Genomic DNA, 144,179 nt, shown 5'->3' with positions numbered 1-144,179 from the left:
GCCCCGCCTCTGCGCCTCGCCCTGCCGGCCCCGCCTCTGCGCCTCGCCCTGCCGGCCCCGCCTCTGCGCCTCGCCCTGCCGGCCCCGCCTCTGCGCCTCGCTCTGCCGGCCCCGCCTCTGCGCCTCGCTCTGCCTGCACCCTTCAAGCTCCGGGAGGCCTTTCCTGTACCAGTTCACCACCCAGAGGCTCCTCCCGTGAATTTCCCCAAGTATTTTTTGGGGGGGGGCAGTAGGTACTCTGTGGGGGCCATGGAGGTGATCCTGACATGGACCTCTGAGTCCGTGAGGGCCATGGAGGCGAGGCTGTCATGGACCTCGCCTGTGTCTGCTCCGCCCTGGCCGCCATCACGTCCTGCTCCTTCCTGGTCACCCACGCTCCACGGCCCCAGGCCTCTCCATGTGCCTGGCCTCCTGCCTCTCCATGGGCCTGGCCCTCCATCCCAGCCCCCGTTGACCTCCCCCCGGAGCTCTTAGGAGTGTCTGGAAGCCGCTCCTTAGAGGGGGGGTTATGTGACGATCAGCAGCCGTGGTGCCCTCGAGAGCCACTAGAGGGCACCCTCTCCCCATGTTCGTTTCCCCTTGGACTCTTTGTGTTTCATTATGTTCAGCTGTGTTTCATTATTGGTTATTAAGTTCCTTATTTAAGCCTGAGTTTTCCCTGTGTCCCTTGCGAAGTCTTGTTACACTGTAAGCGTGCAATTCCGAGCGTTCTTCCCTGTTCTGTGTCTCCGTGTTTCCCTGGACTCTTGACCCTTGCCTGTTTCCTGGACTGTTCACGAACCTGTGCTGCCTGCCTCGACCATTGCCTGTTTTGACCACGAGTTTCTGGATTGCCCCTTTGTTTAAGTGTTTGCCAGTTTTCATGTCTGCCTGTTTTAATAAAGTGCTGCACATGGATCCGACCGTCTCTGTCCGTACGTTACAGTTAATACTCCGACTTCTTGTTTAGACTGGCCGGCGGACCGCAGCCGCTGCGGAGTAGCCCAATGCCTGCGTGACTCATCATGGACATAAACAGAGAGAAGTAGCTCCGGCAACAATGTTCTTCCGCAAGACGCATGGAGTTCTGTTTATTAACTGCTATTTAGGGCCGATTTATCGAGTAATGAAATAATTAAAGTCTTTATGAATCAATCATTCAAACCGTTTTTAAAAAAAAATCTGTTCTACACACATCTTACATTTGTGTTCAAGCATTCTACCCCTTCTGAGAGGGTATTCTTCACTGTTGGAGATACAATAAAGGAGAGGTCCTAAATTATTCTAGAGAATGCAGATTTTTTTAAATTTCCTTTTTAATTAAATTTTTTTGCAAAGATTGCTTAATAATATGTTGAATTTGTTTACATTACCAGTCTGTTAAAGGTGGAATACCTAAGATTTTTGCATTAAAAAATCACAAAATCACAAGGCCAGTGTTATATGTTTAGTTAAGATGATAACTTACAATATTCCAAATGTTTTAAACAATGTTTAAATCGCGAGAAAATTTAGATTTTAACCAAGGAAACAGGGCGTGTGAGCAGGGGTGAGCTGGGAGTCGCCAGTCAATCGCGTCATATCCGCATTACCTCGGTTTCCACTCATACTGCGTGTAGTCCTGGACAAATGTGGAAGTTGTAGTTGTGCGTTAGCGTCTATCAAGCAACAAACGTCAGCTTGTTTCGCGCATTTGTTGTGGAATGGAGCACAATTACAGACGCCGAATGGCGCCGCCGGTATGTGTACACTTATAGAGAATAATGTGTTCGAATTTTAAAGATGTGGTGCGACGTGGCGCTGAGCTTCTCTTCCGGTGTGCGACCACCTTAACGTTAATTTTGTGAAACTGTAGCTGTGGTTGAATACTTACACGACATGAAAAGATGTGTCAAATGTACATTAAATAGATTTTTTTATTTTTATAAAGTTACCAAAAAGGAGGACCAGCCACGTCAACTCCTTGCAAGAGACCTGGAATGCCCCTTCAAACCCTCTCCACCATAGCTTCGTCCAGTGACTCGTACAGTAACATCTGTGATAACTAATTTACTTTTAAACATTACTTTTCTTGCAGTTATTTCAGTTTAATGAAAAACAAGCATGTCATTAAATGCAACATTTAAACAACAATTCACCATGACGTCACAACAATAATAGACATTCTTCCGGGTGGCAAAAGCCAAAGCGTCCCTATGGCAACTCTAGTAAATTGCTTGGAGGGAGACACACCGTCGGCAGTAGCCTAATCTACATTTCAACAATTGATTCAAAAACAGATGTGGTGGAAATTCAGACATAGTTGACATGATCATTAGAGCTTAGATTCTTTGATCTAGAGACGTGCACTCACAACGCACTAGACCGCGGCACGTGACTAGATCTGATGGTCGAGTGCGAGCGGTAATGCATTCACTCTGTGTGTGCGGATTGCGGGAGAATAAAACGATTCGCGGGACTCCCGCAAACTAGAAAAATCTATGAATAAAACAAATAAAAACCAATACATTTGTCTGTAGAACTAATACATTTATCTGTTGCAGAAAAGCAAAAAGAACAACTAAAACAAAATATAAATTTACATGGCAGAGTTTCTTTTTATAACATGACTGCAGGGATGAGCGATGTAGCCAATCACAGACATATGTGTTGATTTATTGAACGCAATGGCCAATCAGAAGCATTTACGACGAAGAAGCATTTATTCCTCACCGTTCAAAAGAAAGTAGCCTAACATAGAAAGTAATAGAAATTAACTAAGTTAGTTGAGAACGTCAGTTATATAACGACCCACGTATTAAAAATGGTTGGGTTTAAATCGGGCTCAGGCTCATAATTAGAAACGACATGCACTTTTGAAGACATCCACTCGCTTTAACCTCCTCACCCACAGGTTCCTCTGGATAGATTTACTTTTTTCTGAAGGAAATCGATAAAAAACCTACACCTTTTGCTGTATATCTGGTGGCGCAACCCCAAACACAACATGTTTTCGCCATCGTTTCAACTTTGATCAACAACAATGATTTTAACTATGTAACAGTTCAGTTGCCGGCTGGATCTCTTCAGTTAGTCAATAGAAGCGTTCTTGCGTTCTGCCACCCGAAAGTATCGCGGTGTCTATTGTTTACAAACATTCTGAAATGCCCTATTGAAATCGAACTTTACCTCATCCATGATAACTAATTTTCGATTCCCGTCTGACTGATTTATCCACGGTGGAGTTGAAAACAACAGTTCCCATCATTCCGCGTTCCTCCACGTCGTCATCAAGCAAAGCCGTTGTTGTTGTTTTGAATGTAGCGACCTCTAGCGCATAAAATCTTAGGTATTGTAGCTTTAAACTCATTTGTCAAGTACTATAAGAAATAAACACAAAAAGGATTGTGGATTTTTCTCTTACTAATATTTTTAATTGAATGGGAACCGGAACCGGAACCGGAATCGTTTGGCGGAACCGGAACCGGAAAATTTCTCACGATTCCCTACTGGTAGCAGGTTCTAAGGAAGCGGCTGATCTCCTGCACCTTCCTGTCCGTCTGCCCATTGGATTGCGTATGGTACCTGGATGTTAGACTGACAGTCACACCTAGGAGTGAAAAGAAAGCCTTCAACGCCTGTGAGATGAACTGTGGACCACGGTCGGACACAACGTCCTCTGGAATTCCAAAATACCTGGGAACATATGTACGATCTTGGAGGGCAGGTTCACATTTGGAGGTTTCTGCAATCTGCTCATCAATACTCCACAGGAGGGGACTGACAAAAAGAGTTGGAGGAAAGGACTGGTTCAGGGTCTTCATTAGTGTCAGAGGGAGCGTGGAGTCGAGAAAAAGCATCAGCTCAGGTATTCTTGAATCCGGGTACTAGGTACTGACTCACGGAACTGACGGTTCCAGGTTGATGACAGTCATGGAAATTTAGGAAAACAGGCAGGGAAACAGTTGGAGCCCCATCGTAGAACATCACCCGTTATCCAGGATAATACAATGTTGTATGAGCCAGGTGTGCCCTGGAATGATGGCAGCGGTGGACTCACCAGGAGGTGAATATTTCCTCATGCAGGCAGCAAACTCCTACTGTTATCGGTCTCACATAACTCTCCATTTAAAGCTCTTCCCGTTACTGATTGAAACTTGTACGGGGGTCGTGGTGCGAGTCTTCTTGAGCTGGAGCTGCCTACAGAGGTTGCCAGAGAAGAAATTGCCGGTTGACCAGGAGAGCAGTGACTGAAATGACAATATCAGCAGTAATCAATGTCACTGGAGTAGACAGTGGTGAGAAACTGAACTCCCCATGGGGTGAGTGGCCCCCAAGATCACCACCACAGTATAAGCACAGGTTTGGTCAGCCGCCGGTTTCTTTCAGTCACAGACGGGTGTTATCCACTTGCATGGGTTCTGGTTCTGGAGGGTTGTATTTCTCTGGCTGGAGTTGGTGAAGGGAGGACTGCAAGGATTATCTTCAAAACAATTTTGCATGGTGGCGAGCAACATTGATGGATTGTTGTATAAACCTCTCGAGTCCCATGGCGTCATCGTAGATGGCCATTTGCAAATTAAGGCCAGGATTCAGTCCCTGTCGGTAAGTCGTAAGGAGAGCTCTAAGTCGATCCCCGAACGCCGTTCATACAGTTCAGAAGTTCGCTAAACTTAATACAGTTCAGATCACTCAGCACGTCGTTCATGGTTTGACTTGTCTTGACTGTTTTCCAAAGATGGCGCCGCCTGTATACACGAAGTGAACTGTCTTTATGAAGTATCTTCTTATTAAACGGTCTGTACACTTACAAAGTTCTCAATGCTTCTTTTTACATGCAGGGACCCTCATTACTGGGTTAGTGTGGGGCTATTTTGAGACTTGTTAGTGGTATAAACTGGCGATTTCATTTTGCACCGGAGTTCTCCTTTAGGCCTCTTAAAAGTCCTCGTCCATACTAAACGCCCACATTTATACGAATTTTCTTAGAATTTTGACACCAGGAGCTATTCTTTGCATTAAGATTCTTTATGAATAACGTCTTGGCCTCATACAATTTAAAGTACTATACAGAATTCATTTTTCTAAGGCCAGGCTATCGGAAATATTTCCCAATGTTGAAGACAGATGTGACAGATGTCATGCGCCTTTGTGCAATTTGAGTCATATGTTTTTTACTTGTCCTATGTTGCAAAATTATTGGGTCAGTTATTTTACAACTATGTCTAAAGTGCAAAAAATTAGAATTGATGTTTGCCCCACAGCAATCTTTGGTGTACCAAAAATCTGGTCTCAGTTTAATTCCAAACAACTTGACGTTATATCTTTTACCTCCTTGTTAGCTAGACGCCGTATTTTGCTCCACTGGAAATCTAATAAGCCTCCAGCAACCTCCCAATGGTTAGAGGATACTATGTTCTTTCTGAAACTGGAAAAAGTTAGATGTTCTCGTAAGAGCAACTTCTTCAGTAAATGGCATCCCTTTATAGCCTACTTTAAATCTCTTAAAACCCTACCTCCTGGTTAATACATGATTAAATGTGTCTGTGCGCACTCATGTATGCCATTTTCTTATATGTGTATGTATATGTGGTGAGCAGGACGGCCGAGGGACGTGAGAGAAAGTCGTGAGGCCGGTGGTGCGATTGCTAATGAGCAGCACCTGTGAAGCACACCGGTCTCGCATCTCTCACGAAGGAGCGGAGCCATAAAGGGGGAGCGACGGAGTGGATGATCGAGAGAGGAACAGGCCTGCTTTTGTTTGTATTTTATATTTTATTTGGTAAGCCAGCAGTCGTCCGTGAGGGGCTGCTGGCCGGTATTTTATATTTTATTTTGGGTAGCCAGCAGTCGTTCGCGAGGGGCTGCTGGCAGGTAATTTATTTGTTTATTTTGTTTAAATAAAGTTTTATTTTATTATTATTATTATCCGGTTCTTGCCTCCTTCTTCCCTGAACTTTGTTACACTGGTGCCGAAACCCGGGAAGAGGGAGGAACGCGCTGTCCGAGGGTCCTCGCCGCTGTGGGGAATCCGCGGTGCCATCGAGCATGGTGCGCGAGTCGCCGCTGCTCGCCGTGGGCCGGAGCCTGCTGCCGTCCGCCGCAGAAGGGGAGGAGCAGGGAGCGGGGGACTCGCGGCCATGGACGCTCGAGGCGGGGCGCTGGGATGAGTTGCCGGTGGGATGCCCGAGCTCGCCGCCGACCGCCTGGAAAATGGAGGGGCGGCTGCCGTTCGGGAGGGAGAGGAGGAGTCACCGCCGCTTGCCGTGGGCCGGAGCCTGCTGCCATCCGCCAGTGAAGGGGAGGAGCAGGGAGCGGGGGACTCCTGCCGTCTGCCCAAGGCACCCGAGGAGCCGTCGCCATCCACCGGGGGCGGGGGAGCGTCGAGGCGTTCACCGAGGGCCATCCAGCGTCGCCGCCGGGCACCGCGGAGGAGATCGCCCAGCTGGTGAGGGACAAGATGGCAGCGCGTTGTGGGAGCCGGACCAATTTTTATTTATTTTTTTCCTCTCTCCCCTCTCTCGTGTCCGTCGCTCCTCGTGCTTCCGTCTCCGTCTCCCTCGGCTCGTCAATCCATACCCCCTAGGGATCGCCGCCGCCGGGGGGGAGTAGGCACAGTTTCGGGTGTACCACCCGGCCTGTGAGGGGTGATGGGGGTATGTGGTGAGCAGGACGGCCGAGGGACGTGAGAGAAAGTCGCGAGGCCGGTGGTGCGATTGCTAATGAGCAGCACCTGTGAAGCACACCGGTCTCGCATCTCTCACGAAGGAGCGGAGCCATAAAGGCGGAGCGACGGAGTGGATGATCGAGAAAGGAACAGGCCTGCTTTTGTTTGTATTTTATATTTTATTTGGTAAGCCAGCAGTCGTCCGTGAGGGGCTGCTGGCCGGTATTTTATATTTTATTTTGGGTAGCCAGCAGTCGTCCGCGAGGGGCTGCTGGCAAGTAATTTATTTGTTTATTTTGTTTAAATAAAGTTTTATTTTATTATTATTATTATCCGGTTCTTGCCTCCTTCTTCCCTGAACTTTGTTACAGTATATATATATATGTGTGTGTGAGTGTGTGTATATAGATAATTTTTTTCTTTTTTTATTATTTTTATTTATTTTGTTTTTTTCATTTATTTATTTATTTTATTTTTTATGTGAAAAAAGAAAAGTGTTAATAATTTGTAATCTATTGTGTTGTAATATCATTTGGATTAATAAAAACGTTTGAGCAAAAAAGATTCTTTATGAATACGGGCCCCGATTGATACCATATTTGTCTGAGCCCATTGCAAAGCACGACCAGACAAATACCGAATGACAAAGAATATTTTGGACCGTTCAGTAAGGGAAATTGATAAGGCTGCATTTCCAGCGCCAGGGAGTATTGCAGAAGAAATCCGTTGCAGTCCTCCTATGGACCAGAGTAGGGTTCTGGCTTGACCATGGGACTGGAAAAGTAGACAGGTGAAGGAGCGGGTGTAGTGGAAGAAGTGGTGGTGACAGATGCTGCTCTGAGCCCAGATAATTCCTGACGAAGTGTGTCAGCGGGTTCTTTAAACAGATCACGTTGCTCTGGATCCATTTACAGCATTGGTCTGGCCTTCTGTCGGGAATTATACTCTGAACAAAGGTTGAAAAATCCAAGAAGTTTGAAGGAGATGAATAGCATTTTTGTTTGTCTAACAGGGATTGACGGGAAAAACGGGAAGTACACACCTTAAAGGCTGGACCAGCAGGCAAGTTTCACAGGTAGATATGTTCAGGAACTATCTTGGAGATTTAGGAAAGCTCACTGGTAAATCATGGATAACAGGTAGGATATGCTGCGTCCCAATTCGCATACTATCCGTCCAAAATAGTATTCGAAAATAGAATTAATGCGTCCAAAACTGTAGTATGTTGAAATGAGTGTTTCAAAGATACCCGGATGGTCTACTTTTTCCGGTCAGAATCCGAAGTGTAGATCGATGCACACTCTAACGGCTGATATTGCCCACAACCTTAGAACTACAAATATGAGTAAAAAGTGTTAAAAAAACTACAGACACGGAGGACGCGCGAGTCCTGCGGTTATGTTGAGAGGTTTAGATAAAGAGGTTTGAGTGATTAATTAACACTATCTGACCTGACAAAAATTAATTTATTCAATGTTCTCCACATTATATTTCATCTGCAGCAGCATTGTGAACTTTTGTAAGGATACGTTTAGCGATTACTTTTTAAATGCATCATTATATTCAAATTGCAAAACACGAGGAAAGTATACACATGAAAGACCCATGACTGGCAGATTAACGTGCTCCGATACGGTAGGAAATCAAATTAGATTGAATGGAGGATTTCACGAGATGATTGACAGGGGAGTTTATGGTGACAGGATGCACGCAGCACGCGACAGAGCCATCCGTTAAAGATGACGTGATAGTATGTCCCAAATCTTGCCTACTTTTTTGCTACACACTCAAAAGTATGTACTTTTTCTTCACAAAAAGAGTACATACTTTTAGGGCGTAGTATGAGTAAGCGAATTGGGACGCAGGGATAGTCTTTCCTAGTTCAAGGCCAGATGTTGAGCTTATACAGTGTGTTGATGGCGGTGAGATCTGTGACATGCATTATACAGCATTGCATGTTTATTGTGCACAGAAACAAGACTCGAGCATATCAGGTAATCTGAACGTAATTGACGTGAGATATTTCCACCCTGTTAAAAAATACACATGACTTTACGACAATTAAACCATGCATGGTTTATATATTTTTTTATAGTTTATAAGTAAATGTTAGGGTATGTAGTGACTTAAGAACAAATTTCATGAAAAATATATTACATAACAGATTTGACAGGTATTACATATATTTTGTTACTGGCAAATAAATTACAGATAATATAACATAATATATTGAATACTTTTAGTGAATTCCATCCTAGATATAATAATAAACCATAAAAAGATCATAATCAAAGAGGAGTGACCAGGCTTTTCAAACTTTAATTTCTCTCAAAATGTGGTGTCTCAGGTAAGTGAAGTCAAGTTAATGTTTTATACTGCAAATAATACATATTAATTTCGGGACAGGAAAAAAACGTATGCACTGTATAAAGAATCAGCGTCAAACTCATACTGCATAAGCTAAAGGATCAGCTTAAATCCACACTGAAGTGATAAACACTTCTAAAACAGAACACCATGCACTGCTTTTCATATGCTCTGGTGATCTAAGGGAATGAAGAGGGTCGCCCTAACGGAGGAAGATTACAATCAATGCCTCCAGCGTGTGTCTATTCAAACCCAATATTTATGTAATACTGTATTTAGTATCTATGCATTAAGGATTGAACGGTACAGCCACTTAAAGACATAAATGATAAAGATGGTCATCACTAAATCGCAATGGACAACCACAAGCATATGTTGCAAGTGTCATGAAGCCATGTGATAGCTTTGCCATATGACAGCTCAGAATACAAAGGGTGAACCCCATATTTATTTATTTATTTATTTATTTATTTACCAGGACAATGCATATTAACAACAGTACACCTGTAACATACCCAAGGGCTATTTTCATCTGTAGTCCTGTTTGCCAGTTGTACAAAGGCACCCTAGGGAAAGTACACACTTAAAAGTTTCATGTAAATACAGCTGTATTTGTCTGCTGCAGCATAGCTTCAATAGACGAGAATTATTAGAATGTAAAATCTCACTAAAAAGTGAGAAATATAACACATCTTGATTTACATGAAGTTAAAACAATCAAAATCTAAATCAACAATTGAAAAGTCAAATCATGAAACTAAAAGCAGCTTCATTTTTACTAATTTTATTCTAATGATTTGTATGATATTAAAAAAATAAAAATAAAAATAAAAAATCTGTTTGATAAGCCAAAATTGCATTTTGGTCGCACTTTAGTTTGAGGAACACATATTCACTATTAAAGGAGTAGTTCACTTTTAAAAAAAACTTTTGCTGATAATTTACTCACCCCCCATGTCATCCAAGATATCCATGTCATTCTGTCTTCAGTCGAAAAGAAATTAAGGTTTTTGATGAAAACAATCTAGGATTTTTCTCCATATAATGGACTTCAATGGAAACCAAATGGTTCAAGGTCCAAATGACCGTTTCAGTGCAGCTTCAAAGGGCTTTAAACGACACCAGACGATGAATAAGGGTCTTATCGAAACGATCTGTCATTTAAAAAATAAATAACAAAGTTTAAGTTTTATAAGCTCAAATGCTCCCTTCTGTGTGACTCTCCTGTTCAAACTCCTTTATCAAAATGAACAAATCTTTTCCCAAGTCAACTCGTTCATTTCTTTCGTTGAATGAACCAAATGACACGAAAAAAGATTTGTTCATTTTGATAAATGAGTTTGAACAGGAGAGTCACGAACGCGCATCACAGAACAGAGCAAGGCGACCATTTGAGCTTATAATTTTTTTTTTTTTTTTTTTTTTTAAATGACCGATCGTTTCGCATGATAAGACCCTTATTCATCGTCTGGAATCGTTTAAAGCCCTTTGAACAGTTTGCTGTTTGCACTGAAACTGTCTTTTGGACCTTGAACCGTTTGGTTCCCATTGAAGTCCATTATATGGAGAAAAATCCTGGAATGTTTTCGTCAAACACCTTAATTTCTTTTCGACTGAAGAAAGAATGACATGGATATCTTGGATGACATGGGGGTGAGTAAATTATCAGCAAAAGTATTTTTTAAAACTGAACTATTCTTTTAACTATGACTTTTGCCTCAATAAACTCCAATAAACAATAAACTAAAGTGTTACCTTGCATTTTTGCTATCTGTCTTAAAGTTTATCAGTTTGGTAACAATCAGATGTTTCATTCTTCAGCCCTTGGTTTGTTTCTTTCCATATGGATGGGTTACACTTCCACTATCCTCTTACTGAACTTTCCAGCTGACACTAATTGAGAGGAGATGTATGGGTGTGAATGTACCAGTCTATTTTTCATTGAGGGAATCCATTTATTATTTTTAATCAGTTTGCTATTATTGAGTTGTGATTCAAAGCACAAAACTGGACCGCAGACAGGGATCTCGGATACTCATGTAATGATAACGACTTCTGCATTTAATCCTTAAACTTCCTGAATGAAAATAAACTGTTCCCACCTTTAATCAATCCAATACCTGCCATTAGCAGTGTCACTAAACATCAATGTTTTAAAAGAATTGGTCAGAAAATAATGATATTGAAAAGAATTATAAAAAAAAAAAAATCTTTTTGTTAATTCTGAACAACAACTCACAATATAAACTCTGTAATTCCCTTCATGAAATGTGGAATGTGATGATTCTTCCAGATGGCATATTATTCTCTCCTGAACTTTCAAAGACAGCTCTATTTTCTCACCAGCTTGCAGTGTCAAACACAGAACCATGGCTTGTAAGAACCAAAACAAGCAAAGGTGCGAAATGGAGTGTGAATGATAATAGGAGTGTTTTTGGAGAATATGTTGTGTTCAACATCTGGTTAATATTTTAACTGAGCTGAAATGCAGATGGCCTGTCTAACACCCACGCATGATTGCCTTTCGAGTTTTCTCACCTTCGGACTGCTCGGTTTTTTTAAACGTACACATATAAATGTAGAAATTATTTTTATAAATATATCATAATTCTGACTGTGACAGAAACATGAAACTTTTGTAGACTTATTCTAAATTAAAGAAGTTAAACTAGTATAGAGAATAGCTAGTTTGGGACCATATAATGATTATAGTCATACATCTCAAATAAATACTTTTTTTACAATAACTGTGGTAAAAGAATGATTGCATTTCTAAAAAATATATAGAATAGAATGAGATGATGTTTGCAGTATAATTGTAAGGAATGTCCCATATTTGGCAAAGGGGGAATCCAACTCATAAGAGGGGGGAATCCAACTCATAAAAGGGTGGAGACATATGTGGGACATATTTGTGTGGGACATTTTTCATGTTATTCATGTAATGCCCATATCTTTATGCTGAAGTCTGTTTATATCTTCTGTAAATTGTCCTGGAGTTTGGAGCAGGTTAAAGCAATGTGATCTTTTACAAAGATTCCAAATAAACACACTCATCATGCAGGCTATGTAGCGCAACGGCAACAGCAGTCAGATAAAGTTTCTATGGAAAAAGTGAAGAAAAATCAATGTAATTGCTTGATTTTTTTGTACTTCATCCTTTAACAGTCTGAATCAAATCACTTTAAAAGGAGTCAGTTTGTAACCCCTAACCCTATAAGTACATGTAAATTAATATTACTCAGTACTTAAATTAATACTAATAACAATGACACCTTAAAATAAAGTGTATCTGGTTCATTATCCAGTTCCTCAGGCTGCAGCTCAGATTCATATAACTCCTGGAAGTGGGGCCACACTTGTGTTCAGAGAGAAAACACTGCTGCCACAGTGAGGCCTGGAGCTCTTCGCTTATGGGACGGTCCAAAAAGGTCGATTAGTAGATATCCAAGCTTTTTTTTAACTGGTAAACAGTTTAATCATTCATATAGATGGCAGATTAAAGGGTTAGTTCACCCAAAAATGAAAATGAAGTCATTAATTACTCACCCCCATGCTGTACCAACCCTGTAAGGTACCCTTGAAGATATTTTGATTAAATTTGAGAGGTGGATCACTGCTACATAGGCTGCCTAAGGAATTGAAACTTCACGGCCCAGAAAGTCATTGCAATTCTTGTGCATGCGTCGTGGTAATCTCTAGAACTCTCATTTCAGGCCTAAAAGGAAGAAAAGGAATAGTCGAATAAAGTCGTTATTTTTGTTTGTTTTTCGCACAAAAAGTTTTCTTGTCGCTTGATAAATTTATAGTTGAGCCACTGTAGTCACATGGAATATTTAAACATTTTCTTCAATGACTTTCTGGGCCGTCAAGTTTCGATCCTTTAGGGTGCCTATGTAGCAGTGATCCACCTCTCAAATTTAATCAAAAATATCTTCATTTGTGTTCCGAAGACGAACGAAGGTCTTACGGGGTTGGTACAGCATGGGGGTGAGTAATCAATGACTTAATTTTTATTTTTGGGTGAACTATCCATTTAAAGTCACCATGAAATCACAATTACAATTCTTGTTGTTGTTGTTTTGTTTTTTTGGGGGGGGGTTTTTATGGAAAATTGCAGTAATTATTATAAATGATTTAGCTGTGCACAAGATTATTTATTAAAATGCCCTCTAAATCTTTAATCAAAATAACTTTCTCCCATTTGAAGCGACATCTCTTCTCTAATGTTGTGTTTACTGGTGTGAGGGTGCCAGGGTGGGACAACCTGTCACTCACATGACATCACAGCAATATAATGACAACACTCCAATGATCTAATCAATTTCCTTACATTTGTTCTTGTTCGAGAAGCCATTTCACTCAAATACACAGCCACTGCAGTTATTGATGTGCAGGTTTCTCATATCAAGCTTAACACATTTGCAATGGAAACATTTGGAAATGAATGATGTCCACTGGGAAGTTTCACTGCAGTTATTTAGCAACGTAAGCCACACAATATGTTTTCTCAGTCAGGAAGTCTGGGCTAAAATCAGCGGAACAAATTTGTGCAATATATTAGTTATCTACAAGGAAACTGGACTGGCTCTTAAAACAATAATCATTTCCAAAACATTTGCCTCTTTGAAATGCAGCTGTCTTCATAAGTAATGTCCAGTTTTGGCTTACATACTCCAACCACGACACTGAACATTTAATGTGGTTCTTTAGTAAGTTACTATGACAACATGAGAAGAGTTTCGAGACTTAAAGAGCTCTCAAAGAGTTTTTCCCTGACTGGCAGCGCTCTCAAAATCAGTCTGATAGAGCTGAGTCTGACCATTTATCTTCATGAAGTTGTTCGTCTAATGAAGTCTGATACGCAAGAGCACTAATTTAGCCTACAATAAATGTATCATTTTTAAACAATAAATAAGTGTCTCCTATTTAAAATATTTATTTTATTTTTTATTTGCTTCTATGATATTGAACAGATTTAACTGTTCTTCGTCTGCTTTTTAGCTTCCTTACTCAGTTAAATACATGTTCATATTTGTATTTCGCTACACAGTTTATCAAAGGTTGTTTGATTTGTAAGTTAAATCTTTTTTTTCTCTTTATACTTTTTGAAAGCGTTAAATTTTTTAACAAAATTTTACATGTTTAAAAGTCTGAAGAATTTTTTTTATTTTTTTATTATTATTATTTTTATTTTTTGCACCACTCGAACTTTCATTTTGATAAACTGGCACTGGAAAATAAGTATTTGAAGATCCACTCAAACAAATATAGCCAAACAGCGACATCTAGTGAGAAAATTAACAATTACATCAATAACTTATCATTTCATGCTGGAATTGCTCACCGAGCAATTCCGTTTTACCATCCACGTTTTCTTTGGAATATCCGCAAATCATGCAGGACAATTATTGTTCAAGAGCCTGTCATAAAACCACGCAAGAAAAAATGATCAAAAAGGAAAGTCGTCTTTCACTATTGTAAGTTAATATTGTTAAATTGAGAAAAACATGTTACATTTAGCCTTAAGTAACTTTTAGCGTATTTCTATATTTGGACCTCTTTATTGTTAGTCTTTTTCCCCCCACAGAAACATAAGGTCTCAACTATTATCTTAAGTTCTCTGAAAATATTATTCTTTCATGGTTGCAAACAACTTTAAGTGTCAATGTTTACAAATAATTTACATTTTTAAATTTACAATTTTTTTAGACTAAAAATCCCACAAGGCTAGATTATTGGAATGCTTTACAAGGTTAATAAACCAGAAAGTATGAATTATCATATTTGGATCTGTCAACACTGTATTGGCTAAGCATTATAGATTTAAAAATGTGGACAATGACAGTAGGGTAGATCCTTTTTTCTATTTAGCACCCAAACTCTGGAACACTCTTCCCAGCCTTTGGAAGCAGATATACTCTGTCAGTTTAAACGATTAAAGATCTCTGTAACACTGCATAATACACTATCACATCTCTACATCTCAAATTCAAGGGTTGTTGGGCTGCATAAATTAGGTTAACCAGAGTCGGGAACACTTCCCATTACATCAGATAGAGTTGTTACATCATAAAAGAAATGGCATCTATATGGTAATATTAGTCTGTCTGTATAATCCCTGACGAGGTTACAATAGTCAGCCGGTTCTGGTCCATATCATTTGGTTAAATGGTGGACCTGCACCCAGAGGAAGTTCTCCTCTGGCCAACGAACAGTGTATGAATATGATTCAGGGAGCATTACAGGTCAAGTCAGAATGGATCAGAACATTCAGAATATTTATCCAGTTCCATCTGGTTTAAGATCAGAGTCACGTCGGAATGGAGACGGGTTTGTTGAAGATCAGTACCACTGACTGTCGTGTCGATGAAAACTTCACAGGGGAGAGTAGTTGACACAATCTCTGCTGACACTTCAGGGATGTGTTGTATTAGTGTCTAGGTGCAGGTCCTCCATCTGATCTGGATACGGCCCGGATCCAGCTGACTTCAGTAAGAGGACGCGGTTAGGTTTAGGTATGGGGTGGGGGTAGGGTACACGCGATCCTAGGGCGTCGTCATCTTACTGACGCTAAAGGGCGCCTAAAGCGTCAGATATTGAAGCATGGTCAAATGCTTCCCAAGGCGTCAGTTAGGTGACGCCTTGGAAAAGAGAATGGGCTGTCAGTAAACCTCAGAATAAACAAATGACTAACATTAGCATAGATGCTATTCTTCTTATGATGTAACGAGTACATCGGGTGTTATAGGAAGTGTTCCCCGGTTCCGGCTGACCTAGTTTATGCAGCCTGATAATCATTTAACTGATTTGAATTGACACCTTTTGCTTGATTTAGTGATTTTAGTAATTTAGTAATAGTAATGGGAGTTTTGGGTGCCTGAAAACGTGAAGTTTTGAAAACGGGTTTTAAAGGGCAAATTTTTGAAAACTCTGTCTCTGTGTAAACAAAAAAAAAATTAATTTCTGAAAACGTGACCTCGGCCATTCCTGTACCATCACATCCAACCCCAGAGGGCCTGGACGACTTAGAGAAAACCACAGTGGACAGTGTGATGTTTCCCTGGATGCTAATAGGTCTACCTCGGCACGACTGAAATGTTTCCATAGGACCTGATGGAGTCTTCATTCCCTAGGCCTCAGCCCCTGCCTTGACAGGATGTCTGCCCCCTGATTTAAACACCCCGGGATATAAATCGCCCTCGATGAAAGAAGCTTCACCTGGGACCATAGAAGGATCTGGCTAGCCAGCTTGTATAACGGCCACGAACGCAGACCCCCCGATGGTTTATGTCAGAGACCACCGATGTCTTGTCTGACCGGATAAGAACATGATGACCTCTCAGGTCTGGGAGGAAGTGTTTCAGAGCCTGAAACACTGCCAGCATTTCTAGAAAATGTATATGCCATTGAAGATGATGGTCCTACCACAGACCCTGAGCTGATGGTCCGACCACTCATGATCACCCCCCAGCCTGTGGGAGAGGCATCCGTCGTTAGTGTTACACAATGACATGGAGCTCCCTTGGGACAGGAACCAAGGTTCTTTCCACATAGCCAGTACACGAAGACACCGTCGCCTCCATAAGCTACTCACTAGCAGGAAACTGAAGTGACGAGTCCCCAGTCTCTGCTGTATCAATAGTTTCAACATCCAGTTCCTCAGAACTGGATAATTGAAGTGATGGTCCCTCGGCCCGGGCGGAAGAAACCGCAGCACGTGCTTCCGTTCCCGGATCTGAGGCACTGGATCTACCAGGTAAGGGCTGAGATAATTGCAGAGCCCGTCTCAATCCCGGCTGATAGATCCATTTGCGATCTCCATGATTGAAGAAGAAAAAAAATTACAATCTCAACTTCCGTTTCACGCCGACTTTAAGATCAGTATACCTGTATTCTCAAAAATATCTGCTTAATTCTGAGGCAGCACCATTCCCATCAGAACACTAAAACATAAAACAAATACAAACATGTTAAAATTAGACAAAGTCACTTTAGTCATCATAAATCACAACCCTTACCTTCTCTAATTTAGTTATATGCTGCTCATTAATCAACTTTGTTTTTCATCTGCTATTACACAGCCTTGAAAGAGACCAAATAGCTTTCCCTGCTTCTACAAAGAGGAAGTCTAAGCAGTTTGGTTTCCTTTTATAGCGTCTTAAATCATGGGATTTGTAATCCAGTTTGTAGTCCATCTTCTACCCCATTACACTATAGCAAATTTGGTAAACTATGGCAGCATTTGAAATAGGATGTTTTGTTAGAACATTAAACAATTAGCCAATAAGCAGGCATTTTTAAAAATTTCAAAGGAAATAAATAATTTAATTGAAAAGGGATCTTTCACTACTGAGGACCAGGTCTCTCCAAATAAACTCCAAAGCAAACTTAGTTTGTTTGCTTGTTAGAGATGGGAGGGAAAAAAATATTTAAAAAAGTAAATATTTAATTTTCTTGACATTAGGAGGGTAAGGATTAGCTTTCTAATCAAAATGTGAGTCTGATACTGCTCCATAGGGCTTTGATTATGAGGCGAGTCTTAACCAAACAAGAAAAAAAAAACAATAAAACTCTGCACTCAATTGGATAGACCTAAAACCAATCAGAGCAACACAGTAAGTGACGTATGTTGAGCTATGCACAGTTGACTCATGGTCCTCCATGAGTGCGACCAAAGGAGAAACCACAACGACTGTAAGGCCTGCTAAATCGATCTTGGCGGTACTCGATTAGAGGTGAAGGTCTCACTCATGTTCCTTCTCTTCCCATGGCAAAGGGATTTTTAATTAAATGCAATACATGTATCAAATGTATTAACTCATATTTCATCTGACTCCATAAAATGAAAAGGTTTTTCAATGATATCTGTGCATCATTAATTCTATGTGAATGTTTGACTATTCCTTTTAACTGAAAATAAAGTCAAAGTCTGTTAAAATAATCCAATATAACAATTTATTATGTCAGGTAAATGTATTATTACAATTTCATAATCAATTGAAAGATAATCAATGCAAATCATCTGAATAGCCTGACATCGTCATACTCATATTTTAGTCAGAATGTGAGTCTGAGACCGCTCCATAGGGCTTTGACCGAACCGGGGGAAAAAAAACCTCTGCACTCAATTGGATAGTCGGTAGACCTACAACCAATCAGAGCAACGCAATAAGTCAAATACTTTGCATAGCGCAGTTTTCAACTATATAACTTACTTATTTTAGAAGTAAAATAATGAGTGTTGCTTCTTTTACTTGGTCTTCCTTGAGTGCGACCAAAGGAGAAACCACAACGACCACAAGCTTTTCATTACGTCCCATCTTCTTAGCGACCATCGGAGCCAGCTGATAAGTTACACTTTTGCCGAATCATGTAGGAAGGACGGCAAAATCATCTTTCCGATCGACAAATGCCTTGATAGCAGTTTTCTGTTTGTATATTAAAATTAATGCGCTGTAAATTTATTTTACAACAGACGCGACAGCGGAATTTATACATCTCAATTCTCCAGCTGCAGTCATCTCTGAGGAAGACCAGTTAAGCGCTCTTTGATAACGCAATGATTACGTCCTTGAAGATCATCTGTCCAGTCAACGCATTCTCATCCTTTAACGTCATATAGAACGCTATATGACAAAATGGCGCTATACTACGCACATGGCACCCGTTATCGTTAATATAATACGTGCTGTGAGGGCTAAGTTTAGGTGTGGGGTAGGGTGTGCGTATCATATTCACGCTAAAGGATTTATAACGTCCTGGGTTCGCGTGTTATATTAACGATATAGGGTGCCATGTGCGTAGTATAGCGCCGTTTTTGCATATAGTGTTTTATATGACGTTAAAGGATGAGAACGGGCTGGTCCAGTCCATCATCGTATAAAGCCCGCCATGGCAATTTGATTGGCCCGACCATTTTTTGACCGATCATAATTTCTCTTCAATGGATCGAGTCCAGACCGAACTTCCCGACCAAAAAATGTTGCGGGCGGGGTTCGGGCTGGCATCCAGGCTACATCTATTGTAGAACAAAGAGGAAAATCCTTTACCCAACATTATGACTATGAGCTGAGTCGTGAGACCCTCAACCACATCTGAATACAGAAAAAAGCCCTGATCTCTCCGGTGCATTTCACTATATAGGCAAACCTCTTTTTTATATGTAAGCTTATAAATTCATGAATTTACACCTTTTGGAGTGCCTAGAGACCACATTCCTTTGGGTCCCAGTTATTCCTAAACTCTTAAAAACCTTATTACCTTTGTCCTTTGTCTCATATACCAGTGGTCTATCTTTTCAACCAGTTTCCAGTTTTCCAGTCTTACAATGACCACAGGGTTTTCATTGCGTCCCATCTTCTTAGCGACCATCTGAGCCAGCTGATAAATTAAACTTTTGCTGAATCCCATAGGAAGGACGGCAAACACATCTTTCCGATCGACAAATGGCTTGATTGCAGTTCTCTGTTCGTCTTTTTAAAATTAATGCACTGCCGATTTCTTTTACAACAGACGCGATAGCGGAATCTATACATCTCAATTCTCCAGCTGAAGTCATCTTTGAGGGAAACCAGTTCAACTCAAGTGCTCTTTGATAATGTGATGATTATGTAACTGCAGGTCATCTGTCCATCATCGAATAAAGCCCGCCCTGGCAATTTGATTGGCCCTACAGTTTCTGAACCGATCATAATTACTCCTCAAAGGATTGAGTCCAGACCAAACTTCCCGACCAAAAATGTCGTGGGCAGGGTTTGTGCTGGCATGCAGGCTAGGTAAGGCTACAAATACTGTTTCATCCCTATAACAGACAATTATGGAAAATCATATGAAAGTGACTCTAACGTTATTGGCCCTTTGTGAAAACTAGGCAAACTGGAACAGAAAGAACTACAAACTAAGAATCCAAAAAATACATACAGTGGAGCAGAGACAACAGGTGATCAACCGTGATCATGATTGGGCAGAAAAAGGGTTCATATTCCGCCTCCTTGACCTTGACCATGACAGGGCAGACCGAGTGTTCATAATCATTTGTCGAATCCTAGGGAGGAGCTAGCAGTCGCAGCTCAGGAGGAGCTTTAGTGTGTGTGTGTCGGCCAAACACACAAGATGGCAGTAGCCATCACAGAAAGTGGTAGTAAATCTGAGACCACTTGACTTGGCAGTGCTGAGACCACCAAACTTGGCGGCTCTGAGTCCACCTGTCTTAAAGCTGCTTCGAAACAATCTGTATTGTATAAAGCGTTACTGTATAATATATAAATAAAGGTGATTTGACTTAACTTGACTTGTCTTGGGTTTGATCCAGTCTGGCTAACTATCAGAAGGCAGTAAAGGAGGCAAAAATGAAATTCATCTCAAAGGTAATTTTAGATGATGCAAATCAGCCAAAAGAAATGTTTGACACAATTTATTCTGTTTTAAACCCCTCAAGGAATGTAATGAGAGATGTTACACCACAAGAGACATGTGAAGACCTTTTATTGTTTTTCACTCAAAACCTTGAGAAGATCAGAAATGCAATCGTACCTTCACATTCCCTTTCATCATCAAATCCTGTACTGCCTAAGCTTTTCACTAACTTTGAACCAGTCTCATCAGCGCAGCTGGCAAATATTGTCTCTAAAATGAATGGAGGTAGCTGCAGACTGTATATTCTCCTCATCATTTTAAAAATGTTTTACAGAGTTCTAGCCTAACCGCTATAATTAACAGCTCCTTGATGAGTGGAGTAGTACCAAACAGATTTAAACATGCAGTTCTTCATCCCTTGTTGAAAAAAAAAACTCATTTGGATCATACAGTGTATAATAACTATAAACCTACTTCTAAACTTCCATTTATCTCCAAGATTTTAGAGTAAGTAATCTACTCACAGCGGAACCATTTTTATATTTTAGACACATTCCAGTCTGGCTTCAGGACCTGTTACTTACATTGCTTAAGGTTACTAATGATACATCATTACCTCTGGACTCTGGCTCACATGTTGTTTTTGTTTTATTAGATCTAAGCGCTGCCTTTTATATGATTGACCATGAGATTCTTCTCAATCATCTGGAGTGTTGGGTGTACAGCCCTTCGGTGGTTTGCTTGGTATTTAAAGAAATTTAGGAGACTTCTCCTCCACACTCCTTCAGTATGTCAGAAGTATAGTATTGTGTACCATTGTTATGCGATAATCTTCAGTTCTATTTTCCTGTGAGTTTAGATAAAACATGTTTTCTGCACTAAGTACATGAATGTTACAGTGACATTAAGGTCTTGATTGTTGGCTCTCAACGAATTTTAAAGGTCCCCCGGTGTAATTTTAAATCGAAAGAGACTGAGCTTTTTATAGTCTCCCATTCCATGTGAGGTCAGCTCCATCAATTGCCAGCTTCAAGTCTTATTTAAAAACGGAATTATTTTCTTTAGTCGTGTTTGCTATGTTGTATGCAATATTGTTGTTTTTAATGTCATCATAACTGTAAAGCACTTTGGGGCAACGTCTGGAAATTTGCTATATAAATAAAGTTGCTTGCCTGCTTGCTTGCAATGATCAAGGTGATCTATGGTATACCAAGCTCCACGGCCATTGGAGCGCGGTATATGAATGGGTTTGAAGTGCCGGTTTAAAGTGCAGAAATTGTACTTCCGTGGGCTTTTGGTGAGGGGTTAGACCTTTAATAGTAATAGTAACCCAATTGAAAACTGCAGACTTGACAACACTTCAGCCCAGATAGCTGTGTGCACACAAATATTAGCTACACTAGCTCGATTTCACATGTTGTAAAATGTATCTGAATTTTCCATGTTTCCAAAAGGTGTGGCTCTTACCAATACTGTCATACAGTCTCATACATAATATACTACATTTGAAGAAAAACCACATTGGAAGAAGTTCGGAAACCAATCAAAAAAAGTCTATGTTCTAATTCAGGGGTCTCCGACCCTGCTCCTGAAAAGCTACATCCAACCTCAATCAAAGACCTTAACAAGCTAATCAAGGTGTTCAGGGTTACTTGAAAATAACAAAAAGTTGTGTTAGAGCAGGGTTGAAACTGAAGTCTGCAGGAAGATTCTCCAGAAGCTAGTTTGTCCAAACTGATGCTGTCACCTGAAAACTGAAAAGTGCATTCCTCCATGCCAAGAGCAGACATGGGGGTGTAGCAGTAGACATGTAAGAAGGCTTTAGTCTCATCTACTCATTTTGACAGATTTTTTTTCATACTCAAATTAAGTTAAGGGACTTAGTTGGTTAAGGGATGTTAAGTGATGTCACCTTTATTAATATAGTGCTTTATAAAAAATAGGTTTACACATTGTTTCAAAGGGGCTTCAGTCGCTGTATTTGCTGTATTCAGTAGCAATTCTGCCGTTTATGATGCAGTTAAGGCGATTGTCTTAAACCGTACTTAAACCCAAGAGACTAAAAATGTATTGCTTTTTTGTTTTTGTTTTTTTGCACAGACCAGCACAGCGACACAGATCAGTATGAGCAAGGGATGTTGGTTGCCAGTGAGACTCACCTGAGCTGCATAGTGTTAGTACACAACAATCATTCTCAAAGTTCTTGCTTCTGTCAGAGTCTGAACAGGGCTAAATTGGGCTGAACAGTGAACACCTGTATTTACGTTGTCAGTTACATTGCTTCTCCTGATTTGTTATTGCCGCCATAGGATTGGCAAGAGGAGAAAACGCAACGTGCACCTTCTTGGATAGGGTGGGGAACAGCAGCTAATTTGCATTCAAAGAGACACACATGAGAAGAGTGTCTTCTGCAAATTGGACAAGCTATAATAAATGATCTGTGGGGTATTTTTTTTTGCTGAAATTTCACAAGTAACTGTTATTTAATTATTTATTCTGTTATCATGGCCTTCCTGAAGACATTTTCCCAGACCACAATTCATCTCAAGTTTTTGGAAGGGATTCTTCCCTACTCTAGCTGTGACTGTGATCCTCTCCTACAGATACTTCACGTAGACCTACGGTCAGACAGAGAGGAAGATACAGGAGTTCGGACGCTTGCTCCAAATCTTTTGCCATTGTCACCAGAACTCCAGAACCAGTTTCTTGCCTGGGCCAAATACGCTAAAACTCCCTCAAGCAACACCTGACCTCGTTTCAGTGTGTGCTCGGCTATCAGCCTCCAGCATATTCCAGCCATGGATTTCTGATTCTGGGAGAGCGAGAGAGTCTGGGGCACTGCTGCACACCATCATCTTCAGCGAGCAGTGGGCCGACAGAAGAGACACGCCGATGCCTGGCCAACTGAAGCTCCATCCTACCAACCTGGGCAGAAGGTGTGGCTCAGACATTGCATACTGCAATATAGTTGTCACGGTGCTGGTGGAGTGTAGGCAGAAGAAGGAGACTGAAAAGGCAAATGCTCCAATACAAACACTTTACTTAAACTCAAAACAGCAATTTTATTGTTCTTGAGTTCGGGTATCATACGGGTATTCCATGCATACAGAAAATGTGTATACTCACAGTATACATACTGGAGAACAGCAGAAATATAATAATATAATAATACATTATATATAATACAATATATAATAATATGATAGTATGCCATTTTGAACACAACCAATTTTACAGTTTTTGTCAGTCTCTTTGGTGCATTTCTCACATCACTATTTACATTTGCAAACAATTAATGCAGTTCTCAAAACAATTAGTACAAACTGCAAAAAACTAGCTGATAACCCGCAAAAGCGTTTTACTTGCTCAAAATGGATAGCTCATTCCTCAAAAGCAAGTTTTCATGTCCATGAAAGTGTCAGTGTTATCAAGATGAAAAGTCCTAACAACATTGTTTATGAAAAAGTTAGTCAAATGGCTTTGTCATGTTTTCAATATTAAAGTTTACTTTGTAAAAGTTTTCCAATGCAAAAAAGATTGGTGACTACCTGAAAATGCTCAAGACAGCACTATATACTATTTGCATAGCCATTTGAAAAATACAGTAAAGTTACACATTACTCATTTAGACACTGAATATGTATGTTTCACATTTTTACTGCATGTGCTCTTTTCAATTCTAATTTGGTCACAGAATTGCACAAAAGAAAAAAATACACCCTTATTTACAACAAACATAAACTCCCTTTGGGTAGAGATGTGCACAACTGTAAACAATTTTCGCAGTACATATTAGAACTGAACATACAACATACATATTACTGTAAATCATGCACATCCCTTCTCATCAGTGAAAGCTGAGGTTCACCTGAGAGAAATTGTTCAATTTAGGATAAAAAAAGATGTTAATAAATATATCTATATCTATATCTATCTATCTATCTATCTATCTATCTATCTATCTATCTATCTATCTATCTATCTATATATATATATATATATATATATATATATATATATATATAGGTCCTTCTCAAAAAATTAGCATATACATAGTTCCCATATGACGTCACAACATACGGGCATTTGCCGACCCGGCGCCATTGCTTAGGGCAAAACATAAGAAGAAGCAATACGAGTTGAACGAAGTGAAATGAGTTTCGTGCTATAAAGTGAAAATGGTCATCTCCTGCTGGGTCAATGGATGATAAAATCGTGCCGGAGGTTCAGTTAAATCGGGATTTTACACTATACCCGTCATTAGACTCCATATGGATGTGAGAAGTCTAAGCTTTTGTCCGAACAACGACGGAGATTATGGCTGTCGAGCATAAACAGGAAAGAAACTCACTCAAAACACGCAAGAATTTGTTTGACAAAAGCACAATGTTGTGTTTTATTGCGAGTGTAAATAAATATAAGTTAACACATTGCAGTTTGAATAATGTCCTGTATGAACAAAATGACAAGGTATTAAAAACATACAAAACAACATTGTTTCCACTGTTTGATCTCACATTCCAGCATTGCAATCTCAGATTATGTCCCTAAAGATCCCGCGTATAATGTAGTTCCTCATTACATTAATTAAATTGCACGCGAGTTATTTATTTTAATATTCATGCACCGAACCATGACACCCGCAAGTACATGCATATTACAGAAATCACCGGTGACTGGGGAACATAGGAATTAAGTTGTGCAGGCTATTACTTTTTAATAGACAGGTTAGCATCATGCTACTTCGCTATGATGACTTAAGTTACTTTTCCATTGATTGCATTTGAGCAAATGTCACCAAACCAACCCCACGTCAATCTGATCGTACACCTCCAGTGATTTCCAGGCTTGGAATTGCTCACATGTGTAAAAACTCCTCACCAATACCAGATAATTGTACACATGAAAATACTGTATCTGAGGCAAAGTTGCATAATCGGTGCTCAGTGCTTCTTTTGTTGCATAAGGATACATTATGAATGAAATTTTCGCATTGTACCTCTCTATGTCTTGTTTTAATAGTCTCTTTATAATCTATTACACGTTGTCTTTTCATGATTTGCATAACAATATAAACAGACATAAATATTTGTTTGTAAAACGACATTCTCTGATAAAACATTATAAACGCCTATGGTAAACACAGCGGTTTTGCCCTCAAAGATGGCGTCTCCGGGGAGGTCACGTGACAATTCTTTTTGCCTGTGGGAACTATGTATTGAATTTGTGATAAAGTTAATTATTTTCCATAATGTAATGACAAAAATTAAACTTTCATATATTTTAGATTCATTGCACACCAACTGAAATCAGGTCTTTTATTGTTTTAATACTGATGATTTAGGCATACAGCTCATGAAAACCCAAATTCCTATCTCAAAAAATTTTCATATTTCATCCGACCAATCAAAGAAGTGTTTTTAATACAAAAAAAAAAAAATAATAATGTTCAGTTATGCACTCGATACTTGGTCGGGAGTCCTTTTGCAGAAATGACTGCTTCACGGCGTGGGTCAGGGTCCTGGGTCCTACAGGGTCCTACAGGGTCCTGTGGCACTGCTGAGGTGTTATGCAGGCCATAGCGGCCTTAAGCTTATCCAGAGTGTTGGGTCTTGCGTCTCTCAACTTTCTCTTCACAATATCCCACAGATTCTCTATGGGGTTCAGGTCAGGAGAGTTGGTAGACTTGTGCACAGTAATGCTATGGTCAGTAAACCATTTACCAGTGGTTTTGGCACTGTGAGCAGGTGCCAGGTCGTGCTGAAAAATGAAATCTTCATCTCAATAAAGCTTTTCAGCAGATGGAAGTATGAAGAGCTCCAAAATCTCCTGATAGCTAGCTGCATTGACCCTGCCCTTGATAAAACACAGTGGACAAACACCAGCAGCTGACATGGCACCCCAGACCATCACTGACTGTGGGTACTTGACACTGGACTTCAGGCATTTTGGCATTTCCTTCTCCCCAGTCTTCCTCCAGACTCTGATTTCCGAATGACATGCAACCACTGAGCAACAGTCCAGTGTTGCTTCTCTGTAGCCCAGGTCAGGCGCTTCTGCCGCTGTTTCTGGTTCAAAAGTGGCTTGACCTGGGGAATGCGGCACCTGTAGCCCATTTCCTGCACACGCCTGTGCACGGTGGCTCTGGATGTTTCTACTCCAGACACAGTCCACTGCTTCCGCAGGTCCCCAAGGTCTGGAATCGGTCCTTCTCCACAATCTTCCTCAGGGTCCGGTCACCTCTTCTCATTGTGCAGCGTTTTTTGCCACACTTTTTCCTTCCCACAGACTGAGGTGCCTTGATATAGCACTCTGGGAACAGCCTATTTGTTCAGAAATTTCTTTCTGTGTCTTACCCTCTTGCTTGAGGGTGTCAATGATGGCCTTCTGGACAGCAGTCAGGTCGGCAGTCTTACCCATGATTGCGGTTTTGAGTAATGAAAGATTTTTGAGTTTCAGGAATCTTTTGCAGATGTTTAGAGTTTATTAGTTGATTCAGATGATTAGGTTAATAGCTCGTTTAGAGAACCTTTTCACAATATGCTAATTTTTTAAGACAGGAATTTTGGGTTTTCATGAGCTGTATATTAAAATCATCAGTATTAAAACAATAAAACACCTGAAATACTTCAGTTGGTGTGCATGAATCTAAAATATATGAAAGTTTATTTTCTATCATTACATTATGGAAAATTATCTAATTATTAGGTAATAGAAAATATCATTAACCTAATATAAAATCAATGGGAGTCTATGCAATGTCCTCACTGATATAGTGTGTGTGTGTGTGTGTGTGTGAGAGAGAGAGAGAGAGAGAGAGAGAGAGAGAGAGAGAGAGAGAGAGAGAGAGAGAGAGAGAGAGAGAGAGAGAGAGAGCGCGCGCGCACAGGGGAGGAGGGCACCAATCCTCCCAAACTCCTGTACAAGCGCCTCCAACACCTAATCATTAAAACACACACACGCACCACATCTCCACGGAAACTAAACTTACACACAACACCGCGTCCATCACAACCTCGAAGCATCGGGCTTGAACATCAACATACACCGCGCGTGAGTATCTTTGAGCAGATGTGATGGATATATCGGACCGCGAATGTCAATTGTTGCCCCTTTTGTTTAGGGGCTCAAGCAGGGGGCCGTGTTGTGAGTCTATCAGCGAAAAGACACGGGAGTTTATTCATGAATTGTCATGAAATTGCCTAGCTGTTTGGGTTCATAACTGTGACGACTACGTTTAGAGGTCCATAATTGTTGATTACTGGTGTTTATTGAATTCATTGGTTGTAAAATTAACTTTTAGATGTGAGAGGCCTGTGTGTTGTTTTATCAACAAAGCGGTTCGCGCACTAGCAGAGACACAAGCACATTAAAGTCAGACTTGTCAGTTTATTTTATCATGCAGTTGGATTCGCTATTCACTTCCATAGCCTTTTACCAATTCAAAGACGCTATTTAAATACAAATGTTTAAATAGAAATACATTAGACTTTTAAAAAGCCCTCTCGTGCTGACTGTTAGCGACGAGCTAGCTGGCGGAGTCATGGGCCCTGTGATGCTAACAAACAACAGACAACCTCGATCAAATTAAAACATTGTTGAGACAATGTTTTAGTCTCAGAAACTCACAGCAAAATCTTTAAAATTTAAAGAAACCGCACCAGTGTTTAATTTTACATCTAACACAATGGCAAAATTTACCGCCGTCCATTATTAGTGTGTTAGCCGTTAGCATCCTGCTATTCCTGTCCACTCAAAACATTCACATAGAAACGCGTGATTTCAGGTCTTTATTTAAACGCATTTACATTAATATATTTTTTTAAATGCTGCTTTTAAAAATCTGAGTAAACAACGTTTAGTTTATGGCCACCTGTATTAAGACTTTATGGTGCGTCTTTGTTCTCCTGACAGTTTATTTTGTTTGTATTTGATTGCATAGCTTTGTTATTATGTGTGTGCTTAAGTTACACTGTAACGTACACTCAGTGTTGGAAGTGACCAAGATTCACTGGGGGACCCTAGTTGGAGACAGATTTTATATTTTTAAACTCATAGATGTAGGAAATCACACTATATTTAATTTATATGTAATTTATTGTATTTTAATAGTATTTGGTGGTTTTTACATGGATAAAAGTTGGAAGTCTTCTACATTTCATTGACTCAGTCCCCTTAAAATAAAATCTTCTTAATTAGTTTTGTTTCACAGTGTTTCTGTATTTCAAAATAATACATATCATTAAAGGGTTAGTTCACCCAAAAATGAAAATTAAGTCATTAATTACTCACCCCCATGCTGTACCAACCCCGTAAGACCTTCGTTCGTCTTCGGAACACAAATGAAGATATTTTTGATTAAATTTGAGAGCTGTATAACTACCACATTGGCTCCTAAGGGACTGCCTCTTGACGGCCCAGAAAGTCAATGAAGAAAATGTTTAAATATCCCAAGTGACTACCGTGGCTCAACTATATGTTTATCAAGCGACGCGAATACTTTTTGTGCGAAAAAACAAACAAAAATAACGAGTTTATTCGACTATTTCTTTTCTTCCTTGTAGGCCAGAACGAGACTTCCTTAGATTTCCACGACGCATGCGCGAGATTTGCGATCTGAAGTAGTGAAGCTGGTGTGAGCAGATCGCAAATCTCGCGCATGCGTCGTGGAAATCTATAAGGAAGTCTCGTTCTGGTCTACAAGGAAGAAAAGAAATAGTCGAATAAACTCGTTATTTTTGTTTGTTTTTTCGCACAAAAAGTATTCGCGTCGCTTGATAAACATATAGTTGAGCCACGGTAGTCACTTGGGATATTTAAACATTTTCTTCATTGACTTTCTGGGCCGTCAAGAGGCAGTCCCTTAGGAGCCAATGTGGTAGTTATACAGCTCTCAAATTTAATCAAAAATATCTTCATTTGTGTTCCGAAGACGAACGAAGGTCTTACGGGGTTGGTACAGCATGGGGGTGAGTAATTAATGACTTAATTTTCATTTTTGGGTGAACTAACCCTTTAATCTGGGCTAATCTATTGCCATGGAAGTAAAACTACTTTTAAAATGGCATTAATCCTTCCTGCCCCTTTTTCTGAAGGTTTTTCCGTGGAATGAGCATTCCATGCAGCATCTTAGGTATGAATGACGTGGCCTGGCAGGAGACGCGAGGTGGGATGCTGCACACAAATGGTGCGCCAGAGACCGGAGTGGTCCGAGTCCATGCGGGGGGTTCTCTGGCCACAGTAGGAGGTGCTGGGCAGGGACCTGGAGGAGCTCACCCTCTGCCAGGTATGGACCGGGTGGCCAATGCCAACCCCGGCACCCCTCAGCCTCCACTGAGCGGTCGTTCCCAAGATGATGCCACTGTGGGCTATTTCTTTCAAAGGCAGCCTGGGGAGCAGTTGGGTGGCTGCACTGCAGGCAAACACCGCTGGCCCACTGGTGATGGAAACCATGTTGACCAGGTACGAATGAATCATACATTTACAGAAAGACAATCTCTTGTTCGATACTTTCTAAGATAATGATGGCTAGAATCTACCCAAACGTGTGGGAATGTGAACATGGACTCAAAGACCCCGTTTACACCTGGTATTAAAATGCGATCTGTATCCAGATAAGTTATCCGGATAATAAAAAACGCATGTTAATGCAAGGTGTAAACGCGTTGTGATCGGATCGTGATCGGATCTGCCTGACCACATCTGGAGGTAGTCTGGCTCGCATTGTGTCCGGATCTTTACTAGGTGTAAACGCAATCTGGTTGTTGAAACCACATATGTATATTTTACTCCTCCCAAAAATGCTAAAAAATAAACGAGTGAGAGCGTGTTATATAGGCTATGTCATGTTATAGCCTAGTCAGATGCGACACGCATCACCGCAGATGAGCGTCTATTCAACGTGCAAACATCGCAAATAAAAGTGAAAGTAAGTCACAGACGCAGTTAAAACATCTTCAAGTAAAGAAACGAAATTATCTTACCAGGCCTGTTGCCACTCTCTCTTATTGATGTCTCGGATTTGGAAATTAGCTGATGATCAATAAAATGCCGCTCAGATCTGTTGCTTTTGGTGGCGTGCAATCCAATAAATCTGCATATAACGCAGGAGGTGAAGATCGGATTTATATCCGTTTTGCAAAAACACATTTATGTGGCCAGGTGTAAATGGAATCAGTACTTATTATCCGGATAACTTATCTGGATACAGATCGCATTTTAATACCAGGTGTAAACGGGGTCAAAGACACTGGGCTTTCTAATTTAATGTAACACCAACATACTAAAAATATTCAACTGGTCTCAGATGGCTGTTTGAAGGATTTTGTTGTCACCTGTACACTTATAAATATAACATCAAAATAAGAAAATCTGTGCAGATGTGATTGGTCAATCAACCAATTTCTGCCGTCAAATATTTTTTGTAAAATAACCACTAAACGACTGATTTTCTACGTAAATTTGTTAGTTTTGTTTTTCACATGACTTTTTTCTTTCTTTTAGTAAGTAAACCATTTAATACATAACCTCACTTTCGTCAGGGTTTGTTTTGTGATTGGTAACGCTTGACTATATTTCAAATCTTCTAGTAATGCTCCTTTTGATTTAAAGGCTATGTTCAGACTGCCAGCAGAAATCAGGTTTTCTTTTGCATATCCAGGAAAAAAATACATCACTTTTTTTTTTTTTTTTTTCAAATAAGACTCAAACCACATTTGGAGGTGGTTTAAAATGTGATTCCAATTAGATTTTTACAAATGCGTCTTAGTCTGGCTGCTCAAAGCTGAATTCAAATAATATTTTGCGTCCCTCATAACACGACACAACGATAACATCAAAACGTAATGCCAGAAGTATTCATACAGAATTCAAACGGTATGTTAGCCACGACTATTGCACAGAATATTAGAATGCCTGTCTCTGCCATTGCTGAGTTTTTCTTGTGCAACTGAGGACGAGATGATGTATCTGAGCAATTCCATGCAAATATAAACATTACCATACTTTTTTTTTTTTTTTTTACGTTTTTACAGCAAACTTATTTAAGTTATGCATTTAAGTCTGTATTTTACTGCTGTAATAGATATTTTAAGAAATCCACTATGTTTATCCACCACATATGAGGTGTGGACTGACATTAATAATTACATTTTCATCCAACTATATTTAACATTTTCAAAAGAGAGATCAAAGGGGGCCATCCATTTTTTTTATTTTTTTTTTTACTTTGTCTACAGTAAGTGTTTTGTTGAAAGATGTAGACCTATCTAAAAAAATGATATTGTTTTAACAGCAATGTTTTTGGGATTTATAAGGACAATATCTATGAAGTCGGAATGTTTCAGTGGTGTATCATGTACGTAACATCTTAAATTAAGTTTAAATTATATGAAATAATTTTCATCATATAATTGAATCATCGTCATATGATAATTAATATTAATACAATTAACTAGTATCCTTCTGTACAAAGCCAAATTATGTCCATTCTTATCATTGATTAACAACTCATCTCCCTTCTTTGCTCTGAACAACCATAATAATGTTACTGATGTGATCGTTACATACATTTTGTATTAAATATATTTGACTGGCATGTATACCTATTGCTGATGACTTATACTGTGGCCTACTGTGATCTGTTTCAGTCTTACCGTTCATTTTAGAAATTAATTTATTATAATAACAGCATTTTAGTATCAACAAGAACATTGTGGAGATTTATTAGCCTAAAGATGTTCTTGCAGTATTTGAATAGACTAAATAAGAACGAGAGATAAATTGCAAGAGCTTACCTGCATATTTTTGGATTGTGTTTGATGAACATTTAATATAGCTGCAGATGCATCACAACATAGTTTATATTAACGAGTGATAAAATATTTAGATTGTCATTTGCTTCACAACAGGTACAGGTGGACTGCAGGACAAATAGCCAAAACAATTTTTGATGTCAAATAATACTAATTTTAGGGACTCACCAATATATTTTTTTTTTTCTTTTTTTCGCTGAGACAGATTTTAACAAACTATTATTGGCTGCTTCCAGAACCAATATTTGTCTCTTAATCTCTTATTTGAACTTTTGTGATTAAAATAGATTAGCGTTTAGATTTTTTTTAAATGAACAAAGTTTACAAACACATGCATTAATATATAGGCTATTAGCTAGTTTATTGCTGTATCATCAAATAATTTCTATTGAACATTTAGCATTTAGCAGGTCAGCATGAATTGAATACAACAACAAAAGAACGTATGAAATAAAGTGCTTTTCAGGTAAGGTCTAACACTAATATTAAATAATCAAATGTAAAATTTTCTTCATTGTATAAATTAAATATAGATTAATGCTTATTAAAGTAACAAAAATTTAGTCAAGAGTATGAATTATTGTTATTTTGGTTTTGTTGTTGGGACTTTTGTTGTTTGATTAACATTAACATTAAAACAGACAGCTATCAGGCTGCTGTCACTTTAAAGGGGACATCAGCTATAATCGGTCCTGACTGGCATCTAACAACCCAGAAAACGTGAAAGGTGACAACCCAGTAACTTTATTTTGGTAAGCCTTTCTCTGCAAGCATGTCAGAAAATGAGCCAATCAGATTTTGCTCCCCTTTTGATGTAGGAAGGGGATCTTTTTATAATATAACCACCCCTTTATCTGCACGTTTCCACCCACGGTGCCAACATTTGGTTTTCACAAGCGACAACAGTGTTACCAGTTCTAAAGCAAAGGCAAAACTTCAAGCAAAGCATGCAAACTGTTCTGTCGTTTAACATAAATGTATCCACTAACCATTCATAAACAGCCAGGTTCGTCTAAAAGTTGCAAACTCTTCCCGAGTCTTTCTGTAAGACTGCACTCAGCTACTGGGTATTTTGAGCTGAAATTTCAGACACATTCTGGGGACACCATTGATTTATATTACATCTTGTGAAAGGGTGCATATTATGTCACCTTTAAAGGGATAGTTCACCCAAAAATGAAAATTAGCTCATGATTTACTGAAGCCATCCTTGGTGCAAATTTTCTGGCTCTTCCAAGCTTTATAATGGGAGTCAATGGTTATGCTTTTTGGAAGTCCATCAAAGCGCATCCATCCATAATAAACATGCTCGACCTGCCTCTGGCGGGTTGATAAAAGCCATCTGAAGTAAAGCAATGCGTTTGTCTAACTAAAACTTTATCAACTAAAATAACTTGCTTCCGTCAGATGGCCGTACGCAAGTCGATTGCGCCAAAAGAGTAACACTTGATGAAGTATGCCCGAACCCCACCCACAACATGTTTTGGTCGGGAAGTTCAGTCTGGACTCGATCCATTGAGGAGTAATTATGATCATTAGAAAAATGGTCTGGCCAATCAAATTTCCAGGGCGGCTCCGATGGTCGCTAAGAAGATGGGATGCAATGAAAGTAGTAGTTGTCATTGTGGTTTCTCCTTTGTTCGCACTCATGGAAGACCAAGTAAAAGAAGCAACCGAAATGGGCATCACGGCGATGCAACTCATGTCAAAGTCATCGCTGCATCAAACAATGGTGACGCTTTGTTATCCTACTCGCACGCGGCACACCATACCCATACTGGTAGTCACTGTACATCTTATAAGCGGTGTATTATAATAAAATAATAAATAATCAAAAAAAAGAAATAATCACTCACTGCTCTTGACTGAATAACTTTTGTAACTTTAAAAAGGATTGATTAATAAGTATGTTTAATTTACACAGTGAATAGTATTATTTTACATTTGCTTGCTTTATTAATTTTCTGTACTTGAAAACTACTGTCAGACCATCCTGAAAAACCTGAATAGCACTGTTTATTTCATTTTTATCTTTGTTGTATTAATTTGCGCTTTTGCTTGTAATTTGATTATTGGTTCTTATTTTATTACTGACCTTAATAATGTTTTAAATTTGTATTAGGCTAGTAGTTTTAGCTATTGGAATATTGAATGGAATAGAGAACTTAAACAAAATTAAATATTTGTGTCATTATTGCCTGTTTTTGCAAAAACAGTTTCATGGCCAGTACATTTTCTTAAAGTCGTCTGTAGTTAAGCATTTTATCCCTTAAAACTCAACTCATCTTTGACCACCTAAACTACATATACAAAAATCATGATGTCTTCAAATAGCTTGAATGTGTAGCTACACCCTTGCCTCATTTAGTATACGTGGTTCTGTGAATATGCAAATCATTACCCCTGCTTCCACTCACTCGAAGCAGCTCAGAGAACCACTCATTGATGGTTACAAGGTAGTTTGTGATGTCATAAATGCCAGTGATTTCAAACTGATTTTGAGACTGTCTGGTTCACAGCAGTTTTAGGCCCTGCTAGTACACAAGCGTTTTATTTGAACTGCTTCAATTCATTTAAAGGTAACCTATTATGCCCCTTATTACAAGATGTAAAATAAGTCTCTGATGTCCCCAGAGTGGATATGTGAAGCTTTAGCTCAAAATAACCCACAGATAATGGTTTTACATGATATTAAAAGTGCCACTTTTTGGGGTTGAGCAAAAGTCTCACCGTTTTTGTGCATCTCTTTAATTACAAATTAGCTGCTGTGTTTCCGGCCCCCTCCGGTGTCGGGACAAGCTCATCTCACGGAATGATATCAGAACAAAAACTTTCAGTAGCGGTGTTCAGTTCGACCCGAAGTCAGAAAATAATGCTTTGTACTGACCCTCTTTCACAAAGCAGTCTGATGTAAAATGATTTGTGCAGACAAACACATTTAGGTAGATTGGGGGGCATTCCGTTGAAAAACAGCGGCTCAGATGTTGGGAGTAAATGATGACTGCTGTGTTCATTCTTGCATACAACAACAAAAACACCTCAATCGCTTGGGAGTCATTCTTGTCTTCAGCTGCTCTGGAGTCGAAACAATGGTGGAGTGTGTACAGCTCACTCAGGTCTTGTCTAAAACGGCAACAGTCTTTTGAGGGGCCTGTGCAAAGTGCTGTCACTTTTTACTGAATCTTCGGACGGCTTGTTCTTGAGACAGTGCTTATGATTTATGGGGATTTTATAAAAAGCACTTGGTGGATTTTTGGTTGTTGCTTACACACTGCCAACACGCATTTAGACTTCACAATTCTCACACAGAAGAATTGTAGAAGTGTAGAATTAATTTCTCTTTAGTGTCTTTTTGTGCTTAAACATTTAAATTCGCAATGCTTAAAAACATGTGCAAAGGATAAACTTTCATGAATATGTAATGCTGGACAGCTCTGTCAATTGTCCCAAGTATCGTTCACGCTGGCCCCAAGTAGTCTTTGTTGTTGAGCACTGCTGTATTTTGTACAGATTTCAGTTTCTTTTAGCAAGTGTTTAATTGTTTTACCCAGAGAAAAATACAGTTATTCACACAGTTAATTAATAAACCATTGGTTTGCTATTTCGCCCTTTTTCATACTATAGCTGATATGACCGGTTTTAATTAGATAAAAAATCAGCCGATAAATATTGATGGCCGATAGCAGAGATGGGCACTTAAATAAGTGACTCGGAGTCGCACTCACACTTGAGTCGCATTTTAATAGACTTAAAGGGGAAATGAAGCGGTGAATCAAGTTTACATGATTTACAAGATGAATTTCCAATATAATCAACAATTATATAAGAAACATTACAAATGTAAACATTTAGAAGAAAAAAAGAAAAAAACTTTCTTTCGCACGCCAAGGCGCCGCCATTGTGCAGTTGGCGTCACGGGGTTGGTTGGCTCAAGTTTAAGAGGCTCTGGGCACTGAAAATCGCGACATCAAACTGTGTTTACACCAGTGTTTTAACCGCGAACGACTAATGTTAGGTACAGTTATTAGACAAAAAGACGACGTGTAATGTTATATGTTGACAAACTGCACATAGAAACATTGTTCGCGATGTCTCGTCAACATGTAAGTTACGTTGCTATGTAGAACAGCCGGTGGTGGTTTGGGGCGAAGAGCGGGTTTGCAACGCTAACTTACCAGGGTCCTGTACCATGATGGTAGTTGAACAAACTCAGGGTTGCAGGACTAGTTTCGAGTTGACAAAACCAAACCAATCCAACCAGGCTTTGTTGGTACCATGATGCTGATCATCAACTTTCTCTGTCAACTCAGGCTTTTGATCCTGAGTTAAGGAGTTTAGGTGTCACATCAGTAGTGAACAGCCAATCACATGCTGAGAAAGAGTGAAACTCATTCAAAACTCATTTAAATTAATTTCTCGCGAGAGAAGCAGCGCAATTCACGTATTCAAATATTAAGAATTTAAACAAATTTACACAGCAAGAAGAAAATAGCTGTCTATGAAAGAGGACAACTAAAAGAAAGTATCGCTACTGTATATCAGTGCAAGAAAAAGTTGTGAAGTTTATGTTGATAAAGGTATAGAGAGAAATGAACATTAAGCTCACATGTAGTCATTTTATAGCTTCATTTATTGATTCTAAAGCGTATTTATATTGCCTTTATATACGTATTCATTTAAAATCTGTGTAATAATAATTGATTAACTTAAATTAGATTGTTAAAGGATATAATAATTACAGAAATAATTTCTAAATCATACAAATTTATTTACTAAAAGCCATGATTTTCTCTTTTAAAATTATTTGCTGTGTGTGGAGTGACTTTATCGTGTCATACATGTGTCACTTTGCTCACAGCTGATTGGTCCAAGTTCGGTTTGCAACCAGTCTTACCTGGAACATAACCTGCCCCGGACCAGGTTAGCCGTGGAGTGTAAGTTACTATGGCGATGAACACTGCTAAAAGCCAAACCAATTTCATGGTACCTAAAACCCAGGGTTGGCACAAAATAAACTGAAACATATCGGGCTAGCCACCTAAACCGGCTTCATGGTATATGCCCCAGGTGTCAGTGTGGCTAATTTATATGCCCCAGGTGTCACTATTATTTGTGGCTATTGAGTCCATCTGTTGTCAAGAGGTTGATCTTGAGCATGTATTGCGTGGTCAATTCTGCATCACCGGCGCGCACGTTTACCATGCTGTGTGGAAGCGCCGATGCTTTCCCTGAAGGATGTCAGAGCGGAGACACTTTTTCCTAGTATATGTACTGTAGGCTGTAGCTACTAGCACTACCAGTGTGAAAATATGGACGTTTAATTTCCCCTTTAACAAATACATACATTTCCCCTTTAACAAATACATTTAACAAATTACATGTTGTTGACGAGACGGGAATATCTGACGGCAGACATCGCGAACAATGTTTCTATGTGCAGTTTGTCAACATATAACATGAGACGTCATCTTTTTGTCTAATAACTGTACCTAATATTAGTCGTTTGCGGTCAAAACACTGGTGTAAACACAGTTTGATGTCGCGATTTTCAATGCCCAGAGCCTGTTAAACTTGAGCCAACTAACCCCGTGACGTCAAATGCACAATGGGGGCGCCCTGGCGGCGAAAGATACAAAGTTTTTACTTTTTTTTCTTCTAAATGTTTACATTTGTAAGGTTTCTTATATAATTGTTGATTATAATGATTAAATTCATCTTGTAAATCATGTAAACTTGATTCACCGCTTCATTTCCCCTTTAAGACTTGACCTGAAATGACTTTAGACTTGACTTGACAAAAGGACTTGTCAATACAAACAATAAATTCCATTTTGATGCTCTTTAATGTGGCGGTAATATTCTTACTTGCCACCTGTTTTCAATTAAAATTTAAATAATAGATATGTTATGAGGAGAGCCAACCCTTCTCCATTTGATGTATATTGTTGCTTCTGCTTTGTGCATTGTAATTCACAAAAAGTCTACAAAATATATTGTGTCTCCCAAAAACCCTAGGTTATGACTAAAGATTCTTCAAGTCGACTTGTAATCATTCATTCAAGCCATTAGTCATCTAATTGCACATTTATTCATTTAATTACTTAAACTCTAGTAATTTCTTGTCTGAATTTTTTTCGCTCATTTTCATTTTTGTTGTCGTATGTTTTCTCACCGAGCTCCACCTACAGCTGTGCGGCGTATATTTTCACAACACTGTCATTAAAAAAACCTCACTTGCGGCATCCTCCTCTCCCTTTTTAACGCAGCTCTTGTGCATTTGTTAATATCGGAGCCGTCCAACTTTATCGTGTGGAATATATCATACACAGTATCATAGAATTATGTCGAATTTCCATAAAGCAGTATTTCCAACTTACGGGGACACGGGGGTTTGTCCCCATGTTGGAAGGTTGGTTTTCCTCCTGGGAATGCTGGGTGGAGTGGGGAAAGTCACAATTCTTTCCAGAATAGGTTATTAAACCATTCAAATGATTTCTAAATGGTTATATTAAGTTGAAATAGTTGCCAAGTGCCCCTTTATATATATGCTGGGGGGGAATAATGAGCCTTTTAATATACATAGGCCTAACATATAGCCTATTCTATGCTCAAGCGCGTAAATAAAGCTTGCCACAAAGCATTCGCCACTTCGCCACTTCCTGTTTTTTTTTTTTTTTTTTTTTTTTTTTTACTGCAACCAACTAATAAAAGTTTGGTCGACCAAGCCTCTTGTCGACTAATGTTTAGTCTACTATTAGGGGGCAGCCCTGGGGCCATATTCACAATGAATTTTAAGGCTAAAAGTAGCTCCTAACTAGCGAATTTAGGAGCAACTAAAAATAATGGGCGTGTCACTCCTAACTTTAGGACTCTTAATTTTTTTCACTAAGAGTAATTCAAAAAGCATTTTAGCCCTAAATGTAGCACATAAGTCAGGGACAGCTTAAAAGAAGTCGAGAGGACTCCTAACTCACTAAGCTGGGGTCCGCGGCACAAGCTGGAATGCTGCATTCATCTGCAAACAAATCCTCTACCCTGTCTCATGCTTAGTTTTGCTTGAAATCCCAGTGCCAAATTTCACTTTTATTATGTTTTTTAATTTTTTTCTAGCACCAACTGGGCCAGCAGCAGTAACTGATCCTGCGTCCAGTTGGCTCTTACATTACTTCAGTAGGAGCAAGATGTCCTTGCTTTAAATAGTCTAGTTAGGCTGAAAGAATGTCAATTAACCAAGCAAGTGTTAATGCAAGTGTCGTTTTTCATTATTAGGCAAGAAAAGGTTTTCATTAGGGTATCAGGCACCATTCACATATTGCGCCTAAAAACGCAAGGCGCGCCACTTTCTCCCGGCGGTTGCACTCTGGTTGGTTCTTGTCACGATACCTACGGTGCGCTCCATACGGACGCGCTTGGAAAAAACGGGCGCACATACCCCGCGCCTACATTTAAAATAACGAACTTGAGTGCGCAAAAAGACCTGATGTGTGAACACTGCATGCCCTTAGGCTACCTTGAATAATTTCATTCATGACTTTTCTCTCTCTGCCTTTTTAGAATTACACTTCACTGGGGCCTGCACAAACATGTCATTATGTAGCCTATACATTTTGATGACATTACTTTTTTTTTCTTATTATTATTTTGTGTAGAACACAGACATATTTAGATGTCGTAATTCCATGATTTGTTGCTGTATTATGTTCCGCATGATGGCCCTGTCATCTAACAACCAATCACCGTAATCATTGCGAGGAAGCTCGTGCATGAAAATTGACGTCATCCATAGCAACGAAGACTCACTCTTAGTTTTAGGAGTTGTCATTTTTCCTTATTAAGAGTAGGTCTGAAAGGCGTTGTGAATAACTTTTAAGAGAAAACTCCTAGCTATAATATTTTAGTGCGATTTAGGAGTACTCCTAGTGGTAAGATAAAAAAAAAAATTTGAATACCTCCCCTGGTATTTAACTCATGAGAATTTATATTTCAAGTTTTGACTGCTAATGTCACGCCCATAACGGTGGAATTGCTCAGCTCTTTTTTTTTCTACATTTGTTTTGAAAGCCTTGTCACACATGTGGCCTGTGGGCACGCCTACATTGTTACCAAAGCAACCCATGCAGATATGGGTTATGTCTGGGGCACACAAAAATATTTTTTGATCACTTGCATTTAATGATGTGGGCAGTCTGCCTGTAAATATCTTTTTTGAGAGAAATTCTGAAGTCTGAACATAGCCTAATTCTTAGAAATGCATTTTCAGTCAATCTTGGTCTTTACAAAGCAACTCTTAACTCTCTTTACAAACCAACTCTTATTTGTTGTATGTTTTGTTAAAAGGAAGCAGGACAATAAAATCCTGCAACATTTTATCTTGCCCTCAGCTTAAATTTCTCCACCTATATGCACATAAATATGAAAAGGCAAGTGAACCCACTGGCCACCCTCATAATGTATTAGCATATTGACCACAATATTGACCCCCCCCCCCCCCCCCCCCTGCTCTTATGAAGCTAGCTTACGCTACGGGAAAGATTCATCTTTTCTGAGAAGTTGAAGCCGAAAAATTATCCTTTAATTTTGTATCCATTGTCAACGCAGTTCATCTGCAGCAGATCATGAGCGGGCTAGCTAGCAGCTCATTGGTTCGCTCAGGGAGAACTGCTACAGCCTATGAGGGAACTCGGTTGAACTCGCGGCCAATGAGAAACTGACACGCTCTTATTGCGTCAAAGCCCGCCAAAACGGTGTGGGCCGAGTCTATAAATAGGCGAGTTTCCCGCTGTTTTCTGAATTTCATCAATTCAGCGAGGCTATACGCATCTGCTGATCTCCGAGAGGAAGCCGCGTCGCCGCCGAGAAGGCATCTCTTAGCGAGCGTGGACAGAGTCGGAGGAAGCTGGCCGTCTTCGCCACCTTCAGCCATCCTGTGAGCTAACGCCATCCGGCGACGTATCCTTACATTAGTATTTTGCTTGTGTAACTTCACAAAAGAGCAGCGAGCGTCTTTTTAAAGATGCCTCGCACACCTGCGGCTCATGCCGCGCCTCTCTCAGCGCCGGAGTCCCACGCTGTATGAGGGACGAGCCGCTTACAGCTGTGCCGACCACGGCTAGCTTTCTTTACTTTACAAGTACATCTTTTCTTTACTTTTATTAGTACATCCCGTCCCCCGTGCATAGCTTCTCCAAAAATGGGTTTATGGTGTGTTAGTTCCGCCGAGGCTGGACCTGTTCGCCACTATCATGCCCTCTTATCTGCTTGTGCTATTCAGCTTGTGTCTTTACTGCTGTGGCTCAGAGGTAAAACACAAAGCTTTTCTCGCCAGAGACTCGTGTTCGATTCCGGCTCTTGCAGATAATTTTATGCAGCTCTGAGCTTGCGGGCAGCTTTCTTACATTACAGAAAGCGGCCGCGCTCTCCCGCGCACATGCGTCAGCGGCAACATGAGAAACGAGTGTGTTTTTAGCCCGCAGAGGCCGGTTTGCACCCATCTCTCTAACGTTTCTCTTTCCTCGTTTGAGCGGCCGAAAATGTCTATATTGCAGCAATGATCCTGTCATAACATGAACGCCTGTAATAATGCTGACAGATTAAGATTGATGCTATTTCTGTTCAAGTGTAATAGGTGCCCACACCCCTGTGCTCACCCATATTAAAACACAGCAACCCTGTGTCTAACAGAGCCCACTCTCTTAGCTGGTTATGCCGCTAGAGTGTTATCTGTAACAGATGTGCCCACATCTTCTTTCTGCCCGCTCTATTACACGGCCAGGTCGCGCGAATCCCAGCCTCTTCAGTCTCGTGCCCGCTTGCAGTGCTCACGTTTCTACATGCATGAGGCCCCACGCGCGACACAAGCCGCTTACTGCGCTCACGTTTCTAACACGCACTTGCGCATGCGCCACTTGTGCAGCCTGTATCAGGCTAAAATGCAATCAGGCATAAGTGCATAATGTCTGGCTTACGCCAAACATGTTATAAGTGTAGTATATGTGCCCACAGCTCAGTGTTCACTCCCACACACAAACACCACACCCGTGCCCGCGACCACACTCGCTCATTACACCGTGACTCGCACCCCATTCACGTTTATTGGGAAGTCACTCACTAAACAGCCATTGGCTGTTCGCGAGCCGTCACGCACAAGCACTGTAAGCGCGCTCACACACTTGTTCAGCCCGCTATGTGTATACACATACATGTGTATGTATACACACGCCTTTTGTGTAGAACATGTGCCCACGATCCTGTGTTCGCCCTTACACAAAAGCACCACACTCCCCGTGTCTCTGTCAGAGCCCACTCACATAAAGCGGACACTGCCCACTCGAGTGTCAGAGTGCATAAGCGTGCCCACGAGCCTGTGTGCGTGTCCCCCCTCTGCCCGCTCTGTTACACGGCCCATAAACTCTTCTCTGAGTGTAAGTCCCATTGCCATAAACACTCTAAGCGAGCCCACACACTGTGTCCAGCCCGCTATGTGCAACAATCAGGGCGATATAGCCATTCACCCGCTAGCGTCGCACTTCTAAGCTTGGGAAGCTATTCCGGGAATCTCCCCATGGTTACCAACACAATAAAATATGGCTATCTGTTACAGTTCTGTCGCTGCCGTCCACGCTTCTGGGTACGGCTCGAAACTACAGTGAGATCAGAAGCAGCAAACACGCTTCGTTCAGAGATAGCAAAGCTTTTGTGCAAAAGGGCTATAGAGAGAGTTCCACTATCTATGAGCGAGTCGGGGTTTTACAGCCGTTATTTTCTTGTCCCCAAGAAAGACGGCGGCCTCAGACCGATCTTAGATCTCAGATTTTTGAACAAAGCGCTCACGAGGAGACAAAATGCTTCAACAATGCTTACAGTCAAGAAACTCCTCGCACATGTACGCCAGGGGGACTGGTTCATCTCTCTAAATCTGAAATGCCTATTTTCAGATCCAGATAAATCCCCGTCACAAGCCTTTTCTACGTTTCGCCTTCGACGGCCAGGTTTATCAATACACTGGACTCTCTGTCAACTGGACAAAGAGCTCACTTCAGTCCAGTCAGACAATTTCCTTCCTGGGAATATATCTAGACTCAGTGGCTATGACGGCTCGCTTATCTACACAGTGCGCACGCTGTGTTCAGCGTCTCACCGCATCCTTTCAGATGGACACCCTCACACCTCTGAAAACTTTTATATGGCCTCAGCCTCCGCAGTGCTTCAGCTGGGTCTACTGCACATGCGCCCCCTTCAGCTTTGGTTGAAGTGCCGTGTGTCTCACCGTGCGTGGACCACGGGCCGCCAGCTGATTAAAGTTACGCAGACCTGTATCTCGGCTCTGCAGCCATGGACAGTGGCAGAATGGTTTCAACGGGGCGTTACCATGGGGACCGTCTCTCGCCGAAAAGTCATTTCGACAGACGCATCCAACTCAGGTTGGGGCGTGGTCTGCAAGGGCTCACCGGCCTCTGGCCACTGGTCAGTTCAAGGAGCCCCCTAAACATAAGCTGTCTGGAGATGATCGCGGTCGAGAACGCGCTCGCGTATTTCCTCCTGCGCATTCGGGGGCACCACGTATTGATCCGCTCTGACAATACAGCTGTAGTCTCCTATCTCAACCATCAGGGCGGTGTCAGAGCCAGGAACCTCTTCCTGCTGACGAAACACATTTTAGTTTGGTCCCAGAGCCACCTGCTCTCGCTAAGAGCGACGCATGTGCCGGGCCATCTGAACGACGGCCCAGACAGACTGTCCAGGAACACCATCCTTCCGGGAGAATGGTCCCTGCACATTCAAACAGTCCAGAAACTGTGGCGAATATTCGGAGCAGAGGTGGATCTCTTCGCGTCAGAGGAGAAGGCTCACTGCCCAATATTTTTCTCAAAGAGCGAGGACGCGTTAGCCCAGGAGTGGCCCGCCTGCTTTATGCATTCCTTCCGGTCTCCCTGTTGCCACAGGTCTTTCAGAGGATCAGGGAAACACGCCACTCGGTGCTCCTCATAGCCCCGCGTTGGGAGAGTCAGACTTGGTTCTCGGAGCTCGCTCTGCTGTCGCAGACAGCCCGTGGCCCATTCAAGTCAGAGCAGATCTCCTCTCTCAAGCTCGCAGCGCGATCTGGCATCCCCATCCTCAGCGCTGGGCGCTTCATGCTTGGGTGATCAACGACTATCCGTTGCTTTGCCAGAGGGAGTGTTAAACACGATCATGAACGCCAGAGCGGCTTCTACTGGAAGCTCTATGCGTCAAAATGGTCTGTGTTCTCAAAATGGTGCACCGACATAAACCTAGACCCACTGCGGTGTGAGGTGACGTCTTTGCTCGTCTTCCTTCAGGAGATGCTAGACAAGGGCAGGTCCCCATCCACTCTCAAGGTTTACGTGGCAGCTGTTTCGGCGTTCGCTGAACCCCGACGCGCTCAGTCTCTGGGAAAAGATAAGCTAGTCATCCACTTCCTCAGGGGAGCTAGAAGGATGAAGCCCCCACGCCCCCCTTCGGTTCCCATTTGGGATCTTTCTATAGTTCTCGAAGCTATGAAAGCCCCCCGTTCGAACCATTAGAGTCTGTGGACCTAAAATACCTCTCGTTAAAAAACGTTTTTCTGATTGCCCTGTCATCAGTTGAACGTGTGGGAGACCTTCACACGCTCTCTTCTAGCGCAGCGTGTCTCCAGTTTGGACCCAATGACTCTATAGTCATCCTCAAACCTAGACATGGCTATGTCCCCAAAGCGATTGGTACCCCGTTCAGGGCTCAGGTTATTTTCCCTATCGGCTCTGCCCGCATCCGATAGTGAATGTGACGCCAATCTCCTTTATCCGGTTGAGATTGTACACTACACGCGCTGCCGCGTTCAGACGCTCTGAGCAGCTTTTCGTTTCATTCGGTGGGCGCACTAAAGGCCTGGCCGCCTCGAAACAGACACTGTCCAGATGGATATTGGACGCTATTGCTTTTGTTTATGCATCTAAAAACCTGCCATGCCCTCCGGGCATCAGGGCTCATTCCACTAGAGGCATGGCCTCATCGTGGGCATGGTCCAGCGGAATTTCCATTCAAGACATATGCGTGGCAGCGGGATGGGCCTCCCCTTCCACCTTTGTCAGATTTTACAATCTGGAAGTACCCGCCCTGCAGGCTAAACTACTAGCAGTCTAGTATGCTTCAGCTATTCTGCTTTGAGCTGCACTATTGGGAGTCACACTCATACAACCGGCCTACCGCTTGTTCTTCCCTCGTGCTTATGTACTACACAATCCTGGCCCGCTTGCTGGCCCCTTCATGTTCACGTACATTATTAATTCCCACTTATAAGGGTCCCCCGGGACTCATTGTGGATGCTTGCTAGATGAAGCTAGCTTACGCAATACGAGAGAACCTCTAGTAAGAGAACGAATCGGTTACCTAACGTAACCTCGGTTCTCTCTAGATGAGGGAACCAGTATTGCGTTACCGGCCGTGCTTGCGCTACTAGTGTTCTCGCTTCATTCAATGAAAACCGGAAAACAGCGGGAAACTCGCCTATTTATAGACTCGGGCCACGCAGTTTTGGCAGGCTTTGACGCAATGAGAGCGTGTCAGCTTCTCATTGGCCGTGAGTTCAACTCATAGGCTGTAGCAGTTCTCCCTGAGCAAACCAATGAGCTGCTAGCTAGCCCGCTCATGGTCTGATGCAGATGAACTGCGTTGACAATGGATACAAAATTAATGGATAATTTTTTGGCTTCAACTTTTCAGAAAAGATTAATCTTTCCCGTAGCGTAAGCTAGCTTACGCAATACTCGTTCCCTCATCTAGAGAGAACCGAGGTTACGTTAGGTAACCGATTCGTTTTGTGGCTTTCCAAGTCTGTCTTTATTTTTGAGAATCATTTAATATATATTTTATCCCGGTAATTCTCAATACCTACTTTTGACTTGCAATTGCAAGTAGCAAATCATGGTTCACTCTTATGGGAGTGAAGTTTTTGTATTCGATGCTCATTCTGGCTCTATTCTGGTGAAAATAAAATGTGCTTTATCTAGGTGCGCGCTGTGGATGAGATGAATTATGACTTTCAAGCCTTGGCTCTGGAGTCTCGTGGAATGGGTGAGGTATGTGATCAGAGTTTTTAAAAAGGCAGTTGTAATTTTGAGTCTAATAGTCCTTTTGAATCTTTTTTTTACCAGTTTCAATGTTGATTTCCTTGTAATCTTTTAACGTATTTCAACTCCTTGTTTGATTTATTTTTTTTGTTTGTTTTTTGTTTTTGTTTTTTGTTTTTGTTTTGTTTCCCTGTTGTTGTATGCATATACTTTGCAAAAAGTGATTGCCACATTGACCCTTTTTGCAGCTACTTCCTGCAAAAAAATTGTGGGAATCGGATGAATTGACAAAAGATGGACGTAAAGGGATGTTGCTGGGTGAAGAATGGAGAGAAAATGCCTGGGGTTCTTCCCGTAAGTTCTTCTGAAATGCTACATGCTACATAATTGTTTGATCATGAGCTCATACTTGAGTTAAACATTTATACCAAAATGAAATTGGAAAAAAAAATTCAAACAAGGCTTACTATAGTTAATGCCAATGGTGTACTAAATATTTGTAACTTATGTTGTTTGCCTATAATTTATTTTCCCCAAATAGTTATTGATTGAAAAAAATAAAATAACTATATTTATTTTATAACACACCTTGTGACAAGACCATTTTATCTTCTTTTCACTTTAAATGTCAAGACTATCACTTTTCTTTTTCAAAAGAAAACTCATTGGAAGCTTAATGATATAGCAATTAATGCAACTTTAATTCCTTGGAAGGGGCAATTAAATGCCACTCAAAATGATTTTTAATGTAAACATCACCCCACACGGGTTTGACTGTTGCACGTGGATTTAGCTTCCATATTTTTGGAAGGATCACTGCTTTCTAAAATTAAGTTAAAATAACTGTTAAAAATGCGTCTCTAGACATGCGTCTCATGTTTTTAACCGCAAAACTGTGTTCTATGTGAATGGCCCCTGGCTGACTGAAAGATGAACAGTGCATTCTTATTTCAGCCCTCTTATTTAAGCAGTTTGCCTCATATATTCAGTTTAACAGCATTAACAACAAGCCAAAGAGGGCACATTTCAACTGAATATTCATTTTAAACACTTACATTGTATTCTTGCTTCAATAAATGCACATTCTTTAATGAGTGAGGTTTTCTAGCTAATTTCAACTTGGTATGAATCTCACATACAATCAGATTTTCTTCAAGTATATTCGCAAAGATACAACTTGTAATTTACACCTTGTAAAAACATTTCTGCCCGTTTTCGTGTGTTTGTCAGCCTCTGCTATTCTGCTACATACTGAAGCGTGCAAATAGCCGCTGCGTTACTTTCAGTTAATAAATGAAATAATGCCATTTTTGTGGTTGTTTCGAGCATTGTAAGGCCGTTCATCAAACCTTTAAGCACAGAACCCACCTCAGATTGCTTTTAATCAATGCAGAAATCATAAAAACAGATCAACACTATCCGTTCCTAAATTCTGATTGTGTGGGCAAGGTGAACGCATGCCCATGCCTAGACATGCACAAAAGACTATTTAAAGAGCCCCTATCTCTAAAATGTATGTAAAATGTTCCTATTTTTGTTTTAGGAGTTCCCAAAAACAGTTTAACGTGCATGCAAGGATAAAAATGATTGATGATTAGTTCGACGATTCATTTTCCCAAACACCTCCTTTAGTGACGTGAATCTGCGACGATTGGTCAAATGACCCAGTCAGTTGTTATTGGTAAACCATAGGCAGAGACTGTTGGCAACGGAACGCCCATAACCAGGTTTATAGCTTGTCAAGTGTTGAAAATTGTATATAGTGTTTGAAAAAATGTGTCAGAAAAAGTGCACTTTCCACACGGTTCCTTACTCGCGTCTCCGTCAAGAGCAAGCTTTCCCGGCGAATCTCACATTGCGGGGGCTTTTGAAGGGCAGTGCTTATTATATAGAGCGAAGTCATATTTGGCTAAGTCGTTTAGGAGGTAATTGCCATTTTTCAATGAATGTCTGGTGAATATCCAAAACAAAACTAACTTTACCCCGTTTAGAAGCTGCGCGGAGTGTACACAACACACACAACTATACAGTATTGTGCATGTTACAGAAAACATAACAGCAAACATTATTAATAATACTTACAGATTGTGATTCGGAGGAGGACGAACTTGATCCATATACATTGGATACTGAGCCCTCCTTCAGGAACAACCGGCTTGCGAATCAACACATTTGAATTCATTTAGGTTTTTGAATTTTGAAAGATTCGTCATTAAAATGATGAGAACACAAGATTCAGGCATTGCAAATATGAACTCTGAGCACTGATTCTTCACATGCTCGGCATAGTCTCTGTGCTCCGCCCCTACCTTCACAATGACCCTAGAGCCATAGCCGAAGCCGAGCCAACTCCTAATTTACACTGCATGGTTCAAGTGACCAATATCCGATTTTCTCAGATCGGATTCAGGCCTCACTCATATGTGGTAATAAATCGGATATGAATCAGATATGTGCATTTGCGTGTGTCATGTTAGCAGACAAATCGGATATTCCCCAGTAAATGCGAGTCATACGTCATTAAAAAAAAGTGATATCAACTCAGGTGAACACCACCAACTGAGCTTACATGACTTACAGGCGTGATGGAGGACAAAGGATACACACAGAAGAGAAATGCGAAGGTTTCATCTATTTTGAGTGTTTTTGGAAAAGTGGTTGTGACAGAAATAAATCTGTGTTTGAAGACATTTCACTAGATATGGGCATATGTGCTCATCTTTTATCTCCGCTGTACGAGAGCAATGTTTTGCTGACTTTTTTTCTCAAAATATTGTAGAAAGCAAAACACTGGGTAATTTTATTTACATCTGCATCCATTGCATTTCGTGCTGTTTTACTTCCTTTTCCGGGTCAGAACGTCTACATTTGGTAGTTTTAGCAGTGCATAGTGTAAATGCAAAAATCAGATACGGGTCACTTTTAAAAGATTATGTAAGCAAGTCGTCAGAAAATTGGATTTGGGCATCAAGACCTGCTGTGTAAATGCAGCCCAAGAGGACATTTTGACTCCGAAGGAACCTTGGTTGATGTCAAGTGATTTTTAAATATGACATCTTCAAGCTACTCCCCTTCACCTTTATTAGTGAATATGTTCATATTCGTTTTGTTCATATTACATTTTTATTGTTAGTTTGAATTACTTTAATTTGACAAACAGCATTCGCTGATGTGGACCAAGCTAGCGCCATTCAGAGCTGCCAAATTCACAAATTCACCGTGAGACACGCAATTGACACTTTTCACACGCTCTCATGCCACACATCAATTTTGTCACGCACAGAAAAATCGCAAAGCAAAGGGGACACGGTGACTGACAGACTAGACAGAGCAAGTCAAGTCAGGTATATTTATATAGTGCTTTTCACAATACAGATTGCATCAAAGCATTTTCACTGTATCAGTCAAAACATAATAACAATGTTCGTTTCTCAGTGGAAAAACATCCAGAGCTGATCAAGGGTATTACTGATTGGTTAATTATTTTGAATATCTCCAACTGAGCAAGCCAAAGGCAACAGTGGCAAGGAACTGAAAAACTCCTTGAAGTGACCTAATGGATAAAAAAAAAACCTTGGGAGAACCCAGGCTCAGTCAGGGACCAGTTCTCCTCTGGCTTTATGAACTAGAGGCTGGTGTAAAGAGCTCGCTCAATTACTGCGGAGCTAAATCATTTAGTGCTTTGTAAGTAATCACCATTATTTTAAAATGTATACGATGTTTAATAGGCAGCCAATGCAGTGTTGACACAACCGGGCTAATATGGTCGAGTAAGAACTCGAGCTGTTGCGTTTTGTACTAGCTGTAGTTTGTTTATTAAGCGTGCAGGGCAACCACCTAGTATAGCATTACAATAATCTAGTCTTGATGTCATGAACGTTAGCAGGTTAGTTATGATATTAAAAAAAATCTCAGCTCTCAGATTCTGTCAATTTTATTACGCAATTCAAACAATAAATACCGTTTTGGCGCTTGTAAATGTTACACATCCCTATGAAAAGATCCATGCTTTACAGTTTTTCACAATTGCTAAGAAACATTTCTTGAAACCATCACCCATTATATTTTTACAAAATCAAGCACTCAACTTTATTTATATAGTGCTTTATACAATACAGATGTTTCAAAGCATCTTTACAGTGATACAGGAAAATGATTCAATGATGCAAATAAAGTTCAATTCTGCTGTAAAGCAGCTGTAAAAAGAAAATGGTGTCTGTAGCTGAAGTCAGTCAGTGTTAATTCAGTTTCGTTTTTTAATAACTGTAAAGTACATCAAAGAATAAATTAATTCATTTCAGCTGTAAATCAGCTCTGTAGAAAACAGTGATGTCATCATCCAGCTCAGCATTCATTACACTACATCAAAAAATGGAGATCACTCCAGAGCATATAGCTACAGAATAAAATGTATAAACACATTTTGAAATTACATAAAGTATTGTAATCGAAACTTGGTAGGTTGAATAAATTGCATACTGTATGTACTGCAGGTATAGCAATGTATTGAATATTGTATTTTTGTATATTCAGCCCTTGCTTTCTGTAAAAAATATAATATTCCTACTGCAAAAGCCCAAAAGGTTAATAAAAACTAAATGAATAGCATGTTACCTGTGCACTCTGAACTGGCTTATATTTTGTACAGTTGGTTTCATCATTAGAAATCAGATGTGATTTTACAATTACAGATGTGTTTTAGTTTACCGCTCGTGTTTACGCTTTGTGTGCGAAATGTGCACTAGTGTTTTTTGCAAAACGAGTGGTAAGTGCAAATGGTGTTTAAAGGGATACTTCAGGATTTAGCATTAAGGTTTTTTATTAGAAGAAAACCTGTAGTATTTTCAAATTACCATCCTTTCCACCCTCATATCCCCCTGAGACAAGAGATTTATTTGTTTATTTATTTTGTCTGGAAGAAATCCTCTGATGACGCAAGAATAGTCATTTTGTGTCATCAGAGGATTTTTGGGCCAGAGGCTAAAGTCTACAGTCAGTAGTAGGGGCTGTTCCGCATGTTTTCAACCCAGCCGTAGAGGGTGGGATCTCACTCAGAATGTACACACAGTGTCAGCCATTTTTTTTTTTTTGGAAGCTAAGCTAGAAGGCTCTTGTTCTGTGGAAAAAGCGGAGTAGTAACCCCATCCTCTTTTTTCCCGGACATGTCCAGCCGTCGATGTCCGGGATTCAGCTTTTGCTTTCTGCAGTCGTCATTCATTTTTTACATGCACACCTTTTGTTTCAATCTAACTGAATTCATTCCGATTGTTGAATCTGAATGTAGTATTTACATGAACGCTAAACAAGTGACAGGTTGATGTACTTTTGTTTAACATTGCTAAGAAAATTCCCGCTTCTCTGTGAGAGATAGGAGACAGGTGTGTCTCACAGGTGTCGTTCATAATCACGCTACTGGCCGCGCACCTTTCTCCCGCTGTCCTAGCCTCGTCCTGCTCGCCACAGTAAACATAATGAATGGCGACTGTAGAACGGAAAAGCCGAATCCCAGAAATTTTCGGGGAGACTCACTAGTAGCCTAGACTTGTTGTTTAACTACTGCGCTCTGTTACCGTTGGCATGGCCTTCTAGGGCAGTTAAGCAAGTGCAATCTGGGAGTTGTTGTTTTGTAATCCACATAAGCCAAAAATACATTTTCTGGCTTTTCTCAGTCTAGAAAGCTCTCTCTCTCTCTCTCTCTCTCTCTCTCTCTCTCTCTCTCTCTCTCTCTCTCTCTCTCTCTCTCTCTCTCTCTATATATATATATAGATATATATATAGATATATATATACTGTATATGTGTGTGTGTAATCACAATGAATTAAATAATTTTAAAAATATATATTTTATTTATTTTATTTTTTATTCAAAATCGAAACCTGTAGCAGAAATAGGGCTGGGAGCTACAAAAAATTATATATTCATAAAATGGGCCACAAAGAGGTTATTCAATAATCAACTTTTTGTTCTAGCTAATAACTCCACAATCATGTGACAGAATCAAAGTTCTTGTTTCATCTCAATCCTTGCTTTAATCCCATTAAAGAATGTCTGTTATGATTAGGGCTGGGTATCGATTCACATTTCAATTTCGATTCGATTTCGATTCACAAGCTCTCAGTTCGATTCGATTTCGATTCCTGATTTGATTCTCGATTCGACTATAATGAAGATGTAATACAAATACTATATTTATAAAAAAGAACAGTGGACATAAGTTTACTAGTGGTTAATTAATACAAGGAAATTTTGAGCCATAAACCTGTATATAAAACTCTTTTTATTTTAGGTACACTAAATGCATACAGAGAATAAACAGGATTTTGATGCAATATGCAAAAAAAGTCAGAACAGTCGCACAGCTTGATCAAACAGTATCATGTTATTTTATGTTTAAGATAGATAAAGATCAATAAATATATAAATATTTTGACTTTTTTTTTACATTGATCTTACCTAAATGGTAATGTAATTTTTGTTTATTTTTGTTTTAAGAGTTTATGTATGGAAGCTTGATTTCAATCTTTGAATTAAATTGAAAAAAGTAGCACAAATAAATACAATAGAATTAAGACACAAATTAAGAGACATTTTGGGGTAGTTTTTTTGGGTATGTCAGAAATACAGAAACTGAATAAAGTAATCCAATGTAAAATAACACTGGATAGTCTTTTTAGTCCAGACTGAATTAAATACAAAGGCTATTAATTCTGATTGCTTACAATTAATACTATATTCTGTTGTTATGACAACAGAATTAATGACTGACACAAATGGCTGCGTTCACTTTTGCAGCGTCCCAATTCGCTTACTTATACTACGTCCTAAAAGTATGTACTCTTTTTGTGAGGAAAAAGTACATACTTTTGAGTGTGTAGCAAAAGAGTAGGCAAGCTTTGGGACATACTATCACGTCATCTTTAACGGACAGCTCTGTCGCATGCTGCGTGCATCGTTGAGAATCGATTTTGAATCGAACACATTTTAAAAAACGATTAATCGAAAAATCGATTTTTTTGCCCAGCCCTAGTTATGATTATGATTACTTTATCCACATTTTATTTTTATTTAGATCAAACTTGCCATGCATCATCCTCAGACACTCATTACAAAAAGTTAGCAATTTTTGATTTGTCAAAGCATGGCAATCATGCTTGTCATCATTTTAAAGGGTTAGTTCACCCAAAAAATTTAAATTATGTCAGTATTTACTCAACCTCATGTTGTTCCAAACCCGTAAGACCTTCGTTCATCTTCGGAACACAAATTAAGATCTTTTTTGATTAAATCTGAGAGCTGGATCACACCTGCATACTAGTCCATTGGCTTCTTGAGGAATTGAAATTTGCCGGCCTCAAAGTTATTAAAGACATTGTTAAAATAGTCCAAGTGACTTCAGTGGCTCAATCTTAACTTTATCAAGCGACGAGAATACTTTTTGTGCGTAAAAACAAACAAAAATAACGACTTTATTTCAACTATTCACTTCCGTCTCTATGAGCCTCTAGTCAGTTAACGTAGTGTGATAGCGTAGAGCTACGTCACACATAGGCTCACTATTGGCCGACGTTGGTCGTGTGTGATGCGTGTGTCGTACAATAATCTGACAATAACAGAAGCGTATGCTATTAAACTAGTGACCTGACTGGAGGCAGGGAGAGAAGTAAATGAATAGTTGCACAAATAGTTGCATGAATAGTTGCACAAAAAGTGTTCTCGTCATTTGATAAACTTAAGATTGAGCCACTGTAGTCACTTGGACTAATTTAATGATGTCTTTAATAACTTTTCAAGGCCGGCAAGTTTCAATTCCTCAAGAAGCCTATGGACTAATATCCACGAGTGATCCAGCTCTCAGATTTAATAAAAAATATCTTAATTTGTGTCCCAAAGATGAACAAAGTTCTTACGGGGTTGGAACAACATGAGGGTGAGTAAATACTGACAGAATTTTCATTTTTGGGTGAACTAACCCTTTAACAGATGTTTTCATTTGCCACACTTCTGACTTGGCTAGATCAAATATAAATTTGAATATACATTGCATCCAGAAAGTATTCAAAACACTTTGTTACAGCTTATTCCAAAATTAGATTAAATTCATTATGTTCCCCAAAATTCTACAAATAATAACCCACAATGAAAACATGAAGTTTGTTTGAAATCTTTACAAATGTATTAAAAATAAAACACATGTGCACAAAAATCACATGTACATAAGTATTCACAGCCTTTACCATGACACTCAAAATTGAGCTTAGGTGCATCCTGTTTCCACTCATCATCCTTGAGATGTTTCTACAACTTGATTGGAGTCTACCTGTGCTAAATTTAGTTGATTGGACATGATTTGGAAAGGCACACACCCGTCTATATACTGTAAGGTCCCACAGTTAACAGTGCATGTCAGAGCACAAACCAAGCCATGTCCAAGGAGTTGTCTGTAGACCTCCGAGACAGGATTGTATCAAGGCACAGATCTGAGGAAGGACACAGAAAAATTTCTGCAGCATTGAAGGTCCCAATGAGCACAGTGTTTTTAAAAATTACAATAATTTACTTCATCTGTCCAAGGAAAAGTTTTGGAACTACCAGGGACTCTTCCTAGAGCTGGCTGCCCGGCCAAACTGAGCGATTGGGGGAGAAGGGGTTTAGTCAGGGAGACGACCAAGAACCTGATGGTCACTCTGACAGTGCTCCATGCTCTGTGGAGAGTGGAGAACCTTCCAGAAGAACAACCATCTCTGCAGAACTCCTCCAATCAGGCCTGTATTGTAGAGTGGCCAGACAGAAGCCACTCCTCAGTAAAAGGCACATGGTAGCCTGCCTGGAGTTTGCCAAAAGGCTCTCTGAAGGACTCTCGCACCATGAGAAACTAAATTCTCTGGTCTGATGAAACAAAGATTGAACTCTTTGGCCTGAATGTCAAGTGTCATGTCTGTAGGAAAGCAGGCAGCAATCATCACCTGGCCAATACTATCCCTACAGTGAAGCATGGTGATGGCAGAATCACACTGTGGGGATATATTTTTCAGCGGCAAGAACTGGGAGACTAGACAAGATTGAGGGTAAGATGAATCAAGCAATGTATAGAGACATCCTTAATGAAATCCTGCTCCAGAACGCTCTGGACCTCAGTTTAGGGCAATGACCCTAATCACTCAGCCAAGATAACAAAGGAGTGGGGGCAAATGGGACAACTATGTGAATGTCCTTGAGTGGCCCAGCCAGACCCCAGATTGAACCCAATTGATGATCCCTGGAGAGATCTGAAAATGCCTGTGCACTGACTTTCTCCTCATCCAACCTAATGGAGCTTGAGAGGTTCTGCAAAGAAGAACGAGAGAAACTGCCCAAAAAGTAGGTGTGCCAATCTTTTAGCATCATACTCAAAAAGACTTGAGGCTGTAATTGGTGCCAACTGTGCTTCGAAGTATTGAGCAAAGGCTGTGAATACTTATGTACATGTGATTTCTTCATTTTTTATATTTAATAAATTTGCAAACATTTCAAACAAACTTTGTTCATGTTGTCATTGTCAATTTGAGGAAAATAAGGAATTTAATCCATTTTGGAATAAGGCTGTAACATAACAAAATGTGGAAAAAGTGAAGTACTGCGAATACTTTCCAGATGCACTTAACAAGCCCAAGATCCCAAGGAAATGGAACACTCATCACCATAATGGTGACTTAAAAATTGTTTATTACTGTAATTTGTTTGGTTTTAAATAGGGATGCACCGAAATGAAAATTCTTGGCCGAAACCGAAAACCGAAAAAGAGGAAACCAAGGCCGAAAACCGAAAACCGAAACACCGAAATAAATTATGCCAATTATTAGTATCATTGCATTTATGGCTATGACTGTGTACAAACTTTACTAAAATCAAGGCATTGCAATTGCATAAATTAATATAACATTTTCAAAGAATGAATCAATTACAATATATGCAAATATTTATTTAGCACAATGCACAGTATAAAATAAAATTCAAACTAAAATGTTTAACTTGACCCCACTCATGTGTACACTAAATAATAATCTACTGGCCTGCAGAAAGGTTTTAAAATGAAATGTTCTCTCAAAAACAAAGCCGAGCGCAAACTTCTCATCACACTAGCACCCAGTTTGCACATCTAAATTAGTTACATTTTAAAAATGTAGCATACAATAGCATAAAAAGCCTTTTTAAATGAACAATGGTCCATGTTTAATACAAATGTACATGAAACTTAATGAAACATGTTTAGTGAATGTAGAAAATATTTAAGAGAGCATTAATTTAGTTCTATACATACATGTTCCCATATACATATTTTTTTTGTAATGTAACAAGCAATAATCTCAGGGTTTACTGGGTTTTACATGATTATTTTTGTATTGGTGGTGGAATACTAAAAAAAAACATTGTCATGTAGTTATCTGTCTTCTTCTCACCGATTCCTGATTGGTTTAGAGGACAGCTACTTGAGTCGTCCCCTGTCGTTTCAAGGAATAGTACAACAAGACGCGCAACGAAGTATAAACGCCTCGATGCACGCGCTGTTTGTGGAGACTCGCGCTGCCTTGTTTACTTTCGCCTGCCTCTGCAGCGCGAGTCTTATTTATAATTTTTAATTGTTTCATCCACCTTTATCTGCTCTAAACAATGCGTGCCGCCATGACGACGAATCCGGTTGTGAGCGGGTCAAAAGCGGTGCGCGCGCTGTCTGTGGAGACTCGCGCTGCCTTGTTTATACTTTCGCCTGCCTCCGCAGCGCGAGTCTCCACAGACAGCGCGCGCACCGCTCTTGACCCGCTCGCAACCGGATTCGTCGTCATGGCGGCACGCATTGTTTAGAGCAGATATAGGTGGATAAACAAGGTTTCCATCTCCTCGCGGGTTCAGATACACTGAAATACTTCCACACCGCAGACATGTTGCTTCAGACAAGCACGTGCAGGTCGCGGTTTCTGTTTGCGTCATCACAACATTTCGGCCGTATTGTTTCGGTGATAAAAGTCTTTCGGCCGAAAACCGAAAATGCACTTTTGGGCCATTTTCGGCCGAAAATTTTCGTCGGCCGAATATTCGGTGCATCCCTAGTTTTAAAGTGGCATGGTTAATTATGACTTAAAGGGCACCTATTATGCCCCTTTTTACAATATGTAATATTGGTCTCGGGTGTCCCCAGAATGTATTTGTGAAGTTTCAGCACAGAATACCCCACAGCTAATTTATTATACCCATTTGAAAATGTCATTTTTGGGGCCTGTTTTAAAAAGAGCTGTTTTGGTGTGTACGACCTTAAACGCAAATGAGCTGCATATCCCCGCCCTGCCTTTGGATGAGGGCGTCACTTGCATACCTATGGCAGTCGGTAAGCAGAAGGGCTGAGAGAGTGAGAGACCCGCTGTTTTGTTTGTCATTCAGCCGTACATGTTTGAATCGGAATATATAAATAGTCTTTGATCAGGCCCAGATGACGAAGAGACTCCGGCAGAATAAACACAATTGAGAATGCACCAGGATGTCTCGGTATGGTTATTTGATACAAATAATGTACTTATAGAGTTGTAATCGCGTACCCTTTGAAATTTTGGATGTGCAACACACACACAGACACACACAAACACTAACGTTGGCGCATGTTACGACCCTTCTTTGGCTCGTTCCCATCTAGGGAATTTTAGAAGGGGAACACAGAACCGGTTCAATGAAACCTCTCTTTAGACCACTTAATGTGTTGAGAAAACACGAGAGACACTCAGAGATATAAAGAAAAATAATTTAATAGTAAATAAGTTGGTTAACATAATATGTGAAAAAGGGCAAAAGGAAAAAGGGAAAACAGGATTTGTGCCAAATAAACGAAAGTAACATAAACAATACTAACTAGACCATCTCCAATCTAAACCTAGACTAAAACAAAAGAACAAAGAAAAAGTCTTCAACGTCCTAGACGCCGTGTCTAAACTACACTAACTAATAACAAAAATACAGGGGGTGGCACAAATCTCTAACCTAGTGAATATAGACACACAGAAAACCTAAGTGTGCAAAATGTATGTCACGTGACATTCTTACCTATTCCCTTTTCTCCTTCCCAACTAATCCAGCCTTGCAAAGCTGCTTAACAGACTCAAAATCTCACAAATGTGAAGTTTCAGGGAAAACTCGAAAGGTAAGCATAACATGACAAAATAAAGCAACACTTAACAGAACTAAATCAACTGGAGAGAAAACAAAAAAAAACAAACATCTCAAAACAAAACCAAAGTCTCTCAAAGCAAACACAAAAATCTCTCTCTCTTCCCGCAGTTAGCACGCGTCTTAAGTAGGGCTTCTCCAGGTGTCGCGCATCGGGCTGATGAAGATCCCGCCTCCCAGGCAAAACCCGCTCATTACGCTGATTGACAGGTGTTATAGCCAATCAGCGACGACCTGTGAAAGTGAAAGTAAGGAAGAGAGACAAAAGAAAAACACAAACCTCGAAGGAAAACAATCTAACCGTCCCTAAGGACGTAACACCCCCACAATTAAGATCAAACTCAACGTTTGATAAAAGAAAACAACAACATTAAAGATCATATAGAGTAAAAGCACAGACATCATGAACTCAAACCCTAGAAAGAGTATCAGCAAGAATGTTTTCTGAACCTTTCTTATGACGGATATCCAAGTGATAATTCTGCACAAACAAGGCCCAGCGCATCAAGCGTTGGTTTGCATTACACATGCGCGACAGAAAAACAAGGGGGTTATGATCAGTAAACACAATGGTAGGTAAACTGGAAGAACCCAGATAGACCTCGAAGAATTGTAAAGCCAATAGCAAAGCTAGCGTTTCCTTTTCGATGGTGGAATAATTTGCTTGATGTTTATTGAATTTACGAGAAAAGAAACAAACTGGATGATCGACGCCATCCGTACCCTCCTGAATCAGGACAGCTCCAGCGCCGACTGCGCTCGCGTCGACCTCCAGCTTGAACGCCTGATTAAACTGTGGGGCTGCCAGAACGGGACTGGTACACATCAACGCCTTAGCGTTTTCAAATGCAAACTGGCATTCCTCATTCCAGACAAAAGTCTTCTTAGGGCTGAGAAGATTAGTGAGAGGAGTTACCACCGTAGCAAAATTTTTACAAAAACTTCGGTAGTAACCAATCATACCCAAAAATCGCCTCAACTCTCGCCGTGTAACAGGAACAGGAAACTTTGTAATAGCAGCAACTTTCTCATCTACCGGCTTTACTTGCCCATTACCCACTTGCTTTCCCAAATAGGTCACAGTGGCCTGACCAAACACACACTTGGCAAGGTTAAGTGTTAAGGAAGCACTTTCTAAACGTTCAAACACGGTACGCAACAAAGACAAATGCTCTTTCCAGTCATCAGAAAAAATTACCAAGTCATCCAAATATGCCTTGCAATTTGGTACGCCAGCGAGAACAGTTTGAACCAATCGCTGAAATGTAGCAGGTGCGTTTCGTAACCCGAACGCCATAACGTGATATTGTAGAAAGCAATCCGGAGTCACGAACGCAGATATGTCAGATGCTCTTGATGTTAAAGGTACCTGCCAGTATCCTTTAAGCAAGTCAAGTTTGCTAACGAATCTAGCAGAACCGATACTGTCAACGCAATCCTCCATTCTAGGGAGCGGATAACAATCAGGCACGGTGACAGCATTGACTTTCCGGTAATCCGTGCAGAAACGAAACGAACCGTCAGGTTTCTTAACGAGAAGACACGGGGAACTCGATAAGGATGCTGCTTTATTGGTTTCGCATCTCGAACATCAATATCATGCTGCAACACCCCAGTCTGAGATGGTACATCAGAAAACAGAACGGGAAACGATGTAATAAGATCAACCACGTCCTGTCGTTGCGCGTTAGGTAGAGAGGATAAATAAGATGACAGATTGGACAGAATGGCGGAATTTCCCAATTTACTACATTGTTGTGGAGTATTTCTCAATACCAACTCATCCTCGTCCTCCCTCAGATCACCTTCTAAAACAGAAGCTCTAGACGTGATTAAAACAACTGCACTGTCTGGTAACTGTTTAACAGATTCACACTGGTCACGATCATAATATGCTTTGAGCATATTAATGTGACAAACACGTGTCTTACACCTTCTGTCGGGGGTGGAAATCACATAGTCTGTATCACTGAGTTTCTTAACTACACGGTATGGTCCAGTGAACCTAGCAGATAATGCAGACCCTAGTATTGGCAATAATACCACGACCTTATCATCAGGCTGAAAAGACCGTGCCACAGCATTTTTGTCGAAACGATCTTTCATCTCTGACTGCGTGCTTTTTAGGAAGGTACGCGCAAGATCACATGCACTGTGCAGCTTCTCTCGAAAACGACTAACATAGTCAAGGACATTCTCTTTCTTCTCGCTGTTATTCTCAGTCATTTTATCTTGCAAAACCTTAAGTGGTCCTCGAAGAGTATGTCCGAAAACCAACTCGGCGGGACTAAACCCGAGTGATTCTTGCACACTCTCGCGTACTGCAAACAATACTAAAGGAATTCCTTCATCCCAGTCTTTAGTCGTATCCATACAGAACTTTCGCAGCATGGATTTTAAAGTCTGATGAAACCTTTCGATCACACCCTGGCTTTCTGGATGATAGGCACTAGAAACTCGATGCTCAATAGACAAAGATCTTAATGTTTGGGTAAACACTCGCGACAAGAAGTTTGTACCTTGGTCGGTTTGAACTACCTTCGGGAGTCCAAACGTAGAAAAGAATTTAGTCAAAGTTTTCAGAATAACAGGAGCCGTAATTTTTCGCAATGGAACAGCCTCAGGAAATCTAGTCGCTCTACACATTATTGTACATAGATATTGATTACCTGCTTTCGTTTTCGGTAATGGTCCGACACAGTCAACCAATACCTCTTCAAACGCTTCTCCTATAACCGGAATCGGAGACAGTGGAGCGGGTGAGATGACCTGGTTCGGTTTTCCTACAATCTGGCAAGTGTGACACGTACGACAAAATTTTGCAACGTCTCGTTTCATCCCAGGCCAAAAAAAATACTGAAGAACACGTTGGTAAGTTTTTGTTATCCCCAAATGTCCAGACAGTAAATGTTCGTGTGCCAAACACAACACCTGAGAACGATATTGGGTTGGAACTACTACTTGATAGATCACGTTCCAATCCAAATCCTCCTCAACCTTAGAACACCACTTACGTATTAGTAAACCCTTGTCTACGAAGTATGCAGTATTTCTTTTCTTGGCAGCTTCTGCGCTTACTACAGCTGACAAACACTTCCTTAAAGAGAGATCATCGTTTTGTGCTTTAACGATCTGCGAACGAGTTATGGGTAAATCTAACGACGTCAAACCCTCTAACCAATTTTCTGACTTTTTCACCTTAGGAGCGTTTACAGAACCCCTCTCCGTTTCAGAGGTCTTTACATCATCCGCCAATAAGGGTCCCAACAGCGAGTCAGCCAAATCCACTTCGCGAACTGTCTTAGCTGACTGAGCACGCGTAACTGCACAAGCAGAAAACACTTCAGGATGCAAACTAATTACATCATCACTAACTGAGCAAACACACGGAGCATCGGTCACCTCTGGAGCTGGCAAAACTTTGCCTCCAGCCAAATCGTTTCCTAAAATGAATGTAATTCCTTTTACAGGGAGTGAACTACGAATTCCAACTCGCACAAGCCCAGAAACCAGTGTACATTGTAAATGCACCTGATGCAAAGGAACAGACACAACCTGCATTTCGATCCCACGAATCAAAATATTTGAGCCACAGTATGATGCATCAGAGAACGGTAACGCGTCAGATAGCATAATAGACTGCATGGCGCCTGTATCTCGAAGAATAGAGATTTTTCTCCGATCCTCTTCCTTTCCAGACAACTAAACAAATCCTGGCATAACGAAAGGTTCATAATTTGCATCAAAACTCTCAGTACAACATGATGGTTCGGACGACACAGTCTTCACAAACGCAACACTTTTCGGGTCTCTAAATTGCTGTTTACGCAGCAACACCGGGCAATCAGCAATCAAATGTCCAAATTTATGACAATAAAAGCAATCCTTTTTCTTTTTTGAATTCGGCACACCAGATTTTTCCCGAATAGAACCCTGAGCTCGAGATGAAGAACCAGTCACGCTCTTTTCAGTACGTGACACGGAAAATACACTCTTATGAGTAAGCATAAACTCATCTGCTAGAACAGCAGCGGGTGCCAACGCATTAACCTTCTGTTCGTTCAAATAGACGACCACACGCTCAGGTAAACAACTCTTAAACTCCTCAAGAAGAACTAATTCCCTTAAGGAGTTGAAATCATCAACTTTAGTTGCACTACACCATTTATCAAAAAGGAGAGCCTTCTCTCTTGAAAATTCAACAAATGTCTGAGTCAGGCTTTTCTTATGACCTCTAAATTTCTGTCGGTATGCTTCTGGAACTAACTCGTAAGCACGTAAAATTGCCAATTTCACAGCGTCATAATTCAAACTATCCTCTAAGGACAGAGTCGAGAAAACCTCCATCGCTTTACCAACTAACCGGCATTGCAGTAACAAAGTCCAACAGTCTTTTGGCCAATGAAAAGACACAGCAATGCGCTCAAAGGCACTAAAGTAAGAATCTACTTCGGTCTCACGAAAATGTGGCAGTAGTGTAACATTTTTACCAACATCGAACGACTCAGTTGCTGCGGAGGGAACAGTCACTGGAGCAACAGCGGGAGTAGGCACCACAACAGGAGCACGGGCAGCAGTGGCAGCACCAGCGGAACTAACCCGAGGGGAGTCTGGTCGCGCAGCGGAGCCCCCCACAATTCGCATTGCGTCAAGCTCCAGCTGTCGCATTCTGACCTGCGTATCCGCCTCGATTTCAAGTTTACGAACTTGTAGTTTCAAATCCATCTCCGCCTGCCGAGCCTGCAACTTCTCCTGCGACTCAAGCTCCAAACGGGCCAAACGAACTTTCAGTTTCGCTTCCCCTTTTGAGCAGACCGACGCAGGTGAAAATGGATCAAAGGGAGGTAACCCCGCCCTAGCCTCAGCCTCCACCTCCGCCGTAGGCGTTAGTCCCCCTTCACTCATATTCCCTCTTCCACCAAACGTACCCACCTCCACACTGTCTGCAACTGTAACTACCTCCTCCGGCAACGTAAGCACATTCATCTCTACTAATCGACTATATACCACAGACTTAATTTCGTTCTTAAGAGACTGCTTTTTGACGGAAATCTGAAAATGACTTGCTATCATTAACAAATCATCCTTCCTACAGCCATCTAATTCTTCTAGCGAGGGATTCTCAAGAAACTTTTCCACACTAAACATATCGTTATGACGCTAAACAGCCGCACTTACGAGTTCTCACCACACGCAGTGATACAAAAAAGACGGTATCATGAACCGGTTAGATTTAATTGGATTATAATCCCGGACGAGCCCCCATTATGTTACGACCCTTCTTTGGCTCGTTCCCATCTAGGGAATTTTAGAAGGGGAACACAGAACCGGTTCAATGAAACCTCTCTTTAGACCACTTAATGTGTTGAGAAAACACGAGAGACACTCAGAGATATAAAGAAAAATAATTTAATAGTAAATAAGTTGGTTAACATAATATGTGAAAAAGGGAAAAAGGAAAAAGGGAAAAGGGAATACAGGATTTGTGCCAAATAAACGAAAGTAACATAAACAATACTAACTAGACCATCTCCAATCTAAACCTAGACTAAAACAAAAGAACAAAGAAAAAGTCTTCAACGTCCTAGACGCCGTGTCTAAACTACACTAACTAATAACAAAAATACAGGGGGTGGCACAAATCTCTAACCTAGTGAATATAGACACACAGAAAACCTAAGTGTGCAAAATGTATGTCACGTGACATTCTTACCTATTCCCTTTTCTCCTTCCCAACTAATCCAGCCTTGCAAAGCTGCTTAACAGACTCAAAATCTCACAAATGTGAAGTTTCAGGGAAAACTCGAAAGGTAAGCATAACATGACAAAATAAAGCAACACTTAACAGAACTAAATCAACTGGAGAGAAAACAAAAAAAACAAACATCTCAAAACAAAACCAAAGTCTCTCAAAGCAAACACAAAAATCTCTCTCTCTTCCCGCAGTTAGCACGCGTCTTAAGTAGGGCTTCTCCAGGTGTCGCGCATCGGGCTGATGAAGATCCCGCCTCCCAGGCAAAACCCGCTCATTACGCTGATTGACAGGTGTTATAGCCAATCAGCGACGACCTGTGAAAGTGAAAGTAAGGAAGAGAGAAAAGAAAAACACAAACCTCGAAGGAAAACAATCTAACCGTCCCTAAGGACGTAACAGCGCAATTTTTTGAAACAACATAAGTTACACATACTGTGATATACAGTAGTTTGCTACGTACAAGCGAAATTCCTTATATTCGGAGCTGTTGCGTCATGTTTACATTACTTGTCATACAGGTGTTTCTGTGGGAAATGGCAACAGAACAAGAACATATATGCTGTTTTTAATACAATATCTTAAACTAAATAAATATATAAACGTGTGGTTACACACTATAAGTCAGTCAGTTTAAAAGTCACTTGAAAACCTACTTTTTTATGATAGCGTTCGATCAAGATAAGTGTGAAGGGTGCTAGTGTCTTTTATTCTCTTTAAAAACACATGTTGTTGATTGATGAAGACTATAATACCTAATTAGATATGTGGATGTACATTTTTCTTTTATTCTTCTGTTTATAGTTTTACTGCCTGTACAGCACTGTGGTCAACTCTGTTGTTTTATTCAGTGCTTTATAAATAAATTTGAATTTATAAAAAAACAAGGTTTAAATTTATTTACACAGACATCCTACGACGACGACAACAACAACTTTAGACGCATGTGTTGTTGTTGAATTGGCTGACATCTACTGAAATGACTATTTGCTCAAAAATCATAAAATACACTTACTGGAGGTGACGTTGGATCGCAAACAGTAGACGACGATCCACACTTGAGGATTAACTTTGAAGCAAGACCAGCTTTGAATTGACCCTCGTTCACAAAACAGTCAGTCAGAAAATGATTCGCTCAAACTAGGGCTGTGCAAAAATTAATTGCGATTAATCGCATCCAAAATAAAAGTCTGTGTTTACATAATATATTTGTGTGTGCTGTATATAATTATTTTGTATATATAAATACCGATGCATGCATGTATATATTTAAGAATTATTTGTGCTTAAATTCTGTATATGTATATAAATACATAATCTATATTATATAAATATAAATATTTTATATACGAATGACACATTTTCTTAAATATATACATACATGTGTGTGTATTTATATATACAAAATAATTATATACAGCACACGCAAATATATTATGTAAACATAATTTTGGATGCGATTAATCGCAATTAATTTTTGCACAGCTCTAGCTCAAACATAAACTTATTTACGAAGGAAAGGCGCCACTTAAACTTCCAAAATACAATACATCCACTGTGTTTTCAGTGGCTCTGATGTCGGAAGTAAGTGAAAACTACTATGTATGTCATTATTACATCCCATCCCACAACAGGACACTTATGTTTCTAGGAGGCATTACCGGCTGTTGTTGAAACGGTGTGGTTGTGGCATAGACCCCACCCTCGGTGATCTGAACACCATCCTCCATTGTCAATCAAACCCCTTGCTCAATTCTATGTCACAAAGCGCTGAATCTTAGAACAGCTCATTCTGAGACAGTGGTTATGATTTATTGAGATTGTAAAAAAACCACTGGGTGGATTTTTATCATTCTAGGGTGGTTTTGCTCACACACTGCCAACACACATTTATGTTTAAACACCATGTAAAAGTGAATTTTGCATAATAGGTGCCCTTTAATAATGTGAATTCACAGTAAAACAAGAGCCATTCATTACTGTGATAGCTTAATTTTGCTCTTTGTTCACAGTAATTTTATAAGAAAATGTTCCGGCCTGCATTGATTTCACTGTAAATCTGGAAATTGTAGATTACACTGAAACATTTAATTCTATAACAATAAATATTCTTAAACATTTAATTCTGTAAATTCTTACATGGTCGTGGCTAGCTTCACCACAGAACCTTTAATGATCCTATATGGTACGAGTGTATAACAGAATTTTGTGTCAAATTTGAGTGGATCAAGCCACTTGCATGTTTTATCACTTGATAGCAGCTGAAGCATAGAACAAGTTCATCAATATTGTGCTGGTGAGACAATCATGTTCTGCTGTTGCACTCAGCTAGATGATGCATGGTTTAATCGGTTTGAAAAAATGGAATTTAGAAAAATGAACATTCCCGGAGATGATGGAAAAACATGCGGTGCGCATCAGCTTTAGTTTCTGGTCTGATAGCCGCAAGACCACACTGAATGCTGTGAGTGAGTTAGAAATCAGTAAGAGAACATTGAGCATGGAATTTTTTGGGAAGCACTCTAGCCAGACAAATTTTTTCGTCTGGCTAAAGTGCTTCCCATAATGTTTACGCATTAGCTCAGTAAGCAGAAAGTAGGTGGTCTTGTGGCATTTCAAATATATTTGATCAAATTAGCGTCTACACTACGAAAGCAATCCGATCTAATGCGTTTTCGACTACCTCTAGAAGAGGTCGAAAGTGGAAAAGTTCAGAACGTTTTAGACCCGTGTATTTAGTGCCGTCCACTTGTGGTCTGATCGACCAAAATGCATCCTAATGCCAGGTGTAAACGGGGCCACACTGTCTGAAATCATTTGATCAAGGATTCGGTCTCTCTAAACCCCTTCTTTCTGAGAGCCTGCTCTGCTCTGATTGGTCGGATGGTCCAGTCTGTTGTAATTTGGTCTACCATTTACAGTATGTGTCAAACTAAATTTGAATCGCTGAATTTCAGCTCCAGGGGCTTCCTCTGCACTTATATGTTATGGCATCAGTTTTAACATATCAATTTGAGCTTGAGACCTCAACCTGGAAGTTCATGCAAAGTAGATTTTCTTTTGCAGCATATGCAGCTACAACTGCTGTATTTGAGAGTCAAAGTAGTTTTGTTTGCATGCAGCCAATTACTATTGTTACTATCCTATATATGTACGTGCAGAAAGTAAGACTGGAATTATTGACGACTCTTAAGACAATTGGTTCTTTTTGGGAGACGATAAACTCACATCGGATCAGATTGGCTTTATGCATTAAAGCATATTTTTAATGAATTAGCTATTAGGTTGTGGCTCCAATTTGCCTACAGTACTTCTCAGTATTGCCTACAAGAGGTTGTTGATTGTTGCTTGAAACTTCATTTTGCATTTTATTATGGTAGTATTATCATGGTTTTCTTAATGCGTGCTTAAATGTTTTATTTGTGCTCTTTTTGTCATTTTCATCAATATAATGCCATTGGTATTCTTTTTCCTCTGTTGTGTCTAGATCATTCTGTGTCTCAGCCCATTATGGTACAAAGGCGACCAGGCCAGGGCTACAACGGGAACGGAGACGCAAGCTCAGTGCTGTCCCCACGCTCAGAGGGGGGTGGTCTGGGTGTGAGTATGGTGGAATATGTCCTCAGCTCTTCTCCTGGAGAAAAGATGGATGGTCGCTACAGAAATGGAGGCTATGTGAGTCAATGATTATGTTCTTTGGGTATCTTAATACATAAATCTCGACCTTTTTTTCAGCATATGGGATCTAAAATCAGAACAGATTTTTTGAAAAGGAAATCTAAAAGAAACACCAGTGAATACATGCAGTTTTTAATTTTTTGTTTTATTAAAAATAACAAAGATTGGAAATGTCCTTTTTCCCAACAGAAATGAATAAGTAACTGTTCACCCTACTCTCTCACCACCACGAGTGGGCGTCCGGGACGTCCTTGTTGACTTGGCTTCTATTTACTAGTGCTGGGCGGTTTGACCAAAAATCTTTATCACTGTATGTTGCAGTGTACAGTTGTTTTAAATTATTATTATTATTATTATTATTATTATTATTATCAGGGCTCCAGTGTAAATTTTTTTACAAGGAGCACGGTGTAGCCCCTTACTGAACTTTTAGGAGCCCAAGCAAAAAATGTCGGGGCGCACCTTAAATCAACCTGCAACACCGTCATTCACATTTTCACTGTATTGCTGATAAATGCTAATAGTAATAAATAGTAAATAGCAATAAATAGATTTAACATACAGAAATTACAATTTACAGTTTTTATTTTAAGTTCAAAGGGCTCCATGCTAATATTTGAGGGCAGCCGCACTGGAGCCACTAAGTTCTTGGTAGCAAAGTATTTGGTAGCATTGCAGGGCGGACCATTAAGCACTGAGCTTGAGTTGAGGTGTTAAAACAATTAAACTTCAGTTAATAGCATTCATAGTTTCTTAATATGAAGTCAAAAGCAAAACAAGTGAAAAAAAAATAGATATTAGGGAATAGTTAATAACCCAATAAGCGCTTCTCTGCAGCCACCTACTGATTACAATGATAATTTAATGTTTTTTTTTTGTTTTTTTTTAAATAACTGTCAGTTTTCCTTCATCTTTACTTTTAGTTTTATTAATAAGGACAATATTTTAAGGATGAACAAATAATGCTTTGGTCATCACATTAAAAATAACATTTTAAATATGATGATAATAATATTAAAAATAATAGTTTTGAAGTGCTGGAAAAAGATGTATAGTACTTGTGTTTGACTATTTCACCCACAATACCATTGTAACAGTAGCAGCTTTCCGACCGGAGGGACTTTTGCAGTTCCTAGAACCTAACGTTCCTATAACCCTTTTTTTCTCGTGTTCCGACCGGACTAAATTGGGGATTTTTTTAGTTCCTCAGACCGTAGTTCCTATAACTCTTTCTGTACCTAGTCTAGAGCGAGGACTTTTTTTAGTTCCCTTTCCCTAGGTCTACGTTGATTGGTTCAACTTATAAGTCATGCCCACTGTCAACACTGAACTTGTAGCGCGCTGCCATACGCTGTGTGTTTTTGCAAAACATTACAACGAGGATTAAGACAAACATAACGCATTCAACCAGCTAATTGCTAATGCTAGCTAACCTTACCCGTCATTTTGTTTGCCTCCTGCGCTCTGCTCTTTTATCTTCTTCCATCATATTACGCTGGAGCCTTCGTCTTCTGTGTTTCTCTGTAACTTACAGAACTCAAGCATAATCTTTAAACGCCACCTTTCGTTCTGCGTTAATTAAGGTCCCGGCAAGGCAGCACAGGAACATTGCAATAATAGCCTCCTCCATGCTGGTTTGTTGTTGTTGTATGTGGCCGCGCTACGTCTAGTGATAAAGACCGTCGCCGTGCTTGCGTTACCCCTCCTACCAGTTCCTATGGCCACTTGGCCAGTGCGGGCGCAAGCAGCAAAACCGAGTTTGGGGGAGAGTAGTTCTTAGAACTGGACTAAGTTTCTGTAACTACTTGGTCGGAAAGCAGCTAGTGTTACTACATTCAATCGAATGTTGCTGATTTGTGGACTAAGTTTTCTATAACTTGTTCATTCATGGCACAATGTTTCTCCTGGTTTCCATGTCAGCGCTGTTTGATCTGATATCCATGGTTTATAACAGAACTCAGAATGCGGAATCTGAATGCTTCTTACTAGACCTTGCAGCGATGTTAATTCTGTGGCCAATTCAATGGATTTCTTCTCTGGATCTCTCAGCACTCTGTAGTAAAGTTGCTCTACGCAGTCTATTATTCTGACTGATAAACAGTCTGTGAAGCACAAACAAGTAGCGCAGTTTCGTTATGCATTCATTTTGTTTGCCATTTGATGTTGAGCAACGTTCAAGATCAGAAATCATATGGCTCTACGTGGTATTTGAAATATTGAAGAGTTCGTTTTGTGGGTTATTCATATAATTTTATATCAAATTATAAGTTATAACCATTAATAAGAAGGCAGTTAATAGAAGTCCCCTCTCAATACACTCTACAGAGCGTTCATAGTGGCCATTGATAGATACAGCAATTGTTTCAGTTCACACCAGTGTGGCGGTATTTGAAAAATGCATATCATTTGCGAAATTCCGGTTTACCTCCCAGCACTACTGTTTACAAACAAATGCCATTCAGAAAAAAGGGGAATTTGTAGATTTCAATTATTACACGTCAGAATTGGAGACATTATGCCCATGTTCTCAGAACATCAGACAATCTGGGTTCCAGTCTTGCCTGCACTGATACATACTGGCTCTTTGTAAAGACATTTTGATTAAAGACAAAAAAAAAAAGTGTACACACATTGATACATTGTTGACAATAAATTACCAATAACATGCATTAAATGGTTAGTTCCCCCAAAAAAATAAATTAGTAATTTTCTCAGTCTCATGTGGTTTTAAACCTGAATGCATTTAGTTTGTTGAAAACAAAAGAAGATATGTTTTAGTGGCCATTGACAAAAAAAAAAAAAACTCAAATTATTATTTTTTATGCTCCACAGAAGAAAGTAATGCAGGTTTGGAATGACCTGATGACAGGATTTTCATTTTGGGGTAAACTGTCCCTTTCAGTAAATAGGTTTTGATTTAATGACAGCTTTAAGTAGTAAAGATGCATATCGCATGCGTTTTTTGTATGTCAAATTTCTTCTCATTCTTTAGAAATGTTGCTCAGTCATCACCATAAGCTTCTTTTCTGATGAACCTGTAAGCGTAGACAAATTTTATTATATTAGATTAAGATGGCTTAATGTTTCATTGACAACCTAAAGTAAATTTGTCTCATTCTCTCATGGATCACTGCATTTAACTTTGATTGATGGTGATTCCAGGGTGGAGCAGATGCAGATCCAGATGGCTTGGAAAAGAGTGATTCAAAAGAAAAGGCTTTACCATTTGAGGAAGACAAAAGTCCTGAGATGAAAGTTGGGGATGAAGGGGATGCCTCAATAGCAAATGCCAGAGGATTGCTGAACGGGATGGACCGTGACTGTAAAGACTTCAAGTATGATAGTTCTTTTCCAAGCAGAGTTTTAATTGTCAACTGTATTAACATGATTTTTGTTTTTAACTTGCTATTAAGGCTGAAACTAGGCCATTGTGGAATGAACTGACTGGTTTTGTGAGTGTGACTGAGAACATTTGAAGCTTTAAGGGAGATGGTGCATTGAGAAAATTAAGTTTCTGATCGGCATCATAGCCAATGATGGAACAATTTGCGATGTAATCCTAAACAGCAGAAATCTAAAGGTGTATTTTTTTAGTTTTAAAAATACTCTTATCTCAGCTTAGTATCCCATTCATTGGTTAATTATCCCAACATGTGTCAACACTGGATGTATGAAGGCATATGACCACTCTGAAACTATCTTAACTAATGATGTGAGGTTGGGGATGGGATTATCTATCTGACCAATACTGGTGGCATAAAAATTGATGCTTCTCCTTGAAATCCAAAACTATGTATGCCTTATTAAAACAAATTTAAACTGATATTGAAAGCTGTAAACAAATAAAAACTGAGATTTCAATAGGGCAGTGATTAGTGACCCTGCAACAATTTCTCTGCTTCATTATTTAAGTATACATACTTTGATTTAAAACTGATTTCCTTTAGCCCCACCCCAGGCAGTCGCCAGGCATCCCCCACAGAGGCAGTTGAACGTCTGGGCCCCAGTCAGGCCGGTCTGGAAATGATGGTGCAGCACCACCCGCACGCTATGCAGCCACCCAACGTCTCAAACAAACCACCCACCGAGGACTTCCAGAGCCAGGAAGCCCAGAACATGGGCGGCATGGAGCAGCAAGTGGGCATGGAGTCACTCCAATTTGACTATGCTGGAAATCAGATTCAGGTGGACTCATCTGGTGCTCCAGTCAACCTGTTTGACTACAACCCCCAACAGCAGGTACAGCTACTCATTTAGGGCTGGGCGATATGACAATTAATATTTTAAAGGTGCCCTATAATGGTTTTTTTATTTATTTTATACTGTTTCCTGGGTTGCCCTTATGTTAGTATGTTTTTTAGATCAAAAATAGTCATAATTTAGAAATAAAAGGCATTTTTCCTAGCCTGATTTTAGCCTCTGATCTGAACACTCTGTTGGAAGGGGCGTGTCTGCTGTGTGTAACCGGCCTCTGCTGTGATTAGCTGACATGCTTGCATATGAAATAGCTATGTATTACATGTGAAACTCTCTCGAATAATTTTACTACAGCTATTATACGTTTTTACTATTACCATCGAGATTAACGAATCGTGAGATGTTTTTGAAGTATTTAGATCTATTCCCATCACACAAAATGTTGTTGTGTTGAGCAAGCAGAGGACAGCCTATCGATCGCGAGGATGAAGATAATTGCAATGCAGTTTCTGCTCTCTCTAGTCTAATGCTTTTTCACCAATGCAAACACGATCATTTAAATACAGTTAGAGCTTTGTTGTGCAGTGTAACGTGCGTCATTGAATTCATAACAAGTTTGGCAAGTGTCCAGATAAACTCGCGCTGTGTGGAAAGATATTGATCGCTTTCTGTATATAATTTATTCATTATTATTATTATTTTTTCATCCTACTAAAAGAAACGATGTGAAGTCCCTGGCTTGACTTAAGGCGGGCATACACTGTGCGATGTCTGCGATTTCAGCAATGTACGTACTCGCACTCAACGAGTAAATCGCATGCGATGGAGGCAAAGTTTAGGATTTATGTGCTCACACTGTACGGTCCGATCGTCGAGCTGCGACTTCACTGCTCACACTATACGTGTAATATCTGCGATAACCCCCTGGATTGAGCCTATTTACGTATATGTATACAGAGATATTGTTAAAACAAGCATCTGCTATCAATATCAGGATGATTTAGCATTTTCAATGTATGCATTTAATTATTATTAGTATTACTGTATTATCATTATTAGGGGAGGCCTATAGGCTAATTGTATTATTAAATTGATCCGCTATTATAATTAATTTGCCACGCAATATTTTCACAGCACATAACCAACATGCTGCAAGGATAATAAAATATTACATAATCTTACTCCTAACAGGGCTCCAGACTGCGACCAAATGGTCGCATTTTGCGACCAAAATTTGAGAGTGTGCGACTGAATTTTACATCCAGTCGCACATGTGCGACCAGTAAATTTGCCACACGTTAAACGCATGGTAAGCGTGGAAGGGGCGCGTCAATGAATCCGTGACAAGAATAGCGCGCGTAAGCGTCTGTGGGAAGGAGACGGAGACAAATATCACAACCTGATGTGCGTCTGAGCAATCAGCGATCTATCGACTCGTTAGTCGTTACCTAGCAGCGAATGCAAACAAAATGAAAGCGGAACGAAAATACGCCACTCATGTATGATTAGGACCGTGGAGCAGCAGCTGCGATCCGAACCATAAAGCCTCAAACTTGCCAGTCACGGGCCGATCTTGCTCACGCAACTACTGTTACTAGGAGATCCAGTGAAGAAATCCATTGAATTCGCCTCAGAATTAATAACATCAACACCACGAGATCCAGTGAGAAACACTCCGATTCGGCGCAGAGTTCTATTATCAGATCAAACAGCGCTGACGTGGAAACCAGGAGAAATAAGGCTTTCAGTCCACAAATCAGCCTAACAGAACCATGCATTTAGGCTAATGTAGTAAGTTAACTCTAACCATAAATATGATAATGTGTAAGAAATAGTCAAATGCTTACAAGTAGCTTACTACACATCTTTTCCCAGCACTTCAATAATATCATATATAAATGTTTTATTTTTTTGTATTTTTTATGTGATTACCAACGCATTTTTTGTTCAACCTTTAAAGATTGTCCTAAAAAGAAAAATTTTAAGATGTTGGAAAACTCTTATTTAAACACTTAAAAAAAAATAATACCATTGTAAACAGTAGGATGTTTATTGGCTATTTTCACTCCATGTACATATTTTCACTACTTTTATTAATTAATATTAAGACATTATAAATGATAATAACTAAAGTTAATTTCATCTACACCCTAAATTAAGCTTAGTGATTTATTGTCAGTGCTACCAGATTTTTTTTTTTTTTTTTTTTTTTAGTAGAACTCGCTGTGAGTTCTCATTTGAGGTGATGCTGCCCTCAACTTTGAGTCTGGAACCCTGTGAAGTTAAAATAAAACAGCATATCATAATGTTAAGTCTATTTATTATTAAAGAATTTGTCAGTATTACAGTTATTTTGGGGGAAATTTGAATAATTGCATTGCAAGCTGAGTGTGCCCCTAAATTTTCTGCTTGCGCTCCTAAAATTTTCAGTCAGGGGCAACAGCGCTCCTAGTAAAAAAAGTTAGTCTGGACTGGAGCCCTGTCCTAATTAAAAATTGTCTAAAACATTTAGGTCTTCACAATGAATTTTAGGCATATAAAATAACTATTAACAGTCTATAATATGTCCGAACATTGCCATAATTAATCATCAATGAAAAGAGGCTTTACATCGCAGGTGGCTTGGAAGACGTGGGTAATATTATCCATTTTGCAACACGAACTGGAGGTAAGCAACAGTAATTTGTAGCTAGTTTGAACTACAGAACTTAAAGATCTCCCTCTTTTCGTTATTTTTGCTGCAGATGAAATGGTTAAACTTCTGTTTTCGCGCAGGTGCAGTGAGGGAAAAAACACTGAGTTTAGGGCAATCGGTTCGTAGCTTTGCTTCAACTCTGCGATATAGTCACGAGGAGCGACAAATTTCTGACATGCCAGAAATCATCCGACCATCCGATTGTTGATCGTGAGAGGTTAATCGCCTCTCGTTTCTCCCTGTACACTGCACGAACACTGCACGATAAATGACGCACGACAAAGCTGAAAATCGGTCCGACACGAAAAAGAGTCGCACAAGTCAGAATTCGGCTCAAAATCGGACGAAAATTGCACAGTGTATGCCCGCCTTTACTGATACATAAATTTTACATCAGTAATACATAATTTTGAGTGAAAGATTAACGTTACCTGTCTGAACTTGAACAACATACTCGGTCCGAGGCCAGCTCTTGGCAAGTTGAGGATACAGTCGTCGGTGAAATGTTTGGAAATATCCAGAGAAAATAAAATTAACCCATTGTTTCTTCAGAGGCTCGGATGAAGGAACTAAAAATAAAAATTCTTTTGTGTGCATGTGAGCTGGTGTGTGGTGAGTGTTCTGGCGCACTATGGCAGCCGTCGCATCATCCAGGTGGATGCTGCACACTGGTGGTGGTTGAGGAGATTCCCCTCTCTATGTAAAGCGCTTTGAGTGCCGAGAAAAGCGCTATATAAATGTAATGAATTATTATTATTATTATTATGTGTACATCCAAACACTGATCAATTGCCATGCTTCGGCTGCGCAGCTCCGTCTCGTCTGACACTGAACATGGGCTGGCATATGCAAATATTTTGGGTCATACATATTAATGATCCCGACTATTGCGTCAGAGTCGGTATTATGTGGCGATTTGCCTGTTTTTCAAAAACGAGATTTAAGTAAGAAGGAGAAAACAATGGTGTTTGAGACTCACTGTATGTCATGTCCATGTACTGAACTCTTGTTATGTAACTATGCCAACATAAATTCAATTTCACATTATAGGGCACCTTTAAGGTATGAACAGTTTTATTTTTACGAGAACGATTTTATTTCATGTTATTTATTTTTAATACAAAAAAAAATCAATTTCAGAGATAACTAAGCAAATTACAAACAATTGAACAAAGGACTGAAGGTGTATTTAACGTAGTAAGAAATACTACAGAATGTTAAAATAAAATGCTGCGTCTTTACTGTATGAATTAAAGTTTCTTTTAAAGATTCAATGTGCACGGATCTGATATACTGACTGGTTTTTACTCAACAAATCACAAACATGAATGGTATTGTGAATTTGGAGTATTTCTGATTGCTGCATAAGCAGAAGAACAAATGTCTCAATGAAAAGATGTAATAACTTAACTTTTTTTTTTAGTTGTTCCAGAGATCTGGTCATCTCACAGTTCAGCAGCTGACTGCAGCACAGCAGCAACAGTACGCACTTGCTGCAGCCCAACAGCAACACCTCGGTAACATAACCTCTTTCTGACATTTACTTTCATACAGAGACTCCCTTATCAGTCTCCATTATCCTTTTTCCTCAACATGGTGCTGATCATACATGTTTTTGGAACATAGAATACATGGTATTTTTAGCTTAATTTTATTTCTTATGGCTGGGGAAAATTAAGTGTCTCACTCAAGACTCAATTATGATGCAAGCTTGTGAACTTGCTAAAAGCTCAACTCTAAAGCTCAAGTCTTTAGCTGCCAAAAACTTGACCAAAGTGCTTTTTACCTGTAATCTCCTGCTGATTTTTTCTTTGAGTGTGTTTAGTGGTTTAATTTTATTGTGCATGTGTATTTTGGGGTGTAACCAGCAGTCTCCAAATTAATCTGTCCTGTGTTTGAATCTAATGCTCTGTTTTTTCCTCCCGGTAGGTCTTGCACCTGCGTTTGTGCCAAACCCTTACATCATCAATGCTGGCCCTCCTGGAACAGACCCTTATACCGCTGCAGGATTGGCAGCAGCCGCAACACTTGCAGGTATATGCATGTACACACTTTATAAAAATCAATCATAGCATAGACAATCCTGGGATCTTAAATATGGAGAGTTCAGTCTAAAGCTCAGGGACGTGCACAGGGGGGTTGCTCAGGTTGCCCGGGCAACTGCCCATATGCCCTTCTCGACTCAGGTTGCCCTTCTGAGGAAAAAAAAAATCGTACAATGAATGTAGAATTTCACGTAGGCCTAGACAAAAAATAATATAAAAATCGCAAAGCCTCATTCACTTCCAAAAAAAAAAAAATTGAAAGTCAAACTATTTCCACGAGACCATAGACTGCACGCGACCGGTGCGTATGGTAAGGCACCGCAAATCACTCAGGCCGCGCCTCCATCTCGTGTCGCGCGCTAATTAATGTGTACGAAGTCCATGACAAAATGAAGCGAAACTATCCTTCTCGTCACGAAAAGAGGAAGAAGAAAAACATGAGAGTGAATTGTGGGAACAGCAGTCAGGTAAACTTGTGTTCTGTCCTCTCTAGTGTCAGCAAAGTTTGATGGTTTGTCTGGGCAGGCAGTGCATCTCTTGCATCACTTTTTGCCTGACAAAAGTGAGAGTAAAATACCATTATTTATTACGTTTTGTTTTTGATAAACGACAAAGTGCAACAACAGTGTTTGTTTACTGCAGCTCGGAGAACATAACCGCGTCGCGTGTGTTGCGTTCATATGCGCGTGCACGAAATGAAACTTCGCATTTTTCAAGCAGAAATGTGGAGACCAGAGAAATACCGTACAATACGTGAATGATGGCACTCCCAATCAAAGTACACATTATAAAGACACTGATTATCTAGTCTCAGTGTAGTTAAAAACTCTAAACAACTGCACTAATTATGCAAGATATAAACCAATGTATTGGCAATTTGACATTGATTGACTATTGATTTATAGGCTATATTGAATTTAAAATGATGATTAGATGGACATTCTGGTCAATATGAATGCAAATCCCCCAGTAAATAACCATAAATCAAGATTTGCTTTAACATGCATAAAAAAAAATTAAATAAAAATCATAGGCTACTGATTCCGAAAATACCCAGGCTGTAGAGTGAACCAAAGCTAATCCCAAAAGCCAAAGTTCAGGGTTGTACTTTATTATTTTCTTCTTGTTTATGTTTACGTTAATATTCACTTGTTATCTTAACATTCTATAAAAATGCTTTATTCAGTAAATATTGTTTGTTTGAACCTCATTCTGTTCTATATTGTTGTACTTATTCTTTGACTGTTTTGTTTAAAGGAGGGAGGATTGTATTGGGCGGTATTGAGTGGCAATGGCAAATGGTTTACATGGCATCACAGATCAGGTAGAGGGGCCCTTAGCAGAATTTTGCTTAGGGCCCCAGGGGGAGGTCAGGATTGACAAAAAAAAGAATTGTATTTTTTCCCGAAATCTAAGCGTTTTTTATTTTTTCGAGTTTTTTCCATTCAATCCAGATTATTTCTTTTCAAATAAATAAGGGGGGGGGGGGGTGCCCTTTTTTCAGGTCAGAGCAACTGCCCCTCAAAATTCCTGTGCACGTCCCTGCTAAAGCTCATCATTTATTCCTACAGGTCCGGCTGTAGTCCCTCCTCAGTACTATGGAGTCCCGTGGGGAGTATATCCAGCCAATCTCTTCCAACAACAGACTGCAGCTGCCGCCAGTCATTCTGCCAACCAGCAGGCATCCAATCAGGGACCAGGACAACAGGTTAATGAAATAGCAATATTTAAGCCTACCTAACTTGTTCTGAACCAACGCTATAAACAACACTTAATGTTGATTTAACACAATAAAAAGGGGGGGGGGGGGGGGGGGTTGAGGAAGTTGAATTTATTTTCTTTATTGTATACAGTAAGGCATGTTCAGTGGGAGCACACATGGGTTATATAAAATATATATCACTTCATGCGTTTTTACCGCGTATCTGATTTAGCAAACGATTCCATTTACACCTGGTCACATAAATTCATTTTTTGCAAAATCAATATAAATTCGATCTTTAATTCCTGCATAGCGCATAAGGATTTAAATGAGTTCATGTCACTGAAAGCAACAGATATGAGCTGCATTTTATTGATCATCAGATTTTAAATTTCAAAATCAAAGACCGCAATTAAAGAGCGACAACATCGCTGGTAAGATCATTTCGTTTCTTTACTTTTAATTAAGATTATTGTGTGGTAAGCATCTGCGACATACTTTCACTTTGATTTGTGATACAAACCCAATTCCATAAAAGTTGGGACACTGTACAAATTGTGAATAAAAACAGAATGCAATGATGTGGAAGTTTCAAATTTCAATATTATATTTAGAAAACAACATAGATGACATATCAAATGTTTAAACTGAGAAAATGCATAATTTTAAGGGAAAAATAAGTTGATTTTAAATTTCATGGCATCAACACATCTCAAAAAAGTTGGGACAAGGCCATTTTTACCACTGTGTGGCATCCCCTCTTCTTTTAATAACAGTCTGCAAACGTCTGGGGACTGAGGAGACAAATTGCTCAAGTTTAGGAATAGGAATGTTGTCCCATTCTTGTCTAATAAAGGCTTCTAGTGTCTTAGGTCTTCTTTGTTGCATCTTCCTCTTTATGATGCGGCGATGCGCCAAATGTTTTCTATGGGTGAAAGATCTGAACTGCAGGCTGGCCATTTCAGTACCCGGATCCTTCTTCTACGCAGCCATGATGTTGTAATTGATGCAGTATGTGGTTTGGCATTGTCTTGTTGGAAAATACAAGGTCTTCCCTGAAAGAGACGATGTCTGGATGGGAGCATATGTTGTTCTAGAACTTGGATATACCTTTCAGCATTGATGGTGCCTTTCCAGATGTGTAAGCTGCCCATGCCACACGCACTCATGCAACCCCATACCATCAGAGATGCAGGCTTCTGAACTGAGCGCTGATAACAACTTGGGTTGTCCTTGTCCTCTTTAGTCCGGATGACATGGCGTCCCAGTTTTCCAAAAAGAACTTCAAATTTTGATTCGTCTGACCACAGAACAGTTTTCCACTTTGCTAGAGTCCACTTTAAATGAGCCTTGGCCCAGAGAAAACGCCTGCACTTCTGGTTCCCATTTAGATATGGCTTCTTTTTTGACCTATAGAGCTTTAGCCGGCAACGGTGAATGGCACGGTGGATTGTGTTCACTGACAATGTTTTCTGGAAGTATTCTTGAGCCCCTGTTGCGATTTCCATTACAGTAGCATTCCTGTGTGTGATGCAGTGCCGTCTAAGGGCCAGAAGATCACGGGCATTCAGTATGGTTTTCCGGCCTTGACCCTTATGCACGGAGATTGTTCCAGATTCTCTGAATCTTTGGATGATATTATGCACTGTTGATGATGATAACTTCAAACTCTTTGCAATTTTTCTCTGAGAAACTCCTTTCTGATATTGCTCCACTATTTTTTGCCTCAGCATTGGGGGAATTGGTGATCCTCTGCCCATCTTGACTTCTGAGAGACACTGCCACTCTGAGAGGCTCTTTTTATACCCAATCATGTTGCCAATTGACCTAATAAGTTGCAAATTGGTCCTCCAGCTGTTCCTTATATGTACATTTAACTTTTCTGGCCTCTTATTGCTACCGGTCCCAACTTTTTTGGAATTTGTAGCTCTCATGAAATCCAAAAGGAGCCAATATTTGGCATGGCAATTCAAAATGTCTCACTTTCAACATTTGATATGTCATCTATGTTGTATTCTAAATATAATATTGAAATTTGAAACTTTCACATCATTGCATTCTGTTTTTATTCACAATTTGTACAGTGTCCCAACTTTTATGGAATTGGGTTTGTAGTTTGCCCGTTGGCTTGATGAAGAGATACTCGGCTGCTCATCTGCGGCGATTCGTGCAGCAGTATATCTGGCTATAACATGACATATAGCCTATAACACGCTCTCACACGTTTATTTTTTGGCATTGTTGGGAGGAGTTAAATTTACATATGTGTTTTCAACAACTAGATGCAGTTATACTTATCCAGTTTCATCTCGAATGCGGCCCAGACCACCTCCTGATGTTGTTTAAGCGTTTGGATTTAAATCCGTCTCAAATGTGTTCTTGATCGGATAGCTTTCTTATCACAGAAAATGTATGAAGTGGCCAGGTGTAAACAGCCACTATGTGTTTCCTGATGTAAATGCCCTCCAAAACGCATTCGAGACTGATTTGAATTTATTATCCTACCCAGAATCCTACCCAAACATATAATACACAGATACCCCACACCACTACTAAACCTACCCATGCAGATCATATGCACGTTAAAAACTCGTCTTCGTTTATAAATTGCACGATAAATACAATGCGTTCTATAGAGACGCATTTAGTGTGACGGGGTTGCAATTTAGATTTAAGAATTTAGAATTAAGATTTCCTTCCCATGAATTTCAGAATTCTTTCTCTCATTTAGGCTTAATCATGGCCACAAATTAAATTTGTTCTTTGCTTTTAGTAAATCATGGCCACGTTGTTGACCATGCACAATTTTTTAAACCAGGTAGGCTAACAAATTATATAGTTAACTGTGTGTTTGCTTTAATTGAAATGAGGAAACAAATTATTAAAACATGGTGGTGTTGTGTGGGAGTAATGAATTGTTAATTTGTTGTGCAATCATCATATCAGTGCAACTAAAAATAACCTAGATAACCATTGCCAACACACACATTTTATTTATGGCCCTGATAATCCAGATGCGTTTTGTGGTGGTGTTTGTGCATTCTATCAGTCACTTCACAAGCAATATCATCATTCATTCGTCACATCACATAAACACAAACTCTAAGGTCACTACAACCTGTCAAAATAAAAGTTTGCTATAACTTGAAGAAATTTTAACAAATATATTACCATTGCACAGTAGAGTATTGTGGCAAGCAGGACGAGGTCGAAGGCCGTGGGTGGACAGCGTGAGGGCGGTGATGTGATATACTAATTAGCGACACCAAGGGACAGTACCAGTCTCGTATCTCACAGTGCCTACGTTCTCAATTAACCCTCAACAAACTACTTGTCTGATCTTAATTTATAATACAGAAATTGTTGTCGCGTCTTTTTTTAAAAATTTTATTTATTTTTTTTATTTAACAGTCAGACATGTATACAAACCAATATAGTGCACTAGTGAGCAATCTTGTAAATCCATAATTCCAGAAGTGACATAAGAGTGATTTAAGTGTTTGATCTAAGTGTGTGTGAGTGTGGGTATCTGTGTGTATGCGTAAACAAAGTAACCATTTATTATTTTTTACCATTGTCATTACCATCACCACCCCACTCCCCACTACCACCATATTGCCAATATTGTGTTGGTCTTTTTTTTTTTCTTCCTAACAACAATTGCCATTGTCAATCCTGTATAAAATAAAAGATTATATAATAAGAAAATATAAGCTAACCTTTCCCCACATCTCGTCAGTCCCTATCTTTTCCTATTTTTTTTTTTAATGTGTGTGTGTGTGTGTTATGTACAATGTCTAAAGTGCATTAAATGAGGGAGTATGGTGCGAGAGTGTCTCAAATTGGGACAGAGATGCTGTCCTGTTGAAACCACTTCTCGCCTGTCTTGCCTGCCTTGGTGTTTGTGAGGTTTTCCATATATACATGTTCCTTTTTTTTTTTCTTCCTACTCAATGTTGTGGTGCTTTTAAAAACCCATGAAGAGATAAGGGGGAAATTATTGCAGTAATGATGACAATGACACTTACAGTAATTCAAATACAGCATTGACAATGGTAATATTGATGATTATAATAATAATAATAATATAATAATAAATGATAATGATGATGGCAGTGGTGATCGCAATGGTGAATGCAAAAGACAGCAACAACAGCAATTACAACAATGAAAAAGTAAAAGTGAAAATAGTAATCATAACAGTAGAGATAGCAATAACAATGATGACAGAAACATGTTTAAACAACTAAAATGCACCAATATTAATAATCATGGGTTGATTAAGCAGGTGGGAGGAGTCAGAGTTGAAAACAGAGAAAGGATTCATAGCTATAAGAGGTCAGAAAGTGTTGGACGGCAGAGGTCAGTTTCAGATGCGTAATGAAGGGGAGATGCGTATTCCATTGCAATGAAGTCTGTAATAAGATTTTTCCAAATGTTAATGTGTAAATTATTTCTAGTTTTCCAGTTCATGAGGATAGTTTTCGTGGCGATGGTTAGAGTGATGAGGAGTATTTTAGAGTGTATAGTTTTATCAGTGATTATTGTGAGATCCACCAGCAAGCAAAGGGAAGGCGACAGTGGGATGTGGCAGCCAACTATAGTGGATAGTGACTGTGTGACCTCTTCCCAAAAGTGTTTGATTGGAGTGCAATGCCAGGTTGCATGGATGTATGTATCTGTTTGATTGCAGAATTTTGATTGCAATGTGTGCAAACTTCTGATGTGAAACCCATTTTAGCTAATCTATTGCCCGTGTAGTGTGTTCTGTGAAGTATTTTGTATTGTATTAACTGAAGATTCGCATTTTTGGACATGAGAGAGATGTTTTTACAGATTTGGGTCCAGAAGTTGGCATCAGAAGCTATTGAAAGATCGTTTTTTTTCCATTTTATTGTTGGTAAGTATATGGTCTGAAGTTGGTTTGAAATAATTTTGTATATTTTAGAGAGCAGTTTCTTTGGAGAGGAGATGTTGACCAAGTCTGATATTGCCGGAGGGAGTTCTAAATTTGTATCTCTGATGTTTATTTTTGTCATAACAGAAGATTTGATTTGTAGGTATTTTAAAAATTTGTTGTTGCCAGTTGTGGAAATGGTCTAAATGTTATAGATTTGAAAATATGCTTAATGTGGGTGATACCCCTTTCCGCCCATGTGTGAAAATTCAATGTTTTTTTTATTGCTTATGAAGTCACGGTTGTTCCATAGTGGGGTGAGGTTAGATGGAGCTAATGTAGAATTTGTGATTTCTTGGTGAAATTTCCACCAGGCTGTCAGAGTGGTGGCTATAGTTACTGCATTAAAACGTGTGTTGTTTAATTGATTTGGTGAGGAACGGTATGTCAGTTATATTTAATTTAATTACAGCTTTTATTTAAAAGAATGTTGTGGTCGATAGTGTCAAATGCACAATCGAGATCGAGTAACACTAATCCACGATCAGATGATAAGAGCAAAACGAATCATTTTTTTTACTCTAAAGAGAGCTGTCTCAGTACTATATCGTCTAAATCCTGATTAAAAATCCTTGAACATACAATTTCTTTCTAAAAAAGAACTGAGTTGTGAAGATACTGCCTTTTCTAGTATCTTTGACAGAAGGAAGGGGTAGATTTGAGATTGGCCTGTAATTGACTAATTCTGAAGGATCAAGTTGCATTTTTTTTTACAAGCAGTTTAATAATAGCCAGCTTAAAAGTTTTTGTGCGTGTCCTAATGACAAAGATGAATAAATGATTTTAAGAAGAGGATCTATGACCTCTGATAGATGGTTGGATTGTTAAATTTTTTTTCTCTGATATTATCAGTCAAGTTAAAGAAGTTCACAAAGTCATCACTGCTGTTCTGCTTGGAAACGTCTGGTCTTGAAGCTTTATTTTTTGTTAGTTTAGCCACTGTTTCAAATAAATACCTAGGTTTATTTTCTTCTAATAGGGTTGAAATATAATCAGATCTAGCAGTTTTTAAGGCCTCTCTGTATGCAATCGTGATTAAATCTGACAATCTCTTATCATATCTAGGGCTGTCGACTTTAGTCGTTTAGTCGACTAATTGGTCGATGCCGTCTTGGTTGACTGACATTCTTATTGGTCGAACCGGTTGCATTTTTTTTTTTTTTTTTTACCAATAGAAAAAAAAAATTCTTTTTTTCTTTGCATGATTGTGTTTATGGGGTGCAATATAACATGTATTCATGGTTTTTCATTTTTAAAAAGTCTTATTTTTCATAAACTTCACGTTTATTGTCAGCCGCGCTCTCCCCTGTCCTCGAACGAGCGGTTGACTTCCTGATTCTATGAAAACACTCCCTCAGAAACACGTCGTGGGCTCAGATTGGTTAGCTTGGTTGTGATTGGCTAAACTGTTGTGATTGGCTAAAACAGTTGTGATTGGCTAAACTGTCGCTTACGTTGTCCGGAAAGTTAACGCCCATTACCTTTACGGGCACGTCATGAGCATCGTACGCACAAAAGTTTTCAGATTTATAAAACCGTACCTATGCCAGAACCTGTGCAGAATTCCCTTTATAAATCCCAGTCAGCGAAAGAATGCGCGGACGTGCGTCTCCTCCCCGAAATAACCATATATGGAGATTACAACGCCTAGTTTTACTATGCAAATCCTCATCCGCATATCATTTGCATATGATTATTCATCCACGTGATGCCATGTTTAACGGTAAGACGTTAGTTAAATATGAAATGCGGATGTGCCATTACAAACATTTATTTTTTAGTAGCCTATCCTTGCCTTTTTTTTTTTTTTTTTGAATAAATAAATCAAATAGTGTTAAATACATCTCAGAGAAAGATTTTCTCAATCTTTTCTACTGGCCAAATAGTCTTTTTATTTTATTTATATTTTAATGGAAACAGATAGATCTTGTTGTGCATTATTTGCACGAAACCATTTTTTTTTTCAGACAATCTGCTATTAGCTATCATTTAAAACATTTAAACACAGCATGCCAGAGGAAAAATGTTCAAAAGCATTGATTGCATCCACAACAAATAGAACTGTTTCTATTTATTGAATATAGCCTACATTTTTTGCAACTTCTCAGTAATGATTTCATGTAGGCTAGTATAAGTGTTTAACTCCATTAATGAGAATGGCATATTTCATCTAAATGTTTATATCAGAAGTAAAACATAGTTTAAATCGTTCTTTTATTTATTTAAACTGTTATTGTGAACATGCACTGTATTTATGATTAGGACTCATAATGAAGATTTACGGTTTTACTTCATCTGACGTAGGGCTGGGCGATAAAACGATAACGATAATTATCGCGATATAATTTTTCTCGATAAAACGATATCAAGAGGTCGATAAATGTTCGATAATGTTTATGCGCCAAAAGCGGAACGAAACTCATTTGAACCGCGCGCGCCACACGGAGCATTTATCCGCTCGGCTCAAAGTCCAAACGGCAGTGAGCGCAGCGCGAGCTCGCTAGAGCAGACGCGATTGCTTTGATCGTCTCGCTCAAGACATTCAGCGAGAAACGCTTGAGTTCAGCGAAGAACACAGATGTCAAGTTTAAACCAGTTGCAGATGAAACACAGCTGACAAAAAGGAGTAACACTGCGTGCAACGATCCAGTCAGAATCTGTATTGATACTGAATCCATTTAGCCTACCATGGATTTACTGTAAGGTTAGCCAAGTAATATTAACTGCACCATGAAATGTGGGATATACATATTTAATTGTATAATATCATTAATGTAGACAATTAATTAAATGTCTTATGGAATATAAGTACAGCATTTAATAATGTATTTAATTGTTAGGCCACTGTTTTCATACAAATACCACACAGAAACCATTAAGTTACATTTTGCCATGATAGTGAGGTGCTAAGTTATAGGCTATGTCTGGTTTTATCTGTGGTTATCATCATCTAAATGCATGAGACTGGATGACCAATGGTTAATTTTAATACAACTCAGTCAGAATATTACATTTTACCAATTAAAAATGTGGTCGTTACATAAACCCCCCCCCCCAGAATGTTACTGTTTTTGTTAATGAACATAAATTTAACATTAGCTTAGTATTAGCTTGAGTTAGGATGCAGATTTACTGTCAACTCACTGTCAAATATGCATTTTGAGATAAAACATGTAAATTTAATATTGCAGCCTGCACTGCAAACTGCTGAAGAAATATTTTTCTATTGAGATATTTATTTTAAGGAAAAATGTTTGAATGTTCTACCTCATATTTGTGAAATGTTCACCTGTTTGGCAAGTGTTTGTCATGATATGTTCTGACAATAAAGAGTAGTTTAAAACCACAATTTACGCTCTGGTTAATACAACTTTCACTTAGGAGCAAAAATCTGCCTTTAAACTTGAAAGAAATAAAGATTTGACATATATCGTGATAATTATCGATATCGACTGATATAAGAAAAATTATCGTGATAATTTTTTTTGGCCATATCGCCCAGCCCTAATCTGACGTTAGATTATAGGATATATGTGCGTCAGTTTCACTAAACGGCCCAACGCGCGTGCTGGCGCGGTCACTAAGAAGAAATGGATGTTTGCTTCAGTTGATGATAGGTTTGTGAAATTATATTTTTAATTATATTTCTGTAGATGTATAATTTTCTTTAGATTCTCTGTCTAATAGTGACCAAAAATACATTTAACTCCAGCTCACCATCGATGTCGACAAAACACATACTCATCTAAAAGAGTGCGTACGCATGGTCAAGAGCATCCGTACGGTGCGCACTTATTTACGCCAAGTTTATTTTTTATAAATCCCGATATGTGCGCGGAAAAATGCGGACGCATATTTCTATGCCCATTTTGTGCGTACGCAACGTTTATGCATCAGGCCCCAGATGTAAATATGCGTCGAACTGCAGTATCAGTATGACCCCCGTTGAATCCCGGTGTTGAACTCGTGGAGATTCTGGAAGCTGTCTTCCGTAAAATGCGCAGCACAGAGATAGATTACGATCGTCATTTTCAGGAACATATTCAAACATAAATTGTATCCATTGTTGACGAAGTACAGCGTCCGTGGGAAGTTCGAAGACATAAGACCTGACAGCTGCGTGAACAACACACTCGACGAGCTGCTGGAGCTGCTGAAATATGGCCATGCCCTTTTCTGCTTATTCCGGAGGGAGTGGTTGATGCAAATGTGTGGGTTAGTGACGTACCATAACCCAGCTGTAGTCCCAATCCAGCCGTTTTTGTAGGCAATATACTTCCTGATTTTTAAAAGACGATATCTCTGCTTACACTGAAATTTCAGCTGCAACTTTGCAGATACTGTTCATGCACCAACAGCAACATTACACACAATTTAAAATGAAAAAAGTGAAATCGCAGTCAACCCCCCCTTTAATTTATTCATTATTGTTTTCTATAATTGACAGTAGATTACCCAATAAATGAAAAATACAAAGCCCTTTTAACAAGTAAGCCTATCAATAATTATTTATTTGTTATATTATCTGGAATAATTACGAAAATCCGTGCACCAGGACTATTCATTTATTTATAGCCTATTCAGTTTAATTTTCTATTTAGCCTATTATAGAAATGACTATACTTTATTTATTAAAATTAAACTGTATGTGTCAATTGACTGTGAAGTTAGACATCGGAAATTGCAGATCAAGCGCATGGGGCTGCATGTCTTCTGTTATGAATTGTATCCCATTTTCCGTTAACTACGCCCAGGTATATGGAACTGTAATGTTGTTCAAACTTGCCTGAAACTACTTTATCCGTGCGTTTCCCTGAAAATAATTGCACACCTTTAGAACGTTCTCAACCAATCAGAATCAAGCATTCAACAGCCCTGTAGTATAAAACAAAAATAAACCTATATGTGGTCCTACAATACAGCCTATTATTATTAGGATTATTTTTTTAGGCTGTTTTGGGTTTTTTGTGTCTTTGTTTTAAAACTCCTAGATCAGCTGGACTAAAGTTAACCCATAGCTTTGAAAGTAAAGAAGAATATTCAGCCTGTATAAAGAGCTTTTGTTAAGATTTTTCATTATGTGACAGATAGCAGTTATATTTTTTGTAGCGTGTGGTGTGGTCAGGTGCGCGAGTGTGATTGTCACTATAGCCAAGACCTAGGACAGAGCTCCTCACTTTGCAGTTAAAAAAATCACTTAATTTGCAAAGAATTGTATTATTATTATTATAGTTTTATGTATTTTTGATGTTTTTTCATTGTTGTTTTATAAATGCTCTGATAATTGTTAAAAAATGTTCAATCAAAAAAAAAACAATCATCCCGTTTTTTTTTTTCGTTTTTTTTTGGTCGACTAATCGTTGTGCAGGACAAGACTTTGGTCGACTAAGGATTTAACCCAAAAAAGCTAAGGACTGCAGCTTTAGATGCCAATCACAATGCATCTTTTTGTATCTACATGTATATTAAAATCACCAACAATTAGGACTTTATCTGCAGCCAGAACTAACTCTGATGCAGCAAATCATTTTGTCTGTAAAGCAAATCATAAAGTCTGTATGGTTGCCTGGTCGCCTGTACACAGTAGCCAGTACAAATCTCAAACGTGATTTGTCATTTACTCTAGATATTGTTACATTAAGCACCAACACTTCGAAAGAATTATATTTGAAACTAGTAATTCTGAAAATATTACTATAAATTACAGCAACCTCTCCCTTTTCCTTTCATTTGAGGTTCATGTTTAGAACTGTAATCTTGGGGGTGGACTCATTTAAAGTAATGTAATGTCAAACACAGCACATCTAGGTTATAGTCTGTAATCATATCAATCAATCTACAGGTCTAAAAATTCCCTTAGACAGGTTTACATTTCAAATAATACACACTGAAAAGTGAAAACCAAAAGTTATTTTATTTTGCCTCAACCTCCCAAAGCTTAATCCTGATACCGTTGTGTTACCATAACTATGACTGTTATCTGAACAATAAGTCATATATTTTCTTTGGTAATCAGCATTATGCCACTTTGCTGTTGACAAAGCTTAACTAGTATTGAACCAGCAACATTTATTTAGAACAAAGAGCTCCTCAAATATTGAATGCTGTGATCTTAGCATTGTTTACATGTTATAGTTTCTTGCTATAAGGCATCTTTGCTTAACTCATCCCTCAATTAATAGTTTAAAGAGCTTTTGTTCTGATTTCTGATCCCCTGCACAGTAGAATGCATTTCAATTAAGACTACTGTTATTGACCATAATAGTCAATGATTAAAGAAACAATTTGCTTTAGAGGCTAGTGGTTTACTATTTTGCAACCCTCCCCCATTCAGGTGATGCGTGCTGGGACCAATCAGCGACCTTTGACCCCTGGCCAGAGCCAACAGAGTCAGCAGGAGTCCCTTGCTGCAAACCCAGCCCTGGCATTTGCAGGCATGCCAGGTGAGTCATGCTCTGACCTCCTCTTCCTTTTACTCATGCCAGTGTCTTGGATTGGGTAATCTTTATATCATTGCTATGCTTCATTTATCTTAATTTGTGTGCTTCATTTACCCTTAATACAGGATCTTAACCTTAATCTTAGTCTAGCAATGTAAGGAATCATGTGTATGTAGCTGTTAACTGTTCCAGCAGCTCAGCTCCCAGTAGTGTTCATTTTGTCATATATTTTTAAATGTATTCTTAGTCCTGTCTCGAATGTACTTTTTAGTTTTTATCATATTTAGTCTACCTTGTCCTGATTTAGTTGACCAACCCCCGGTTTCACAGACGGGGCTTAAGCCTAGTCCCAGACTAAAATGCATGTTTTAACTGAAAGCAACTTGCACTCACATGCATTTTAAAATATGTCAGTGCCATGGTTTTGTCTCAGGATGCACACAAGTAATGTTTTTTTCTAAAGTCCTATTCAGACTGGATTAGTTAAACATGGACAGGTGGGGTAAAATAATTATTACCAGAGTGATTTTAGTCCTGTCCGAATGTGCCATCTCAGTCAGTAATCATTACGGACAATATCAGTGAAGATTGAGGCGACTTTTACCTTCTGTAAAATGATCTGGAAAAATCACCTCAGATAATACTAATCCAGTGTGAATAGACCGGCTATAAATATGTACGTAAATATTCCATAATCTGGGGGAGTGATGAGGGGGGACAATCGCGCTCGGTACAAGGCAACTGTGCCTAGTACAGGCAGGACTACAAGGCAGGGCTATTCAATTAGTTTTATTCGAGGGCCGGATTATAAAATCGAAAAGTTGAGGGTTGCCGGTGGGTTTATCATATTCATTGAGACATTATTTATTAAAACACAATAGTATCAATAAATAAGCTAAAGTAAGCCTTAAAAAAATATTATATTTACTTGGAAATGGGGTACCCAACAATATGCAGATTTAAAAGATTTAAAAGATTAAAAAGTTTCCAGCATTAACTGATAAACAAATCCTTAACCATTATTTAATTTTTAATCATGCGGCACTGCTTATAGAGATGCACCGTTTGATCGTCTGTTGACTGGAATTGGCCGATTTTCACGTGATCGGCCATGATCGGCGACTGGCAGGTCAGTCTGACATGCTTATTTTATGCCGGTCAAATGCACTCGGGCGCTGCATGACTAACATCGCGCAAAATCAGCAGCACACATGCACACGGAACGCATAAGTAGGAATCCTTGGGAATTACAGCCGTTTCACACCGCAAATGTGAGCAGAGTGTATTATTTCCGGCGTGCATGTTAATCAATGAGTGCATTCACACGTGAGCGTCGAAGGAGCAGCGGTGAAGTGCAGGCTTTGGTGCAGAGTCTATTTTTGCTGAACTCCTCACACTCAATTAAAGTGAAAGCTCACTTTTGATGGACAAAAAAAATATTTCACAAGTGCCCAAAATGCACAGAATTTGTATGTCTGGTGTGTTTTAACAAGAACTGGAGTATATGTCAGAAAAGAAAAAGAATTTTTAGTTGCATATTAGATGTGAAAAGAAGGAAATGGTTGTTCCATAACATTGCACTTTAGATGTGTGAATTTCCCACACTAGGAGTAATTAATGTAGTCCTATTTTATAGTGATTACTGTTCTAAAATGTTCTACTAAAGAAAAGAGAGAAAATAAATATTTGTGTTTGCTGTAAAGTTTTTCGAAAAAATGAAATCGGAATCGGCTAAAATCGGTATCGGCAGGTCAAACTCTGAAAAATTTGAATCGTCCTAGAAAATTGTAATCGGTGCATCTCTAGTTATATAGTTTTATATAATTTAATTTACAAAGAAATATATAGACCATTAAAAGATATTTTCACAATGACATGTCCCAAAAGCATGCTTAATGGAGTAAACATGGAAAAATTGCCTTGCTTTAGTGGAGATTACTGTTGTTCAGGGCCGTGCACAAGGGGGTGGCCCGGTGGCTAGAGCCACTGCCCCTCTGCCCTCATCGACTGAGGTGCCCCTCCTGCCCACCTGCTCTGCTTTGCTCAAAGCATTCCGTTGATTCCGCTAATCCGCTCCAGGTTTTCCCGCTCGCTCCGCAGTCCGCACTCCGCAGCGTATGTCTGCGGCCCTCTCTTGAAACTGAGATAAGAGTGAATACGACAGTCCACGAATATGGAATGCCAAAGCTGACTTAATTAAAAATAAATATATACATAAATAAATATACGAAGAAATGTAAAAAAGCAAAAATACAAAAATAAATACATAAATAAATATACGAAGAAATGTAAAAAAGTACAAATAAATGAGTATTTATACTTTTATTTCCATATTTATGTATAATTGTATTTTTTCACACATTTATTTATTTATTTATTTATACATTTATTCATTTATTTATTTCCACTTTTATTTATTTCCACATTCATTAATGTATTTATGTTTTTATGTCTACATTTATTTATTTTCACATTTATTTATTTCTACATTTATATATTTCCACATGTAATTATTTCCACATTTATTTATTCCAACATTTCTTTCTCCGTATGTTAATGAGGGGGGCGTGTTTTAACTCAGACATAAGCAATCGAGCTCAGAGTGGCTGTGCTGAAGCTTTGAGGCCACAGTGACACCTTGTGGTGTTTGACCAAACGAAACGCAATTGAGCTGTGCAGGCAATATCACATTTAAGTCATTTGCATCACCCTAAAGGTAGCCTTTAACCCTTAAAGACCTTTACGGCCGCCGGCGGCTAAAAATAGCCTTAACTGTATAGCCTATGAAGGGTATAGGCTATAGGTAAACAAACATAGCGCACATGAACAGAAACTGTCTTCAACGGGTCTGATAGCAGATACTTGGACAATGGACATGAAAGTGCGTGAAAGTATATCCACTATTAATAAACCATTTCACAAGATGTAAACAACACTGGTCCAGAAGCACTTCCTGTTTCAGTTTTTAACTGTTTTCTTTATTTCACATGTAAAGAAAACATCTTAAAGATGTTGGTTTAACTTTTTGATTCAGTTTTAAATGTTCTGTTGGTTGTATTTTATCCCAGCTTTTATGTTGTGTTAAAAAACTGAAACAGGAAGTGCTTCTGGACCAGTGTTGTTTACATCTTGTGAAATGGTCTATAACATGGGGTGGATAGCTGATAGCTTGCGTTTGGCTTGCGTTTATTGTCGATAAGACTTGCACACCAGCGCAGAACGTGGAGAGAAACCAGCGCACATTTCACTGACTCCTACGCAAGCATATTGATCAGTTTGAAACGCGACTTCCTCATTTTGTATGCATAACAGGTGACAATTCAAATGTTTAAAACACAACCCCCATATAACATGGATGCTGCTCTTAGAAAGCTGATCTACTGATAAAGTCATCAATTTTGAATTATTCTTAAATCAAACAAAAGGGGTTCATGTAAACGCAGTGAGCTACATCTCACGCCATGGAGCACAGAATCATATGCCCATTCAAACAGCACCGGTCGTGCCCATGGTCCTGGTGATATTTCCCCCTATAATTGATATTATATCTCCCCAAACCTTATTAAATAGGTAGGCTTATAGCTACATCATCATATGTCAAGTTCTTAATATTAATCGATAAACTACTCAGTTATTATAATAATAAGGCACTATGGCTGTTATCAGTAAAATAAAATGAACAAAAGTCAATAAGTCATTAAAAGTCAAAATCTTAATACAGAATGCATGGCGTGGGATGCGAGGCTCACTCGATTACATGCCCCATTGTTTAATTTAAGAATAATTCAAAATTGGTGCCTTGTGATTAATCAGTGTCTAAGAGCAGCATCTCGCACACAAAACGCGACTCAATGCGCGGTTTACATTCGCGTTTCCTTACGCAGTTATGCATACAAAATGAGGAAACGAATGTAAACCGCGTTTTGAGTCGCGTTTTGTGCGCGATTCTCATCGACAATAAATGCAAGCCAAACGCAAGCTATCAGCCCTATCCACCGCATTTACATTGTTATAAATAGTGGATACTTTCACGCGCTTTCATGTCCAAGTGTCTGCTATCAGGCCCGTTGAAGTGCAGTTTCTGTTCATGTGTGCTATGTGTGTTAATATAGCCTACCCTACATAGGCTACAGTTAGGGTGATACACATGACTTAAAATGTGATATTGCCTGCACAGCTCTTGCGTTTCGTTTGGTCACACACCACAAGGCGTCACTGTGGCCTCAAAGCTGCCATTCTGAGGTCGATTGCTGATGTCTGTGTTAAAACACACCCCCCTCATTAGAATACGGAGGAAGAAATGTTGGAATAAATAAATGTGGAAATAATTAAATGTGGAAATAAATAAATAAATGTAGAAATAAATAAATGTGAAAATAAATAAATGTAGACATAAAAACATAAATACATAAATGAATGTGTAAATAAATAAAAGTGGAAATAAATAAATAAATGTGTGAAAAATACTCATTTATTTGTACTTTTTTACATTTCTTTGTATATTTAATTATGTATTTAGGGGCCAAGCACCGAAGGTGCGGAGGCACCTATTGTATCTGTGCCGGTTCCTATTATTAGGGGCCAAGCACCGAAGGTGCGGAGGCACCTATTGTATCTGTGCCGGTTCTTATTATTATTAGGGGCCAAGCACCGAAGGTGCGGAGGCACCTATTGTATCTGTTCCGTTTCCTATTATTAGGGGCCAAGCACCGAAGGTGCGGAGGCACCTATTGTATCTGTGCCGGTTCTTATTATTATTATTATTATTATTATTATTCTTCTTCCGACTGGGCGTCTATGACAGCCCATAGACCGGTTTGCGGGAAAGTTGTTTTGGTTTGACATTCTGATAGAGGACAGTCCCAACTTTAAATACACCAATTTTGGTGTCTCTAACTCATTCCCTCTAGCGCCACCAACTGTCCAAAGTTGCACTTTTATTATGCTAATAACTTTTGAACCGTAAGGCTTATCAACAAAATTCTTTTTTCTTCTTGTTCCTGAGCTCATGCCGATTCGATCGCACCCTATGACGTCATTTTAAGTCATAAAAAAACGGCCGCCATTTTGAATTTTCCAAAAAACCTACTTTTGCGAACTCGTCCTAGACGGTTTGTCCGATTTTCACCAAAATCGCACCGGATCATCTCCAGGCAGTGCTGACAAAAAGTTATGGAATTCAAGATGATTCGAAGAACCGTTTTCGATAAGCGTGCAAACTAATTTTACGTAGCGCTTGCAAAAACAGACGTGAGGCTGTATCTCCGCAACGCTTAATCCTATTCAGACCAAACTTGGTACATGTTATCACAAGCATGACCTGAGGCTACATGCAGCGTTTCGGCGTAGCGCCACCTAGTGGTCCGGAGATATGAAAAATGGCTATTTTTGCTCGTAACTTCTGAACGGTTTGTCCAAAAATCAAAAACTTGGTCTCGTTAGATTCAGGGCATCATGCCGAGTCGACCGATATCCTATTTTCCCAGATCGGCCATTTTGGCTGTCGGCCATTTTGAATTATGTGCTGAAATGCTGTATTTTTTGAACGCATGAACGAATTGTTACGAAACTCGGTATGGGTCATCAGTACGATGCCCTGAAGGAGCCTGAGAAGTTTCGAAACAGCGCCACCTAGTGGTGAATTGTTTTATTCAAACGCTTATAACTTTGGGTGTGGTACACTTATTTTCACGGGAGTCATATTTTTGAGGTCCTGAATCGTTGCCGAGTCCAACGATACCAAATATGTCCGGTTTCGTCTCACGGATGGCGTAGCGTAGCGATTTAGCGCGAAAAAAACACTTGGCGATATCTTCAAAACCGCTGTTCCGATCGAGACGAAACCACCGCCAGAAACACGGAATCATAGCTTGTTAACTATACGCTAATGCCCAAATGCGAAAATATTGATAGTAAGGGGTAGTAAAATTCAAACAAAGTCATGTGTCAGTCATTTTTTACGTGTTTTTTCATATAAATGTTTATAACTCGGAAGCAAATTGAGATATTTTCACCAAAATTGACACACATATGTATGGGGTCACTCTGAGGACACAAAAAAAAAATTGTGGGACTGAGCCTCTTGGTGGCGCTATAATAGAACAAAACGTGAAATTCCCATTGACTTCAATAGTTTTGTGAAATAAAATGCTATACTAAACAAATGCATTGGTGTAATATTACAAAACTCAGTGTGTGCCATAAGCAGCATGCCCTGAAGGTACTTAAAAGATTTTGAGACAGCACCACCTGTTGGTCAAAAGTTATAATTAATTTCTGAGAACGCTAATAACTTTTGAATAAATTTGCCTATTGCAATGAAACTGATCTTAATAGATTCCTTGGGTTATGCCGAAAACATAGATATCAGGTTTTCCATAATCAGACAAACGTCCTGTTCGCCATCTTTATTTCTTTGAAAAACCTTCTTTTTCGAACTCCTCCTAGACCGTTTGTCCGATTTTTCACGAAAATTGAATCGTATCATCTCCAGACCGTGCCGACTAAAAGTTATGAATTGCACGATGATAGACAAAACCGTTTTTGTATACCACAGCATCAAAATTTAGGCATGCTGCCAAAATTACTATTTAGGCTTTATCTCTGCAATGCCTTCACATTTTGACACCAAACTTTGCATGTGTCATTGTCACCTCACTCTGACCACATCACATCTATTTCGTAACTGCGCCACCTATTGTTCGAAAGTGATAACCCATTAAATCATCTTATAAGTTAATGTTTATGTGATTTTCTTAGCCATTTGCCCAAAGTTCTCTCAAAATGCCCTTAATTGCTCCTTGCAGCAGTTGGTCTGCCACTCCTTGCCATTTTGGCATATGTTGCCGCTTCTTGCGCTTGGCCCCGGTAATGGCTGCTTGCAGCTATATTTATTATTATTATTCTTCTTCCGACTGGGCGTCTATGGCAGCCCATAGACCGGTTTGCGGGAAAGTTGTTTTGGTTTGACATTCTGATAGAGGACAGTCCCAACTTTAAATACACCAATTTTGGTGTCTCTAACTCATTCCCTCTAGCGCCACCAACTGTCCAAAGTTGCACTTTTATTATGCTAATAACTTTTGAACCGTAAGGCTTATCAACAAAATTCTTTTTTCTTCTTGTTCCTGAGCTCATGCCGATTCGATCGCACCCTATGACGTCATTTTAAGTCATAAAAAAACGGCCGCCATTTTGAATTTTCCAAAAAACCTACTTTTGCGAACTCGTCCTAGACGGTTTGTCCGATTTTCACCAAAATCGCACCGGATCATCTCCAGGCAGTGCTGACAAAAAGTTATGGAATTCAAGATGATTCGAAGAACCGTTTTCGATAAGCGTGCAAACTAATTTTACGTAGCGCTTGCAAAAACAGACGTGAGGCTGTATCTCCGCAACGCTTAATCCTATTCAGACCAAACTTGGTACATGTTATCACAAGCATGACCTGAGGCTACATGCAGCGTTTCGGCGTAGCGCCACCTAGTGGTCCGGAGATATGAAAAATGGCTATTTTTGCTCGTAACTTCTGAACGGTTTGTCCAAAAATCAAAAACTTGGTCTCGTTAGATTCAGGGCATCATGCCGAGTCGACCGATATCCTATTTTCCCAGATCGGCCATTTTGGCTGTCGGCCATTTTGAATTATGTGCTGAAATGCTGTATTTTTTGAACGCATGAACGAATTGTTACGAAACTCGGTATGGGTCATCAGTACGATGCCCTGAAGGAGCCTGAGAAGTTTCGAAACAGCGCCACCTAGTGGTGAATTGTTTTATTCAAACGCTTATAACTTTGGGTGTGGTACACTTATTTTCACGGGAGTCATATTTTTGAGGTCCTGAATCGTTGCCGAGTCCAACGATACCAAATATGTCCGGTTTCGTCTCACGGATGGCGTAGCGTAGCGATTTAGCGCGAAAAAAACACTTGGCGATATCTTCAAAACCGCTGTTCCGATCGAGACGAAACCACCGCCAGAAACACGGAATCATAGCTTGTTAACTATACGCTAATGCCCAAATGCGAAAATATTGATAGTAAGGGGTAGTAAAATTCAAACAAAGTCATGTGTCAGTCATTTTTTACGTGTTTTTTCATATAAATGTTTATAACTCGGAAGCAAATTGAGATATTTTCACCAAAATTGACACACATATGTATGGGGTCACTCTGAGGACACAAAAAAAAAATTGTGGGACTGAGCCTCTTGGTGGCGCTATAATAGAACAAAACGTGAAATTCCCATTGACTTCAATAGTTTTGTGAAATAAAATGCTATACTAAACAAATGCATTGGTGTAATATTACAAAACTCAGTGTGTGCCATAAGCAGCATGCCCTGAAGGTACTTAAAAGATTTTGAGACAGCACCACCTGTTGGTCAAAAGTTATAATTAATTTCTGAGAACGCTAATAACTTTTGAATAAATTTGCCTATTGCAATGAAACTGATCTTAATAGATTCCTTGGGTTATGCCGAAAACATAGATATCAGGTTTTCCATAATCAGACAAACGTCCTGTTCGCCATCTTTATTTCTTTGAAAAACCTTCTTTTTCGAACTCCTCCTAGACCGTTTGTCCGATTTTTCACGAAAATTGAATCGTATCATCTCCAGACCGTGCCGACTAAAAGTTATGAATTGCACGATGATAGACAAAACCGTTTTTGTATACCACAGCATCAAAATTTAGGCATGCTGCCAAAATTACTATTTAGGCTTTATCTCTGCAATGCCTTCACATTTTGACACCAAACTTTGCATGTGTCATTGTCACCTCACTCTGACCACATCACATCTATTTCGTAACTGCGCCACCTATTGTTCGAAAGTGATAACCCATTAAATCATCTTATAAGTTAATGTTTATGTGATTTTCTTAGCCATTTGCCCAAAGTTCTCTCAAAATGCCCTTAATTGCTCCTTGCAGCAGTTGGTCTGCCACTCCTTGCCATTTTGGCATATGTTGCCGCTTCTTGCGCTTGGCCCCGGTAATGGCTGCTTGCAGCTATATTTATTATTATTATTCTTCTTCCGACTGGGCGTCTATGGCAGCCCATAGACCGGTTTGCGGGAAAGTTGTTTTGGTTTGACATTCTGATAGAGGACAGTCCCAACTTTAAATACACCAATTTTGGTGTCTCTAACTCATTCCCTCTAGCGCCACCAACTGTCCAAAGTTTCACTTTTATTATGCTAATAACTTTTGAACCGTAAGGCCTATCAACAAAATTCTTTTTTCCTCTTGTTCCTGAGCTCATGCCGATTCGATCGCACCCTATGACGTCATTTTCCGTCATAAAAAAACGGCCGCCATTTTGAATTTTCAAAAAAAACCTACTTTTGCGAACTCGTCCTAGACGGTTTGTCCGATTTTCACCAAAATCGCACCGGATCATCTCCAGGCAGTGCTGACAAAAAGTTATGGAATTCAAGATGATTCGAATAACCGTTTTCGATAAACGCGTAAACAAAATTTACGTAGCGCTTGCGAAAACAGACGTGAGGTTGTATCTCCGCAACGCTTACTCGTTTTCACACCAAACTTGGTACGTGTTATCACAAGCATGACCTGAGGCTACGTGCTGCGTTTCGGCGCAGCGCCACCTAGTGGTCCGGAGATATGAAAAATGGCTATTTTTGCTCGTAACTTCTGAACGGTTTCTCCAAAAATCAAAAACTTGGTCTCGTTAGATTCAGGGCGTCATGCCGAGTCGACCGATATCCAATTTTCCCAGATCGGCCATTTTGGCTGTCGGCCATTTTGAATTATGTGCTAAAATGCTGTATTTTTTGAACGCATGAACGAATTGTTACGAAACTCGTTATGGGTCATCAGTACGATGCCCTGAAGGAGCCTGAGAAGTTTCGAAACAGCGCCACCTAGTGGTGAATTGTTTTATTCAAACGCTTATAACTTTGGGTGTGGTACACTTATTTTCACGGGAGTCATATTTTTGAGGTCCTGAATCGTTGCCGAGTCCAACGATACCAAATATGTCGGGTTTCGTCTCACGGATGGCGTAGCGTAGCGATTTAGCGCGAAAAAAACACTTGGCGATATCTTCAAAACCGCTGTTCCGATCGAGACGAAACCACCGCCAGAAACACGGAATCATAGCTTGTTAACTATACACTAACGCCCAAATGCGTAAATATTGATAGTAAGGGGTAGTAAAATTCAAACAAAGTCATGTGTCAGTCATTTTTTACGTGTTTTTTCATATAAATGTTTATAACTCGGAAGTAATTTGAGATATTTGCACCAAAATTGACACACATATGTATGGGGTCACTCTGAGGACACATAAAAAAAATTGTGGGACTGAGCCTCTTGGTGGCGCTATAATAGAACAAAACGTGAAATTCCCATTGACTTCAATACAAATTTGTGAAATACAATGCTATACTAAACAAATGCTTTGGTCTAACATTACGAAACTCAGTGTGTGCCATAAGCAGCATGCCCTGAAGGTACTCAAAAGATTTTGAGACAGCGCCACCTGTTGGTCAAAAGTTATAATTCATTTCTGAGATTGCTAATAACTTTTGAATAAATTTGCCTATTGCAGTGAAACTGATCTTAATAGATTCCTTGGGTTATGCCGAAAACATAGATATCAGGTTTTGCATAATCAGCCAAACTTCCTGTCTGCCATCTTTATTTCTTTGAAAAACTTTCTTTTTCAAACTCCTCCTAGACCGTTTGTCCGATTTTCACGAAAATTGAATCGTGTCATCTCCAGACCCTGCCGACTAAAAGTTATGAATTGCACGATGATAGACAAAACCGTTTTCGTATACCACAGCATCAAAGTTTAGGCATGCTGCCAAAATTACTATTTAGGCTTTATCTCTGCAATGCCTTCACATTTTGACACCAAACTTTGCATGTGTCATTGTCACCTCACTCTGACCACATCACATCTATTTCGTAACTGCGCCACCCATTGTTCGAAAGTGATAACCCATTAAATCATCTTATAAGTTAATGTTTATGTGATTTTCTTAGCCATTTGCCCAAAGTTCTCTCAAAATGCCCTTAATTGCTCCTTGCTGCAGTTGGTCTGCCACTCCTTGCCATTTTGGCATATGTTGCCGCTTCTTGCGCTTGGCCCCGGTAATGGCTGCTTGCAGCTATATTTATTAGGGGCCAAGCACCGAAGGTGCGGAGGCACCTATTGTATCTGTGCCGGTTCCTATTATTAGGGGCCAAGCACCGAAGGTGCGGAGGCACCTATTGTATCTGTGCCGGTTCCTATTATTATTATTATTCTTCTTCCGACTGGGCGTCTATGGCAGCCCATAGACCGGTTTGCGGGAAAGTTGTTTTGGTTTGACATTCTGATAGAGGACAGTCCCAACATTAAATACACCAATTTTGGTGTCTCTAACTCATTCCCTCTAGCGCCACCATCTGTCCAAAGTTTCACTTTTATTATGCTAATAACTTTTGAACCGTAAGGCCTATCAACAAAATTTTTTTTTCTTCTTGTTCCTGAGCTCATGCCGATTCGATCGCACCCTATGACGTCATTTTCCGTCATAAAAAATTGGCCGCCATTTTGAATTTTCCAAAAAACCTACTTTTGCGAACTCGTCCTAGACCGTTTGTCCGATTTTCACCAAAATAGCACCGGATCATCTCCAGGCAGTGTTGACAAAAAGTTATGGAAATCAAGATGATTCGCTTAACGGTTTTTGATAAACGCACAAACTAATTTTACGTAACGCTTGCGAAAACAGACGTAAGGCTGTATCTCCGCAACGCTTCATCCTATTCAGACCAAACTTGGTACATGTAATCACAAGCATGACCTGAGGCTACATGCAGCGTTTCGGCGCAGCGCCGCCTAGTGGTCCGGAGATATGAAAAATGGCTATTTTTGCTCGTAACTTCTGAACGGTTTGTCCAAAAATCATAAACTTCATCTTGTTAGATTCAGGGCATCATGCCGAGTCGACTGATATCCAATTTTCCCAGATCGGCCATTTTGGCTGTCGGCCATTTTGAATTATGTGCTAAAATGCTGTAGTTTTTGAACGCATGAACGAATTGTTACGAAACTCGGTATGGGTCATCAGTACGATGCCCTGAAGGAGCCTGAGAAGTTTCGAAACAGCGCCACCTAGTGGTGAATTTTTTTCTTCAAACGCTTATAACTTTGGGTGTGGTACACTTATTTTCATGGGAGTCATCTTTCTGAGGTCCTGAATTGTTGCCGAGTCCAACGATACCAAATATGTCGGGTTTCGTCTCACGGATGGCGTAGCATAGCGATTTAGCGCGAAAAAAACACGTGGCGATATCTTTGAAACCGCTGCTCCGATCGAGACGAAACCACCGTCAGAAACACGGAATCATAGCTTGTTAACTATACACTAATGCCCAAATGCGAAAATATTGATAGTAAGGGGTAGTAAAATTCAAACAAAGTCATGTGTCAGTCATTTTTTACGTGTTTTTTCATATAAATGTTTATAACTCGGAAGCGAATTGAGATATTTTCACCAAAATCGACACACATATGTATGGGTTCACTCTGAGGACACACACAAAAAATTGTGGGACTGAGCCTCTTGGTGGCGCTATAATAGAACAAAACGTGAAATTCCCATTGACTTCAATACAGTTTTGTGAAATACAATGCTATACTAAATAAATGCTTTGGTATAACATTACGAAACTTAGTGTGTGCCATAAGCAGCATGCCCTGAAGGTACTCAAAAGATTTTGAGACAGCGCCACCTGTTGGTCAAAAGTTATAAATAATTTCTGAGAACACTAATAACTTTTGAATAAATTTGCCTATTGCAATGAAACTGATCTTAATAGATTCCTTGGGTTATGCTGAAAACATAGATATCAGGTTTGCCATAATCAGCCAAACTTCCTGTCCGCCGTCTTTATTTCTTTGAAAAACCTTCTTTTTCGAACTCCTCCTAGACCGTTTGTCCGATTTTCACGAAAATTGAATCGTATCATCTCCAGACGGTGCCGACTAAAAGTTATGAATTGCACGATGATAGACAAAACCGTTTTCGTATACCACAGCATCAAAGTTCAGGCATGCTGCCAAAATTACTATTTAGGCTTTATCTCTGCAATGCCTTCACATTTTGACACCAAACTTTGCATGTGTCATTTTCACCTCACTCTGACCACATCACATCTATTTCGTAACTGCGCCACCTATTGTTCGAAAGTGATAACCCATTAAATCATCTTATAAGTTAATGTTTATGTGATTTTCTTAGCCATTTGCCCAAAGTTCTCTCAAAATGCCCTTAATTGCTCCTTGCTGCAGTTGGTCTGCCACTCCTTGCCATTTTGGCATATGTTGCCGCTTCTTGCGCTTGGCCCCGGTAATGGCTGCTTGCAGCTATATTTAGGGGCCAAGCACCGAAGGTGCGGAGGCACCTATTGTATCTGTGCCGGTTCTTATTATTATTATTATTATTATTATTATTCTTCTTCCGACTGGGCGTCTATGACAGCCCATAGACCGGTTTGCGGGAAAGTTGTTTTGGTTTGACATTCTGATAGAGGACAGTCCCAACTTTAAATACACCAATTTTGGTGTCTCTAACTCATTCCCTCTAGCGCCACCAACTGTCCAAAGTTTCACTTTTATTATGCTAATAACTTTTGAACCGTAAGGCCTATCAACAAAATTCTTTTTTCCTCTTGTTCCTGAGCTCATGTCGATTCGATCGCACCCTATGACGTCATTTTCCGTCATAAAAAAACGGCCGCCATTTTGAATTTTCCAAAAAACCTACTTTTGCGAACTCGTCCTAGACGGTTTGTCCGATTTTCACCAAAATCGCACCGGATCATCTCCAGGCAGTGCTGACAAAAAGTTATGGAATTCAAGATGATTCGAATAACCGTTTTCGATAAACGCGTAAACAAAATTTACGTAGCGCTTGCGAAAACAGACGTGAGGTTGTATCTCCGCAACGCTTACTCGTTTTCACACCAAACTTGGTACGTGTTATCACAAGCATGACCTGAGGCTACGTGCTGCGTTTCGGCGCAGCGCCACCTAGTGGTCCGGAGATATGAAAAATGGCTATTTTTGCTCGTAACTTCTGAACGGTTTCTCCAAAAATCAAAAACTTGGTCTCGTTAGATTCAGGGCGTCATGCCGAGTCGACCGATATCCAATTTTCCCAGATCGGCCATTTTGGCTGTCGGCCATTTTGAATTATGTGCTAAAATGCTGTATTTTTTGAACGCATGAACGAATTGTTACGAAACTCGTTATGGGTCATCAGTACGATGCCCTGAAGGAGCCTAAGAAGTTTCGAAACAGCGCCACCTAGTGGTGAATTGTTTTATTCAAACGCTTATAACTTTGGGTGTGGTACACTTATTTTCACGGGAGTCATATTTTTGAGGTCCTGAATCATTGCCGAGTCCAACGATACCAAATATGTCGGGTTTCGTCTCACGGATGGCGTAGCGTAGCGATTTAGCGCGAAAAAAACACTTGGCGATATCTTCAAAACCGCTGTTCCGATCGAGACGAAACCACCGCCAGAAACACGGAATCATAGCTTGTTAACTATACGCTAATGCCCAAATGCGTAAATATTGATAGTAAGGGGTAGTAAAATTCAAACAAAGTCATGTGTCAGTCATTTTTTACGTGTTTTTTCATATAAATGTTTATAACTCGGAAGCAAATTGAGATATTTGCACCAAAATTGACACACACATGTATGGGGTCACTCTGAGGACACATAAAAAAAATTGTGGGACTGAGCCTCTTGGTGGCGCTATAATAGAACAAAACGTGAAATTCCCATTGACTTCAATAGAGTTTTGTGAAATAAAATGCTATACTAAACAAATGCATTGGTGTAATATTACAAAACTCAGTGTGTGCCATAAGCAGCATGCCCTGAAGGTACTCAAAAGATTTTGAGACAGCGCCACCTGTTGGTCAAAAGTTATAATTAATTTCTGAGAACGCTAATAACTTTTGAATAAATTTGCCTATTGCAATGAAACTGATCTTAATAGATTCCTTGGGTTATGCCGAAAACATAGATATCAGGTTTTGCATAATCAGCCAAACTTCCTGTCCGCCATCTTTATTTCTTTGAAAAGCCTTCTTTTTCGAACTCCTCCTAGACCGTTTGTCCGATTTTCACGAAAATTTAATCACATCATCTCCAGACTGTGCCGACTAAAAGTTATGAATTGCACGATGACAGACAAAACCGTTTTGGTATACCACAGCATCAAAGTTTAGGCATGCTGCCAAAATTACTATTTAGGCTTTATCTCTGCAATGCCTTCACATTTTGACACCAAACTTTGCATGTGTCATTGTCACCTCCCTCTGACCACATCACATCTATTTCGGAACTGCGCCACCTATTGTTCGAAAGTGATAACCCATTAAATCATCTTATAAGTTAATGTTTATGTGATTTTTTTAGCCATTTGCCCAAAGTTCTCTCAAAATGCCCTTAATTGCTCCTTGCTGCAGTTGGTCTGCCACTCCTAGCCATTTTGGCATATGTTGCCGCTTCTTGCGCTTGGCCCCGGTAATGGCTGCTTGCAGCTATATTTATTATTATTCTTCTTCCGTTTCCGACTTGGCGTCTATGGCAGCCCATAGACCGGTTTGCGGGAAAGTTGTTTTGGTTTGACATTCTGATAGAGGACAGTCCCAACTTTAATTACACCAATTTTGGTGTCTCTAACGCATTCCCTCTAGCGCCACCAACTGTCCAAAGTTTCACTTTTATTATGCTAATAACTTTTGAACCGTAAGGCCTATCAACAAAATTCTTTTTTCCTCTTGTTCCTGAGCTCATGCCGATTCGATCGCACCCTATGACGTCATTTTCCGTCATAAAAAAACGGCCGCCATTTTGAATTTTCAAAAAAACCTACTTTTGCGAACTCGTCCTAGACGGTTTGTCCGATTTTCACCAAAATCGCACCGGATCATCTCCAGGCAGTGCTGACAAAAAGTTATGGAATTCAAGATGATTCGAATAACCGTTTTCGATAAACGCGTAAACAAAATTTACGTAGCGCTTGCGAAAACAGACGTGAGGTTGTATCTCCGCAACGCTTACTCGTTTTCAGACCAAACTTGGTACGTGTTATCACAAGCATGACCTGAGGCTACGTGCTGCGTTTCGGCGCAGCCCCACCTAGTGGTCCGGAGATATGAAAAATGGCTATTTTTGCTCGTAACTTCTGAACGGTTTGTCCAAAAATCATAAATTTGGTCTCGTTAGATTCAGGGCATCATGCCGAGTCCACCGATATCCAATTTTCCCAGAACGGCCATTTTGGCGGTCGGCCATTTTGAATTATGTGCTAAAATGCTGTATTTTTTGAACGCATGAACGAATTGTTACGAAACTCGGTATGGGTCATCAGTACGATGCCCTGAAGAAGCCTGAGAAGTTTCGAAACAGCGCCACCTAGTGGTGAATTGTTTTTTTCAAGCGCTTATAACTTTGGGTGTGGTACACTTATTTTCACGGGAGTCATCTTTTTGAGTTCCTGAATCGTTGCCGAGTCCAACGATACTAAACATGCTGGGTTTCGTGTTACGGTTGGTGTAGCGTAGCGATTTAGCGCGAAAAAAACACTTGGCGATATCTTCAAAACCGCTGTTCCGATCGAGACGAAACCACCGCCAGAAACACGGAATCATAGCTTGTTAACTAAGTGCAAATGCCCAAATGCAAAAATATTGATAGTAAGGGGTAGTAAAATTCAAACAAAGTCATGTGTCAGTCATTTTTTACGTGTTTTTTCATATAAATGTTTATAACTCGGAAGTGAATTGAGATATTTGCACCAAAATTGACACACATATGTATGGGGTCACTCTGAGGACACATAAAAAAAATTGTGGGACTGAGCCTCTTGGTGGCGCTATAATAGAACAAAACGTGAAATTCCCATTGACTTCAATAGAGTTTTGTGAATTAAAATGCTATACTAAACAAATGCATTGGTGTAATATTACAAAACTCAGTGTGTGCCATAAGCAGCATGCCCTGAAGGTACTCAAAAGATTTTGAGACAGCGCCACCTGTTGGTCAAAAGTTATAATTAATTTCTGAGAACGCTAATAACCTTTGAATAAATTTGCCTATTGCAATGAAACTGATCTTAATATATTCCTTGGGTTATGCTGAAAACATAGATATCAGGTTTTGCATAATCAGGAAAACTTCCTGTCCGCCATATTTATTTCTTTGAAAAACCTTCTTTTTCGAACTCCTCCTAGACCGTTTGTCCGATTTTCACGAAAATTGAATCGTATCATCTCCAGACCGTGCCGACTAAAAGTTATGAATTGCACGATGATAGACAAAACCGTTTTCGTATATCACAGCATCAAAGTTTAGGCATGCTGCCAAAATTACTATTTAGGCTTTATCTCTGCAATGCCTTCACATTTTGACACCAAACTTTGCATGTCATTGTCACCTCACTCTGACCACATCACATCTATTTCGTAACTGCGCCACCTATTGTTCGAAAGTGATAACCCATTAAATCATCTTATAAGTTAATGTTTATGTGATTTTCTTAGCCATTTGCCCAAAGTTCTCTCAAAATGCCCTTAATTTCTCCTTGGTGCAGTTGGTCTGCGACTCCTTGCCATTTTGGCATATGTTGCCGCTTCTTGCGCTTGGCCCCGGTAATGGCTGCTTGCAGCTATATTTATTATTATTATTATTATTCTTCTTCCGACTGGGCGTCTATGGCAGCCCATAGACCGGTTTGCGGGAAAGTTGTTTTGGTTTGACATTCTGATAGAGGACAGTCCCAACTTTAAATACACCAATTTTGGTGTCTCTAACTCATTCCCTCTAGCGCCACCAACTGTCCAAAGTTTCACTTTTATTATGCTAATAACTTTTGAACCGTAAGGCCTATCAACAAAATTCTTTTTTCCTCTTGTTCCTGAGCTCATGCCGATTCGATCGCACCCTATGTCGTCATTTTCCGTCATAAAAAAACGGCCGCCATTTTGAATTTTCCAAAAAACCTACTTTTGCGAACTCGTCCTAGACGGTTTGTCCGATTTTCACCAAAATCGCACCGGATCATCTCCAGGCAGTGCTGACAAAAAGTTATGGAATTCAAGATGATTCGAATAACCGTTTTCGATAAACGCGCAAACTAATTTTACGTAGCGCTTGCAAAAACAGACGTGAGGCTGTATCTCCGCAACGCTTAATCCTATTCAGACCAAACTTGGTACATGTTATCACAAGCATGACCTGAGGCTACATGCAGCGTTTCGGCGCAGCGCCACCTAGTGGTCCGGAGATATGAAAAATGGCTATTTTTGCTCGTAACTTCTGAACGGTTTGTCCAAAAATCAAAAACTTGGTCTCGTTAGATTCAGGGCATCATGCTGAGTCGACCGATATCCAATTTTCCCAGATCGGCCATTTTGGCTGTCGGCCATTTTGAATTATGTGCTAAAATGCTGTATTTTTTGAACGCATGAACGAATTGTTACGAAACTCGGTATGGGTCATCAGTACGATGCCCTGAAGGAGCCTGAGAAGTTTCGAAACAGCGCCACCTAGTGGTGAATAGTTTTATTCAAACGCTTATAACTTTGGGTGTGGTACACTTATTTTCACGGGAGTCATATTTTTGAGGTCCTGAATCGTTGCCGAGTCCAACGATACCAAATATGTCGGGTTTCGTCTCACGGATGGCGTAGCGTAGCGATTTAGCGCGAAAAAAACACTTGCCGATATCTTCAAAACCGCTGTTCCGATCGAGACGAAACCACCGCCAGAAACACGGAATCATAGCTTGTTAACTATACGCTAATGCCCAAATGCGAAAATATTGATAGTAAGGGGTAGTAAAATTCAAACAAAGTCATGTGTCAGTCATTTTTTACGTGTTTTTTCATATAAATATTTATAACATGGAAGCGAATTGAGATATTTTCACCAAAATTGACACACATATGTATGGGGTCACTCTGAGGACACATAAAAAAAATTGTGGGACTGAGCCTCTTGGTGGCGCTATAATAGAACAAAACGTGAAATTCCCATTGACTTCAATAGAGTTTTGTGAAATAAAATGCTATGCTAAACAAATGCATTGGTGTAATATTACAAAACTCAGTGTGTGCCATAAGCAGCATGCCCTGAAGGTACTCAAAAGATTTTAAGACAGCACCACCTGTTGGTCAAAAGTTATAATTAATTTCTGAAAACGCTAATAACGTTTGAATAAATGTGCCTATTGCAATGAAACTGATCTTAATAGATTCCTTGGGTTATGCTGAAAACATAGATATATGGTTTTGCATAATCAGCCAAACTTCCTGTCCGCCATCTTTATTTCTTTGAAAAACCTTCTTTTTCGAACTCCTCCTAGACCGTTTGTTCGATTTTCACGAAAATTGAATCGTATCATCTCCAGACGGTGCCGAATAAAAGATATGGATTGCGTCACGATAGACAAAACCGTTTTCGTATACCTCAGCATCAAATTTGAGGCATGCTGCCAAAATGACTATTTAGGCTTTATCTCTGCAATGCCTTCACATTTTGACACCAAACTTTGTATGTGTCATTGTCACCTCACTCTGACCACATCACATCTATTTCGTAACTGCGCCACCTATTGTTCGAAAGTGATAATCCATTAAATCATCTTATAAGTTAATGTTTATGTGATTTTCTTAGCCATTTGCCCAAAGTTCGCTCAAAATGCCCTTAATTGCTCCTTGCTGCAGTTGGTCTGCCACTCCTTGCCATTTTGGCATATGTTGCCGCTTATTGCGCTTGGCCCCGGTAATGGCTGCTTGCAGCTATATTTAGGGGCCAAGCACCGAAGGTGCGGAGGCACCTATTGTATCTGTGCCGGTTCTTATTATTAGGGGCCAAGCACCGAAGGTGCGGAGGCACCTATTGTATCTGTTCCGTTTCCTATTATTATTATTATTCTTCTTCCGTTTCCGACTTGGCGTCTATGGCAGCCCATAGACCGGTTTGCGGGAAAGTTGTTTTGGTTTGACATTCTGATAGAGGACAGTCCCAACTTTAAATACACCAATTTTGGTGTCTCTAACTCATTCCCTCTAGCGCCACCAACTGTCCAAAGTTTCACTTTTATTATGCTAATAACTTTTGAACCGTAAGACCTATCAACAAAATTCTTTTTTCCTCTTGTTCCTGAGCTCACGCCGATTCGATCGCACCCTATGACGTCATTTTCCGTCATAAAAAAACGGCCGCCATTTTGAATTTTTCAAAAAACCTACTTTTGCGAACTCGTCCTAGACGGTTTGTCCGATTTTCACCAAAATCGCACCGGATCATCTCCAGGCAGTGCTGACAAAAAGTTATGGAATTCAAGATGATTCGAATAACCGTTTTCGATAAGCGCGCAAACTAATTTTACGTAGCGCTTGCGAAAACAGACGTGAGGCGGTATCTCCGCAACGCTTACTCGTTTTCAGACCAAACTTGGTACGTGTCATCACAAGCATGACCTGAGGCTACATGCTGCGTTTCGGCGCAGCGCCACCTAGTGGTCCGGAGATATGAAAAATGGCTATTTTTGCTCATAACTTCTGAACGGTTTCTCCAAAAATCAAAAACTTGGTCTCGTTAGATTCAGGGCGTCATGCCGAGTCGACCGATATCCAATTTTCCCAGATCGGCCATTTTGGCTGTCGGCCATTTTGAATTATGTGCTAAAATGCTGTATTTTTTGAACGCATGAACGAATTGTTACGAAACTCGGTATGGGTCATCAGTACGATGCCCTGAAGGAGACTGAGAAGTTTCGAAACAGCGCCACCTAGTGGTGAATTGTTTTATTCAAACGCTTATAACTTTGGGTGTGGTACACTTATTTTCACGGGAGTTATATTTTTGAGGTCCTGAATCGTTGCCGAGTCCTACGATACCAAATATGTCGGGTTTCGTCTCACGGATGGCGTAGCGTAGCGATTTAGCGCGAAAAAAACACTTGGCGATATCTTCAAAACCGCTGTTCCGATCGAGACGAAACCACCGCCAGAAACACGGAATCATAGCTTGTTAACTATACGCTAATGTCCAAATGCGAAAATATTGATAGTAAGGGGTAGTAAAATTCAAACAAAGTCATGTGTCAGTCATTTTTTACGTGTTTTTTCATATAAATGTTTATAACTCGGAAGCGAATTGAGATATTTTCACCAAAATTGACACACATATGTATGGGGTCACTCTGAGGACACATACAAAAAATTGTGGGACTGAGCCTCTTGGTGGCGCTATAATAGAACAAAACGTGAAATTCCCATTGACTTCAATACAGTTTTGTGAAATACAATGCTATACTAAATAAATGCTTTGGTCTAACATTACGAAACTCAGTGTGTGCCATAAGCAGCATGCCCTGAAGGTACTCAAAAGATTTTGACAGCGCCACCTGTTGGTCAAAAGTTATAATTAATTTCTGAGAACGCTAATAACTTTTGAATAAATTTGCCTATTGCAATGAAACTGATCTTAATAGATTCCTTGGGTTATGCTGAAAACATAGATATCAGGTTTTGCATAATCAGCAAAACTTCCTGTCCGCCATCTTTATTTCTTTGAAAAACCTTCTTTTTCGAACTCCTCCTAGACCGTTTGTCCGATTTTCACGAAAATTGAATGGTATCATCTCCAGACCGTGCCGACTAAAAGTTATGAATTGCACGATGATAGACGAAACCGTTTTCATATAACACAACATCAAAATTTAGGCATGCTGCCAAAATTACTATTTAGGCTTTATCTCTGCAATGCCTTCACATTTTGACACCAAACTTTGCATGTGTCATTGTCACCTCCCTCTGACCACATCACATCTATTTTGTAACTGCGCCACCTATTGTTCGAAAGTGATAACCCATTAAATCATCTTATAAGTTAATGTTTATGTGATTTTTTTAGCCATTTGCCCAAAGTTCTCTCAAAATGCCCTTAATTGCTCCTTGCTGCAGTTGGTCTGCCACTCCTAGCCATTTTGGCATATGTTGCCGCTTCTTGCGCTTGGCCCCGGTAATGGCTGCTTGCAGCTATATTTATTATTATTATTATTATTATTCTTCTTCCGACTGGGCGTCTATGGCAGCCCATAGACCGGTTTGCGGGAAAGTTGTTTTGGTTTGACATTCTGATAGAGGACAGTCCCAACTTTAAATACACCAATTTTGGTGTCTCTAACGCATTCCCTCTAGCGCCACCAACTGTCCAAAGTTTCACTTTTATTATGCTAATAACTTTTGAACCGTAAGGCCTATCAACAAAATTCTTTTTTCCTCTTGTTCCTGAGCTCATGCCGATTCGATCGCACCCTATGACGTCATTTTCCGTCATAAAAAAACGGCCGCCATTTTGAATTTTCCAAAAAACCTACTTTTGCGAACTCGTCCTAGACGGTTTGTCCGATTTTCACCAAAGTCGCACCGGATCATCTCCAGGCAGTGCTGACAAAAAGTTATGGAATTCAAGATGATTCGAATAACCGTTTTCGATAAACGCGTAAACAAAATTTACGTAGCGCTTGCGAAAACAGACGTGAGGTTGTATCTCCGCAACGCTTACTCGTTTTCAGACCAAACTTGGTACGTGTTATCACAAGCATGACCTGAGGCTTCGTGCTGCGTTTCGGCGCAGCGCCACCTAGTGGTCCGGAGATATGAAAAATGGCTATTTTTGCTCGTAACTTCTGAACGGTTTGTCCAAAAATCATAAATTTGGTCTCGTTAGATTCAGGGCATCATGCCGAGTCGACTGATATCCCATTTTCCCAGATCGGCCATTTTGGCTGTCGGCCATTTTGAATTATGTGCTAAAACGCTGTATTTTTTGAACGCATGAACGAATTGTTACGAAACTCGTTATGGGTCATCAGTACGATGCCCTGAAGGAGCCCGAGAAGTTTCGAAACAGCGCCACCTAGTGGTGAATTGTTTTATTCAAACGCTTATAACTTTGGGTGTGGTACACTTATTTTCACGGGAGTCATATTTTTGAGGTCCTGAATCGTTGCCGAGTCCAACGATACCAAATATGTCGGGTTTCGTCTCACGGATGGCGTAGCGTAGCGATTTAGCGCGAAAAAAACACTTGGCGATATCTTCAAAACCGCTGTTCCGATCGAGACGAAACCACCGCCAGAAACACGGAATCATAGCTTGTTAACTATACGCTAATGCCCAAATGCGTAAATATTGATAGTAAGGGGTAGTAAAATTCAAACAAAGTCATGTGTCAGTCATTTTTTACGTGTTTTTTCATATAAATGTTTATAACTCGGAAGTAAATTGAGATATTTGCACCAAAATTGACACACATATGTATGGGGTCACTCTGAGGACACATAAAAAAAATTGTGGGACTGAGCCTCTTGGTGGCGCTATAATAGAACAAAACGTGAAATTCCCATTGACTTCAATACAGTTTTGTGAAATACAATGCTATACTAAACAAATGCTTTGGTCTAACATTACGAAACTCAGTGTGTGCCATAAGCAGCATGCCCTGAAGGTACTCAAAAGATTTTGAGACAGCGCCACCTGTTGGTCAAAAGTTATAATTAATTTCTGAGAACGCTAATAACTTTTGAATAAATTTGCCTATTGCAATGAAACTGATCTTAATAGATTCCTTGGGTTATGCTGAAAACATAGATATCAGGTTTTGCATAATCAGCCAAACTTCCTGTCCGCCATCTTTATTTCTTTGAAAAGCCTTCTTTTTCGAACTCCTCCTAGACCGTTTGTCCGATTTTCACGAAAATTTAATCGCATCATCCCCAGACCGTGTCGACTAAAAGTTATGAATTGCACGATGATAGACAAAACCGTTTTCGTATACCACAGCATCAAAGTTTAGGCATGCTGCCAAAATTACTATTTAGGCTTTATCTCTGCAATGCCTTCACATTTTGACACCAAACTTTGCATGTGTCATTGTCACCTCCCTCTGACCACATCACATCTATTTCGTAACTGCGCCACCTATTGTTCGAAAGTGATAACCCATTAAATCATCTTATAAGTTAATGTTTATGTGATTTTTTTAGCCATTTGCCCAAAGTTCTCTCATAATGCCCTTAATTGCTCCTTGCTGCAGTTGGTCTGCCACTCCTTGCCATTTTGGCATATGTTGCCGCTTCTTGCGCTTGGCCCCGGTAATGGCTGCTTGCAGCTATATTTATTATTATTCTTCTTCCGACTGGGCGTCTATGGCAGCCCATAGACCGGTTTGCGGGAAAGTTGTTTTGGTTTGACATTCTGATAGAGGACAGTCCCAACTTTAAATACACCAATTTTGGTGTCTCTAACTCATTCCCTCTAGCGCCACCAACTGTCCAAAGTTTCACTTTTATTATGCTAATAACTTTTGAACCGTAAGGCCTATCAACAAAATTCTTTTTTCCTCTTGTTCCTGAGCTCATGCCAATTCGATCGCACCCTATGACGTCATTTTCCGTCATAAAAAAACGGCCGCCATTTTGAATTTTCCAAAAAACCTACTTTTGCGAACTCGTCCTAGACGGTTTGTCCGATTTTCACCAAAATCGCACCGGATCATCTCCAGCCAGTGTTGACAAAAAGTTATGGAATTCAAGATGATTCGAATAACCGTTTTCGATAAACGCGTAAACAAAATTTACGTAGCGCTTGCGAAAACAGACGTGAGGTTGTATCTCCGCAACGCTTACTCGTTTTCACACCAAACTTGGTACGTGTTATCACAAGCATGACCTGAGGGTACGTGCTGCGTTTCGGCGCAGCGCCACCTAGTGGTCCGGAGATATGAAAAATGGCTATTTTTGCTCGTAACTTCTGAACGGTTTGTCCAAAAATCATAAATTTGGTCTCGTTAGATTCAGGGCGTCATGCCGAGTCCACCGATATCCAATTTTCCCAGAACGGCCATTTTGGCGGTCGGCCATTTTGAATTATGTGCTAAAATGCTGTATTTTTTGAACGCATGAACGAATTGTTACGAAACTCGGTATGGGTCATCAGTACGATGCCCTGAAGGAGCCTGAGAAGTTTCGAAACAGCGCCACCTAGTGGTGAATTTTTTTTTTCAAACGCTTATAGCTTTGGGTGTGGTACACTTATTTTCACAGGAGTCATCTTTTTGAGATCCTGAATTGTTGCCGAGTCCAATGATACTAAACATGCTGGGTTTCATCTTACGGTTGGTGTAGCGTAGCGATTTAGCGCGAAAAAAACACTTGGCGATATCTTCAAAACCGCTGTTCCGATCGAGACGAAACCACCGCCAGAAACACGGAATCATAGCTTGTTAACTAAATGCACATGCCCAAATGCGAAAATATTGATAGTAAGGGGTAGTAAAATTCAAACAAAGTCATGTGTCAGTCATTTTTTACGTGTTTTTTCATATAAATGTTTATAACTCGGAAGTAAATTGAGATATTTGCACCAAAATTGACACACATATGTATGGGGTCACTCTGAGGACACATACAAAAAATTGTGGGACTGAGCCTCTTGGTGGCGCTATAATAGAACAAAACGTGAAATTCCCATTGACTTCAATACAGTTTTGTGAAATACAATGCTATACTAAATAAATGCTTTGGTCTAACATTACGAAACTCAGTCTGTGCCATAAGCAGCATGCCCTGAAGGTACTCAAAAGATTTTGAGACAGCGCCACCTGTTGGTCAAAAGTTATAATTCATTTCTGAGAACGTTAATAACTTTTGAATAAATTTGCCTATTGCAATGAAACTGATCTTAATAGATTCCTTGGGTTATGCTGAAAACATAGATATCAGGTTTTGCATAATCAGCAAAACTTCCTGTCCGCCATCTTTATTTCTTTGAAAAACCTTCTTTTTCGAACTCCTCCTAGACCGTTTGTCCGATTTTCACGAAAATTGAATGGTATCATCTCCAGACCGTGCCGACTAAAAGTTATGAATTGCACGATGATAGACGAAACCGTTTTCGTATAACACAACATCAAAGTTTAGGCATGCTGCCAAAATTACTATTTAGGCTTTATCTCTGCAATGCCTTCACATTTTGACACCAAACTGTGCATGTGTCATTGTCACCTCACTCTGACCACATCACATCTATTTCGTAACTGCGCCACCTATTGTTCGAAAGTGATAACCCATTAAATCATCTTATAAGTTAATGTTTATGTGATTTTCTTAGCCATTTGCCCAAAGGTCTCTCAAAATGCCCTTAATTGCTCCTTGCTGCAGTTGGTCTGCCACTCCTTGCCATTTTGGCATATGTTGCCGCTTATTGCGCTTGGCCCCGGTAATGGCTGCTTGCAGCTATATTTATTTTTGTATTTTTGCTTTTTTCATTTCTTCGTATATTTATTTATGTATATATTTATTTTTAATTAAGTCAGCTTTGGCCTTCCATACACGAAAGCTGTTGCATTAACAGGTAGGCTATGCAAGACTATGGAAGCTTGTTTCTTGCCACAGAATGAAAAATAAAAAAGGCAATTGCAACTTTTTATCTCACAATTCTGACTTTTATTCTCACAATTGCGAGTTTACATCTCGCAATTCTGACTTTATTTCTCAGAATTGCGAGATATGAAGTCAGATTTGCGTGATATAAAGTCAGAATTGGGTGTTATAAAGTCACAATTGCGTGTTATAAAGTCAGAATTGCGAGATATAAACTATTCTGAGGGGGAAAAGTTGGTATTTTTTCCCCTTAGAATTGGCTTGAGACTCGCAATTGCGAGTATATATCTTAAAATTCGAAGATGTAAGAAATTCGACATATAAACTCGCAATTATGTGTTATAAAGTCAGAATTGCGAAATGTAAACTAGCAATTGTGAGAAAAAAGTCGCAATTCTGTTTTTTTTTTCTCTTAGAATTGCGACTTTGACTTTATAAAGACTGCAATTCTGACTTTATATCACGCAATTCTGGCTTTATCACGCAATTCTGACTTTATATCTCGCAATTAGGGCTGAACGATTTTGGAAAATAATCTAATTGCGATTTTTTTAACCAATATTGCGATTGCGATTTAATATGAGAAAATAGAAGCAAGCAGATTCAGAACACGGTTCGTTTCTAAAGCACGCGCAGCGTCATCACGCATCTGTGTTTAAAAACTAAGCTCATACTCAATTCTGAAATTCTCTGAATCGATCCAGGATTGTTGAGGAGAGGAGAGAATAAATAACACAATAAACTGTTCTTTTCTGGACGCCAGACCGCGTAGCGTGGCAAGTTGATGCTTTATCTTGCAGACTGCTTTTCTCTCGCGTGTCAAGTGACCAGTGTAATCGCAGCTCTTGCGATTACAAAATCGCGTTTCATCATATCGCGATTTTATCGCAAATGCAATCAATCGTTCAGCCCTACTCGCAATTCTGACTTTATATAACGCAATTCTCGCTTTATATCACGCAATTCTGACTTTATTTCTCACAATTCTGACTTCATATCTCACAATTTTGAGATAAAAAGTCGCAATTATTTATTTTTTTATTTTTATTCAGTGGCGGAAACAAGCTTCCATAATAGACAGTGGTTGAATCTGCGAAATTATTCATTATTTTTTTGTTTGTTTTTGTGCATTTATGTCGGTAATGTTTTGCTCTTGGTCTTCTACTAGTGCTAACAACTTGTACAACATATCCACGTTCTTAGAATTAGCTGCTTGTCTAATCAGGCTACTCTCTCGATCTAATACAAATAATAGCCTAGTACACCCCCCCCCCCCCCATCCTTTTGCTGTAAAAGGAAAATACTGTAACAATAATGTAAAAAAATTTAAACTAACAATAACTGAATAATTTGTGTTAACAAGCAACCACCCCCTTAGTGCCCCTTTTTTTGGCTAAGGCCACTGCCCCTCAAAATGTCTGTGCACGGCCCTGCTGTTGTTAGCTATCATTTAATTCAGATATCTATATCTACAACGAAATGTGTGTCTAAGCATACTAAGTGTTTATTAAGTCTTCGTAATAGTAGGTTGCACCAACTATTATCTAGATTAATCTTAAATCTAGGTTAAATCAAGGTTTATCTAATAATTCTGTTGCACCATAAGTTTGAACTTACATTTAAATCTCTATTACGGATTAACTTTAAACTTGCAGTTGATGAGGTTTAAATAAAATAAAGTGCACCTACAAAGACCTAGATTAGCTCTAAACTGTGCTTAATTTAATCCTTGTTGGTGCAACCCACCTTTATTGTTTAAGCCTTTCATTCTTTTGTGTGTGTTCTTTTCTGTCATGGATATTTTATGGTTTCTGCCCCATATGTCAGGTTGGCATAGAGCTTAACAGCTTAGATGGAGGCAGTTTGATTTGTAAATATTCTTTAAAAGTCCAAGGAAACCTTCTACACCAATGTCTGTTACAAAAATGGGCATTGCAATCAGGGTTGAAATTAAATTTTTCACTCGTCAGTAGGGCTGCAAGATTAAAGGGGTGGTAAAATTCCATTTTCACAAGACGTAAAATATATCTCTGATGTCCCCAGAGTGTGTGAAGTTTTAGCACAAAATGCCCCACAGATATTTATATATAGCATGTTAAAGTTGTCACTTTTTGAGGGTTTGCAAAAACGCACTGTTTTGTCCCTGGCCCTTTAAATGCAAATGAGCTGCTGCAGAGGGCGGAGTTTTAAGAGTTTGTGTGTGTTAATAGCTGCGATTTCATACTCTTGACTCACTAATGTACTCTTATACAACCACTCTTCCTCTTCTCAACATGGACTGCGTGTTCCCGGGAGCAGGGTTTATGTACATTTTAGGGTTGGTGATGTCACTAACCCTAGCGGAATGTCGTGTAGTCCCTACTAGCCGTTTGTTGTAGTCGTTTTCTTTAAAAGCAAATATCTTCCTTTGCTTTGAACTTTGAGCTTTGATAATGTTGTTTATGCTCAAACAGCAACATTTCACACTATCTAAAGTTAGAACAGTGAAATCATACTTTACCACCCCTTTAACCGAAAATAAACTGCATGCGATTTGGCAAAGGTTGTGATTATTTTATGTGCAGCTTGTCAGTGCAGCACATCTCTGTGATCAGTAGTAAATCTGAAAGCCAGAAGGCGCTCTCATGCAGAAACTCCAAATATGCCCTGCCGCTGAAGTACGAAAATGCAATGAGCCAAATTGGTTTCATGTTAATTGTGATTAATCGTGCAACCCTACTCATCAGCTGCTACATTAAGTTACTGCCATTCAAATATCTGAAATATACCAGATTATCACAGTTTAGATTTAAATATATATGTTAAATCTGATTCTGAATCATGATTTTCAACGTTACAACTGTTTAACACTGTTCATACTATAAAAATAAAATGGAAATGCAAAACAAAATTCTCAATGACTTCTCTTATAAACAGCATTTATTTTGTTGTAATTTCCAAATAGAGCTTGTTCTAGAATAGTTTAATTGTGAGCACAACAATTCATAAAGTGATCAGCTGTTTTCTCCCAAAACTTGAGCGAAAAAAAAAGTGAAGCTTTACCTTCATTAACATCCATTCACAAAAGCCAACCCATTCTCACTCCAAGGCATTCGATTGTGATTAAAAAATGATTCCCCAAAATATCATGTCATGATGACCAAATTATATTTCTGTGCATTTCATGAACGAAAATTGATTCAGACCCAATTTCAGTCCGTTATGTTTTAACATCAGGTTACCAAGTTCTAGCACCGGCTGCTTACTATGATCAGACTGGAGCTCTGGTAATGGGTCCTGGAGCTCGCACTGGCCTGGGTGGACCTGTTCGACTGGTCCAAACCCCCCTCCTTATCAACCCAGCAGCCGCACAAGCTGGTAAATATGCCTTTTTTTACCTACTCTTTAAACACTATTTTAAAATAATTCCTAAAAAGATTGTCAGTGTCTTTTTTTTTTTTTTCTAATGAACAAACTGATCTACTTTTTTACTTTATGACTTTCTTTTATGACGTTCTTTCTGTCCTCTGTCTAGCTGCCAATGCTTCAGGCTCTGGTAACAGCATGTCTGGCCCTGCTAACGGTCTGTACCGGTCCATGGGCTGCCAACAACCCCAGCAGCCTCAGCCTCAGCAGCAGCCGCCTCCTCCCTCCAGCGGTCTGCAGTCCAGCTCCTTCTATGGGTCTGGCTCAGTGGCGCCCAGCTCACAGAGCAGCTCGCTGTTCTCCCATACAAGCGCGGCACCTCCACCAAGCACATCTCTGGGTTTCGGCAGCACTGGTGGATCTCTGGGTGTTGGGCTAGGCTCTGCCCTTGGTGCCTTTGGCTCCTCAGGTCTGTTTCACTATTTTGTTGTGTGCAGTTGTGATTAACTTTCTAAGTTACCTTCATATTACCACCTTAGTATTGAATGTTGCCTGCAAGTTTTCAAAAAAATCAGTTAATAGTGCTTTGTAATGGTTAAATTCAAATCTCCTTTCGTGCTCTGGCTGGCGATAGACTTTTCTCAGTCATTGTATTTTCAACAATTTAATGTTTATTTTAGGTTTCAAATTTTTAAATGCATGCAAGTTGGCCTACTAGTAAAACATTTGTAGTTTAAAATACACACTGTTGTCTTTTGAAGCAACAATATAAAAAGAATATAAGAATATACTCTATTCTTATAGTTGATTGTCCACTCACGGAAGTAAACGAATCGACTTTTGTAAATCAAACAGGCTCTGACTGCATTGCTTTTACACAAACATGTTTGCTCACATTGCCTAACTTCTACTACCATCAACAAGCATGATCATTAAAAAAGTTCATTCAAATCAATAAATCACAAAATACATTTACTTGCACGTATATAAAAATTGCATTATCAAATTTCACAATTTTTTTTACATTTGAATGTGCAGTTTTAGCAAGGCCTGCAGTAAATAACTAAAAAAAATATCTGCAGGACAAAATAATGTATGTTAAATAAATAAATACTCCCAAAATAACCAGAATTAAGTATTTAATTCTGGTTATTTTGGGAGGGTTATTCTGGTTACAAATAGACCTTAATATATGTGTGTGTGTGTGTGTGTGTGTGTGTGTGTGTGTGTGTGTGTGTGTGTGTGTGTGTGTGTGTGTGTGTGTGTGTGTGTGTGTGTGTGTGTGTGTGTGTGTGTGTGTGTGTGTGTGTGTGTGTGTGTGTATGCATATGTATATATATATATATATGCATATGTATGTATGTGTTAAGGTCCATTTGAGGGTAAACAAAAGCTGATGTGGTCTGAGCTGAAAATAAGTTTGACACCCCTGCTTTTGATTAAGTTCCACTTCACTTCTGCGTTCTGTTCCGTACATACTAAGAAAATGTTTTGTGTTGTTTTGTTTTCTAGAAAGATGTGCAATATTAGGTGGGTATAATTTATATCGGATTCAGGATAAAAGGGATGTGGATGGGCAAGCAATGTAATGTTCAGATTAATGTAATGTTTACATTTGACAACAATGTTCTTGTCATCATTTCTACCGACAAAGTCAGAGTAATATCAATGTCAGAGTAATATCTACCGACAAAGTCAGAGTAATATCATTTGCTGAATGTAAGCTCCTCCATATTCCAAGCTAGCTTCCTGCAATTGTGATGTCACATGCTTGTCTTGTTCTCTTCTTTGTCCTTCCCACTCTTGTACTCCTGCAGTGTCAAGTTCCACTAGCAGCAGCGCAACCCGTCGGGACTCGCTTTTGGCCAGTTCTGACCTGTATAAACGTGGTGGTGGTGGTAGCAGTCTGACTCCCATTGGCCAGTCTTTCTACAACAGCCTAGGATACTCCTCCTCCCCCAGCCCCATTGGACTAACACCTGGCCACTCACCTCTGACACCTCCACCCTCTCTGCCCTCCTCCCACGGGTCCTCATCCAGCCTCCATCTGGGTATGATCTCTTGGTTCAACCGATTGTTCCAAATCAGGGTTTGTTTCCAGGTTTTGTTGGATTGGATTGCAAAACACTTTTCACGCCAAGCAACCCAAACCAAACTCAAATGGCCTCTGGTCCATTTCAAAACCTTTGAAAAAATGCTCTCAGCCCTCTGAAGGGTCTATGAGCTTATGGTTTGTTTGCCCATTCTTTAAGTTTGGTATATGAACAAACAAAATATGTAATCTGATTTGAATTTTTTTAATTGTGAACTTGTGAATCACATACACAAGTGAAGAAAAAAACTCAAAATCCTGTTTTCCTTTCTCTCCTGCTCTTCACAGGTGGTCTGCCCAATGGCAGCGGTCGTTATATTTCTGCTGCTCCGGGAGCAGAAGCCAAATACAGGAGCTCGGGCAGTACCTCCAGTCTTTTCAGCTCTAGCAGTCAGCTCTTTCCCCCACCGCGAGCCCGCTATAGTCGCTCAGATGTCATGCCTTCAGGACGCAGCCGCTTACTCGAGGACTTCCGGAATAACCGCTTTCCCAACCTGCAACTGCGAGACCTGCCTGGACACATGGTGGAGTTCTCACAAGACCAGCACGGATCCAGGTTCCTACTCCTCCTATTTATTTTTAGAATAGTAATGTTACTTGTCTTTTTTTTATTTTTTACTGTAATGTTTTTAGTAAAAGCATTAGTGCTAGTAAATGCTATTACTAACTAGTGCATGTGTATGTTGGTCTTGCATAAACCACCAAGTCTGACATCTGTTTCTGTATCTGCATGTTATTTGAATTGTCTGCATTTCTCATAATACCAGATACAATTTTTTTTTTTACAGTGACAGCTTTTGACACTATGTTTTTTGATCAAGCATGTCTTGAAACAGTGCAGAAAAAAAACAGAAACACTTGCATGCCACTATAATACCAACATTTTTTATGTTGTTTTTTGTCACACGTCTTTGTGCTTACTGTAAAATCTTTTCCTCAATGTCCAGGTTTATTCAGCAGAAGTTGGAGCGTGCAACTCCTGCAGAGAGGCAAATGGTGTTTGGAGAGATCTTACAGGCTGCTTACCAACTCATGACTGATGTCTTTGGGAACTACGTTATACAGAAATTCTTTGAGGTAATTAAATGTAAAATGTTTAGCTCAGAAATTGGCCAAAATCTTTATTTATATTTAAGGGCTGATGAATTTTTAATTGTGATTAATCGCATACTTATCTTGAAATTAGGCATAGATCACTTATCTTGTTTAACCCTCTGGGGTCGGCTATCGCGCCGTTGCGATGAGCTCTATTTTTTTTTTTTTTTTTTTCCCCACATAGCAGAAAAATAGACTTAATGCCAGGGTGGGAATTATGTAATTTTAGGGGCAAGGCCATTTGGCCTCCACCTTTTCCTTTTTTTTTTTTAGGGGCACCAAGGCCATATGACAGGGCACAAAGGCCATTGAGTACAATTTGATGGTTTTCTCATTCAGATTAATACCATAACATCCTAATTTAGAATAAGACATGAATTATGTCTTTTTTAATAAAAATACAAATTTTAAAGTGAGAGAGAGCGCCATTAGATTCTAGAAGGTAAAAAAATATCAGACAGAAAATATAATATTTTAATGCAACGATGATAAAGTCTATCGATTATCATAACATTATACATAATCTATTATGAAAATGCCTGACATGGCTCGAAGAACGCTTTGTGCGCCGACTCACTGCCAACGGTTAACAGGTTTAATATACCGGTAATTCTAAGTGTTACGTTCAGTCAAATCCTAACCTTACGTATCATATAAAACCGGCTTAGCTCGTTTGCTCGTTTAATATTTACCTGAGTGTCGTTCTTCTGTTGGTGCTGCTGACGTTAAGTGTTTCTTGCACTGCTGTTTCGAGGCGTGAGAACATCGATATGATTATGACACGGCACCTGCGCGAATCCACGAACTAATTGAAGTTCAGAGACTTCTTGGGTAGCTCGCTGTTATTCAAAGCAAGCCCTCTATGCCGCACTGGCGCTTTATACATGGAACTTGGACAGGGCCAGGGCACACAGGCCACTGTGGTCGTAGGATGGTTTTTTTTTTTTTTTTTGTGTATACTTTTAAATGATCTGATTCAAAACGAAAACAAATTTTCCCTAAGTAATTAAGATGTCCAGTTTTATTATTTTTATTTTTTGCTCATTCTTGCTCTTTATTTTTAATTTGACCATGCCCACACGTGCAAAAGAGATTGATATGCAAATCTGCACGAAGGAACACAAACGCGCTCATATTACCTAAAAAACAAAGCACCAAACTTCATCAGTCCTCTGTTTTTTGTCGAATTTGGAAGACACGCAGTGAGCTTACATTGGATTTACCTCAAAAGAAGAATGTGATTTGAAGACAAGAAAGATTTAAGGTAAGATATGTATTATTAATTATAATAGTTAGTGTTATTGTTGTATAAACTTAACATTCCAGTTGAACTGTTGCTAGACTAAAATGTATGACATCAACATAACATGTTGAAATATGAACTATACCCTAGACAGGCAGGACATTTATATACATGTACGACACAAGGATGTTTTTTTGTTTGATAATAAAGCACAGCATGATGTTAGGCTAGTATCAGTGTTTACTCTAATAAGGTGAATATTATAATGTTTAGAACCATGTTTACTGATAAATACTGTTTGTAACAAATGGAAACATTTGAAGTAACATATCCATATATTATTCTCTAGTGTACTGAAGTGTTCTTAATGATTTATAGGCCGCATGCTATTGGCTATTGTTATTATTATTTGGAATTAGAATCATCCCACATCATCACATACCCTTCACCATACCTAGAGATAAGCATGGGGTACTTTCCTTAAAGCTAGGGTATACGATTTTAAAGATTGTTCATTATTAATATCCTCGTTTAGATGCAGGTTATGGTTATATAGTACAATCCTAACAATATAAATAGAAAAAAGAACATAAAAAAAATCCATTCACTCTATTGGCTCTACAGCCGCATAAAAGTTGACAAATGAAAGCTTTGCGGCCGCAAAGCTACATTGTCAACTGCTCTCATCCAATCACCAGCTACACTTGAAACTCCGCCTGGCGCTCGCGTCTCCACCCGACCGCGCCCCCCTTCTGCGTCATGAGAATCGCGCGCGTTAGCAGCTGACCGCATATGGTAGCTAGCTAAGTAGCATATCAGCAATGGATAAAAACGAAAAAGACAACAGCAAGCGTCCCCTGCTTGCCCCTAGAAGAAAATGTGAAGAATGCCGAAATTTGAGGAGAATAAATATAGGGTCCACCATTGACCGATGGAGGAAGCTTCAGCGAGATCTGGGCCTGAATACCGATGCTGACACTGCTGACTTTTTGTTGAGCAGGTAACGTTAAACATTTATTTATACTCCTATATGGCGTGAGTCGCGTGACGTGTTACATAAATAGCTTTTTTATCAGTCTGCTGCCGGTCGGCATTGGAATGTTAGCTGTTTAGGGCCGTTCGCCTATCACGGGTCAAAGTAAATATATTTCTAAAAGTGCTTGATTATATTTCAGTATGCCTTGCGGGTTTCTGTTCGAGCCGATCGGAATTTAAACAAGATGCGCTGTATGCTGCTATAACAATTACTCAAAACCTTCGCAATACTACTAATATCATACTTATGGTGGTGGGTAGTGTAGAACATTTCATGTGTTGTTAATCTTGCGTGGGCGTGATCTCAAACATGTCATTGAATTGTTGATGAAGCAACTAAGTTCATGTGTCTAAAGGCAATTTTACATATGATGTGTCATTAGCAATGTCATTAGATTGAAGCGACTAAGCAATGTTGTGAAAGTATGATGATCACAACTTGACTGAGTGACGTTGTTCAATTCGTTTCCCGGGAGGAATCAGTTAGCAGAGGGGAGGGGTGTGTGTGTGTGGAGAGGCGGGATGAGTTTTTTAAAACTTCCCTCCCATTTCAGGCTTTCTCGACCGATTTTCAACATCGTATACTACAGCTTTAAGATGTGGGTCTATTTTAATTCTAAAGGCCGAGGTAACTTTATCAGGATGCATAGTATCCTGGATCCATGAAATAACTGGCCATTAAAAATAAAAATCTGTTTTTTTAATTAAGGTATTAAGATGATTTCTTTTATTCCTCTTTTTAGTCAATTTTAACATGGGTGTGTTCACTAATTCTAAGCACTGTGTGTGTGTGTGTGTGTGTGTGTGTGTGTGTGTGTGTATATGCATGTGTGTGTGTGTGTATATATATATATATATATATATATATATATATATGTATGTATATGTGTATATATATGTATATATGTGTGTATATATATATATATATATATATGTGTGTGTGTGTGTGTGTGTGTGTGTTTATATATATATATGTGTGTATGTATGTATGTATGTATATGTACAGTATGTATGTATATTTTTATATTATTTATATTATATATTATTTTTAATGGCCAGTTATTTCATGGATCCAGGATACTATGCATCCTGATAAAGTTACCTCGGCCTTTAGAATTAAAATAGACCCACGTCTTATGGAAAGTACCCCATGCTTATCTCTAGGTAGGTGGGTGTGTATGTATGTATACACAGACACACACACACACACACACACACATATATATATGCAATTTTAACCAGAAAAATCTACAATGTATGCCCAAAGTCGTGCAGCCATATAGTTTCTCTTGATATGAGCATGTTCAGAGGTGTTTATTTTTTTTTATTTTTTTTACAGGGACCAGATGCCCCACTGATGAGTCCTGCTGACTTCAACATTCACAGGAGACTCTGTACATGAACAACCTTGGAAATGAAGGGGATTGTCCTATGTTTCAGGAATGGCACAAAGTTGTGTGACTGTTCAATTAGTCTTTAGAACCGTGTGTTTACTAATGTGCTTTTTTTGTCATTTGTTGTGCATCTTTGGATTATGTTGTGTTGTAAATAAATCCAAACATTCTTAAAGCCTTTTTTTTTTAAATCTCCTCATTCTTTTTTCAAGGCTTCTCATAATGATAGGGCCTGATAGCACCTAATAGGGTCATTATGGGAGAGTCTTTGTCAGGTGTGAAAAGGAGTAATATTAATGAAAGATCACGCCTCTTGGCATAAAGTTTTCTTACACAAACACGTCATACAAATTAAAAATGACTTTGTCTTATCTGAATATATCAGGATGAACAGTCAGGATGATTTTCACACAGTTGTGGAGCAAATATTCTAGGCTACGTACAATTCAAAAGTCTTGTGAAAAATAATCAGTATGGTTTTCATGACCTTATTTCAGTGACAATCCTTTTTAGTTATTTCACAAACCATGTATAAATGTCATTATCTCAAAACTACAAACTTTTACCTACATGCTGCTGACATATTATCACAAGTAACTTATATAATATATATCACAAGTAACAGAATTAAGTACAGGACCAGGACCCAGAGAACACCTTAGACCCCAGAGGGTTTATTTCGTCATCATTTGCATAATAGATGCTATATTTGCGATCTATTTCTGCCTACACCGATCCATTCAGAATTACTAAACAGCAACATACACATGACGGATAAAAACATTATCCTGAATATATGTATAAACAACATGAATGTACTGAAATGTGTCTTAAATTATGTGTGTGTCGACAACGCACATTAATGGTTTGTTTGCACATCAATAATAACCGGCTTGTGTGCTTTCTGTATGACTCCTGTCTGTCATTGCGGTCGTCTTTTCCTTGATTACAATTTGCATCCATCAAAACTTTACTAGCAAGAAGCTGGATTCCTTTATCTAGGCGAGAAACGTAGTTTGCTTATAATCTGGCCAGCAGTGTATGTTTTGACATTCCGTTCAGTCTGTGTTTAATGGCAGAGTTAGGGATGCTTTCATTGCAATGTATTCTTAGCTACAATTGTACAAAGCTACCCTATTGAAACGTACCTTTGGATTGAGAGACTCCATTGAGTCTGACCAACCAAGAATTGCTATCACTGGCTCAAAAAAGCAGAGAAAGAGAAGAGTGAGTAGCCAGGAAGGGGTGTCTGCTTGAACAATGCCTGGAAAAGAATCTCACCAATATATTAATGTTCTGGAATTTACTGCCCAATAATAATGATAAAAGTTTGCCATTTTAAAATTGGATCTATGTTGTTGCTGATGTGCATAAATTAGCTTTTTTGCCAATTAACAGAATAACTAGAAAGGCTACTAAATGAGTCTATTAAATCCAACAAAGGGGGATAAGAGTGCTCAGGATCTGAGAGATAGAGAAGAAAGAGATATGATCAACTTGACCTATGCTTAAAGGCAAAATCGGCGGATGGTGTCTCAAGGCTATTGCCAAAGGTTCTATGACAATGGCAAACAGCAGGGGTGAAAGTGGACATCCTTGTCACATGCTCCTATGCAACTCAAATTGCGGCAATCTATCAAGATTCATTTGAACTTAAGTGCATGGATGGCGATACAATATGCCAGGAAAAAAAATCTATCTCCTAAATGATATCCTTTAATAGTGGTTAAAATATAATTCCATTTGATCATCTAAAGTGATAATTGCTAATTCAGAGTGAGTATTTTGCAATTTCTGTTCACACTACAACCTAAAAAAAACTCAGATCCCAGCCTTTTGTGCATTTTGCATGTCCACAATTCCACCGTCAACAACATCATTCAGACAAAATTTCATTCAGTCTGTCGTAGAAGGAGCCGAATCCTTAATTCCGGCGAACTCCTCACTTCGATGCATTTTGTCTCGTGTACTTGCGTTCGTCGGGCGTTCGTCAGGTCCAGTTTTGTGTCCAGCCTCTCACGGGGATTTCGGATGCCCCAACGCCTGTGATGAGACGACTCAACGCCTGTGAAGAGACGACTCAACGCCTGCGAAATGTTATGGCGCCGTTTGATTCATAAACAATATTTATATTTAATATTTATATTTAAACAATATGAATGTAAGCCAGAGGAGAACTGGCCCCCGACTGAGCCTGGGTTCTCCCAAGGTTTTTTCTCCATCCAATCTGATGGAGTTTGGTTCCTTGCCACTGTCGCCTTGCTTTTGGCTTGCTTTGAGCTTGCTCAGTTGGGATTATTTAGTGTTTAGCAATGTTGTTGATCTGTGTTGTGCTACTTTCATGTTATCAGTGTGAAGCTGCTTTGATACAATCTGTATTGTGAAAAGCACTATATAAATAAATGTGACTTGACTTGACTTACTTCTGTCAAAAAAATTGCAATTTTTCTGTTTTTCTATTTTGTAAGTGACTGAGCTGTGCAGCCAAGATAATTTCCCTATTTTAAAAATATAGTTGTTCAAGGTAACAAAAATATAATAGAAAAAATAAAAACAGACCACGTAGGCCATAGTGGGTGAATATAAAATATTTATTTCATTATGTTATCTTTTTTTATTGAAAATAAGACAAAAAAAAAACCCAACCCCAACATTTGGTGTGTGTGAGCGCACATCCCAATTAATGTTGATAGCCCTAATATATAATCTCTAGGGCTGTTTTCGACTAAGGATTTTCGTAGTCGAATCTGACTCGTTAGATTTTGCCATAGTCGACTGATAGTTTTTTTTTGGTTTTGTTTTTTTTTTTGTTTTTTTTTATATAGCGGCTAGATTTTTTTCCATTTCAAACAAAAGAGCTAAAAAAACGAAAAACATGGTGTGTAACGAATACCTTTTATTCATTTAAAGCCAGATGAACAAAACTATCAAACATCAGAAAAGTTAACATAAAATAGGAACAAATTGGCTTCAAAAACAACAACATGCCAAAACACACCTTTATCTCTCACGTTTCTCACTATTTCTTGGCTTTTCACAGTTAACACTTGGGAATTGGGATAAATTACAGGCTGGCACTAGTCCAAAATGTCATGAATATTTTTCAAAATACAATAAGCCTGCCTGAATAAATAAAAACAATTACACAACAACAAAAATAAACATAGGCCTAATATAAGTCATAATAGAATGGGCTTCAGAAAACGCACATGCAGCAAAAAAAAAAAGAAAAGAGAAAGGATGTATTCATTGCTGAGACGCTTCGCCTTCAGCTTAAGTTCACATTGTCCCAAAAGAAAAAGAAAAAAATCACTTCTTCACATATGAAAAGTGTCCTACTGCACCTGTGGTTGTCCGATTTTTCTGAACAAGCAAGGAAAACCAGCTTGTTCTCGTTGGTCGGGAAAAGGGCGCTCCTTGATTCTTTGGCAATGAAACCCGCCTTTGAAAAAATCCTCTCTGCTTGCGTTACAACATACTTTTAGTTTTAATTGTAAAACAAACAAAAAACAGCAAGCTGCGAGACATTAACGAATGAAAAATGTAAGTAGGCTAAGTTACCTATCCGTCAATAGCCGCGTGTGGTGTCCAAGTTTGTAAATAAAGACTAAATGGCAGCATCTGATATATTTGTATAGCGATTTAGTTTTACAGGAGTGCGGTGAGGCATGATTTCGGCCTCGGTGCTCGCGCTGGCCAGTGGAAAAGCGGCTAATGGGTGAAGATGGCTATTCGTTCTGTGTTTTCTATCTAAACAGTTAGGCTATGTTTAGGTGGTATTTTTCATGTTTTTATCACGCAATCATGTTTTTGATGTGGTGGTGACGCTTGTAATATGTAGCCTAAGCCTAAGTGGCGGCGCTGCCGATAAATAAAAGCTTTCATAAAGAACCAGCAAAAGCGATGATTATGAATGTGTCAAATATAGCAAGGAGACATTTTAATTGTTTATTAATGAAGATGAAGTTGACAATGCTGACTCGCGATCTTCGCAGTAGGCTAGTGAATGCGCCAGAGAGAAATGCACAGTTAATTTCATAAGCAGAGAGCAGTCTGTTTTCTTTTGTTTTGAATTGTCAATATAGATATATGTTTCAGATCTGTGGACTAGGCTATACTTGTACGCTGAGTTTCGGTATATTAATGAGACTGCTCCAGTTCACGCGCCGGCACTTTCGTGTGATTATCTATAAGTGTCTGCAAATATCCTTCTTATGTATTAAATCCAGGCAATTGGTTGATGAAACATTGATTAAAATCAAGATAAAATTTAAATATAAAACGAATTTCACTTTAAAGAAAGGCTTTGTGCTTTTCTGTTTGAGGTCTGTGAAAGTTTTTATGCAGTCTTTAAGTGCCGCATGTCTGTAACATTGTTTTTTCCTCATAAATGAGAAAACGAAAAATAATATTTTGTGTTTTGTGGAGAGCCCTTCCTCCTTTAATTTGCGCAGTGTAATTCACAGAATTACAAAAAATATATTTTGCCTCCTAAAAGTTAAAGATTTTTTTTTCACGCATGAATGCGTGTCTATTTCCCTTATATTAGGCTAAATATAAAGCGCATGTGTAGACTGATATTTTTCTCATGTCTGGACTTTCTTTGGGTCATCTTTAACCTTCTCGAAATACTCCCACACTTTTGATGATTTTTTTAGAAGCCATTGTTAGCCAATAAATCCATAAATGCTAACAAATGCGGTCCGGACGTTACAGGCCTGTGGTGCTGCTGTACCAATGGTTACATAACACTATCATAACTGATTCGATTCATAGTGAAATCAGACCCCTCCGAACTGAATCGTCGAATCCTCGACTATTGGAAGTCAGCCCTAATAATCTCAATCTAAAAAACAAAACAAAAAAACAATTGTTATTATGCTTCTGAAACTGTAAATGAAGTAACGTGAATGAAATCTTTCAGTCTTTGAAAATAACTGCTTTCTTGTATTTTTTTTTTTCCTGCTGTAGTTCGGCAGTGCAGATCAGAAATTGGCTCTAGCGACTCGTATCCGTGGCCACGTGTTGCCGCTGGCTTTACAGATGTACGGTTGTCGTGTGATCCAGAAAGCTCTGGAATCCATCTCCTCCGACCAGCAGGTAATTGTAAGTTGCCTTTTGTTTACTTTACACATTGTTCATTCAAAAAAGTCAACAATTGTTTATTGTAAAAAGTCCAATGCTTGTTTAAGAGTTTCAAAAACTTTGATAGAATGCAGTTTAGCCATTTTTGTGAAAGCTCCTCCTTTGAACAACAGCCCAGATCTTTTGGAATTTCGTTTAAACAAGGAAAAGATTAAAAAAATTAGTCAAAGGAGCAGCTATAAAATCTGCAACACCAACGTTCCAATGTGTAATATGCATGAAAGCTCAAATATAAACTACATAGGACCTGCAGTGTTGTGTTGCCAGCAGCCATATCACCCTGTAGCCCAAGACTGGTTGCCCACTGAAGCTAAGCAGGGCTGAGCCTGCTTAGTACCTGGATGGGAGACCTTCTGAGAAAGCCAGGTTGCTGCTGGAAGAGGTGTTAGTGAGGCCAGCAGGGGGTGCTCACCCTGTGGTCTGTGTGGATCCTAATGCCCCAGTATAGTAATGGGGATACTATACTGTCAAAGAGCACCGTCCTTCGGATGAGACGTTAAACCGAGGTCCTGACTCTCTGTGGTCATTAAAAATCCCAGGATGTCTTTCGAAAGAGTAGGGGTGTAACCCCGGCATCCTGGCCAAATTTGCCCAGTGGCCTCTGTCCATCATGGCCTCCTAATCATCCCCATATATACCAATTGGCTTCATCACTGTCTCCTCTCCACCAGTAAGCTGGAGTGTGGTGAGCGTTCTGGCACACTATGGCAGCCGTCGCATCATCCAGGTGGATGCTGCACACTGGTGGTGGTTGAGGAGATTCCTCCCTCTATGTAAAGCGCTTTTGAGTGCCGAGAAATGCGCTATATAAATGTAATGAATTATTATTTATTATTATTATTTGTAAAAAAAATCATAATTTCCGTCACAAGTTTTTCAAACTCACTCTGAGCATCTGTATTTATCTGTATCAAAAAAAATTTTGGTCAAGATCTTGTGTTGACGACAATGATCTTTATGATTAGAAATGGTGGTAGTCCTCAGATTTTTTTTTTTTTTTCTCTTGTGTCAGAGTGACATCGTACGGGAGTTGGATGGCCATGTCCTGAAGTGTGTGAAGGATCAGAATGGAAATCATGTGGTGCAGAAATGTATTGAGTGTGTCCAACCCCAAGCTCTTCAGTTCATCATTGATGCCTTCCAGGGCCAGGTATCTCCACAGACACTCTACTCATGCTTGTAATAAAGTCCAGAAACGGGATTTGCACACAAAATATAGATGAATAATATTGCAAATCTGTTAAATTCCTTTATTTATAGTCTCTTAAGAACGTGCTAATTAAAAGAATGAAAATAGCAGTGATTTTGCTATAACGTTTATACCATTGTAAATGAATGTATTTTCTGGCTTTATAATATATAAAGCCAGGACTCCTCTAATTTATTTACACAATGTAGCCTGTTGTTTAAACTACTACTTCTATTATTACTACTAGTTTTAAAGGTTAGCATAACTGACTTAAAAATAGATTATTCTCTAATTTGAGGATGGAAGAATAAGACTGATTATCCCTTATCTAACTGCTAGTTGGTCAGATGAGTTTTTAAGGCAGACTAACGCAGAGTGTCCTAAATAAGTAAAGATATGGATTAATTTAGGATGAATTTAGCTCTACACAAGGTTCTAGCTAGTTGTTTACATTTGCTATGTATTTTTATTTTGATGTAAAATCCCAAATAAATGTAAATAAAAAGAAAATTCTCAAATTATGGCAAAAGATTTTTCACCTTTTGCGAGGTTGGTAGTTAAGAAAATCCAATTTTGTTGCAGATGTGATCAATGATGTAATCTTCTTTTATTGACCTAGGGATACAACAGGATGTGTGTCAGTGTTTTAATGTGCCTTTTTTTTGGTGTGTAGGTGTTTGTTTTGTCCACTCATCCGTATGGCTGTCGGGTGATTCAGCGTATCCTGGAGCACTGTACCCAGGAGCAGACCCTGCCCATCCTGGAAGAACTCCACCAGCACTCTGAGCAGCTGGGACAGGTATGACTTCCCCAACCTGTCAGCCAAAAAGGAAACTCTTGATGTGTACCACTCTTACTGCAGTTAGGTTCTTATTGTATGGCCTCTTTTCATGTTTCAAAAAATAATTCTATTAGAAAATGGCTAAATCTAAGTCATTAACCTACTTTGGCAGCTGTCTTCCAAAGGGCTGTTTACACAGAACATGTTTTTACATTCCATTGTGCTTCTTTTCCATAGCTTTTCTTTGTAAACAGATCCTAAACACACTTGTTTGACTGTTGCACTTGCATATAGCACCTTTGGCATTCTAAAAACATGGCTCTCATGTTAAAAGTTTGACTTAAAACCTTGTTTAGAAAAAAAGACTTTTCCAATGCTCTGTGTCTTGCATTTTCAACACAAAAACATTCTGTATGAATGGCCCCTAATATATGACTAAACTAATGCTCTGTTGATTCCAGTGCAGTCAGATATCAGCATGTTGTTAAGCTAACACAACTCTGCTTTTAGAGTTCCCACAAAGTTACAGTTCTCTTTTCCTGTTGAGAAATCGATGAGGGACATCAACTTAAAGACCTTTTTAAATTTCTGGTAGCTTTTAGTTGATTAAATATTATTTGCTACTAGAGTTGGTGGCAAGTGGTATGTCTTATTAAATGCATGCAATACTTTCATGTTGTCAAAATCTGTTAACTAAAAAGCCAGCATAATTTTTCGCCCTAGACTTTAGAGCAGTATGTCCCTATGACGCCTAAAAATGTTGTCTCATAGCAAACCAAGTGTAATACCTAATAAGTTGTGTGATTTTTGGGCTTTTGAAGATGACCCCATTACAAAAATTATGTTTTGAGATTGGTCACTTTATATACATACACTTTTGTTCATCATAGCTTCTGTGTGAATTGAAAAGAGGCCATGCAATGAGAAGAACACTCAGGGTTGTAGTACTTTTTGGGGTAAGGTGGATGCGATTGCTTGACATTTTTCAGCATGACCTGTTTGTTCATTTTATACCTTTGTTGCCTACTTTGATATAGCATTCAGTTGCTATGAAGGATGTTCTTATGTCTAGTTAGATGTGCTGATGGATTTTGATGATGCAAAACATTACCCACCCCTTGCTCCCCTCACTTATTTTATCTAGAAGTATCAAGGCGTTTCATTGGAGATGACCCCCAAAACATTTTATACAGTGTCCAGCGATGCACTGTTCAAGGTCAGAGTCACGCGCCTTCCTCCCACTCACAAGAACCTCCTGGCATATCCTCGTCTACTTCCTAACCAGCCTGTGTCTAACACCTAGATGATGCTTCTCCAGTTGCTATTTGCTCTGCAGGGTTCCATTCACTCACACTTTTCCTTACACCACTTTCTTCCTTCCTGGCTGTCACCTGTCCCGTCTGCCTAAAATCCAATCCTGATACTATTTAGGCCTTATTCAATACAAAGACCTATTTGTTAGACACGAACAAGGCTGTGAGATATAGTATATAGTGGTGTCATGATACCAACATTTTAATAGCCTGTTCCAGTTCTTGTAAAATTTTATGATACTTTGTTACCAATAACAATTTCAATACCATATTTTTTTTCTATTTAATTATTTTATTAAACTAATAGAGGCTTATTAAAGCTACTAAACATTTTCTCTTATAAATTACAAGTGAAATGCTCCTTTACCCAGGGTTAAACGCAGCCAACGGGCCTTTACGGGCCTAAAGGCCTTTACTCAGCCAACCCTGATTTTCGTCAATGTTGTTGTGGCAGGTCTATTATCAGTCTTTGTTTACACTGCAAGACAAAAAGCACATATATTGTGACATTATTTTTTCATCATATATGGTTAATTATTATGTCAGTCATCACACTTTGGGGACTGTGGCATGGAACGTTTTAATGGAACTGTTTGATTAAGCGCATTCACTACTTTACTCTGTGTACATGACTTGGTCCTTATAGCCATTGTGAAAGGGTTATAAGCACCAATAGTCATGTACACAGAGCAAAGTACACAGAATACTGACTGAGTTCTGCACATTTGCAGAAATAACAGCTATAAAAAATATGTGATATATAATTAATATTAATTAATTAATTAATATTAATACTCTTATTAATATTTATGTCATGTCTGTCCTTTGTTGGTTCTAATGAGAGGATTAACAAGGATTCAAAGAGTTTGATGAACAGACATGCCTGTGATTGGCTACAATTCATCGCTGTAATTGAGAGAGAGCATCCTGACACAGTCCCACCCAAAACTCATGCCATTGCTTGAGCAATTGATGCAGTTCGTCCTGACCAATGGCAGATAAAATATCTCACTAGATATCATGAATGAATGTGTTGACATGCTGTTCAATCAACCAAAACCAAATTCTTAGGTTTTAAGGCACATGATTGTAAGAGACAACATAGCAGTAGCTTAGTAGGGGCAGAGGCAGTCCTATCAGTAACATATTTGTTGTACATTTAACCCTCACAGCCTTGTTTGTTTTTGTCAAACTAAATGGGGACATTTCTCTTAGTAAGGTCTTTTTTCACTCTACGTATGAATGAAACTTTTTTTTTGCTTTGTTAATCTCAGAAATTCTGTGTTTTTGACACTTTCAATGATTTTCTCTGCTCCACTCAGAGCACCTCAGACCAACAACTTTGATTTGTAGTGTGCATCCTTAATAGATGAATTAATTTTGTGCAAATAAACCAACCCAAAACAAAGTAGACCACTCCTTCCAATTTGAGGGATTACTCTAGAGTTAGGAAAGACAGCGGGTTTAAACCAAATGCTACAGTACATCTTGATTGAGCTATTGACATTGACTTGCACTTTTATGCCACCTTCCAGTTAAATGTTGGTGTGTGTGTATTTGAGTGGGTGTTGTGTGGTTTCTTATCGGGTCATTTGCTAATGGCAATATTTAGGGTAAATCATTGCTTTGGTAAAGTGAGAGTCTTATTTCATCAATGGCCTATGAAATGAGGTCAGTTATTTTATTGTGAGGATGTGGTTAAAGCCTTGCTCAACCTTGTTGTACTAGTCTTTCATTTCTTGTTCTGTCTTAAGGTTATTTATTCATGATGTGATATGGTAATAGTATACATTCTCTCCTTTCCACTTTCCTGTGCCTGTCTTCACCTACAGGATCAGTACGGTAACTATGTGATCCAGCATGTTTTGGAGCATGGGCGTCCAGAGGACAAGAGCAAGATTGTTGCGGAGGTCAGAGGGAAGGTTCTGGCTCTGAGTCAGCATAAATTTGCAAGGTCAGTTTTTCTTTCTATAAAACTTATTATAAAATGTTAAAAATATAACTAATACACATTTTTTTAAATGTATATTTCTATAAACAAGGGTTTGGGTGGGTACGGGTTTTGCACTACTTCCAAATTTCAGGACAAGTAATTGTTTTTTGGTATTACAGTAAAAGTTATTTTTTAAACAACAAGAACAATTAATAGTAAAAAAAAAAAAATCCCATATTTAGATATTTCAAAGACACTGTTTCCATCCAAAGCTGCAAGTTTAACGAATGCGCATAAATAGAATATTGCATAAAAATGTTATATTTATGAGATATTTGTCCACCCATCTTATTTATTTTTTTTTCACATCACCATGTCTCTTGAGGGCTCTATGTTGTTTTTACCGCAGAAAGACGTTAATAACACAAGTTGTAAACAATGTCATGTAATGTTTCTTTAAAAGAAACAATTCAATGTGATTAAACTTGAGTTGTCTGCGGAGTCATAAAAAGTCATCAAATTTAATAAGAAGAATTTTAGGCCATAAAAAGTCATAAAAACATCTGTATTTTCCATACAAGGTCATAAATTACATTTAATGTTTATGCGCCAAAAGCGGAACGAAACTCTGTTGCTGTTAGAGTTCTCGGTAAACTCTGAGTTCTCGGTAAACTCTGTTAGAGTTCTCGGAGTCAATGGGATGCTGTTAGCATCCCATTGACACCCATTCATTTTGGCGTCACTTTGACAGCGAATAACTTTACATCTGAAGTGTCCAAAGACTTAATTTGTCCATTATTTATTTCTAAAGAAACACAACAATGTATAAAATGCTCCATTACTTTGTATCTTACATTACGACCCCGTTGAAGCCCTTTTTGTAAAAATAGGCTAAAGACTGCGTCATAACCACGGGACTTTCTGTCGCACAATAGAGATACAAGTTAGTTAAGTTAAAGCTTTATTTGCCATTTGTACCGGTACAGCTATACAGGTACATAGGATTTTTTGTAGCAGAGCTCGTTGAATCAAACATAAAAGATAAACATTAAAACAGCTAACAAGCTACACAGAACACACTACACACAATGGACTTTAAGAAATCGAGACTTAAAAAATACATTCAACGTTAATGTATCTAGAAAATCTACCCGAAAAATCTTCTAGAAAATCTAGAAGATATTACCCTATATATTACCCTATAAGCAACGGGACAAAATATTTCAACAACGTTTTTGAGGAATTAGGTGATTAAGATTTGTCTTGGCACAGCTACTAGAAGATTTTCAACTGTCAGACTGTCGTCACGCTCAGTTTGAGCATGCGCAGTCGCTCAGACATCAGACAGAAAGTGCAATAATCGGCTTCAGTCTTCTCCGTTGAAATCTGTGTCCATTTCTTTTACTGTCTATGACTAGAGCAGATGCGTTTACTCTAAACGGCCTCGCTCACGAGATCCAGTGAGAAGTGCTTGAATTCAGCGAAGAACACAAATGTCTCAGTGATTTAAACCACTTTAAAGGCAGATGAAACGGTGCTGACAAACAGGAGAAACACTGCGCAACTACTATACATTAAGAAGGCTTTTCCGTCTACAAATTCCCACCATTTACCACGGATTTACTGTAACGTTAGCCTAGTATATTAACTGCTCCAAGAAATGTGGGATATACATATTGAATTGTATTATATTATTAGACATTGTATTAAAGGACTAATGGAATATAATTACAGTAGTTTAAAACCACAATAAACGCTATGATTTCTACAACTTTCAGTTAGGAGGGCAAATCTGCCTTTAAACTTGAAAGAAATAAAGATTTGACATTTATCGTGATAATTATCGTTATTGACTGATATATTATTGTGATAATTGTAAAGTGTTGTTTCCTGTGTTATTGATACTTAGGAAAAGGGAGCCTTCAGTTTGTTACTCTTAAGAAAATGGAACCTTTAAATAATGAAACTTATTACTTTTAAAGTCAATAAAAAAAGACTTTTGATATGAAGTTATTTTTCATTATCATGTAGGTCAAAGTTAAATCATATTGGTCATAAAATGGTTTTAACTCTGACTAAACTCTGCAGAAACCCTGTAAATAGAGGAGCATTTTGCTAAATATATGCTCTATATTGCATATTCATTGTATTTTTACTTCAACTGTTCTTCAATATATAATGAATGTTTGTAAAAGTCTGTCATGTTTTAATGACCACTACAATTTAAAAGTTTAAACATAATTGTCATTTAATAAGATAATTAGGTTATTACTGTAACATTATTATTATTATTATTATTATTATAAAAACTTGAAAAAGTGTCATTTAAATGTAAGTAGCCTATACAAGGCCGATAATGTTAACCTTTAATATTATAGTAATGTACCAACTGGGGATACATACCCCAATTAATCAATATCAAATTGTGATCATAATCGTGAAATTTGAGTCAATACCCAGCCTTTTGTGTTTTTTATTATAGTTTATTCGCATATCTTATCAAATAAACAGTCATGTGCCTCGATTGTTGTTTCATTTAAAAAGGTACACAAAATATGTCACATCTGCATTTGTCTCTGACAGCAGCTATTTGGTGTTTTTGATCGATTTAATGTTACGAAACATTTTTTTTTTTTTTTTTTTTTTGCTTTAAATGATCTTAGAACATGCGTTCTCGGCCACGTCTAACTGCGACTGGCTCGTATGTTCAAGGGTAGCTTACGTTAAAGGTTGTTGCTATAGGCAAGGACTGACCATTTTACTGTAGCAATCTTTTTATGGACCCTAAAAGTTTGCATACAGGACAATAATACTAATATTCAATATTAAAGATCAATATTCTAATATTCATCTTCTAATATTTCCTAATTTGGAAATATAATTTGTGAAAATAGTAAGGAGGATTCAAAAGATACAATATAATTTGCAACAACTGGACGGGGCAATGTAGTTTTCTTTGTGCTCTGTTATTTGAAGCTCTCCACAATGAAGATCCCACACAATAATCTTCCTTGACATTTCAAGTCCAGAAGAGGGCAGTTTAGCAATTATATGTTCTGTCCAAAATAGATATTACACTTGTGACCACACCCAGGTTTATTTTATCAATGTCTCTCCTTGTACTTTGCAATGATGTGAGGTAAAGCTGTTCTAGACACTCTGGGAATACTTGGAAATTGCTGTTTAGCTATCCCCCTTAAGATGAGCATCCACCATCTTCTTTCTGAGGTTCAGATTGCTCTTTAGGATGATGTAATTCTAAGTTGCATATAAGCGTAAGAGTGATCTCTCAGGCATCTTCAAATGCCACTCGCTCTGTTCATTGGAGTCTATATAGAATTTCAGTGCTGATGTTGTTTTAGACGTCTCCCGAATCAATTAATTATGACCTCCCTGTTTTTTAAAATATATTTGTTACACACAATGCACCATTTAATTTTTATATTTATTTATTATTTTTAAGTTAATATTGGAGAGAATTTTTGAATTTTATATCTGAAAACCCGTTTTTTTGTATACATGTCTGTCTCTTACAGTAATGTTGTAGAGAAGTGTGTGATTCATTCGTCCCGTGCAGAGAGGGCCCTGCTCATCGATGAAGTCTGCTGTCAGAAGGACGGCCCTCACAGTGCCCTCTACACTATGATGAAGGACCAGTATGCAAATTATGTGGTGCAACGGATGATTGACATGGCTGAGCCCGCCCAGCGCAAGATCATCATGCACAAGGTACAAGCACAGAATGTTTTGTCAAATCAGTATAAAAATTCAAATAATGATCAATGCCTTTTAAATAATTCATGTCGTCAATTCCAGATCCGGCCCCATATTGCCACTCTCCGTAAATACACGTATGGAAAACACATCCTGGCTAAGCTGGAGAAGTACTACATGAAGAGCGGATCAGACCTAGGCCCCATTGGGGGCCCCACCAATGGCCTAATGTAGGGGCCTGACACCCAACCCTCGCCCCTTTCTCTCAAAATCACATTTGTTATGGGCATCTCCTCCACCGTGGAGTTCTCTGTCATAGCCTTTAGGGGTTTTACCAAAAAAATGAAAGGAAAAGAACGCTGAGACATCTGACCAGTCCCTGATGCAGTCTCCGTTGTTATCACCCCCAACCCACCAGAAGAGTGCATGGTCTGTAAGCTGTTTCCTGGGTAAAGCACAACACCCTTGTTTATGATGTAATTGATGTAACTGACTGTTTCTTTTTGTCTTCTAGTAAATATCTTGTACATTTTTTTACCTTGTACATTCTCTGTAGAAAAAGAAATGTTTGATGAAAATTTACAGTTCTTACAATTTACACCAGCAAGTGACTTTATGAGGCCAAACTGAGTGATCCTTTTTAATGATTTTCCTATTCTATTTTTGTTTTTATATCCAGACCTCTTAATGGCACAGTTAAGAAGTGTGGTACGTTTAAGACCTGTTTTAGCACTATGGTACACAAGCCAAAGCTGCTGATGAAAAATAATGAATCTGTCAGCTTGATCTTCACGTAACTTGATTGTAGACGTCAAGTCTGCCGTGCCATTGAGAGTTAGTTGGGTTAAGAAATCCACAACCAATCATAGAGCCTTGCTGCCTACAGTTTGCTGCCTTTAAATGGGAGTGGTATCATTTGAACGTGGCTGCACATACCATCTCTTTTCTTTCCCTCCCCATCTTACTTAACTGCTCCATCTTTGGTGTTTTTGTTTTGTTTTTGTTTTAAAGAGCATGTGTGTGGCTGCAATATACTCTACATCCCACTGACCAAGTCTGTCCCACACAAAGGCTAGCTATTGTCTCAGTTTTTGTGTTTCGAATGACGTCAAAGGACACCAGAGCTCCTGCCATTTTATATAGCTATGAGACCGACACCATGGTAGACAGATGAAACCAGGAATAATTTTTCTATTTTGGGGTATATGTATATTGTGAGACATGAAGGGGTGGGGAGATTTGGCATGCCATGTCTGGATTTAATGTTTTAACAAAATGATTTTTCTTTGTCATGTTTGTTGAACATTGTCGATCGAGTAGTTTTTTTGAACACTGCCCTAGAAACAGTATGGTTATGTACTGATTATCATCTCTTTTACATTGTAATAGCTTAGGCAAAATGTATAGCTTAGGCAAAATGTATAGCTTCTTAATGTACAAGTAAATAAGAAATTGTTGCTGTTTTTTGGGTGTGGGGGGAGACGGTGCTTAAGTTTTAGATGAGGAAAGTCTAGAGGTAGATGGGCGACGTCCCTGTCCTTGGTGTCATCCCAGGATGTTTGGCTTCAGAACGTGTAAGATAGAATTGACTTGATGAACATGAGATGTTGTGGGGTCGGGTCAAATATGCGGCGTTCAACTGTGTAAATGGAGAATGTGCAGGAGAATGGACATGGGGCTGCCGACTTCTGCACAATTTTTCTGTATGGCTAATATATTAATGGCTTTCGTTATTTTGCTTCATATGAATAAATGTAGAATACATGTAGTATATGTGGAGTTAAGTGTAAGTTTATTAGTTAAATAGAAGAAAAAAAAGAATCTAGTTGTAATGTTGGACAGGCTAAATTGCATAGTGATTTGCTTTTATTTTGTCTGTACAGTTGTACATTTGTAAACGTTAATGCTGTAAATGGAATGTCTTTTACACCTTTTGGGGAAGAAGAAATTAGCAAAATGTGCATTTTGATGTGTGAATATTCATCACTCCTTTCCCTTTGAATATAATGTATACAGTTTTCTTTGAATAAGCATTATTTTTAAAAAAAAAAAATCTTTTTATGCATCACAATCTCAAGAGGGTTTTGTTTTTAATCAGTTTTTGGAAAAGGTCAGCCTCTTTATGTACCTGGAGCAGTGACACCTTCTGTTGACATTGTCATTTTGACTTGTGGCAGTTGAATAAAATAATTAAAAATTAATGAATTAAAAAAAAATACATGGGGCTGTCTTTGGTCCTACCTGCTACCATGGAAATTTCACACGACAAGAATTATTTTTGTATAAAGGAGTGCTGTATTTTGGAGCAGCCACTAACTTGTAAGCAAAATAATTGTAAGATATTGTCAATTATATAAATATGAACATATGAGTTTTGTCACACTGTCAAAGTCATGTACATTTTCAGGTGGCCTTATGTACATTTCCAGATGTTAGATGAGGAAAACAGATTTTCTTTTTTTTTTTTCTTGAAGCAGAATTGTGACTATGTATGATTAAACTGTTCTTCTAACATTTGATTTTGTTGTCTGAAGCTTTTATTGTTCACTCTGATTTACACTGATCACAAGGGGTGTAACGATACACAAAACTGACGGTTCGGTTTTCTCACGGTTTTGACGTATCGTCTCGGTTCGGTTCAGTTTAGATAGCTAAAATTGTCTTTGCCTTTAAATTAATTCAATTATAATTGAATTAATTTAAAGATATAAAGTCTTATTAAAGGTACAATTAAAGGATTAAAAAAAATCTGCTAATGCTGTAAACTATAAAGGGAGCCACACATTACACATTAAAGGTTGTAGCCTAGACTTTTAACCTAAATTCAGATTCTATTTATTTTTTAGATATAATAATCAACACATAACACATTGTATGAAAACATTTAAACATTAAAGGCAGTTTTTGCATTAACTTGTGTTTTTACTCTAATTTGTTATTGAAATAAAGTAATTTACACAGTAATTACACATATTTAAACATACATTAAATATTATCAAGATATCATTTACAGGTTAAGTAAAATATAATATATAGGCTAACATAGTGCATTGATTTAGTGCAAGAGTTCATTTATAGGAACCAAAGTTGTGGACATTGAATCACTTGCCTGTTGAGGTAAATATAATGTTAGTGACAAACTTATTATTGCTGATTATCGAAAGTAACAAAACACAGCTTATTATTTGGTGTTAATGGTGGTTAGCCTACAAAACAGAATTTGTTGTGTACTGTACACATAAGACATGAGGTCCATTCATACTGTCAATGGGTCCATTGAGCCGGGCGGGGCCGGGGTAGCAGGGGGTTAGGGCGGGGTGGGGCTTGTTCGGTACACAATGAAAGTATCGCGATTCGAATCGTGAGTTCTGTATCGCGTTATTTCGGTTCGGTTCAAATATCGTTACACCACTACATCACTGCACACTCGACCACTGAAAGGAATTATTGAATAAATATTAATTATTTAAATGTTTCGATTATCTCACAAAGTACTGTATGTTAATGTTTGAAT

The 144,179-nt window shown here is 39.1% G+C and overlaps 1 protein-coding gene and 1 long non-coding RNA gene across 8 annotated transcripts; both read left to right on the top strand.

The window, feature by feature from the left end:
• Nucleotides 1-27,225: 27,225 nt before the first annotated feature.
• Nucleotides 27,226-143,184, top strand: pum2 (pumilio RNA-binding family member 2). 7 transcript variants are annotated; one of them, XM_089118413.1, is made up of 24 exons: nt 27,226-27,403; nt 29,446-29,812; nt 46,170-46,238; nt 46,478-46,583; nt 67,659-67,846; nt 71,012-71,184; nt 71,797-72,088; nt 76,165-76,258; nt 76,671-76,775; nt 78,358-78,494; nt 89,780-89,888; nt 119,603-119,743; nt 119,901-120,200; nt 121,244-121,261; nt 121,549-121,782; nt 122,112-122,379; nt 122,771-122,900; nt 131,562-131,690; nt 132,748-132,885; nt 133,598-133,723; nt 134,850-134,921; nt 136,851-136,972; nt 140,488-140,680; nt 140,768-143,184. In XM_089118413.1, the coding sequence occupies exons 2-24, from the start codon at nt 29,459-29,461 to the stop codon at nt 140,897-140,899; spliced, it is 3,630 nt and encodes a 1,209-aa protein (XP_088974539.1). In that variant the 5' UTR covers nt 27,226-27,403; nt 29,446-29,458; the 3' UTR covers nt 140,900-143,184. The 7 variants fall into 7 exon arrangements, with proteins under 7 accessions (XP_088974539.1, XP_088974538.1, XP_088974543.1 ...); XM_089118412.1 differs by having other exon boundaries at nt 131,562-131,696; XM_089118417.1 differs by lacking the exon at nt 134,850-134,921 and having other exon boundaries at nt 131,562-131,696.
• Nucleotides 122,910-130,027, top strand: LOC148976491 (uncharacterized). Its single transcript, XR_016145975.1, has 2 exons — nt 122,910-124,182; nt 126,536-130,027. It is a non-coding gene; the product is annotated as an uncharacterized LOC148976491 (long non-coding RNA).
• Nucleotides 143,185-144,179: the final 995 nt, after the last annotated feature.

This window comes from Pimephales promelas, chromosome 13, assembly GCF_988280905.1.
Source record: "Pimephales promelas chromosome 13, fPimPro1.hap1.1, whole genome shotgun sequence".
Lineage (NCBI taxonomy): Eukaryota > Metazoa > Chordata > Actinopteri > Cypriniformes > Leuciscidae > Pimephales > Pimephales promelas.
The sequence above is the reverse complement of the archived record's forward strand: the minus strand, read 5'-3'. Positions and strand labels throughout refer to the sequence as shown.

Excerpts from the sequence above, each read along its gene's own strand:
- pum2 (XM_089118412.1), top strand. The coding sequence starts at position 29,459 with ATGAGCATTCCATGCAGCATCTTAGGTATGAATGACGTGGCCTGGCAG. Across the intron at positions 29,813-46,169 it reads ATGGAAACCATGTTGACCAG|GTGCGCGCTGTGGATGAGAT; the intron begins GTACGAATGAAT and ends TGCTTTATCTAG. Across the intron at positions 140,681-140,767 it reads GCAAGATCATCATGCACAAG|ATCCGGCCCCATATTGCCAC; the intron begins GTACAAGCACAG and ends CGTCAATTCCAG.